This window comes from Adiantum capillus-veneris, chromosome 1, assembly GCF_014529385.1.
Source record: "Adiantum capillus-veneris isolate H3 chromosome 1, ASM1452938v2, whole genome shotgun sequence".
NCBI lineage: Eukaryota > Viridiplantae > Streptophyta > Polypodiopsida > Polypodiales > Pteridaceae > Adiantum > Adiantum capillus-veneris.
The window spans coordinates 143,713,772-143,835,667 of NC_140931.1; the positions used below are offsets into that span (position 1 = coordinate 143,713,772).

Consider the following 121,896-nt stretch of genomic DNA (forward strand, 5'->3'; position numbering starts at 1 on the left):
TTTGGGCTTGCGGTTTGCGTTGAGTTTTGACTCATTTTGCAAAGAAATTCTGTTCGTTTTTTCTACTTCTTCTTGCCATAAACGTTTGCAGTGTTATGCCATCTTGTACAGCGGTCAATATATTCCCACTTTGACATTGAGAGTTTACTCTAAGTTTGACAAGTTTTTTAGCTTGGACACAAGTTGGTATTCTTGTACCCACTCTCGCAGGAGTGAGGATTAGTGTATGCTTGTGTGGCTACAGACTTTGCCAGTCACACAGTTTTTTTGCAGACTTTTGCAGGAAGTTTCTCTTGTGGGATGCGTTTTGAGCTAGTTTGCTATCTACTTGCGTATATGGTTATGCGCTTTATGCTTGGTTGAGCAGTTTGTCCCACATTATATGCTTGTAGATAGAAGATTGTGGAACTCTTTTATGCATATGTGAGCATTGATTTAGATGCAATTGGTCATGGTTTTCATGTTTGTGTAGTGGTAGAGTGATCTCCCACTTTTGGTTCCATTCTAGTGCTCACTTATGGCAGCAGATAAGTATGACAGTGAGAGACAACGGTCTCCTTCTTGCCGATACATACATTGTTGGCATTGTGGTCACACAGGGCACATTAGACACCGTTGTTTTATACATATTGGACAGCAGTGGAGATGTATGCGAGATGCAGATACGGCTTTCACTCATGTTAGAGAGGCAATTCCATAGGCAGACTATGCTAGTGAGGGTGATGTCATGTTTTCTTTGAGTGCACCTCTTGCAGATATGTCTATGGATATCACACTTTCTCCAAGGTGGTTACTAGATAGCAATGCTTCTTTCCATGTCACACCATGTCATGCATGGTTCAACACAATTTCTAGTGGGAGACTTGGCTGTGTGCACTAGGCGAATGGTTTGGTGTTTGAAATAGAGGGTGTAGGAGATGTTTGTTTGTCTTTGCCCAGTGGTCCGTCATACACTCTATGACACGTTTGCTACGTTCCTCAGCTGAGATAGAGTTTGATCTCAGTGAGATAGTTATCAAAATTTGGTTATTAGGTACTTCTTAGAGAGAAATCTTTCAGATGCATTGTGGTTCATTAGTGATTTCCAGAGGAGCCCACAGTGGGCTAGTATATCCTATGCATGTGTCGGAGGTTCAAGACAACATAGTCTCCGTTTTGTTGCTAGCATACTTTGACCAAGAGACGAGACGTGTCTCCTTCTCAAGTAAGCTCCACCATGCTCATGAATAGAGCATTTAGCTGTGCAAGACGTGCCAAAAGACTTTGTAAAGATAGAGGTAGAGAGTAAGTGCTCTAGTGAGACACACCAGGTTTTTTCAGAGTTTGTGCAGGCAGAGGTAGAGCAGGTCTTCTCCCTAGAGACACAGATAGAGATGATGGGTGTAGGGTGAAGCTACAGTCATGCTTCTTGGTTTTGTACATTTGTACATAGTAGCCCCTACATTCTTTAGCCACTTGGAGCACGTTGGCCTTCAAGTGGGAGATTGTTGGGTTTGAGGCCTCGTGGCCGGCTCACTTGTTCTTGTTCTTAAAGGAAATAAGGAGAGTGAGATTGGTTGACTCTCACAAGCTATACCATTGTGAATGCATGAATGCGGTGCATGTGTTCTCTCTCTCCCCCCTTCTCACTCTCCGCACATGCACCACATTCGCGCACTCACATAGGTCATTCAAAGATGTAGTGATTCTTTGAAAATGTTTGTATTCACTACAAATATTCTTCTACCTTTAAATCATCACATCCTCTAGAATATTCCTTTATACCAATTGCTCATAAGAAATTCTCATAAAAAGACTTTTGACAAAATCCTATTGTGATGCATCAACTCCCAAGCGAAAGATTTCTATTTGAAACATAAGAAGCAGTCTACATGTACATGTGTGCAAGAAAATAGGCACTGATATGGGTTCCAAAGGCTTTTCTCAAAGAGAAACCTTGATTCCTTTGAATATCCAAGAAACCAATTAATCAACAAGCTTCAACAACAAGACTTCCAAAAATGGTTTGGATGCCAAAAGTGTTGGAATTAGGGTTGCAGAGAAACGCACACAGCTTGGAGAAGATGAAGGAAGCTCAAGGCACACAATAGAGAGTGTGTTACTTAGTATGCAATGAAAAGATAGATAGCCCTAAAGTGATGGACGTGTATACAATGCTCGGGGGCAAAAACCTCCTAAAGAGGGGAAAAATGCCCCGACGGTCCTAGTGTGTTCACACACATCACTACCACATGTATATGGTAACAAATCCCCCCTGGGAGTGATGCAGTGTGAACGAGAGCTAGAACATGAGTAAAGAGAAGTGCCATGCCCTGAGGATATGATCAGTCCACAAAGGGGAGTCATCCCAAAGCTTTGCGAAAAGATTCAAGATTCTCACGAGACAATGCCTTTGTGAAAAGATCTACAAGGTTGTCCTGTGTTGGCACAAAAGCCAAGCCGATCTCTCCTGCTGAGAGCCTCTCCCTGACATAGTGGTAATGCACCTCAATGTTCTTTGTGCGAGCATGAAAAATTGGGTTCCTCGCAACTTCCAAGGCGCTCTGACTGTCAGTGTAGATAGTGTTGGCAGTGTCCTGTCCACCCAAATCAGCCATAAGGCGTCTGAGCCATACACACTCAACCGTAGCTATGAAGATTGCCCTGTACTCAGCCTCACAACTCGAAGTGGCCACAGTAGGTTGCTTCTTGCTCAACCATGATATACATGAACTGCCAAGCATGAAACAAAAATCACTTGTGGACACTCACGTGTCAAAACAACCAGCCCAATCTCAGTCTGAAAAAGCATGTAAGTTTGGCAGCAATGATCCCCCCTTGGGATAAAACAAGCCAAGATGTAAAGTGCCACTAAGGTAGTGGAAAATCCTCTTGATAGCCTGCCAATGCTTAGACCCTGGGCTATGCATAAATCTATTGACCTGTGAGACTGCAAACTGAATATCTGGCCTTATGTTGCATACATAAATGAGGCAGCCAACAACAGTTTGGTAAAGAGTGACATCAGCAGTATCGCCAGCATCATGTAGACTCAACTTCAAACCTGTTTCCATGGGAGTGGGAATAGGTTTGCAATCCTCATGTCCAAACTTACATAGAAATGTCTCTATGTAACTTTTTTGACACAAGGCAATACCACCATCACACTGCTTAAACTGTATACCCAAGTAATGATGTAACAGTCTCAAATCTTTCATCTTGAAAGTAGCATTCAAATCAGCCTTAAATTCAGCAATATGTCTCTCATGTGGTCTAGTGATCAGCAAATCATCGACATAAAGAACCACAAAGAGAAGTACATCACCCTCACGCTTTACATACAATGTGCTTTCTGCTGGACTGTTACGAAAGCCTCGTTTAACCAAATGAGTGTCAGCTTTCTCATACCAAGCACGAGGATATTGCTTCAACCCATACAAAGCCTTCTTACATGTGCACACTTTGTCCTCTTGTCCTTTTATGACAAAACCGCAAGGCTACGTTACATAAACTTTATCAAATATGTCACCATTCAAGAAAGCAGTAACATGTTTGATTGATGTACATTCCAACCAAAATGAGCTACCAATGCACATAGAAAATGCACAGTAGTCATACGACAAGTGGGAGCAAAAGTCTCTTCATAATCTATGCCTTTTTGTTGTGCATAACCCTTTGCAACAAGTCGAGCCTTATGGCGATCGATCTCACCATTTACGGCTTGCGTTTCAACTTGTAAACCCACTTCGTACCAATGGCCTTTTTTCCAGGAGGAAAATCACATAAAGTCCATGTGTCATTTTCTATAAGTGCATCATATTCTGATTGCATGGCAGCCATCCAATTTTTTGAATTTTGTGCTTCATCAAAAGACAGAGGCTCCTCAACATCATGTAAGCTAGACACAGCCAAAGCATAACAATCTGATGCATAAGATGCATGGTGAGAGCCTGAATGAGTACGACTAGACAAAGGTGCATCCAATTTACTCTCACGCAAAGTGTGCACCATCCATTTTGGCATACCTCTAGCCTGGTCATTTTCAGCCCTTTCCTCATCAAGTACATCATGTACATCTGCATCAGTAATAGGCTGATCTATAACATTTTCAAACCCCCATAGGCTGTACATGTGCCTCATTGGAACTTACATTCGTATTTCCACCACTGAAAAGAGGCAAGAAAGTGTCATAAATGTCCTATGAGCTTACATTATTGTCTCTAGTACATGACAGTAAGGGCTGAACAGAATCTTCCACAAACACTACATCCCGTGAAACTAGAATACGTTTTGTTTGCGGATGATACAACCTGTAACCTTTTCTTTCAGCACTATAACCAAAAAAAATACATTTGACAGCCTTATCATCCAATTTTCTACGCAGTGTTTGTGGCACCAGAGCATATGCCAAACAACCAAAAACACGCATGTGCTCAATAGAAGGCTTTCTATCATGCCATGCTTCATATGGAGTAATAGACTGTAAAGCTTTTGCTGAGGACACCTATTAAGTACATAAGTGGCACACATGATGGCCTCAAGCCAAAAAGAATGTGGCAAAGCTTGACTTTTGACCATACATCGTGCCATTTTTGTCAGTGACCTGTTTTCCCTCTCAGCAGCACCATTTTGCTGAGGTGTATAAGGCACTGTACATTGGTGTTTTATCCCGCGACTAGCCAGAAATGCATTAAAGTCATGAGACATATACTCCCCCCCTCGATCGGAACGGAGGGTGCCCATAGTACATTTCGAGACATTTTCAGCCATAGCCAGAAATTGTTTGAAGCACATAAAAACTTCGGACTTCGCTTTAAGCGAAAATACCCATGCATGCCTGGAGTAATCATCAATGAAAGTCACGAAGTACAGGTAATTGCCCAAGGACGGAGTTTGCATGGGCCCACAAACATCACTATGCACAAGCTGTAACCTGCATGTGGCCCTAACTGAACCATCCTTTGGAAACTTAGAACGCTACATTTTACCCAGAATAAAGCCTTCACAAACATGTTTGACAGGTGCTTCAAGAGGCGGCAAAGAAGCAGCCATATCTGATTTTTGCAAACGCAGCAAACTGGCAAAATTTAGATGACCAAAACGTGCATGCCAAAGTTTTGCATCTGAAATAGCCCTTGAATTTTCAATTGCATTTACAAAAATTTTTCCACACTTGTCATACAAAGTGAGCTTATACAGCCCACGGCACAAAAGGCCAGATGCAACAATTTTATCACCAAAATTGAGATCATGAACTGTACATCTGTCATCCACAAATTTGACTACAAGTCCAAGTCTAGCAAGTGCAGATACAGACAAAATATTCTTCTTGATCCCATGTACATAAAGTGCATCAACAAGTGTGAAAGAACTGCCATTAGCAGCAGTAAGCACAATCTTTCCAACTCCATGAACAGGATAAGAGGCATTGTTGGCACAAGTGACTAAATTCCCATGAGGGACAGACTCGAGAGAGGTGAACAATTCACGATGTGAGGTAATGTGCTTTGTAGCACCACTGTCGAAATACCAAACATGTGAATCTGCAGAGCAGCAACTGACAAGCATGCATCATGGACAGCAGGATTGTAAGTGCACTCTGCACTAAAATCCCATTCTGCATCAACATCAGCATTACAGTCTCCTTTTACAGAAGACTCAACAATGGCTGTATTTGTAGTGGAACTAGCATTTGGAGTGGAATCACCCTCTTTCTTCTTAGCCTCTTTGGCCTTCAACTTAGGACACAACTTGATCAAGTGATCATTAGCTTTACAATAATGGCAAGGCATCTTCTTTTTTCCCTTATCACTAGAATTTCCAGACGAATTGCTGCTAGCAAAAGCATTAGGAACATAAGTTTTTCCACTCATAGCAGAACCATAAGAAGTGGCTGCATTGTTGTTTACCACCCTTTCTTTGAGAAGCAATAAAAGTCTGTTCAATTGCATGCTACCTAGTCCTGTTTTTTCTGGAAAGTGACTCTTGCAACAGCAATGTGCATAATACATCAAACTTGACAACTTCAGGATTTCCTTGGGTCATCAGTCTCCAAGTACTAGCAAAAGTCTTGTAGGAATCTGGTAAGGCATCAAGAACAGTCTGCACAAGGGAACTATCTGAAATGAGTTCACCTGCAGAAATAAGTTGCTCATTGATATCCTTGATACCAGCAAGAAAAGTGTCCATGTCATCTTCCTCATGCATAATCTTCGACTCCACCTCTTTACGCAGCAAAGAAATTTTAGCCTCATTGCGACTTGCATAAAGACCGGCCAATATATCCCAGGCCTGTTTTGCAGATTTCGCTGAACGGATGTGAGGAACAATGGTGCGCTTCACAGACAATGCAATCAATGCATGAGCCTGCACATCATTAACATCCCAACAAGCTTGTTGTGTCGTAGGCAAAACAACTCTAATAGCAGCAATCCTTACAGCAAGACCTGCAACATCCTCAACATCCCCTACATCCTCAGAACCAGGACGTACGTCGATGCCCTGCACAATATTCTAGACGCCCTTTGACACAAGAACATGTTGCATCACGTAAGCCCACATAGGGTAATTGTCCCCATCCAACCTGTCCTCAGCAGCAAACATCTTCAGCACATCTGTGTTGTTGTTGTCAGCCATGGTAAATGCTGCACCTGATGTGAAAACTGCCCGAAAATACGAGAAGCGGAGCGGGAACAACACATGCTATATAGCACAAACCGTAGAAGACTGTAAGGCACCTATTATGCAGAAAACGGCACTGACAGAAATTCTGCACAAAATGACGAAAATGCATGTGCAGACCTGCCTGTAGTGGAAACGGAGGTCGAAATGGGCTCGAATCAAAAATCTGCGCAAAGTAAGCTCTACAAGCACTCTTGAAATTTTTCTCGACCTACGAACGCTTGCCAAAGCTCACTGAAATCGAAGAAAGTGAGCAAGTGTGTGCTGGAGCAGCTGGTGACTAAGCACGGGAGGATGTAACCTGCACTGATACCAATTGTTGGAATTAGGGTTGTAGAGAAATGCACATAGCTTGGAGAAGACGAAGGAAGCTCAAGGCACACAATAGAGAGTGTGTTACTTAGTATGCAATGGAAAGATAGATAGCCCTAGAGTGATGGGCGTATATACAATGCTCGGGGGGAAAACCTCCTAAAGAGGGAAAAAATTCCCTGGTGGTCCTAATGTATTAACACGCATCACTACCACATGTATATGGTAACAAAAAGAGGTATATGAATGGGAAGATAGGATTGGATCTGCACATTTGGCACTTGAGCACTTGGGAGTCAAATAGGGCAAGAGAGTTGAAAACGAAGTCATTTTCATGTGTAACTTTGTGTGCATGTGTGTCTGTGTGTGTGTGTGTGTGTGTGTGTGTGTGTGTGTGTGTGTGTGTGTGTGTGTGTGTGTGTGTGTGTGTGTGTGTGTGTGTGTGTGTGTGTGTGTGTGTGTGTGTGTGTGTGTGTGTGTGTGTGTGTGTGTGTGTGTGTGTGTGAGAGAGAGAGAGAGAGTCGTCTGTTAGGGTTTCTCTAAAACCATGCGTCCTTCTTTGTTACGTCAAGCTATCCAACTTTTGTCTTCCTCTTCATAGGCCCTTGGTGATTGTTCCCCTTCTTCCCAAGACCTCCATGGGACTGACACTGGGTTAGCCGCACCACACTCTAGCCCACCCGGAGAAACTGAAGATGGCCGGCCTTCAGAGCCAAGGCCGCGAGCATCGACCCCATGCTGGGAGCATGAGGTAAACAACAACAAAAAAATGTTTTTTTTATTATTACTACCACCAAACCACCTCACTTCTCTTGCTCGCGTGTGTGCCATGGGTCGCCGTGCCTCCCTTTGGCACCACTCCCTCCCTCTTCTCCATTATCCCCCCTCTCCCCTCCATTATTGCCACCCCACTCCCTCAGCCACTCTCTCACTCCCTCCTCCCTCACATTATCCCTCTCTCTTCGGACATGTGCTGGACTAAGCCCATAGGGCGCATGAAAGAAGCAATTAAAAAAATATCTCTCTCTCTCTCTCTCTCTCTCTCTCTCTCTCTCTCTCTCTCTCTCTCTCTCTCTCTCTCTCTCTCTCTCTCTCTCTCTCTCTCTCTCTCTCTCTCTCTCTCTCTCTCTCTCTCTTCGTTCGTCACTTGGATGGGGGGGCCACCATGCATGGACATACTCCCCACCGCCACCATCTTCCCCCCCTCATCCCTTCCCTCAACCTCACTCTCTCTCTCTCTCTCTCTCTCTCTCTCTCTCTCTCTCTCCCCCTGGCCCGCAACACTCCCTCTCTCTCTCGCTCACGTTGACTGCCATCCGTCTCTCTGCCCGTGGGTGTAGCACAAAAATAACTCTCTAGATCTCTCTCTCTCTCTCTCTCTCTCTCTCTCTCTCTCTCTCTCTCTCTCTCTCTCTCTCTCTCTCTCTCTCTCTCTCTCTCTCTCTCTCTCTCTCTCTCAACCCCCACCACACACACACCCTCACGCTCACCCGCTTGCTGATGGTCTCTCTCCCTCTCTCGTTCTCTTTGTTTTGGAAATCACTAGCCCGCCATACGGCGTAGAAAGTCTCTCTCTCTCTCTCTCTCTCTCTCTCTCTCTCTCTCTCTCTCTCTCTCTCTCTCTCTCTCTCTCTCTCTCTCTCTCTCTCTCTCTCTCTCTCTCTCTCTCTCATTATCCACACACGCGCAGACACACACACACACACACACACACCCTAGCCCCTCTCTCTCTCCTCATTCACGCTCTCTCTCCCTCACTTTCTGTAGTTAGCCAGACAGCATGTAACAATATAAAAATTAAATTAAATATCACTCTCTTTCTCTCATTCCCACACACACACACACACACAACCCCAATTACATACGCATACGCACTCACAAGCACATGAACCCCCAACACATACATACACGCATGTATAAGCACATATGCACAAATACGTAAAGCAAAGAAGAAAATAATGCCACACCATCGACAAATGGAGAAAGAACAACCAAAAGCATGCAAAAACAATAACAAATCAAAGACTGACTCCGAAGACATGCCCCAGCCGGCCCCGAAAGTGACGTGTAGCATCTCGACATCAGCAAAACATTAGGAACAGAAGCATTAACCTCACATAGGCCACCCGAACCATCAACAACACCCATTGTAAATGCCTCAATCACCACTCTTCTCTAATAACCTAGCCATCGGCTAGTGGATTGTAAAAAAACTCCCCACCCCACTCTTACCTTCCTTCTCTCTATCTCTACCTTCTCTCCCTCTCTATCTCACTCACTAGAGAGGCATCTCGACTCTCTACAGTGACCAGTGGATATTTGCAAGGACCATTACGTAAGGAACACCTACCAGGCCTATATAAAGAGGCCTCCACTAAGAACAAAGGGGGAGAAACACACTAGAGGTACCACCCAGGCTCCATGCACTCTACATTCCATGCACCACTAAGCACATAATGCACCTCACAAGCTTGGGAACTCATGGTCATCTCATTTTCGAATGTCATTTTCTTGGCACCCCCATCAAGGATCCTTTCATGAGACCCTTCAGTTTACAAGATTGAAAACCCTAACCTTTTGTGGATGGATGAATGGTTAGCAGGGTTTGCTAACTGGACGACAAAAAAATAAGAGCTCCAAGCACAACTGGAAAAACTTTGCATCTCCATTGAGGCTTGAATGCCAGGTGTAAGAGTGATAGATTTGCAGTGGGAAAGACAACCAGCATGTCAGATTCAGTGGATATACATAGGCCATGTCAGACTCAGTGGATATACATAGGCCGTGTGCCAAGGAGAAGAAGGAGGAGGTCGAGAGCATGTTCACAACCTACGACCAACCCACAAAAACAAGATGGAGGGGCCTTTGCACAATAGAGAGTCCACACTATTCTACTTCGAGAACCGGGTAACTCAAGTCATCGAGGTAATTATCACAGACAGTTTCCAAGTCGCACCTGATGCTGCAGCACAGATAACGGAAGCACATGCTCACACTCTCACTAGAGAGACTAGGGATCTACTAAGCCTGCTTTAGGAAAGGACACCACCCTCTCCCACAAGTTTGGACAGTGACTAAGTACCTCTGAGCTTCAAATGAGTCAATACAACCTACCTCAAGGCAGATCACACATTCTAATACAAGTACGCTCAACCAAGGTAATACTAGACTAGAAGGCTCCTTACCAGCACATCATCAAGGCAGATCACACATTCTAATACAAGTACGCTCAACCAAGGTAATACTAGACTGGAAGGCTCCTTACCAGCACATCATCGACACCATGCTGGGAGGGGAGAGCTTCTTTGAGGTTCTGGCATAAGATCAGCCATTTGTCCTACCTTTGGTACAAGGCAATGTACCATTTGAGATCTTAATCTATGTTCTAGTATAGAAAGGGTATACACGCCTTCTTGTAGATATATATATATATACACATACATACATATATATATATATACACATACATATATATATATATATATATATATATATATATATATATATATATATATATATATATATATACATATACATATATATATATATATATATATATATATATGTATATATATATATATATATATATATATATATATATATATATATATATATATACATATATATATATATACATACATACATATATATATACATACATACATACATAAATACATATATATATATACATACATACATACATACATACATAAATACATATATATATATATACATACATACATATATATATATATACATACATACATGTATATATATACATATATATACACATAGATACATATATAAATATATATATATATATATATACACATAGATACATATATAAATATATATATATTGGTTGCAAGCTAAGCAGTGTATCTTTCTAGCTCTCTCTCTCTCAGTAATCATGGCAAGTGTAGCATTTTTAACATTTAAAGGAAAGAAGGGGGAGGATTTGGTAACAAATTTCTTAGATGACTTTGAAGTAGCATATGTAGTAAGCAACAAAGACACAGATGAGTCTCGGGTTAGAATCTTTAAGCATCTCATGAAGCTAGAGGCTAGGTCATGGTACAATGCACTCCCACAAGGTGACTAAGGACAACTGGGAGCCCCTAAAAACTGCTTAAAAGAAACTAAGGATAACTGGGAGCCCCTAAAAATTGCTTTCAAGAGGCGCTTTGGGGGAGGTCCCACTTCAGAGGAGTTGTGGGACAAGTTGAGAGACTTGAAGCGGGAGGGCCTTTTAGAGTATGCCACCTATAAGTCCAAGTTTGTGGATTTGTGGGAACCGTGGGTTGAGTCACTCGCAAGAGGGGAAGTTGCACCTGATTTTCTAAAAAAGGACCGGTTCACGCATGGTTTGTGGCTGCTGCTCAAGGAAAAGGTGAAGGGTAGATTCCCGGCTACATATGAACTAGCCGTGGAGATTGCTGGCCTTAAGGACAAGAAGCTGCGGATGAAATCCAAAGAAACCGAGTCAACAAAAGCAGGAACATCACGTCAACCACCAACTATGACAACCACCACTCCTCCACCACCATCGGCTCCTGGGGCAAGAAATGACCAACAAGATATGTTGACCCACATTACTGATCAACTGCAAAATTTGTATGTCCACTTGATACAGCAAGGAAGGAATCAGGAGAGAGACCAAGACCCAGGGAGAGCACAACGACAAAAGAGGGAGTATCACTGCTACAACTACGGAGAAGATGGTCACGGTATGTACTACTATCCCATTAAACCGCGACAACACTATAATAGAGGAGGTAGGAGAAACCAACTAGAGAGAGAACACCTCCACCCCGAGCACCAGCCCCACCAACACAAATTCTACATCCACCTCAAACACCACCACAAGCACCCATTCCACCTCTTCCACCGGCACCACCACACCTGATCCCCCTGTAAACATCATAAGGTTACAGGAGAAAGGAAAGGCTATAGTAGTGGATCTACCTAGAATAAAGGAGAAAGATAAGGGTAAGGAGAAGGTAACCTTTGTAGAACCATTTGAAGCCATGTATATAAAGAGAGCTAGGAGGGAGAAAACTGCACAAGCTGATGATGAGAGAAGCATGAAGGGAGAGACTAGCAAGAGGCCATCAAGGCCACGATGGAAATTAGGCATCATTGACTTACAGTTAAGGGAGAGTTCTAGGCCCTATGATCTAACATTGGATGTGGCAGAACAAGGACTAAAGATTATAGCTACTACATCTCGCACCAAAGGTAAGGCGGCAATGGTCCAAATGGTAAGTACAAGGTGCTCGAAAGCAAAGGTAGCCAGAGCAATTTGGGGTTGCAACATGGATGGCATCCTTCCAATCGTCGACATCAACATAAAGGGTAAGAGGGTTGGAAACACCTACATTGATGGTGGTGCACAAATTTGTGTGATGAGTGAAGCTATGATGCTTCGGCTAGCACTCGAGGTTGACAAGCCTTGTCCATGCAAGGCAAAGATGGCAAACAATGCAAAAGTAAAATGTGCGGGTTTGGTAACTGCCGTGAAGGTAAAAGCCTTCACATCATATTAAGCTGAAGGAAGGGGTAAAACCAGTTGTGCAAAAAACTACAACGGCTGGGGGTCATACAAGAAAAGGCACTCCTTGACGAGGTAAGGAAGCTACTAGAAGTAGGGTTCATGTATCCTGTGGAAAACTCAGAATGGGTGTCACCCATAGTAGTGACACCTAAGAATAATGGCAAGTGGAGGGTCTACATCGACTACAAACCACTAAATGCGGCCACAAAGAGGGACCATTTTCCTCTCCCTTTTTTGGATGAAATTCTGAATGAAGTGGCTGGTTTTGAATGCTACACAGTGTGTGATGGCTATTTCGGTTATTTTCAAATACACATAGCCTTTGAAGATCAATTAAAAACCACTTTCATTACACCATGAGGTTGCTTTGCTTATAGAGTTACGTCATTTGGTCTCACAAATACACCTACCACATTCCAGAGATATATAACATATGTCTTTCAATCGTTCTTTGGAACATCCATAAAAGTGTTCATTGATGACGTTTGTATATATAGCCCTCTCATCTCACACTTATAAAAGGTAACTAAGGGATAAGCAAGGTTGCAAAGCCTAGGCCCGGCAATTAAATGTGGACAAGTGCCACATTGGGAAAATTAGAGTCATTCTTTTAGGCCATGAATTTTCAGCTAAAGGTATCAATGCGGATCCAAGTAAGGTGTCCGCACTCATTGCACTACCCTTACCAACAACCTAGTCCCTTTCCTACAAAAGGTGAGGTACTTGAGTAGATTCATACATCTACTATCACAACTTGTGCTACCGCTGCAATAGCTCACACAACAATTGACTTTCACATGGGACGAGGAGAGCGAGCATCACTACAACAAGGTAAAGGAGTTCTTAGCCACCCTACCAACTATCTCACTGCCTAAGTGGGACGAAAAGTTCTATGTCACCTCAAGCGTTGGTGAAGACTCCTTGGTGGCTATGCTACTCCAAAAGGATGCAACGACATCTTTCATGAGGCCAATCTACTTCTCCAGTCGAATGATGACAGCAGCAGAGAAAGGTTTTACCCATGTGGAACACCTAGTCCTAGCTCTTAGATTTGCAACTACAAAGTTTTTATCATATTTTTTGCCTAGGTAATTTTTAATCTTAACCATGGATGAAATGTTTCCCTATGTGGTACAACACATGGATGTTTTTTCTAGGATTACTAAGTGGCTAGTTCATCTGCAGGAATTTGACTACACGGCACAGGTGGAAAGCACCACAAGGGCAATCTTGGGGGGGCTCATGACCCACCAGAACTTTGAGAAGAAGGTAAAGTAATCTAAAGGGGAGGAAATTCAACCACTTCCAAAGCCACCAATGGTAGAAAGAGCACACTCTCTCTACTTTGATGGAGACTACAAGCGAGCATCCGACAAAGCAGCTACAGGCATAGTGGTCTTTGATGACAAAGGTATCAAGGTATTTTTGCTTGGCCATTTGTTAGAATCACATTCTAACAATGAATCTAAGTATGCAGCACTGACCAAGGGGTTACAATGGTGCATCTCACAAGGGATAAAGCGCCTTAATGTGTTTGGGGATGCTCTACTTTTGGTAAGGCAAGTAAATGGAGTATGGACCTTTAAGAATCCTAGCTTCAAGACTCACTTAAGTTGTGTAAAAACTTTGTTCGGTACGTTTGAAGCAGTTTAACTACACCACATCCCAAGGGCTCAAAACCATGAAGTCGGCGCCTTAGCAGGCAAAAGACTACAGGAAGTGGTGGTTGGGTCTATAAAGCTAAAGCTCTCTCTATTTCAACGTAGTGACACCTTACCCGACATAATGCATTTCTTGGAAACAGGGGAAAGTCCACCAGATCTAACAAAAGGGCAAAAGCAATGGCCTACCCAAAAGGCCACAAGGTATCGGCTTATCAATGACGGTTTGTATTGTAAGGGTAAGGACCAAGTACTCAAAAAGGTTCCTCTCTCTAATGAAATTACGAGGGTAATTTCCAGTTGTCATGATGGTGTTTGTGGCGGTCACTTTGCCCTAGATATAACAAGTAGGAAAACCTTGCAGGCTGGCCCTTGTATGGCCTAGCCTCAATCGCGATGTACACCACTGGTGTAAGACATGTAGTTTGTTTCAAAAGGCCGGCACTAGATCACTCATGCCTGAACCACAGACACCTATCCTTTCATATGGGCCATTTGAAAAATGGGGTAAAGATGACATAGGACCACTGCCTAGAGCCAACTCATGGAAGTTCTATATCATCATGGGAGTCGACTATATGACTAGATGGGCGGAAACTACAGCCACAACTAGGATCATAGATGTGGAGGTAGCTCAGGTTTGGCACACCATTAGAAATCATCTCTAATAGAGGGTCAGGTTTCAGAGCAGATTTGGTAGGAGAGTTAATGCAAAAACTAGGCATTACAAGGAGGCACTCCTCACCATATTACCCTCAATGTAATGGGTTAGTTGAAAAAGTGAATGGGATGGCTTGTAAAATTATCACCAAGCAGGTTAACAATGATCTTTGGGATTGGGATAAGTATCCACTCCCATCTTTGTGGGCCTACCAAACCTCATTCCACACATCTATGGGGTTCACCCCATATCATTTGGTATTTGGTTAGGAGGCAATCTTACCTATTGAGGTGCAACAAGAAAGTCTCAAAGTGATGGCAAGCCAGTTTCAACGACCCAACATGCATTTGAGATATCACATCCTTGACTTGGAATGACTACAATTGGATAGAGAAGAAGCAATCAATCATTACGCGGCATAGGCGGTCTGACCATAGACGTCTTAGTTTCAATCAACATCTTCGATGCAAAGATTTAAAGAAGGGCATGTTGGTGCTCCACTATGACAATTGCTTCAACACACGCAAAGATAAGAAACTGCTACTCCAATGGGAATTCCCTTTCATCATCAAGAAGAAATATGCCAATGGGAGTTACTAGCTCATGGAAGCTAATGGTAAGCTTCATAAGACCAAAGTCAATGGCTGGCGGCTTAAACATTATTTCCTACGATTTGATCAAACTCCACCAATTGACATTCCTGATGAGGATACACCATCAACCTCCACCTCCGATGACAATGACCCCAAAAAATGAGTTAGAGGCATAAATGACCCTAAGCTTAGGGGAGGGCTAATGACACTGCGTTAGTTGCACCGCCTCTAGCCCACCCGGAGAAATTGAAGATGGCCGTCCTTCGAAGCCAAGGCCGCGGGAATTGACCCCATTTGGGGAGCATAAGGTAAAAAACAACAAAAAAAATGATTTTTTTATTATTACTACCGCCAAACCACCTCCCTTCCCTTGCTCACGCGCGTGCAATGGGCCGCCACGCCTCTCTTTGGCACCACTCCCTCCCTCTCCTCCATTATCCCCCCTCTCCAGTCCATTGTCACCACCCCACTCCCTCACCCACTCTCTCACTCCCTCCTCACTCATACTCTCCCTCTCTCTTCAAACCTGTGCCGGACTAAGCACAAAGGGTACATGAAAGAAACAATTAAAAAAAATATAATATCTCTCTCTCTTTCCTTCGTTCGTCACCCGGATGGGCGGGGGGGGGGGGGGGGGGGGCATGCATGGACACACTCCCCACCTCCACCATCTTCCCCCCCCTCATCCCTTCGCTCAGCCTCACGCTCTCTCTCTCTCCCTGGCCTGCAACACTCCCTCTCTCTCTCTCGCTCCCATTAACTACCATCTCTCTCTTTTCGAGTCGGTGTCGGCACCAGTTCGCGGGTACAGCACATAAACAAGTCACTCTCTCTCTCTCTCTCTCTCTCTCTCTCTCTCTCTCTCTCTCTCTCTCTCTCTCTCTCTCTCTCTCTCTCTCTCTCTCTCTCTCTCTCTCTCTCTCTCTCTCTCTCTCTCTCTCTCTCTCTCTCTCTCTCTCTCTCTCTCCCCACCACACACACACCCTCACACTCTCCCTCCCTCTCTCCTCATCCCTCGCTCACTGTTTCCCCCCTCCCCTCGTTTAGACTCTCTCCATCTCTCTCTCGTTTCCTCAGTACGAACAGTGCAAAACTCTCTCTCTCTACCATTATACACACACACACATACAAAAACACACACCCACTCTCGCCCCTCACCCGCTCACTCACACTCTCTCTCCCTTTCTTGTTCTCTTTGTGTCTGCAATCACCAGCCCGCCATGTGGCGCAGAAAGTCTCTCCCTCTCTCTCTCTCTTGTTACCTACACACACACACACACCTACCTCTACAAACACAAACACACACACACTCCCCAACCCCTCTCTCTCTCCTCACTCACACTCTCTCTCCCTCGTCCTCTGTAGTTAGCCAGGCAGCACGTAAAACTATAAAAAAATAAATTAAATATCTCTCTCTTTCTCTTGTTCCCACACACACACTCTTACCGACACACACACACACACAACCCCATATACATACGCATACGCACTCACAAGCACATGCACCACAACACGTACATACATGCATGCATAAGTACATATGCACAAATACGTAAAGCAAAGGAAAAAATAACGACACACCATCGGCCAAACGAGAAAAAACGACCAAAAGCACACGAAAACAATAGCAAATCGAAGACTGATGCTGAAGACATGCACCAGTCGGCCCTGAAATTGATGCGTAGCATCTTGACATCAGCAAAACATCAAGAACGGCAGCATTAACCTCACACCGACCACCCGAACCATCAACAACACTTACTGTAAATGCCCCGATCACCACTCTTCTCTAATAATCTAGCCAACGGCTAGTGGATTGTAAAAACACTCCCCACCCCACTCTTACCTCCCTTCTCTCCCTCTCTATCTCTCTCACTAGAGAGGCATCTAGACTCTCTACATTGACCAGTAATATTTGCCAGGACCATTATATAAGTACCACCTCTCAGGCCTATATAAAGAGGCCTCCACTAAGCACAAAGGGGGAGAAACAGACTAGAGGCAACACCTAGGCTCAATGCACTCTACATTCCATGCACCACTAAGCACATAATCCACCTCACAAGCTTGGGAACTCATGGTGTCGTGCTTATTGCCAGCATGGGCATTCTAGCATTGGCAACATCACCACCACCACCAATCTCTAGCCACACCATGGTTTGTTTACTAATCATGACCACCCCATGCACATAAGCACTCATTATCACCCCCATAAGGCAACGTGACCATGCTAGGATTGAGTGCACCGACACCATGCTACCCCTGGCCACTCTCGATGGTAGTGATCGACATGACTGGCGGCTGCATTGTCTTGATGCTTCCCTCAACTAACCTCCTGCTAATGCGCTAACTCCAAAGTTTGCCATGCACCATATGGCGCTCGCATTCCATCATGCATCCCCAGTTCCAGGAGCAAGGTTGGTATTAGCCAAGACCACCGTTTTGTAAGTATCATCATCATCAATAAAAGTGTGGAATTCTATCATGACCTTTGAGTCCATTCTCTCCTCTCTTTAGCTTTGTTCTCCTCATATCCATGGAATGATCCTCCCTTTGTATATCACTCTGTTTGTGCTTCATCACGTGCGTCATCAATCATGCTCCATTCTAACCTTGTCACATACCTCTCTTGTACACACACTCCTGACTGTTGACCAAGAAATTTTTTTTATATCCGAACCCTGCTATATCATCATTTTATGTTGATTACCTAGATGGCATCTCATTCCTGCCAAACTAGGTCATCTATGTCTGCGTCCTAGCCGCACTTATCCTAGGTGGTGCCCCTTATAGTTATAGGATAACTCCTACCTTGAGATGATGCTTGGGGAAGTTTAGGCTATGTATGGTGTAGAGGCCACCCCATCTGGCATGTCATTTCTGAATGTGAGGACCTTTCTTCTACATGGGTCCTCATTTAACCTCTGTAGCAACAACTTTTCACTCATATCCTTGGAGGATTTTTTTAAGCTTAATCCCTATGAGGGGGCTCCTGCTCAAAAGACTATGTCTTCTACTAGTGCTTCATTTTATCCTACTTTTATGTCTCATGCTTTGAAAGATAGTTTGACTATTGATCCTACCATTAGGGGTCAACATGAGGTGGCAATTCCTTCAGTACAAGTCTGGTCAAATCTTGATGTTATGCATAAGCGAGTTGTGGTCCTGTATTTCACAGATAGGTTGCCTAATGTGAATGATGTTGCTTGGTCTATTGATAAATGGTTTTGTAAGATTCCTATGGAAAGGATCTTCTTCAGGGTTATTTGAGGGTTCATTTGAAGAAAGAGGATCAAAATGCATTCCTAATTACTTTTACTATGATAATACGTGACCAAATTGTGTGTGCACTACCTTGGTAGCTTTGTGAGTTAGATTAAAGAGGATTTGTTATCTAAATGCCCTATCACGGTGGAGTTTGTTGATCTGGCATATTTTTTTGGCAATGTATTAAGGACATAGCCGCTTTACTAGGGGAAGTTTTGTTTTGTCATATCATCAATTCTCCTAATAGCTAGAATAAGTTTAAGAATAATCCATGTATTATGTGGCATAAAAATCAAAAGCTTCTTGAGAAATTGGAGATTGAGATGCAGGATGTCAAGCACATGTGTGCTCTACTTCAAATGGGGGAACTTATCAGGTTCACGTTATTAGTGTACATAGTTGGGGCATTTTTCAAAAAAATGGCCCCACCATTTTTGAAACAAAAGTAGAACTCATTCCCTTTTACCTCAGTAATAGGATGCTAGTCTCTTAGGAAAATATTTTTGGGAAAGCTAGTTTAGCTTCAATGTCGAGAGCCAGCTAGACTAGAGAAAATCTATTTTCCCATGTTAGTCCCCCCCCCCTCCCCCTCTGGCATCCCCCTTAGCCCCTAGAACTCCCTTTTATGTTGAACTTCTAGGTACTTATAAGCCACCTTCTAGGAGTAACGTAACCCGTGGGGCTTCTAGCACTAGAAACCATAACCCAAATGACAAGGGCAAAAAACCTGTGATCTCTAATGATGGATTTCAATAGGCAAAAAATACCTTTAATCCTAGAGACTTGGCTTTTGGATACTCTTCCCCTATTGTCTTTGATGTGTTGAATGATGTGCCTTCTCGTGAGACCTTAGTTGCTATTGACAAGGTGGTTCAGGGGAGCATACAAAGGTAAGAACATAACCTCTACTAGTGCCCCCCCTTTGAATGCCCCTAGGGTGGACCCACTTGCTATTAATCTAGAAGTCAATATTTTTTAGGCAAATGTTGAAGGAGAAAGTCAGATTGCTTTCAAAACTCCTCAATGAAGATAGAAAATTTGAATCTTAGGGGTATAAATGACCCCACTAGGTAGTTTACTTACATAAGTGGATTCTGGAACAAGACTTGGATATTTGTCTTTTTCATGAGCTTAAGATGCATAATAGAGGAGGTCAAGTTAGACACTTCAAAGTGGATGCTATCTTTTATGGGGAGAAATCAAAACTCCTATTCTTGAGCTATAATCTACATTAAACCTCTTTTCACCCCACTTAGGTGATGGATGAGGGTAATGGTAGATGCGCAATCTTTAGCCCCACTTCTCCCATTGGTGAATTGTTTTGTCATTAATGGTTATGGTTTTAGCTTTTCCCTAGATTGGCAAGCCCTACGAAAGTGGATGATTAACATCCCTAGTCATGTAGATATCTTGGGGCGGCGGCGGCGGGGGGGGGGGGGGGGGGGGGGGGGGGGGCCTTCAACATGGTCTGTACTTATCATGATGTTTCTTCTTTGTCTTCAGTGCATAAATCTACTGAGACATAGATTTGGGATGATCTTACCTAAATTTTGTCTTGAGAAATGCATGGAACTCTGTAGTGAGATCCTTTACATGGTTCACCTACCACTCCTCTACCCATACTCAGTCTTGGTTTAGGTTAGAGAGGCTCTATTACTTTGGGGTGGACTAGATATCAGCTCTTGAATCGATGGAAGTTCATGTTGACTTAGCACTTTTAGATAACTATCCTTTTGTTTTGAAGCTTCAAGAGCAAATTTGACTTAGTTTTAGCAGTTGGGGTATGCTTGTGGTCAATAGTTGCTTACTTAGGCATGAGAAGTTTAGGGAAGATGTACAAACTCTTTTTGATTATGTAGTGCATGTCTCCTCAAATCCTTAGAGGCTTGTAATGCCTTTACTTTAGGTTTACAAGGATGCATTAGGTACATTGGTAAGTGTGTGGCCCAGAAGGATAGTAAATCTACATTGGGCATGATATCTATTCTGCAAAGCTTAGCTAGAGGTACTGAGGATAGAAGGCTTTTTGAGGATGAGATGTAGCAGTGGACCTAGTAGGCTAGACTTACATGTAAGGAATATAATCTTTTGTTTGGCCACTATAGCTTATGAGCATGCTCGTAGTCCTCCGAACACACACTTCAAGGTCAAAATTGTGAAAAAGCATACTGTATTTTTTTGAGAACCGTGTATATAAGCTATGTAAATTTTGATCCTAGAGCTACAAAGATCTAAGATGTAATGTCTAGTATGTACCCTAGGCCCAAAGTATCTGTCCAATGGCCATTTTTGAAAGCCTTAGTATAAAATCCAATAGCTCTAGTTTGAAAGGTAATCCTTTTGGATATAGAAAAGAGCTCTGAATGAAAATAAAACTGCAATAGTGGCTTTCTTTGCATCAAAAGTGTCCACCACTTGCTAAATGGCAGACATTGCTATGGGGATCTTAGAGACCTCCATCAACTTCTGTGTATCACATTTTGATAATAACTCATCCTCGAAGACATACTTTCCAGTTTCTTAGCATGAGATGGTTAATGTTTCTCTCTTTGTGGTGCGCTTGACAGCCTTGGAGTGTCTTTTCTTGGCCATGGAAGGAGTGTGAGGTGTACCTTGATCAGAAAAGGATGATTGGCTTGAGTTTCTTGAAGAGGGAAGTAGGACAATGACAATTGCAATGTTAAGTTCAATGGTTGAAGTAGGTATGAGTGCTTGCAAAGACAACGCTATACGGAAGGACTGTGTAGTTAGGTGTGTGTGAAGATAATGAACCATGGTTCTGAATTTGTTGCATAAAAGTTCTAATTCTAGCCATGAATGTACCACTCCTTTTGCACCTTGGAATAAGGCCATTCATTATTGACGTGGCAAACATGCATTGCTTGATCCTTCTAATGATCACCGTTTTAGCTCTCCAATAAAGTGGACATTCATTGCACCACTGGTGATCATTAAAATTATGGTTTAGTCTGATCACTTCAAATACTTTCTAAAGATCTAGCTGAGTCTTCAGATTGTCTGGATGAGGGAGCTTGTATTTTCTATGTTCAAGAACATGTGAAGTCTGAACACCTTGTGTGCTTTTATCCAGATGAGATCTTACTAAAAATAAGTCCAGTGGTTGAACTTGAGAATCAAATGAATCAGTGATCCATAGCTTGTGCTCGAAGCTTCTTTGGGACTGAATAATTTAAGTTGATCATAGACCCATTATAAATTCCAAGTAACAATAATCCAGAAAATTCCTTGAGCCTTAGTGTACCATTAGAAAAAACCCACTCAACCTCATAAGATTTAGACCATGGAATCTTCAGATTTGATTTCTTAGGGCCCAATTTGATATGATACAATATGTAATGGAAATGTCCTATGAACTTTGGGAATAGTGGAATTAAGAGAATTAGAGTGAGCATTCTTATGAGACTACTTTGAGAACATAGAGGGTGAACTTAATTAGTCGGAGCAACATAACCATAGTACTTAATTAACTTGGCATGAACAATACTTTTGCAAGAGAGAGAGTTTAGAGAACTTGACAATGGTTGAGGACCAGATTTATGTGGAGTCGGTCCCCCCTCCAATAGGCTTTTGTATTATAGATTCTTCCATCAAGAGAGACTTGGTACCTAAGTTGCATTGTACGTTATACGGTGTACGTATAATATGCCTTAAACGGGCGCATTATACGACACTCATTTTTATTCGGCCGTATTATACGGTGCCACATCAGCAAAAACATCGTATCGTATAATTTCTTAGCAATTCAATCGAAATCATACTTCGATCGAAATATTAGTTCGATCAAAATCATACTTCGATCAAAACATTAATTAGATCAAAATAAATTTGTTTATATACGCTGAAACGGACTGTTTTGCTCATTTCATTGATCTCTCTTCCCTCATTTCACCTATAGGTGAGCCTTACAACACGAAGAAAAATATAAAAATGTTAGTTCAAATATGCATATTTTTTCTAGTGAAAATTTAGAGCTTGTATATATTTATTTTTATAGGCTTTGGAGTTTTGAGTTACCTGCTCTGTGTGAAGTATATCTTACACTGAGAGGTAAGTTAAGTAAGATAGTTGATGATTACTTGCCTTGTGTAGAGGAAACTCACACTTGGAGGTGATTCAAGGTAGTTAAAGTTATCGGTTATTTGCTTTGCGTTGAACTATGTTCACACTTAGAAGTAACTTTAGTTAAATAGTTAAAATTAAGAGTTACTTGTTGTGTGTTGAACTATGTTCACACCTGGAAGTAACTTACGTTAGATTTATCTAATGATTGACTGTCATGTGTTAAGTAATACTCACACTACATACAATTTAAGTAGATTAAATAATAATCTCTCTCTTTGTGTAGAGGTATTCTCACACCTAGAAGAGATTTACAGAGTAGTGAATTTTGATTGCTTGCCACGTGTAGAGTTACACTCGCACTTGGAGGCAATTTAGATAGGTCTTTTAAAGATATCTTGCTTTGTGTAGAGTTTACTCACACTTGGAAGTTACTGAGATAGATTAAGCGATTTATTTATCATGATTCATGTGTAAAGTGAAAGCTCACACTTAAAAAATTATTTTTGGTATTTATAATTTAAAGAAGTTGAAAACGTTGATGAATAGAGTAATGTAGATGGTATTAGAGTTTGATTTTAGATGTGCGTTTAGTAACTAGTTCTGTTTGAGTTTGCAGATCTGAAGAAGATGGTGAAAGGATACGAGTGGAACTACGTAGATGAATTGGTCAGTGGGAAGAATACATCAAAGCTGAGGTGTAAGACCTGTGGCCATAATTTTAGTGGAAATTCTCACAGGATAAAAGAACATGTTTTCAAAATCCCTGGAAACGTGTTAGCTTGCAAATACCCCCAAGAGGTATTGCTGAAAAATTTCCCGAGTGGGCGCTCAAGGCAAAGAGAATTCTTGAGAGCAAAAAAAAGGGAGGTCCCAAAATGATGGCTCCATCTATGGCTAGGGACATCAAGATGACACTTGAGAATAATCAAAACCCTCACTCAACCCCTACTATAGGTCAAGGAACAAGTCAAGGAGGGTTCCATTCATCCTTTGCTGGGAATTGTAGCTCTAATCCTACCGGAAGCTCAACTGATAACATAAGCCGAAGTGAAACATGGACTAGAGGAGAATTTGCACCAAGTGATCCTACTTTGCAAACAGGCATTTGGGAAACAATGGCTGCTTGAACTCCATCTTAAGTGGACTCAAGCATTTGTTGCATGTGGAATTCCTTTTAATGTCATTCGAAATCCTATCTTCAAAGATGCTTTAATGAGCACGGCGAAGAAGGGTTTTGTGGTTCCTGATTATAATAAGATGCGAACATAATATTTAGATAAAGTAAAAACAACATCAGAGAATATTTTACAGCGCACAACTCTTGATTTTGTGCCGGCGTATGGATACACAATTGCTCTAGATGGTTGGACAGCCAAAAGAAACCATTGATTAATGTGATGTTGATTTGTCCAAGAGGTGCCATCTTTCTTGAAGCGATCGATACATCCCTGAAAGAAAAAACTAGTGGATATCTTGCTGGTGTTTATGAGCGTTCGATTATAAGATCAGGGGGACCTAAATATGTGACAGCCATTGTCACAGATAATGCATCTAACTACAAAGCAGTTGGAAAAGCAATTGAAGCAAAGTATCCAGAGATTACATGGGTTCCATGTGCTGCTCACACTTTGAATTTGCTCTTAAAGGACTTTGGAAAAGTTCCTTCTATCAAGCAAACTCTTCTAGATGCAAACCACTTGGTGAAGTTTATAAGAGAGCATTCATTTTCTTACGCTTTGTTTAGAATAAAGTCGCCAACAAAAACTTTACAAATTTTTTGTGTGACCCGCTTTGTGACTGCATATTACGTTCTCTCCACACTGCAGCAGGTAAAAGCAGCCCTTGTTGAAACAATGGCAGATAGAAGATGGGACATTTGGCTTGATAAATATCCCAAGTACGAACCTACTGCTTCCAAATTCTATCAGCTTGTAAACTCTTCTATTTTTTGGAGAAATGTAGACAAAATAGTTACTGTCACAGAACCTTTCACTCATCTGATACGATTAGTGGACAAAGAAGCCTCTATCTTTGGACGGGTTTACTGGTACATGCATGAAGCCACTGGCAAGTTAAAAGATAGTACATCTTATGCAGGTAAAGAGAAATCCATGATGATGACATTTGTCAAAAGACGATGGGAGCAGTTGCATACTCCTTTACATGGAGCAGGTTTTGTCTTGGATCCCAAGTTCCATATGCATGAGCAATCTTCAAACAATGAAGTGATCAGTGATTTCAAGAAAGTGTATGCTCAACTATTAGGCAATGTGGATGGACAGGTGGCATACACACAGAAGATGGCGTACACTAGTAGAGAGGGAATGTTTGGGGATCTTTGGCATATAGATGCTATCAAGACGATGAGCGCACCAGTTTGGTGGAAAGAGTGCGGTGGAGAAAAAGTGGAACTTCAACATGTGGCTGTGAGAGTATTGTCTGTTGCCGCCTCAAGTGGTAGCTGTGAAAGAAACTGGTCTTCATTCGCTTTCGTGCATACTTAAAAACGAAATCGATTAAGTCCTAAACGAGCTGCGGACTTGGTGTATGTCTTTTGTAACATGCGACTTATGCATAAGCCTGCGAAGTTAGCCACACGTGTCAGAGAAGAAAGCTTTGGGTGCTTCCAAACACATGAAGCAGTTGCAAATGAGCTCAACTCTGATGATGAAATGGAATGGAACCCGGAAGATATTGATCCGGAATGTTCAGATGTTGAAGAAATTGATGACATGGTGCCTGTGATTGAGGGGACAGATGAGCTGTAAAGTTTGTACTATATTCTCAATTAATTTTGCAATGTGAAAATTATGTGGAGTTTAGCTTTACAATCCACACCTTCTCTCTCTCTCTCTCTCTCTCTCTCTCTCTCTCTCTCTCTCTCTCTCATTGTTAAAAAGAGGGTAGTAGAGAGAACATAACTTGCACAATTACAACAACATCTGTCACGTTTATTTGTTCCAACAAACAGAGATTTACATATCAAAAAGAGGTTTTAATTACTAATCTTGAGATTTAAGATACAAAAAGAGCTATGTATTGTTTGGGATATTTAATTTAAATCATGGGCTTGTTCTCCAAAGAGATCAGATACACGAAATTCTGAAGTGCCAACTGAATCACTTTGGCCGGCATTTCCCATCTCTTCTTCGGGCACAGGCCCATACCTTGCCTCGTACCATGTCAACTTTCTTTCTAGCTCAGCTATACGAGCGCACAACATGGCTGGGGTCTCTCCTTGACTTGCCAAATCCACGCCTTGGGTTGCAAGCTGCTCGATAACTGCAGTTTCTTCGGGAAAATATGTGTAACCTCTCTTGCGAGGAGGGTCTTCTTGATTAGCTTCCCCTACATGAATCTTCTTGGCTGGGCGCCCTTTCCCAACACCTCCTGTAGTGGGATGATCGTTCCAATCAACTTTGAGCCGCAATACATAGTAGCAATACATAGTAGCAATAACATTGTTGCACAAAGTAAATTGCCACTTGATTATTTTTTGGTGGCGATCTGTACACTTGGATAAATCTTGCAAGAATATTTCGTGCGAGGACAATGTGTTGCAGATCTGAAACCTTCAAGGGAGCAGTAGCCTTAGCATTTCCACTGACTCGAAATAATGTGTTTTGTACGAAGTGATTCGGGCATAACTGTCTGCATTGCCTGTAATTCAGTGGCTCCCCTTGAAGTTCTGATTCGTCTTGTTGGGTTGCAGCCAAAGCACTGAGATCTCTTTGAGCCACCCAAATCTCTTCCTCTTTGTAAATTTGTTGAGCCAATGCATGATTAAGCAAAGGATCATTAGGCTGCTGTGCGTTCTGGTCGAGAGTAATATCTTCCATAACTGAAATGCAAAATAATAAACTTTAGCGAGACAAGTTTTAGCACCTGAAAAAGAGAGATGGTTTAAAGAATTGAGCAATTTAACTTGAAATACTTTAAAACTTCAACTTGAAGAACTTTAAAAACATTGCGCACGTGACACCACACATTGCACACATGACACCATTAATGCCAAAAAAGTTGATTACTGGTTTAATCATCAATAGGTCTCAAGCCAGATTCGGTTACAATATGATAACCAACATTATGGCTTCCATTCAAACAAAGGCTTAAATCCCATATCTTAGGTCTATCTAATGGTTTGGGAGATTTTCCACTAGCAAGATGTTTGTTTACATTGCGCAAAAATTCACGCTTGAGAACTTCGACGGGCTCTGGAATACATGCAAGCAAGCGCCTAAGAATATAGCTGAGACTATATATATCAGATGCCTTGGTGAATGGAGGAGGATTGGTGCTGATATTTTCAAGGGCCAGTCCATGGATAATCTCGCTCGAATTGAGCTCTACATTGAGGGGTGAGATTTGGCAGCTTGGGAAATGTTGCCAAAGTGTTTGCTGGTGTACTTTGTCCCTAGTCCGCAATGCCAGCATACACTCCTCGCTCGCCAAAATGGAGTAGAATATTTCTAGTGTGTAGATCATTGTGAATAAATTCGTGACTATGCACGAATTTAATCATCTGTAGAAGAGCATTGCATATTGGCAAAATGTTTTCTGTGAACTGCTTTACAGTTCTAAATGTGTGTTGGAACTCTCTGATTGTAGGCTTGCTTCCATCATGATGACATGCCTGAATCCACTGCTCAAGATGACCTCCATTCCAAAGCTTGAAGATCAACATAGGTCTTTTGCTATACCGAACAAGAGCACGAGGAAATCTCATGCCACAATGCTGAACAGTTGTAGCAGTTGATTCCTCTAGCACGATCTGCAATGTCGGCTTGCTTCCTATCTGGTCTTTGTATATCTTTTCCGCATAGACAGGATCTTTGAAGAGAGAATGAGCCACTGATACTTGTTTCACATTTGCAAAACGTCCTTCACCTAATTGGGGTGCTTGCAAGTGAAAGATGGAATTCTCCCCAAGCAAGTTTAGGACAGGAGGACACATCGTATCATCCAGGTTTACAGCGGACGACTGAGCACCTGATGAAGGAGGTACATCCTCTTCTGTCCTAGGATGTTTTGAAGAGACTTCTATCTTATCTTTGCTCTTCAATTCTGAATGTAGTTGTGCTACAAGCTGCATTCTCTCTTTGATTCCAGCTTTGGTTTTGATTTCTAGATGAACCATACTTTCAAAACTTCTAGTGATGTAGCCTAATAATTTCTTTACTGTGTTATGCATCGTTCTCCATTAGTGCGCAGAGCTGGGTCAAACGAAACTGGGAATGCACTGCACAACTTCAGCCAACAATGTTCCACAAGTTCAATCACAAAATCATCAAACTTTGCCTGCAGTGGATCAAATGCTCGTCGCAAATGATCGTCTGAAGCTCCATAGAGAGACAAAATAAGAGCATCACTAATAATTTTGTGATGCTAATGCGTTAACTTTGTCTCTACCATGACTGAAGCCTAAAAATACATGAAGGAAATATAAGTAAGGTAAATCCAGAATAGATAAAAGTTTGACATATATGATTGTTAATAAATCTAAACAAAAACATTTCATGGCCAATAATAACCTCCAGTAATGAAAGATCTAAACATTTCATGCATCATGATAACAATAGTAATGAAAGACACGATGGTTAAAGCATTCAGGATTGAAGAATGTATAATATATATCTTCTCCTTGCAGTGCGACACATGGTCAACAGCAACCAAAAACGAAGAATTCATTAAATCCAATCTCCTTGCAGTGCAACGCGATGGTCAGCAAAAACCAAGAACGATGGATTTAAAAACTCAAAACCTCTCCCTACAGTGCGACACGATAGTCAGCAACAACCAGAGATGAGGAAGTTATTGAATCCAATCTCCTTGTAGTGCAACACGATGGTCAGCAACAACCAAGAACGATGGATTTAAAAATCCTAAACCTCTCCCTGCAGTGCGACACGATGGTCAACAGCAACCAGAGACGAGGAATCTATTGAATCCAATCTCCTTGGAGTGCGACACGATGGTTAGCAGCAACCAAGGACGATGGATTTAAAAACTCAAAACCTCTCCCTGCATTGTGACACGGTCATGCATTCCCGTTGTACCAATTTGTGCAATGGTCTGCAACAACTAGAGATGAGGAAGTTATTGAATCCAATCTCCTTGTAGTGCGACGCGATGGTCAACAATAACCAAGAACGATGGATATAAAAATCCTAAACCTCTCCCTGCAGTGCAACACGATGGTCAACAGCAACCAGAGACGAGGAATCTATTGAATCCAATTTCCTTGGAGTGTGACACGATGGTCAGAAGCAACCAAGGACGATGGATTTGACAACCCTAAACCTCTCCCTGCAGTGTGACACGGTGGTCAGCAATAACCAAAGACGAGGAATCTATTTTTTTTAAATCCAATCTTCCAATAGTGCGACGCAATGGTCAGCAATAACTAGGAAGAAAGATGCATGATAGCTAACTCCTCCCTGTAGTGCAACTCGGTGGTCAGTAACAACCAGGGACGGAAAGTCTAATTGTACAACCTAAGCTACTCCTTGAAGTGCGATACGGAGGTCAACAACACTCAAGGACGAAGCCTCTAAAGTCTAACCCCCCTTGCAGTGTGTCACGAGGATCAACACAACCAAGGACAGGTGTCTAAACCTACAAACTAACACTGAGGTGTGAGCAAAGCTCCACAGCAACAGCGTTAGCAAAAAACAAAATACAAACTAACACTGAGGTGCGAGCAAAGCTCCACAACAACAGTGTTAACAAATTAACTGCAAAAAAAATAGAAAAAACATTGAAAGAAAATTTACCTGCTCTATGGATCGCTCTGAATGTGTTGTGCTCGCTGTCTACTACTCTCTCCAAAGCTCTAGCAACTCTGTCTCTATCTCTCTAGCAATCACAATCACAGCAGTTCGTTGGAACTGCCGCGGCGCCTCTTTTTTTATAAGTATAAATATATTTCGATTGAAGTATATTTCGATCAAAATATACTTCGATCGAACTCCTTTTTATTCGGATATGCGCGTATAATACGGATATATAGCGTATAAATCCGTAATATACGTACAATTTATAATATACGGGCGTATAAATGCAACTTAGCTTGGTACAATACAATCTTTGTGTTCCTTGTGACCTAGGTGATGCAATAAAGATGGAAAGCTTCACGCATAACATAGACTTTGTAGAAAGCATTAACCATCCCCGACCCCCGTCCCAAGGCCTCAAACACCTTCAAAGGTGGAGAGAGCTAATGGGGAATGAGGGTAGGGAAGAGGAAGAAGAAAAATTCATATGAGAAAGAAATAGCTCGTCAATTATCATCTCTCTTCTTACTTAGGAAACATAATAGCATAGTAATGAAGATAGAGAAGATGGCAAGCTTAAGCATTGGAGCATGGTTCTTCGTTGGATTTGCATTCCATAGCCAAGAGTGTTGGTGTAGGCTATCAACTTCTCTACAAGCTTGGAGAAAGAGATGGAGCTCTTGCACTTTTGCACCTCACGCAATGTGTGTGCGTGTATGTGTGTGTGTGTGGAGGGGGGGGGGGGGGGGAGTATACCCTACAAGCAAGCCCCTAGCTTCCTTGGTCGACCCCTCTTCTAGCTCATGATGGAAGCTCATTGGACCCCTTCAAGCCTGGCCAATCACATGCAGAGTGCATGTCAAGCAAGCATGCTAGCCTTGGGACAAGTGTCCCCCTTTCCCCTTTGAGAGAGAGGACTTGATAAATACAAACACAATTAATTAAATTAGTTAAATTATCATTGGACCCCTTGGGAGGCCAACCAATAGGCTTTAGGATACCATGAGGGCTACATAAAGAGGAACTTGACAAGTGTCCTAGTTGCTTTCTTTATACCAAGCTTGCCTTGTGTAAGGGTGTGTGTGTTCTCTCTCTAGATCCTACGATGAGGGCTCGCCCTCCTTGTGTAGGGATGTGCTTTGACTTTTTGAACACCTTAACCCCTCAAGCACCTTTGCCATAGAGCACCTTAGTCATGAAGCACCTCAAGCACCTTAGTCAGCAAGAAGGACAAGCACCTTAGCTAGCAAGCACGACAAGCACCTCAAGCTTGGGTCAGGTTCCCACCTCAAGCACAGTCTTAGCTTGCTTAAGGTCTAGATCCTACGATGAGGGCTCGCTCCCCTTGTGTAGGGATGTGCTTTGACTTTTTGAACACCTTAACCCCTCAAGCACCTTTGCCATGGAGCACCTTAGTCATTAAGCACCTCAAGCACCTTAGTCAGCAAGCACGACAAGCACCTCAAACACCTTAGCTAGCAAGCACGACAAGCACCTCAAGCTTGGGTCAGGTTCCCACATCAAGCACAGTCCTAGCTTGCTTAAGGTCAAAGGACTTTTAACACTAACCTTTGGATGTATTTAATGAAGCTAAACCTAAGGTTTTTAAGCTCAATTAGCTAGCCTTTCTCTTTGATAGACCATCTCTCATTTGGACCCCTTCATTATTGACTTTGTGTTGAGATAGACCCGTAAGCACATGTCTATATTCTAACCCTTTTCCCGTTTATTCTCCCACATTAAATGATCACTTTAATACGAGAAAATTATTTGAGTTGGTTAGATATTAGATTTTATGACATTACCTCTCTCTTGAAAGCATAGTTGTTTTCGACTATGAGGTAGAAGAGATAAAGCCTTTGTCATTGTTGGAATTAGGGTTGCAGAGAAACACACACAGCTTGGAGAAGACGAAGGAAGCTCAAGGCACACAATAGAGAGTGTGTTACTTAGTGTGCAATGGAAAGATAGATAGCCCTAGAGTGATGGGCGTATATACAATGCACGGGGGAAAAAACCTCCTAAAGAGGGAAAAAATGCCCCGGCGGTCCTAGTGTGTTCACACACATCACTACCACATGTATATGGTAACAAATCCCCCCTGGAGTGATGCGGTGAACGAGAGCTGGCACATGAGTAAAGGGAAGTGCCATGCCCTGAGGACAGGATCAGTCCACAAAGGGGAGTAAGCCCAAAGCTTTGCGGAAAGCTTCAAGCTTCTCACGAGACAATGCCTTTGTGAAAAGATCTGCAAGGTTGTCCTGTGTTGGCACATAAGCCAAGCTGATCTCTCCTGCTGAGAGCCTCTCCCTGACATAGTGGTAATGCACCTCAATGTGCTTTGTGCGAGCATGAAAAACTGGGTTCCTCGCAACTGCCAATGCGCTCTGACTGTCAGTGTAGATAGTGTTGGCAGTGTCTTGTCCAACACCCAAGTCAGCCATAAGGCGTCTGAGCCATACACACTCAACCGTAGCTGTGAAGACTGCCCTGTACTCAGCCTCACAACTCGAAGTGGCCACAGTAGGTTGCTTCTTGCTCAACCATGATATACATGAACTGCCAAGCATGAAACAAAAACCACTTGTGGACACTCGCGTGTCAAAACAACCAGCCCAATCTGAGTCCGAAAAAGCATGTAAGTCTGGCGGCAATGATCCCCCCTTGGGATAAAACAAGCCAAGATGTAAAGTGCCACTAAGGTAGCGGAAAATCCTCTTGACAGCCTGCCAATGCTTAGACCCTGGGCTATGCATAAATCTGCTGACCTGCGAGACTGCAAACTGAATATCTGGCCTCGTGTTGCATACATAAATGAGGCAGCCAACAGCAGTTTGGTAAAGAGTGACATCAGCAGGATCGCCAGCATCATGTAGACTCAACTTCAAACCTGTTTCCATGGGAGTGGCAATAGGTTTGCAATCCTCAAGTCCAAACTTACATAGCAATGTCTCTATGTAACTTTTCTGACACAAGGCAATACCACCATCACACTGCTTAAACTGTATACCCAAGTAATGATGCAACAGCCCCAAATCTTTCATCTTGAAAGTAGCATTCAAATCAGCCTTAAATTCAGCAATATGTCTCTCATTTGGTCCAGTGATCAGCAAATCATCAACATAAAGAACCACAATGAGAAATACATCATCCTCACGCTTTACATACAATGTGCTTTCTGTTGGACTGTTACGAAAGCCTCGTTTAACCAAATGAGTGTCAGCTTTCTCATACCAAGCACGAGGAGATTGCTTCAACCCATACAAAGCCTTCTTACATTTGCACACTTTGTCCTCTTGTCCTTTTATGACAAAACCGCGAGGCTGCGTTACATAAACTTCCTCAAATATGTCACCATTCAAGAAAGCAGTAACAATGTCTGATTGATGTACATCCCAACCAAAATGAGCTGCCAATGCACATAGAAAACGCACAGTAGTCATACGACAAGTGGGAGCAAAAGTCTCTTCATAATCTATGCCTTTTTGTTGTGCATAACCCTTTGCAACAAGTCGAGCCTTATGGCGATCGATCTCACCATCCGGCTTGCGTTTCAACTTGTAAACCCACTTCGTACCAATGGCCTTTTTGCCAGGAGGCAAATCACATAAAGTCCATGTGTCATTCTCTATAAGTGCATCATATTCTGATTTCATGGCAGCAATCCAATTTTCTGAATTCTGTGCTTCATCAAAAGACAGAGGCTCCTCAACATCATGTAAACTAGACACAGCCAAAGCATAACAATCTGATGCATAAGATGCATGGCGAGAGCCTGAACGAGTACGACTAGATAAAGGTGCATCCAATTTACTGTCACGCAAAGTGTGCACCAGCCATTTTGGCATACCTCTAGCCTGCTCATTTTCAGCCCTTTCCTCATCAAGTACATCATGTACATCTGCATCAGTAATAGGCTGTTCTAAAACATTTTCAGAAACCCCCATAGGCTGTACATTTGCCTCATTGGAACTTACATTCGTATTTCCACCACTGAAAAGAGGCAACAAAGTGTCATAAATGTCCTGTGAGCTTACATTACTGTCTCTAGTACATGACAGCAAGGGTTGAACAGAATCTTCCACAAACACTACATCCCGTGAAACCAAAATACGTTTTGTTTGCGGATGATACAACCTGTAACCTTTGCTTTCAGCACTATAACCAACAAAAATACATTTGACAGCCTTATCATCCAATTTTCTGCGCTGCACTTGTGGCACCAAAGCATATGCCAAACAGCCAAAAACACGCATGTGCTCAATAGAAGGTTTTCTATCATGCCATGCTTCATATGGAGTAATAGACTGCAAAGCTTTCGTAGGACACCTGTTAAGTACATAAGTGGCACACATGATGGCCTCAAGCCAAAAAGAATGCGGCAAAGCTTGACTTTTGACCATACATCGTGCCATTTCCGTTAGTGACCTGTTTTTCCTCTCAGCAACACCATTTTGCTGAGGTGTATAAGGCACTGTACATTGGTGTTTTATCCCACGACTAGCCAGAAATGCATTAAATTCATGAGACATATACTCCCCCCCTCGATCGGAACGGAGGGTGCCCATAGTACATTTTGAGACATTTTCAGCCATAGCCAAAAATTGTTTGAAGCACATAAAAACTTCGGACTTCGCTTTAAGCGGAAATACCCACGCATGCCTGGAGTAATCATCAATGAAAGTCACGAAGTACAGGTAATTGCCCAAGGACGGAGTTTGCATGGGCCCACAAACGTCACTATGCACAAGCTGCAACCTGCATGTGGCCCTAACTGAACCATCCTTTGGAAACTTAGAACGCTGCATTTTACCCAGAATACAGCCTTCACAAACATGTTTGATAGGTGCTTCAAGAGGCGGCAAAGAAGCAACCATATCAGATTTCTGCAAACGCAGCAAACTGGCAAAATTCAGATGACCAAAACGTGCATGCCAAAGTTTTGCATCTGAAATAGCCCTTGAATCTGCAACAGCATTTGCAAAATTTTGTCCACACTTGTCATACAAAGTGAGCTTATACAGCCCACGGCACAAAAGCCCAGATGCAACAATTTCATCACCAAAACTGAGATCATGAACTGTACATCTGTCATCCACAAATTTGACTACAAGTCCAAGTCTAGCAAGTGCGGATACAGACAAGAGATTTTTCTTGATCCCAGGTACATAAAGTGCATCAACAAGTGTGAAGGAACTGCCATTAGCAGCAGTGAGCACAATCTTTCCAACTCCCTGAACTGGATAAGAGGCGTTGTTGGCACAAGTGACTGAATTCCCATGAGGGACAGACTCGAGAGAGGTAAACAATTCACGATGTGAGGTAATGTGCTTTGTAGCACCACTGTCGAAATACCACACATGTGAATCTGCAGCAACTGACAAGCATGCATCATGGACAGCAGGATTGTAAGTGCACTCTGCGCTAAAAGCCCATTCTGCATCAACATCAGCATCACAATCTCCTTTCACAGAAGACTCAACAATGGCTGCATTTGTAGTGGAACCAGCATTTGCAGTGGAACCACCCTCTTTCTTCTTAGCCTCTTTGGCCTTCAACTTAGGACACGACTTGATCAAGTGATCATTGGCTTTACAATAATGGCAACGCATCTTCTTTTTGCCCTTATCACCAGAATTGCCAGACGAAGTGCTGCCAGCAGAAGCATTAGGAACAAAATTTTTGCCACTCGCAGCAGAACCATAAGAAGTGGCTGCATTACTGTTACCACCCTTTCCTTGAGAAGCAATAAAAGCCTGTTCAACTGCACGCTGCCTAGTCCTGTTTTTTCTAGAAAGTGACTCTTGCAACAGCAATGTGCATAATGCATCAAACTTGACAACTTCAGGATTTCCTTGGGTCATCAGTCTCCAAGTACTAGCAAAAGTCTGGTAGGAATCTGGTAAGGCATCAAGAACAGTCTGCACAAGGGAACTGTCAGAAATGACTTCACCTGCAGAAATGAGTTGCTCATTGATATCCTTGACACTAGCAAGGAAAGTGTCCATATCATCTTCCTCATGCATAATCTTCGACTCTAGCTCTTTACGCAGCAAAGCAATTTTAGCCTCATTGCGGCTTGCATAAAGACCTGCTAGAATATCCCAAGCCTGTTTTGCAGATTTTGCTGAACGGATGTGAGGAATAATGGTGCGCTTCACAGACAACGCAATCAATGCATGAGCCTGCGCATCCTTAACATCCCAACGAGCTTGTTCTGCTGTAGGCAAAACAACTCTAACAGCTGCAATCCTTGCAGCAAGACCTGCAACATCCTCAATATCGCCTACATCTTCAGAACCAGGACGTACATCAATGCCCTGCACAATGTTCCAGACACCTTTTGACACAAGAACGTGTTGCATCATATAAGCCCACATAGGGTAGTTGTCCCCATCCAACCTGTCCTCAGCAGCAAACATCTTGAACACATCTGTGTTGTTGTTGTCAGCCATGGTAAATGCTGCACCTGATGTGAAAACTGCCCGAAAATAGGAGAAATGGAGCGGGAACAACTTGTGCTATATAGCACAAACCGTAGAAGACTATAAGGCACCTGTTATGCAGAAAACGGCACTGACAGAAAATCTGCACAAAATGACGAAATAACCTGTGCAGTACTGCCCGTAGTGGAAACGGTGGCCGAAATGAGCCCAAATCAAAATTCTGAGCAGACCGAGCTCTTCGAGCTCACCCAAAATATTTGTCGACCTGCGAACGCTTGCCAAAGCTCACTGAAATCGGAGAAAGTGAGCAGGCGTGTGCTGGAGCAGCTGGCGACTAAGCCCGGGAGGACGTGACCTGCTCTGATACCAATTGTTGGAATTAGGGTTGCAGAGAAACACACACAGCTTGGAGAAGACGAAGGAAGCTCAAGGCACACAATAGAGAGTGTGTTACTTAGTGTGCAATGGAAAGATAGATAGCCCTAGAGTGATGGGCGTATATACAATGCACGGGGGAAAAAACCTCCTAAAGAGGGAAAAAATGCCCCGGCGGTCCTAGTGTGTTCACACACATCACTACCACATGTATATGGTAACAGTCATTAGTCATTGTTTCTTAGTGGGTAGAGGATCCCTTTTTACCCTACGTCATCATTCCAACATGGATGCCTAATCCATTTGGTGCTTGGGAGACGTAGTTGCCGCAAGCATGTCTGTTCTTTAGTCCATTTCATTCTTCCAAGTAGAGTGACAAATTCTACTTGGTGTTTGAGAGACATCGCCATCACAAACATGATTCTAAGCATGGATACTACTTAAGTTTGTGCACAATATAAAGAAAATTAGTCTTATAAGACAAAAACATTGATCTTTAAAAAGAAACATATACATTTCTTACTCTAATGTAACATTGTAAACATTGGCAAGGTTCATACTATCCTTAAGTTGTATTCCTTGTTGGAGCTATATAGAGAGCCCACACCTATGCTATCTATAGCTAGGGGTCCCCACTATATATGTGTACTCACTATATCTAGGGCTCTCCACACACTTTGGGGTTTGCAGATGGTGGTGTCCTCTCTCTCTCTCTCTTCTCCCTCGCCTCGTGTCTCGTCTCCGGTTCAACATGGTATCAGAGCTCGATTGTGATAAGGTCAATGTGCAAGCAACATGTAATGGTCACAAAAATAGCTTTACAACATCAAGCAGCTAAGTAGATTTTCTTGTTTTCAATTATTTCCTTGCATGTATGACAATAGATTTGGAAAAGAAGGTAAGTATAAGTGCTTTGTATACTGTGCTTCATCGAAAGATTGCAGTAGGAGGATGCCTTGCATCATGGAGTTTTTGTGCAGCAAAATTTTGAGCAGAATCTAAAGAAGGTGTATATTCACAGCAACGTCTATGGTAGCGCCTTTAGGTGATTGACGAAGACTTTATGAAGCTTGTTTGTGCAACCACAAGCGTTCTTGTGAGACAACAGGAACCTGTGTGTGTGTGTGTGTGTGTGTGTGTGTGTGTGTAAACTAGTTTGCTTGTGTTGCCTCTTTTGCTTGGTGCAAAAACAAGGACGGGGATGCTTCCAGGTTTGTCGGCCAGGACCCCTCAAGGCTGCGGACTTCTTGGGCAATCGGCCCTTCATCTGCACTTGCACTGCTCATCTGCATGCAGTTGGCGATGGCGCTCATATGCATGCAATCGGCTACTTTTGAGTTGCTTTATTTAACTGGTTTTTACGTCCCTCAACATGCAAGAGCCTTCTTTGACCATCCTATCTCACTTTGGCCTTCTTTGGCCTTCTTCCTGAGTACAGTCAAAGCCCTTTGCTTTTATTAGTGTAGTTTTGTGTAGCCATCAAAAGAGCAAGTGGTGCAGCGACTACTGCCAAGGACGGCATGTTGTACAGGAGGAGCGACACCTGCAGGCCAGTTATTGGCGAGAGGAGCCCGAGTGTATGAAGCAGGGCTAAGAGGAGCAGAAGGAGGCCTTTGCAGGCTGAGGGCTGGTCAATGACGCGAGTTGAAGAGCGGCCTTAGAGGTTGGCCATAAGGAAGGTGGAGACGAGTAAAAGAAGACTTTTTGTGATGGCTGTATATAGGCTTTGCTATATGTCTCTTTTGGTTTCAAACAAATTAGTTACATCTTCTTTAATTTTTAGAGGTTTTCTCAGGAGGCGTTGAAACATACAACAAGTGGTCACCAAAATAAAACGTTGCAGACGACTGAGCTAGTCGAAACATGCAGCAAGTGGTAGAACACAGGGGTGTGTCACGCCACAAAAACTCTGGGTCAACACCATAACCGTAACCACATTCCCTGGTTGAGACATGTGATTACGGGACAATGTACACATGACTTTTGTACAGCGATGTATGTCAAAACATTTAGTACTAGTAATAATCTTATGGTTTGACACACATAACCTTGATTCACACCTTTGGTTGGGTAATGGGTTAAATTTGACGACCCAAAGTCTTTGTACTCGCCCAATATTGGCCGACCCTTGCCTTTCGTTTCACATGTTGTCCAATTGGACGCTTCATCTACGACCGGTGAACCCGATTATTATTGACTCGATTTTGATTCCTTTCTCATCATTTCTATGACAAAAGAGATTTACAACTTATGTTTCTGTTATTTTGTTATCGATTTCTTATAAATGTCAACTACCCTTGTTATCAGTGGTTGTAGGTATTCATGGTTCCTAATGATGCAAGTGATAAAGTTCATGCAAGGAGATTATTATTTGATGGCTCTTTAACCCATGGTACTTTGAGCTACATGGTGATGACATGGATCCATATTGTCATGGGTATTTCCATCTCATATTGTTATTTCAAAATTCTTCTTTGATTTGCATCTTCAATGCCATGTTGCGTGAAACCATGATGATGATTAGTGCTAATTCGTTCATTTGTTGAAAGTGTCTCTAATGCCACGGTGAGGACCATGATGCCATGGTGCATGAAGCCATGATGATGATTACTGCTAATTCGTTCATTTGTTGAAAGCGTCTCTAATTCCATGGTGAGGATCATGATGCCATGGTGTGTGAATCCATGATGATGATTGTCGTTCCACACTTTTTTCTTGATTTGTTGAAAGCATCTCTAATGTCATGGTGACGACCATGATGCAAGGGTGCGTGAATCCATGATGATGATGATTATTGTTAATTGAGATTATGGGGATCTCGACATGTCTATTATAGGTATTGGCTTTGTGTTTATGTGCGCACATGTGATTGCATCAGTATTATGCTTTTTTTTCATTACATAGAGTAGTGTTGCGAATCGTCTCTAAGGACAATGTGATGTGATTATTTCTAACCCTCACATCTCAATATGTTTCTTGAGTTGTTGTTGTTAACAGGATAAAAATCACATCAAGCAGCATATAGGAGTGATCAAAGAGACTAAAGATCCCACAATTTAAACCTTCACTTTGTGTTGATTAGAATATTTATGAGCCTTCATGGCCATTGTTGTATATATGGAGTGAGGTATCTCCTCGTGAACATATTTTGTAAATTTGAAATTTTATTAATATAAAAATGCATCTATATAGTGTTGTGGGTTTTTTCCTTGTATTCCCAAGGGTTAGGGACTCCTATTTGAGCCGTGGTGTTGGAGCTATATAGAGATCCCACACCTATGCTATCTATAGCCAGGGGTACCCACTATATATGTTTACCTAGTGTGTGCTCTCCACACACTTTGGGGTTTGCAGATGGTGGTGTCCTCTCTCTCTCTTCTCCCTTGTCTCGTGCCTCGTCTCCAATTCAACATTCCTTGCATCCATCTAGCGTCTTCAAAAGGATAATTTTGAACTTAATATACCATTGAATAATTTTACCATGTCATAGTGTACCTTGTCTTCATGCCGAAGGATAGCTTTGGGTTGTAGCACCTCTTCTTGGTCTTCGATTTTGGGAGGGTCTTCAATAATTGGTTCACTTGGTGGCTCTCCTTTGTAGTGCTTAAGTAGGCTCACATGAAAAGCATTGTGTATAAGCCAATGGTTGGGCAGCTTGAGTTGATAATACATCTCATTGATCGGCTTCAAGATTTGAAAAGGACCATAGTATCTTTTTGCTAGTTTAGCATAATACTTTTGATAGCCCGTAGGATTTTTGCCCATCGTTTGCCTCAATCGAGCCTTGGGAAACTTAATTAAGACCCAATCATTTTCTTTGAATGTTAAGGCTCTTTTGTGCTTGTTAGCAGCAATTTTTTTCCTTTGTTTGAGAGATGGATATGGCCTCCTTAATCTTTTGAAAAGATTCTTGTAGGTCACGGCTATACTCATCGGTAGCGAAGATCTTCCCATGTACTTTAAGTAGGAAGAGACTTTTAGGTCTTCCTTCTATGATTTCAAAAGGGGTTTTTCCCATAGAAGTACTATGGACAGTATTATTATACACATACTCTACAAGGGGTAGGTACTTCTCCCATTGTGAGCGTTGATCTAATTCTGTGACATAAGTCTTTAGTAGATCAAGATCGTAAGATTTCCTATCTCACTTTTGCCATCCGTTTGTGGGTGATAGACCGAAGAGAAATTCACTTGTACCTAGATTTTCAAAGAGACCTTTCCACAAATTACTGGTCATTCTAGGATCTCTATCTAACACGATGGATGTTGGTAATCCATGGTGTTTGAAAATCTGATATATGAAGAAAGTTGCCATTTAGTGTGCCTTAATAGTTTTTTTGATAGTAATAAAGTGTGCTTGCTTGCTAAACCTCTCGATTATTGTCTATATTCTCGTATTCCCATGGATAGACTTGGGTAATCCAAAGATAAAATCCATGGATGTACTCTCCCATGGTGAATTAGGGATTGGCAATGGCTGGAGTAATCCAGGTTGCTTCCCTTTATCATACTTAGTCTTTTGGCATACCACACATTTTGAAACATACTCTTGTATGTCCACTTTCATGGTAGGCCAATAGAAGTACGTCTCTACTCCTGGAAGAGTAGATTGAATGCCTCTATGCCCTGCATAGGGAGGGGCATGGGATTCATACATGACTTTCTCACGAAGGGAGTGGGTAGCACATAGCCTATTTCCATGGAGAAGATACCCATCGTGCAAGGTGAATGGTTCTTCTTTCTTCCCCAATGCAAGGGCTAAAATATGTCTTTAAAGTCAGGGTCAGTAGCATACTCATCTATCAAAGAAGATAGATCATTGTGAGTTGCTATAGACACCGCATTAACTTTTGGTCGTCGTGAAAGTGCATCGGCCACTTGATTGTGCTTACCAGCAATGTCAGCAATATGAAAATAAAGTTGCGAAAGAAAATTTGCCCACCTCATTTGTTTGTCAGAAAGTTTGGTTTGCATCATGAAGTCTTGAGAATTTGGTGGTCTGTTTGCAAAATAAATGGAGTCCCCAAAAGATAGTGCTTCCATGTGTCTTAGGCATGTAGGACAGCTAAAAGCAAAATAAATGGAGTCCCCAAAAGATAGTGCTTCCATGTGTCTTAGGCATGTAGGACAGCTAAAAGCTCTTTTGCGTATATGCCCAAGACTTGTTCATTGGCATTGAGCCTTCGGCTCTCATATGCTATGGCATGCGCTTCTTGAAGCAAGACTACTCCAAGGCAATCACCACAAGAATCACATTGGACCTCAAATGGCTTTGAGAGATCCGGAAGCATAAGGACTGGCTGGGAGGTAACCTTCTCTTTGAACTTGTCAAAAGCATTTTTCTCCTAGCCAAGACTTTATCACTTGCTCCAAATGTTCCATAATAGGTAAGGAAAGTGATGTTCTTTTCTTTCTCTTTGCGTTTTTCTAGGTTTCACAACCTCTTCCATGCCACATAACTCCTCCTTCTCTTTTCTCTCTTGGGCGGTACATCATTGTCCTTCACGTCAAAAGATGGTGATGAGGATGACAAATGCAAAGAGAAGGAGGAAGGTGAGGATGGTGACCAATTTCTTGGCTTCCTCTTGCTTAAATTTGTTTGTCTCTTCTATAGACTGGCATGTGAGGAAGTAATTGTTGACTTCATCAAGGACTAAGTGACCACTTTCCCACTGTCTTCTTGGGGCAGCATCACTTTTAGAGGTAGGAGGGGTGTCTCTTTCATACCTCTCCCTTGAAAGTTCATGGCACACTTCTTGTTCTCAAATAGTTTGCATCTCTCCTTCATTACCCAAAGAAATTCCTCTTCTGGAGGTCTCATAGGAGGCCTCACAAGAATTCTCTCTTCTTGCGTACTTGGAAAAAAAAAATCAAGGGCTTGAGTTTGGCTTTAAAACTTTGCTTAAATAATAGGGTTTTTCATCGCCTCTTGCAGCTTGTCAACAAGGTAGTTTACAACTCTACAACCATCATCAAATGCTATACCATGAGCCAGATCTAATTTGTCAATACTAATTACATTCTCTTGATTATGTTGTGTCGTGACTATCCTTGTATGTGTATGCTAGCTCTTTCCTTAGCACTTCAAAAACTTTGATTACTACTCCTCTTATCCCTTGAAATTAAGCGCTTAACTACACATATGGTTTAGAATATTGTTGATTTGCAAAGAGTTGTAAAGTGGGCTTAAGAGTGTTAACCTGGCATTGGTTCCTATCGGGTGGTTAATGGTTAGTCAACTCGAACCATACGGGCCATTATGAGAAAAGTGGCTTTCTTTTTGTGTCAGTTGCTCACATAAGTCTAATATGGGGGAAGTTACGTGATAATATATTATTCCATGTTATGAGGCTAAAATTGATGCATTGTTTTGAGGCCAAATACTTTCTTCTGCATGTCATGCATGCATCCAAAAATAGAGAAAAAGTTGTTTTCACATATATGTGAAGTTATGGCATATGCTTGCTTAAAGTGGTGGGTTTGTTTTTGCACCATGGTTGGGATTGATGTGATGATTTCATATAATGTATGGAAACTCATGGATAGATGTGGATGTCTCATGTGTATGTGTGCACTTTATTCCACTCTTCTAGATCCAAACTAACTCTACGTGCAAGGAGGGTGAGATGGGGTCATAGTACATCATTTATGCATGGTTAAACATTCTCAAAATAAAATTTTGAAGTTATTTTTAGGACTGGTGAGACTTATTTTACGCATAAAAATTTCATTCTTTAAGGTCCATGTGTATTGGATCAATTTGGTTTGTTGCGTGTAGAGTCAAAACTCCAAGTGTGGGAGTTGGTTTAGTAAGGAATATGGATTATGGTAAAGGGGTGCAATCCCTCATGTATTATGTTTGTGAATTTGATTGTGAAGGCTAGTGTGCATCTTGGATCTTTTTTTTTCCTATGGATGTGCTACCAAAATGTTGCCAAAATTTATGCATGCATGTTAATGTGCTAGAGTTGTTTTTCAAGTTGGATGTGCATCACCTTGAGTAGGGTAAAGTGCTCACTAATGTGATGGGATTGGATCATGGTTTATTGTCTTAAATGGGATTATGAAGTGATTATGATGATTAATGCTAGAGATGTAAGGATAGAGACCACCATGTGAAGTTTGACTGCTTCAAAAGGATTATTTTTGCATGTTATGTCTCTAATGATAGTGATCCTACAAGATTAGGATCACCTGGATCTATTAGCCTTAGATAAAAAGGTTGATGACCAAGGGCTTTGCTAGATCAAGGGTGTTGCCTAGATTTTTTCATCTTTTGTGCTAGGCTTATATACACGATTAATGTGTCGGGGGTTGAATGAACTACATGGCTAATGCGTCAAGGATCTTGCCTTAACACACAGCGTGGCATCAAAGAGGCATGCTGCCTAATCTAATATGGTTGATGTCGGTTTCCTACCACCTTTGGTATTTGGAATCCTTTTAGAACTCGGGTTCATGAAGGGAGGCGAAGTGGCCTCAACTTATGTCTAACTTAGGTAATTTGGAGGTATTCTGGTTTGCTCCCTCTGAAGTGAAATTCTCTTTGTTTATAGTTGAAGCTAAAGTGGATGAGTGGACTATTTTATCCCTACACAGGTCCAAAACTTCTACTTATCATTTATATCTTTGAAGTTATGGTATACCAAGATTTATTATTGCATTAATTCATGGTTGCCTATTTCATTTATATGGGGAATTAAAAGATTCTTTTTTTTCATTCTCTTGTGTCTCTATGTACTCTATTTCACCCTTCACTCTCCTCTCTCTCTCTCTCCCTCTCTTTTTTTTTTTGGAAAGTTTTGTCTATATTACAATTGAGTGGGCCTCAAGTCCCTACAAAGACAAGGCAGTGGTTCTAAAAACCTATATGAAGGAGATAGTGCTGGTCACATAAGGAACAAAAATAGATCTGGAAAAGGATGTAGCAAGGACGTCTAAATCGGAACGACAAAAAAGCAAAAAATTACTAAAGAATTATGGAACCAAAATAGTGTAAGGAAAAAGAAATCAGCAATAGCTCCTATGAAAAAGAAACCAAAACCAACAACTGGGGAGGTAGTATCACTTCAGCTACCATGGTCATTCTATTTCCTGGCAAAATGCCAGTGACAACCATCGAACATCGAAAGGACCCAAGATGAAGATGCACCTCCAAACAGGCTACACTTGTTGCTGCTAATATCAAAGAGAGACTAGTTGATAGGTTGTAAGCTCTTGAGAAGAATAGGCTGGTTGGCAGTCTTGTCATCAACTCCTCAAAAACATTGGTAGTGCGTTTTAATATCCCACTACTCACATACCGGACTAAAAGAACACATGCAAAAACCACTACTAATGGGTGTGTTGCCACCACCCACACTGGGTGGATCACAATAGTGATTTCTCTTGCTCAAATGATGAAAGTTTAGAGTTCCACAAAGAAGCCAATGTCACTAAGCTAGAGCAAGAACTAGAAAGAGATATTATCAAGTCAAAAAGTCAAAGAGAGGAAATCCTCTGGCTTAAGGAATGTCTAATTGAAGATGAATGTGAAAGGGAGTAGACTACAAACACCGAGTTTCAACAGAAAGTCGACCAATTGCAAATTTACAATTCAAGCCAAAATGTTTAAAAAGGGAGGTTCACAAAGGACATGGTAGCACAAGAAGTTTTATTGGATAAGAAGACCACAACCCTCAATAGTTTAAAAGAGCTCCATGGTGTACTAAAACAGTAAAATTTTGACAAGTACAACTATCAATCCTTAGTGGATATCTTTGACTTAAAGGGATGCTTAATTCTAAATTTGAAAGACCCATAGAGCATGGATACTACTATAAAAGATGATATAGGGGACAATTGAAACACATATACAAGTGGTTTAGCAAACCATGCCCTCATAAAGCATTTGACTACAAATGTAGAAAAGATGATGAGGATAAAGATAAAGAAGTTGACAAGGACAAAGACCAAGATGCAGCTGGGGAATCCTCAAATAAAAAGGATGATGAAGATAATGATGAACCTTCTTTGGCTCCTAGATCCACTCAAGGGGCGCTCAGCCCACTCAAAACCTTGGCTCTCAAGGTCCGTCAGATCAGCCAGATATCCAATAAACCATTGGATCAAACTAAGGAAGCATAGGACCAAGTACCTCCAAAAGAGTAAGTTGGCATCCCATCAACAATAGCAGATTTTAACTAGTAAATATAAAGAAAAATCTATGCTAACAAAGCTAGGCTCGTACCATACCATTGAATTTTCTAATCAATGTCTGAGATTGAGCATGAGCCTATGCCAAAAAATGGCACTTTAAATTGAAATCTTTCTACAAGATGATATTGCATATTTGGATGTGGAGAGGCACCAAATGTTGTACGTTGGGGCTAAATGAGAAATCAAGCAATGGAAGATCATAACTTATCATGATAGAAAACATGTAGTTTTTTAGTCTTTCCCATTGTTATTCCTATGCTAAATAGAATATCATGGCTTTCTTTTACATAGGATGATTGGTTGGTGAATCTCCAAATCAAGCAGCTTACCACAATGAACATCTAGAGCTTGGGCATTTTGTTCAAAGTAGGATATCTGCATGGAGATCGAGGCTCATTGGTAAAGATGTAGATAGCTAGAAGATTGATGTACCATAGGGTCACAAATCTATTAGAGGAGAACATGTCTAGTATTTTGGGACCAAGAGCTCAAATGACCTACGAGAGCAAAAGAATGCTTTAAAAACTCCTTTTCCCTTGGTTAGAGTTCTAAGAAAGATATGCAATAAGAAAATTATATTATTCTCAATTACATCTAGGTAGTATCAGACTCACCAGTACTACTATACGTGATCCCTACAAAGGACGAGGAGCTACCAAGGTTCTATCTAGTGCTCTATCCTAGTCATAATAAATCGACTGATCATTAGCTTTACAATAATGGCAACGCATTTTCTTTTTCCCTTATCACCAGAATTCCTAGATGAATTATTGTCAGCAGAAGCATTAGGAACATGTGATTTACCACTCGCAGAAGAACCATGAGAAGTGGCTACATTACTGTTACCACCTTTTCTTAGAAGCTTCAGATTCACGCCTGCTTAAATGATGATGATGCTTATTCAAATCTGAGAAGATTTGAAATGTTGTATGTGGGAGCAAGACAGATGGGAGCTAAGTGGACAGTTTTTTTTTTTTTAATCCATGATCAAGCTAAATGCCAGCTACCGAAATATCCCAATATATATAGGATCCCCGAGTACATGATCCCAAAGGCAGATGTCAATGGAAGTCTCAAAATGAGGAAGATGACTACAATGAACACGAAATCTTAGGATCCATTTAGAAATTTTGTTGGGAAATCGACCTACTTACAGACAAGGTGGCCTTGTACAGTCACACATGTTTTGTCCACGTACGAAGACGTGCGGCACTCATCGAACTAGAAAGCTTTATGTCGTACGACATCATTACGTACGTTCAAAAATAAAAAAACACAATTCTTAAGCTTAAGTTTTACACTTGAGACAATTAGACAACTGATAGAACACTTGAGAGGTGTAGAGCTTGACTCTTGAAGGTTGAAACTTGAGCTTGAGAGGTTTATGCAATGGAGAGCTTGAGGATTTTTTGTAATGGCCGTTAAAACCACCAAACGGGACGGACGAGACATCATGTTCGTCGGACGTGAACTACCTTGCTTACAGATGTATGAAGGCAATCAAAGATAAATTCAAGTCAATCCTTCAAACATTGCAAATTGCTAGAAAGATACTTGATCACAGAATAGCCCTTTTATTAGAGAACAATGCATCAAGCAACGGAAGCAGAATCACCAGAATGACCGTAAGTGAGCAAGGACAGCCTCTCAAACATTTTTTCAATTTGGTTAAAATAACGAGAAAGACGATGCTGAGTGAGAATGACATTGTGATGCACTTTATTGAAACTATAGTAGATTTACCACTTCTAATGTATGCCTTGCCTATGCAAGAGGATGAACTGCCAAGGTTTTACCCAACTATCTACCCTATATACAATGAGAGACGTGTCCCACCACACACACACAGCCTCACATCAGATTTAGCTTCATCTAAAGCTAGTTACATGTATTTCTGATACTCATCACTTCTCAAGCACGGAGCACGGTTGCCTGCAAATTATGGTGCTCAAATATCACATTGGTTGTGAAAAGAGATATCATACTTCACCACATAGAGCTTATACTAAGTTAAAATGCACATACAAGCACCCTAGTAATAACCGATGAACTTTGCAAAGTCTTAGAAAGTATCGCCATACTTAAGCAAGCCAAGACTACACTAAGACAGATTTGGCCTAGTTGCAAACGACCATACTTGCAGAATTCGTGTAGCTCAAGCATTACATCTCCCTTTCCAACACGTACGTGATAAACCGTTTTCCCATTCCAACGGGGATTCGAGAGGACACTTGCACCTTGAGGATTCACCTAGCATTACCATATGATAACACAGAGTGTAAAGAAGGGATGTTATACACAAGACAGAAGTTACAATTTACAAAGAATGGTCCCATACAAGGGCCAGCTCCTGCTCGCAAGTGGTGTCCCCTTCTTATAACTAGTGAATCTCCCGCGCAATTGCAGAGATATCTCCACCTTATATTGCACATGCAAAGATACAAAACTCCACAAAATTGAAATCCTCTTCACTATAAAATCAATTGCAGATAGACCCACAAGAACAGGCAAAACTTAATAGCTTTGAGTGAGACTCCAGTTGCAAATAGAGTAGCATTCAAAAACCTGAGTTCTAGTACATTGGCCTTTAAATAATTTGTTTCAAGATGGATAAAATAGCTCTGATGAAGTCGCCAAGTTGGACCAACTCAGGCGACTCACGCTAGGAATTTTCCTCTGGCTTGCAAGGTATATCGTGTTGGTTAAGAGCCACAGCACTACAAAAGGAGAGTTTGTGAAGGCGCTCAACAGAAATATTCCATCATGTGGTGGCATAGTCCTTATCCTGTAATGCATCTGCTCTCTCACAAAGTCAAACCCTATTTCTTCCTGTTAGCGTTACTTTTGCTTTGTATTTTTCAATTTTCACAGATCTGTAAAACCCAAGGGATAGCCATTGATCCTTGGTTTTAGTGCTGCTAACGTTCCACAAGATGGCAGCCTGGTGACCCTGGATGATTGAGCTTCAAAAAAATTTCTGCAATCCTGTGCATGACCAAGATATGCCCTGCATTGCAAGGAAAAATATAGCATGCATTTTTGCAAAACATCGACTCTAGACCTTCCTCTGCAGCTTCTTGTCATTTCGCAATCGCTTCCGAAACTCTCTGTGCTCATTTGAATACTGCCGCTTGGAGAGCTCATTCTTCATAGCAATAGTTGCAGCCTCAGCAAGGGCAAATGCCTTATTCACATCTGAGTCAGTGCCGTCCAAGGTTTCAAAGAGCAGACTGCCACCAGGAATGCTTTCAAGCTCCACAGGCGTAAAGACCGGAGTGTCATCTAATGAAGATGAAACCACCTTTACCCAAGTAACTGCATTTTCCTTACATGAGTCGGTCTTCTGCGCTGCACCTGCCACTAGCCATAGCCACCCATTTTTGTCAAACTGCATGCTGGTCGGGCAGAAATGCTCTGCAAGCACAAGCTTCTGCACCAAGACCGCATCGATCAAAAAATCAAGGTTTTCTTTTTGCAAAGCAAGGTTAAGTGAAGAACTATAACCTAGTTCAACACAGGGACATGAGTGTGACCAACCACATGAAAAAGAAAGCACCAAAATTATCCATTTCTATGAAGGGCAATAAGAGATGCATGGCCTAATCACAGTAAGGATGAATGTTACCAATGGCTCCTCCCTACAAATGACAGTGAGTGTGCTTTTTCATCAACTAACTGTTACGGATGATGTACAAACCTGCAAGAGCATTAATCTCTTCGATTTGAGGTCACATTTCAAGAAAAGCACTCCATCTAAACTGGAGTCAGAAAAAAACTGGATCAGCTAACCATATATGACACAACTCAACAAGGTCATGTCCTAACCTGTAGCATGTTAGATAATAGAAAGAGCAGAAATTTACAACAAAGCTTCACCTTTCAACTCCCACCGCAATGAGTGAACCATCACACGAAACACACACACAAGTGATAGCAGAAGCTTGTATGACAGCATCACTCTCAAAGTTCCCATCCGCAATACCTACCTGTCAGCACTAGAAACAATTCAGCAATACCCATCAAAATCCTTAGAAGAAAGGGATTATACTAGACGGCACCTCATCACGAACATCTACTGTATCCAAAAGTGTTGCTGTCTCTATTTCCCATAACCGCACCTTACAGAGCAACAAAAGAAAGTTGGACTTGGCTCCACTAAAGATCCTAAACTTAATCTCTATGATTTTATTGCACCAAATTTACCGTTCCATCTCCCCCACCGGAAACCAGAAGCTGTGACTTGAGGCCGACATCTATGCAAGCAATACACGACACGAAGCTGCAGACATGGGCTCTCTCTCTCTCTCTCTCTCTCTCTCTCTCTCTCTCTCTCTCTCTCTCTCTCTCTCTCTCTCTCTCTCTCTCTCTCTCTCTGTCTGTGTGTGTGTGTGTGTGTGTGTGTGTGTGTGTGCGTGCGCAAAAAAGTGGGGCTTGGTACCCATTTTGTATTACGTAATCAAAATTACAAGCCTGAAGGCATCACATCAGCCCATAGGCAACACACATAACGGACCTGATAGTGAAAAAACCCCTGAGATAATCAATGATTACAAACCATAGGGAAAAAACTACCAGTGATGCAAAGTTACAAAAGATAGGTGATACAACAAAAGCTAGGAGCAGGGGAGTGAGGGAAGAAAGTAGCAGAGAGCTGAAGCGAAAACAAGCCAACCTGAGTCCAGAGGAGGCCGAAAACTCCATTAAAGAATCTTCGATAGCCAACTCCAAATCTCCAAGGCCATATACAATGTCACATCCCAATAAAAGAGACATCACTGCCACAAGAAGACTCTACACCAAAAATCCAGGAGAGAGAGCGCCTCTAGCCATCCCTGGCAACAATCAGCAAGGCTATGACATTCTTCAACCTGCAAGCAGAAGTAGTATATGGTGCAAATCTGAAGGCGAGGCATGAACCACCCAAGACACCCACCAGCCCACACCCACCAAACCAATTCCAAACCTAAATCACCCATCAAACAGGAGAAAAAAACAAAAAAGAACAAGCAGTAAACAAGCAAAATAGGCAAACATACACGCGCACACACCTCAATCACTAACAATCATACACACTCACCCCAAGCACATGTAGATCCACAAGCACAAGCATCACACACAAAAGAAATAAGGCGCATACAAGCAAGCAAGCTAAACAAACAGAAACCATGAGAAACAAAGAAAAATACATGCGTAAGAACAGCAAACAAAACGAAAGGAAAGAAGCCATCCCAAGCAGCACAAGTGACATAAGAGAGGAACAGATATCTGGTGAAGGCGGCCAAATAGATCACCTGCGGTTCTGTAAACCTTAAGCAACCACCGTAGTTAAAAGTACGGTGGTTACTCAAGGTGGGGAGCCGTTCGTCACAATGGAATCTCTCTCTCTCTCTCTCTCTCTCTCTCTCTCTCTCTCTCTCTCTCTCTCTCTCTCTCTCAGAGACGAGGATACGTCGGAGGCTACGGAGCATCATTGAACATCGAGCACGCCCCCCTAGACAACTAGCTAGGGAGGACATTGAGGCCATATTGCAGAGACCCATTAGAGAGTTCATGGGATGATCACCATTGTATATTTTCTCCATTGTATTCCTCCCCATATGTTTTGAGATGATATATTATGTGATGCTGATGATGAGGATGATGAAGATGCAGGGTAGGCTTATATACCTTACCCACTCTAGATGCCCTCATTTTTATAAAAAAAATATGTTCCCTAGACATTGTACTAGAGTCACACATGGATGTAATCTTTTGGTCTCATAGGTCATTTTGGCCTTTCGAAGACGTTAATATAACATTTCATTTCTCTTCTCCCCATACAATCATTTGAGCAGAGCCTCTTCCGGTGGTGGAGGCTCTTACGAGATCAGTGGTATGATGGTGCACAGTACTCCGTGCTCCGGGCATCATTGGAAGTCCTCAACTTGCAAGAAAAATTTGGTTGGAGCAATTCATACACAACTTATGGGAGCTCTCATGAGATCGTTATGCTTGGCTGGCTCTGGAGTCCTCACAACAGCTCATTCCAGACAACAGGGAGATTACCTTTACGGTGAGGGCACGAAGTCTTCGGCCCTTTCACCCCTCCTTTTAAGAGTTGTGTAAGCGGAGCAGCAACTTTAGAGTAATCCTTGATAAATTTGCGAAAGAATCCTGTAAAGACTAAAACAAACTTTACTTGGCGCACATTCTTAAGAATGGGCCAATTTTGCACTTTATCCAATTTTTCAGGGTCGACGCGAATTCCATCGCGAGTAATAATGTGACCCAAGTACAGAAGCTCTTTCTTGAAGAATTCACACTTGGAAGCCTTAGCATAAAGCTTCTCAGTTCTCAGTACTTCAAGAACAGTGCGTATATGCGCTAAGTGGTCAGACAAACTTCGGTTGTAGATCAAGATGTCATCGAGAAATACAACAACGAAGTTGCCCAGAAACGGTCTCAACAGATCATTCATCATCTGTTGAAACGTAGCTGAAGCATTGGTCAAACCAAAAGGCAAGACCAAAAACTCATAGTGACCATAATACGTATGGAAACCTATCTTAGGAATATCTTCCAGTTTGATACATATCTGGTTATAGCCTGATCGCAGGTCTATTTTCGTAAAATACAGCGCTCCATGGAGTCGATCTATCAGATCGTCCATGCGTGGGAGCGGATATTTGTTCTTGACAGTGAACTTGTTTAACCCCTTGTAATCCATGCAGAAGCACATAGTGTTATCCTTCTTTCGAGAGAGTAACACTAGTGCTCCCCACGGAGATTTACTTGGCCGAACAAAACCTCTGTTGAGATAATCTTTCAGCTGCCGCTGAATCTCGTCCTCCTCGGTTTTGTTGAACCGATAGGATTGCTTTGAGAAGGGCTGACTACCAGCCACCAACTCAATGCCATGATCTACTCCTCTCGAAGGCGGCAAGCCACGAGGTAGATCATCAAGAAAAACATCCTTGAAATCAGTCATGATTTCCCGGATAAGGTTGGATTCGTCGGAATCCCCAAGCTCAACAGAAGAACATGAAACATTTTTACGAAATTCAATGACAGAAGTACCAAGCACTAATGAATCAAACCAAGCAGATAGTACATATTGATAAAAGTCAAGATCATAAGACTTTGTATCTTTATACATTTCCAAAGCAGTAACAACTCGTATTGCAAAACCATTATTTACAGAAATCTGATTACAAAGCGAAACAGATACATGAGGCATACCCTACCTAACCAAAACAAGAGAGTGATGTACATAGTCTATATACAATGAGTCTTGTTTATCATAAAACCATGGAATTCCTAGAATAACATATGCTCTGTCCAGGCGCATGATGTGGAAATCCAGGTTCTCTCTGTAATCAGCCAGCTCTAGCAACAAATCTGGAACCATCCGATTCCATACATCCGTATCCTCGCCACGAGCCATCTTCTCGCAATACTCGTGGTCATTGTCCCGCGTCCACGTCTTTACTTTGTGCTGCATCATTGATGGGGCAAAAGCACGCAAGAAGAGACTACATTGCTGCTTTGTGAACTTCAGCAGACCATTTGATACACTTCCACATGAGAGGCTCTTTTAGCACCTCCAAAGCTTGGGTGTACCTTCACAAACTCCAACACAAAACTAGCCTTGTTTGTATTTCAGGGAACCACAAGGAAGAATAGAACAATCCCAGTAACTACATTATTTAAAGTTTCACTCACATAACAAAAAAAGACTATGAAAATTTATTAGCAATGTGATTCTAGCAACATTCAAGCCCTAAGATGTCCGACTCAAAGAGCATGCTCAATAATTGTCAGCCTCTTCATGACGATGATCCTAGTCCCATAATCCCACACATACTCTGTGCAATGTCCTCTACCTACGCAGAGGTCATTGGCCAATTTCATACTTGGCCCTTACCTCCTACTACTCTTTCTTAGCTACAATCATTATGCTCTTACCTCTAATCCCTATGCATAGGCCAAGTTCGTCCTATATTGTCTACTTGCAACATTTGAAAGTTTATCCATCAACTATGTAATTTTTCTTTATATTAACTTTAAACTGACCATAACCTATAAAGTTCCTGAAGCATTCTTATATTTTTTTTTAAAGAAAAAGATCCTTCTATTAGTTAATAAAACTGCCCATAGGGCTACAACCACCTCTACTAGAGCGGGCTACATCAACCATAAGAGGAGACTCTCCCAATGAAAAAACAACATATGTACAATGAGGGCTAAATCAGGAAATGGGAGGAGAGAAAAGCCACACAGGTGGACGGTGGTGCCATTTGGGCTCACCGCAGACCATGGTGAAGAAAGGCCCAGGGCGCCAGAGTCGAAGGAACGCTTCTCTGCGCTCCCGCATGCAATCGGAGCTTCCCTGAAGTCTCTCAAACTTTTCCTTGAGAGTATGGATCAGCTCCAACCAAAAATCTCAAGCAGTCTTTGCTGGTGGCACAAGGCGAGCCTCGAAGATGCGGAAGCAACGGGCTCGCCAAATGAACCAGAGTGCTAGGCCACAGACGAGCTCCTAGCACACCTCTCTCTCACTGCACCAATCCTATGGGGTAAGCTCTGTAGTAGGCTGGAGTGTAGGTCGATCAACCTGTATCACTATCATCCTGCTAGTGGAGGATAGCTCAAACTATAGTGCAGGGCCCGTGCGGCATAGTTACCAGGAACGGGAAAACGGAACGGGAACGCGGAACAAAATGCCATTCCCTGTTACGGGTACTCACATTTGAAACACGGAACGGAGATTCGGAACGGGAACTTGGAATGGGAACGGGGAACGCAAACCTGAAAACGGCCATTCCCTGTTACTATGCCGTGCGGATAGACAAAGCAGCTACCCCCCATGTGTATTGTCGCGCTGTGGAAAGAGCTGACATCAGCTGAAGGACCCGAAGCCAAACCTATTGTGTCATAGGGCAGTCCCACAGAGAATGACGCTGACTCTCCAAAGGATGGTCACAAGCTGTGCTGTCACGTGACACATCCAACCCTATGTGTCCGTGGACAAGCTACAGCATGACAAGGGTTCAGTTCATCAAGTCAATCTAGAATAGAAAGTAATCTGGCACTTTTGTGAGTCTGTTCGCAGACCGTGTATGTCCAGACACTTAGATTAGATGCATATCCTCTAGTTGCACACAGCATGATCATCAGCATTTCTATCAAAACCCATCAAGAGCATTTTCCAGTGCATAGAACCTATTTTCCCTATTTTTGACATTTTTCACTTATTATTTTTAAGTGACTTTTGTTGGGAACTAGGTAGGACAATTTTGCTTTGTATATATAGAAACCTAGCGCTAGCACTTTCTGGCAGAAGAGGCACCAGGAGCACCTTGCTCAACAGGCAACTTCTCAGCAAGACCCTCCCCAGCAAGGCCTAGCGTTTTTGCAACACAGCATCAATACTCGCGTTTTTGCACCATAGACTAGCCCTGGCATTTTTGCACAGCAGATCGGCCCCGGCGACCACAACAGACAGCAGATCCACTAGCGTTAGCAGATTCTATAGCAGTTAGCAGATTTCCACCGCAGCAGGAGATTTTCAGCCCTAGCGTTTTTGCATCTGCAAGACACCTCAGCGTTTTTGCAGATATTCTGCGACAAGACCTCAGTTAGCATCAGCGTTTTCAGTTCTCAGCAGTCAATGCACGCATTAAAAGCCCCGAACCTCGCAGATCTCACCTTCCAACAGCAGATCCTCGCCGCACGGTCAGATCCCGCGAAGTTTGCAGATTCAGCCGGGAAAACGCAGATTTCAGCATTTGCGTTTTCAGCGCGTCGTCGTCATACCGTCGTCACCGACATAGAGTCAAGATTCAGCAGATAAAGATTTGCAGATTTCAGCCTCAGCGTTTCCAGATTTCAGCCCGTCTCGTCGTCGTCCTCATCGTCGTCGACATCGTCGGCAAGTCCAAGCATTGTAGAGATTTGTGCAATCAATAGTAGACCACTCTTGCCATAGAGAGAAGGGCCCTTAGAGGAGGGTTTGAAAACATTCTGGTGTCGTATTCTTCACTCTCTATCTCACAGTCTCAGCACCTTCATTCACAGTGTTCATCCACTTTGTTTGTATCCATTGCACTTTTCCGTAAGTAAAAAGGAATCCTTGAGCACAGTTTGGAGCAAAGTTCAACATTCACTTCCGCTGCACCTTACATTGGTATCAGAGCTTTGGCAGTGTTCAGTATCACTCAAGGAAAGAACCACATAATTTTTTTTACTTGTTGCAGTCGCACGTAACCCAAGGTTTCTTGGGCGTGTCGATTCCTAATCGTGTTTTTGAAGAGTGACAGGAAACCCAAGAAAGAAGGGCTTGTCCAGCCTCCCCTTGTGCCTCTTTTCACTCATAGAGAGCGGACCGTGCACTTAGCGGCCGGTCAATCGACATGAGGTGGGAAAAAGCAACCTTGGTGTGAGCGCAAGGCCGCCAAGGGGTGCGCCCGCAAAAAAGAGCAGAACTCGGGTGAAGAGAAGATCCTTCTCTAACACAGATTGCAAGCGAAAGAAGAACCTCAAGAACTGCAAGAACTCAAGAACCTCAAGCAAGAACCCAAGTTCCTCGTGAACTTAAGAACCCAAGACCACAAGAACCCACAAGAACCCACAACCAGCGTAACCGCGAAACGCGTTTTAGCAGGCCTGAAACGTGAAACGGGTGAAACGGCCGAAACGTTTCACCTACAGGGTGAAACGGCTGAAGTGAAACGGCTGAAAAAAAAAAATTCCTTAAGAGAATTTGGCCATTAAAAAGTTATTTATTTATATGTATATGCTATTTCAAGGTTAACATAGCATGTATCTCTACTTACTGCACTGTGAACACCTATTTTGTCTATACATAACTCTATATATACACAAAATTGGCGTTTCGGTCAGACGTTTCAGTGAGGTCTTAGCCTAGAGTGAAACGTTTCGGGGTGAAACGCCACGTTTCGGGGTGAAACGTTTCGCGGTTACGTTGCCCATGACTTCAGTGGATGGTCATCACCCGAAGCGGAATGGATACTTCGCATGGAGGTGGTGAGCATGGGAGTGGTGAAGAAGAGTTTTCCCCACCGGGAGGTTTTTCTGACCCTCCCCCTTCCCCATCTACGCAAAGAATTGCACTAACTCCTATGGAGGCTTTCGACAAGATGATGATGGACAGCAAGTTAGAAAGAGACGAAATAATGACAGCATAGAGCGTAAGTACCAAGACAAAGTACCAAGACAGAATGGCAGCCATAGCGCGTGAGCGCAAAGAAAGAGAAGCAAAATTTGATCGCGAGAACAAAGCAAGAATGCAAGAGATGTTGCGACTCTTTTCTCAAGTGCAGGCACAGATGCAAGAGATTCCGGAAAAGGAGACTCTCTCAATCTCTTCTTCTCCAAAGCATGACACACATGAAGATTTGCATGATGATTTGAATGATAATCACAAGCATGATGATTTGCATGAAGATGATGCGATTGTTCACAAGGATGATAAGTTAGTTGATACTTTCTCTAGTGAAGCGAACCTCATTGCAGAGACGATCAATCACGAAGAACCGATCTTGGCTCTCGAGCCTAGGTCCAAAGAACCCCCTCAGGAAGAACCGATCTTGGCTCTCGAGTCGAGGTCTACAGAACCCCCTCAGAAAGAACCGATCTTGGCTTTCGAGTCAAGGTCCACAGAACCCTCACAGGAAGATTCGATCGATCACGAAGAACCGATCTTGGCTCTCGAGCCTAGGTCCAAAGAACCCCCCAAAGAAGTATTATGTGTTCGAGTGATAGTCAGCAAGCATTGTTCGAGTGTTTCATTTGTGATCGTTTCCTGTATTTTAGTCAGCGTCTTTATGTGATCCCTTTTCATAGGCATGCCATATTGTACGTTGAGCACCATTCACTCATGAATGAGCACGGATGTATGCGGATTTCTCATGAAAAGCTGAAAAGTATGCACCCAAGGAATTCACATTCCATGTCCCTTCCTTGGCATGACACAGTCATAGAGAGAGCACAAGAAAGATTGAGCATCAAGCATGAGCATGTCCATTGTGATTTGCCACAGTTGATTGATTTAGATCAGAAACACAAGATTCGATTTCATTGTTTGCGTATGTGTGGTGAACGGGTTGGCACTCCGTCTATTTGTTCATCTACATTGCATGCACAGTCTTTAGAGAAGACGAGATTTTCTCCACTCACTTTGTATGGAATGGGTATATTCACGTTTTTGTGTTGGAAGTGGTTTCAGGAATTTTCAGCCTCGAAGATTCTTCAAGAAGGTAGACGCAAGACTATAGACGAAGTGGAAGCATTCAAGATGACTTTGTGTGAATCTCGGCGCGGCCCAAAGAAGAAAATTTTGCAGACCTTTATGAAGTTCAAGTATCGCACGACCCACGCATCAGAGTGGGCCGGCGAAGAGTCCTTTCCAAGATTCAAAATATTATTGGCGATCTCCCTCAACGCCATACAGTTCGGTACCAATACTTCACTTTCAAAAGGAGGGGATGTCACGTGACACATCCAACCCTATGTGTCCGTGGACAAGCTACAGCATGACAAGGGTTCAATTCAATCAAGTCAGTCTAGAATAGAAAGTGATCTGGCACTTTTGTGAGTCTGTTCGCAGACCGTGCATGTCCAGACACTTAGATTAGATGCATATCCTCTGGTTGCACACAGCATGATCATCAGCATTTCCATCAAAACCCATTAGGAGCATTTTCCAGTGCACAGAACTTATTTTCCCTATTTTTGACATTTTTCACTTATTATTTTTAAGTGACTTTTGTTGTGAACTAGGTAGGGCAATTTTGTTAAGTTTGTATATATAGAAACCTAGCGCTAGCACTTTCTGGTAGAAGAGGCAACAGGAGCACCTTGCTCAACAAGCAACTTCTCAGCAAGACCCCCCCAGCAAGGCCTAGTGTTTTTGCAACACAGCATCAACACTGGCGTTTTTGCACCATAGACCAGCCCTGGCGTTTTTGCACAGCAGATCGGCCCCGGCAACCACAGCAGACAGCAGATCCACTAGCGTTAGCAGATTCTACAACAATTAGCAGATTTCCACCGCAGCAGGAGATTTTCAGCCCTAGCATTTTTGCATTTGCAAGACACCTCAGCGTTTTTGCAGATCTTCGCGACAAGACCTCAGTTAGCATCAACGTTTTCAATTTTCAGCAGTCAATACCCACATTAAAACCCCGAACCTCGCGGATCTCACCTTCCCGCAGCAGATCCTCGCCGCACGGTTAGATCACGCAAAGTTCGCAGATTCAGCCCGAAAAACGCAGATTTCAGTATCTGCGTTTTCAGCGCGTCGTCGTCGTACTGTCGTCACCGACATAGAGTCAAGATTCAGCAGATAAAGATTTGCAGATTTCAGCCTTAACGTTTCCAGATTTCAGCCCGTCTCGTCGTCGTCGTCCTCGTCGTCGTCGACATCGTCAGCAAGTCCAAGCATTATAGAGATTTGTGCAATCAATAGTAGACCCCTCTTGCCATAGAGAAGGTGTAACCACTTCAAAACAATTCACAGATCACAATAGATTTACACTGGCCCGGCGGAGTTCCGTGCCTAGAGATATTGGCCCCAAAGACTAGCGCCCCTTTCAGTATTTCTTTATGTATTAATCAATGTCAAAGTACAAGAGCGGTTAGGGTTTCACTCTCAGACTCTGCGTCCAGATGCTCTGCAGAGTGAGCCCTAAACCGTGTATATAAAGATTACAAGGAATGCCAAAAAGCAGAGCCCCAAAAGCTTGAAAGCAAAAGCAGATTCTCTCTCTCAATGAGAGCAACAAAAAGCAATTATGCCTTTCTCTCTCAAAAAGGCTGAGATTTGCGTCGCTCAAACAAAACAAAAAAATATATATATATATATATTTTTTAATTTTTTTTTCAACCTCCACGATTTCCGAAAATTAGGGTTTCTGGCAGAAATTAGGGTTTGCAAGAATTTTAGGGTTTCTGCTCTCCGCCACGTCATCACTTTCTGACATACCCCCCTCTTGAAAGCATTGTAATCGACCGCGATTATGCCTACAAAACCGACAAAAGCCATAAACCGTCTTAGCAGACACTGACTGTTAGTACCTACGTACTAGGAACACACATCTAGCACATGTACCAAATCGAGAGTCACATCACACGACATCACAGGACATCACATGACATTCAACATTCATTCGGATCTTAAAGCATGATTTATCGGCAATGTAGCTAGCAATCACATCTAGATCCAATCGGGACCTCATCGATGTCCAATTGACTAATCCCTATTGCAACCATGTCTATTCGAGATCAATCAGAACAAAATGCTGCAGTCATTTCGTCTATCAGTTCCTGCACTTAAGAGAAGTCAAGAACAAATCAGTATCATTATCAGGAATTCCATTTCATAAAGTCATCCAGCAGAATATTGTCAGCTCTCAATATCCCTGAAGCTCAAAGAGACATCAGTGACTTTAGTATCAAAATCAAGGCATCTGTTGACAAAGGAGCGGAGTAACTCCCCTCTTGTGCATCCCACTGCACCAGATCTCCGGCCATGCTGAATTTCTGGGTTCCGTTTAGAGTAGACTATGCTAAACCAAAGCATCGAGGTAAAGTTTCACAATCCGAGTATTTGCTAGGTCCTCCTCCATCCACTTCGCATCAAATGCAGGAATGTTCTTGAACTTAACCAAGAACCGCCTTCGGACTTTACCTTTCTTCGTATCCCTATGTGCCAAAATCTGTTCAGGAACAAGGGTCTCCTCGTATTCTTCCACTTTGGGTTGCAGTATGCAAATGAGAAAACAGTATGCAAATGATGAAGATTTTGCAAGGGTCTTCGAGCAGCTAATGGATGGACAACGTCATGAACACTATCTTCTTAAAGACGGGTTCATGATGATGCATGGCAGATTGTGTGTCACAAAGCCATTGCGACGCAAAGTTATGGAAGAGAGTCATGTCCCACCGTATGCAGGGCATCGTGGTATCGATGCTACAGTTAAAGCGGTTGAGACATTCTTCTACTGGCCTACATTGAGAAGAGATGTGGATGCCTTTGTGCGAGAATGCCTAATTTGCCAGAAGGTCAAGTTTGACAGGCAAAAGGCACCAGGATTATTGCAACCACTACCTATTCCAGATAAACCATGGGAAAGTATTGCTATGGATTTTATCTTTGATCTTCCGAGAACGCACACAGGAAATGATGGTATTTGGACCATCATATGCAGATTCAGCAAACAGGCTCATTTTATTCCTGTCAGGAAGAAGATAAAGCCAGATCAGATGGCACGCTTGTTTATGAGCAATATTTTCGAGTATCATGGCATGCCACAGTCGATTGTTAGCGACCGTGATCCACGCATGACAAGTTTATTTTGGAGAGGCTTGTTTGAGAATATGGGCACAACGCTCAAATTCTCTTCGTCATTTCATCCTCAAACAGATGGGCAGTCAGAAGAGGCAAATTCTACTGTCCTAGATCTGTTGAAGTGCTATGTGTCAGACCATAAAGGAAAGTGGGAGCAATATTTGCCATTGGTGGAGTATGCATACAATAATACAGTGCATTCATCAACTGGCAAGGCACCTTTTGAGATAGTTGAACGTGGCAAGAAAGTTCCTCTTATACTGCATACAAAGGACAAGATATTTGAAGCAGACAAGTATGTTCAGGACATGGATGAAATGTACAAGAAGGTCAAAGTGGCCTTCGAAAAGACTCAGGCAAAGCAAAAGAAAGCAGTTGATCGTCACCATCGTGAAGTGGTGTTTTCACTTGGTGATTGGGTGCTTCTACGCTTTGAAAAGGCAAGGTTAAAGAAGATGAAGGGCAAGGAAAGACTGTTTCCAAAGCTCAACATGTGTTACTATGGGCCTTTTCAAGTATGCGACATAATCAATGATGTTGCATATAGGCTGAAATTGCTTGAGAGTTGGAAGATTCACAATGCGTTTCATGTGAGTCTTCTCAGACCCTATGTGGGTGATGTGCCAGAGGATATGCCAACTGAACATCAGCCGGAAGTCGAGGAACTTGACGAGATCTTGGTCCCGGAACAGATTTTGGCACATACAGAAAGAAAAGTGAAAGGCAAGGTTGCTAGGCGTTACTTGGTGAAGTTCAGAAACTATCCACCAATGGATGCTAAGTGGATGGAAGAAGGTGAACTTGCACAGTCACCAACTGTGTTATCACTTTACCTTGAAGCCTTCGATTTGCAACCTACCCTTGACCCCTTGAGTTTCAAAGCTACATGGATTGTCAGTGTGACAATGGCTTCTGAAAGAAATGATGTACATGTTATTTAAAGTGAGCTCAAATGAAGTACATGTTACATGAATGTTAAGAGCTGTACAGATTGTCAGTTTGGCAATTGCTCCTATGGAATGTCCAAAAGTCTGGTTAGTGCTATAGAAGTGAGTATTTCTTGTCAGTTTGTCAAGGATACAGTAATTGCTTCTATTAAAGAGTACATGTGTAACTGCATTCTTAAACTGTCGGTTTGGGTATGCTCGAAAGTGTTACTGGATCCAACGTGTACTAAAAGATAGTGGCAAAATGGGTAGCTACCATTTTGTCATTGGAAAGTGCGAAGCTACCACTATGTCATTGAGACAGGGTTCACACGCAGGCAATACATGTGTCGACGAGGTGTTGAATACACCAGGGTTGACAATGAGCATGTATGTGTCGTACATGTGTCGACAGGTGTTGAATACACCAGTGTTGACTGTGAGCATGTACGACATAGATGCAAACGAGGACGTTTGAGATTTCAAGAGGGGGGTATGTCACCACATGTGACTACTATCTATCCTTTTTGTTGATTTCTTTCTTATTATTTATTTATTTTCACTTTTTGGAAACACCCCTCAGGAAATCTAACTGCCCTGCATTGTATAGCTAGTGTGGAACTGTTCAGAGGGAGTCAAAGCCTGAGGGCAAGAGAGCACTAAGGTTGGACAAGGACTATGGTTAGCCAAAGTGGGGTCATTGACTAGCCAAAGTGGAATCCTTTGCTACGGAGGCTACATTTCAGTTCTTGGTGTGGCTACAGTGTACAAAGAGGGTCAGATGACCTAGAAAGATACAATGGCAGCATCTCCTAAAATTTAGGGAACTGCTATTTTGGGACCTGAAAATGTGTTGGCGTCATTACCTCCGGAATGACAAGGGGAACATTTTATTACTCTGCCGTGAAGTCAACTGGGCAACCGGTTGGGAGATTTTTAGGCGGCAACCAAAAAACGGGAAATAGCCTGTAAATGTGCCAAGTGGCACATTTCTGTGCACTTTCCTCATGCATGAAGAAGTGACGCTGATTTTAGAGAAGAGAGGCTCATTTTGCAGTTTCTGTCACAGGTTGAGAGCTATGGAGTGCTTCCTTTCCCTCTTATGTACAGTGCAGTGCCAGGAGTGATGCCCTGCACGCTACGCACTGCTCTCTCTCTCCCCTATGGCAGTATGTTATGCCCCTCTAGTCGGCTTTTCAATTGACCAAAGTACAGTTGTGTGGGTTCATGCGCGATTGCCGAGGCAAGAGCCTCTTGCACACGTACTGGATTAGCTAGCGGCTAATCCCCCGCAGGTACAGATGATTCAGAGAGGTTTCACGTGCAAAATCTCGTCCGATTCAAAGGGCAAGTAGCCCTATAGGTGCGGGAGCTTGAGGACTTGCTACGGATGCGACCGGCACGCAAAACGGAGCCCGAAACAGTGAATTACAGCCTGCTGTGTATTTTTGCAGGTTTAGGGTTTTGGCCCTAAACGGACCCTAATACCCCCAGGAGGTTCGGGGACGCGAGGGGACCGCTGTACAAGTGATCTAGCGCATTTTCAGGGCAGAAAACAGAGAATTCAGCGTGCTGCAGATTCTCGCCAGGTTTTGCAACGTGTCCGTATGTGTCGGGAAAGTCATCCAATGCGTGGGAATACTGACTGTGAAGGGTCCTAGTACAGTTATGCTGCCGAAATCAGGCCAGAACAGTTGAAATTCAGCCAAGATTGTGCGGGGCAGCTTGTAGGGAACCACAGCTTTTATTCCCTCTGTTAAAGAATAAAGAAATACCGAAAGGGGCGCCTAATTTAGGGGCCAGTCTGGTGTCGGTCTTCTCATACAGGTACAATCTAGCAGCCTGTATCCCTTTCCCCTCTTGTTGTGTCCTAAAAGTACAGGTAAAGTGGGCGACAAATTAAATGGGTGAAAGCAAATAAGGTTTAAGTCTAAGGTCTACCGCCCTTTTTGGATTAAACAGGCCGGTTTTAGATTCCCCTAGGGACTGCAGTTCGGTACTTGGGTTGTCAGGTTGGTTTGGACTTGTCTCCCGAGCAGCAAATTGCTCCCCTCCTCCTGTCTATCAGGAGGAAGTTGTTACATTGAAGCTCCGCACGACTTTCTTTGGTAGGCAGAGTTTAGTGGCCAACCAGGTGTTGTTGGCTACTATGTGGTACATCACTTCTTGTTGGATCTTCTCGAGTTCTTGTATCAGCCGAGTAGAGAGGCTGATCAGGAACTTCCTTTGGTCAGGGCGTCACACTCAGATTGCCCGGGCCAAAGTGGCTTGGCAGGTCATCACTCTTCCTTGTTCTCAGGGAGGGTTGGGGATCATCGATTCAACACAGCAGAGCAGAGCCCTTCTTGGGAAGTTCATCATCAGAGGACTTCTTCCAGGTGAGGAGCCCTAGAAGGAGTTCTTCCTTTAGCAGCTTAGTGCTAGGGTGCCTCGGGCTGGAGGCCCCTCGCGACCCTCGACTCGATGGATTTTCACAGAGATGCGCAGAGTTGGCTTGAGCAGGAGACTGGAGGACCGCTTCACTGTGAGTCTGCTCCGATCTTGGGAGCAACTGCGGCGAGGCCTAGAGCAGCGTCAGCCTACTTGCACGGAGGGCGCCTGAGATAACCCCTTGTTTGGAACCCCATGGTTAGCACTCAGAGATAGCACTCAAAGAGGCCACTTGGTTGGTAGTCAGCCTCATGTTTCCTAGGGTCCCATGGCAGAGGGTCCAACACGCTCTCTAGGTGACTGGTTACAGTTTTCAGGCTTGTCAGAGGAGCTTCAGGGCATTCAGCTACAGGGCATGAGAGGGGTGAAGAGCATGTGTCAGGACATCTCAAAGGCAGTACCAACTGAGTGGCTCACACCTCTCGAGTCAACAGCGCCAAGATAGATGGGAGCCTTCACGCGACTGGAGGTTCTAATCTCAGAGACTATACCCTCCCTGTTTTTCGAGCTACAGGGTGAGGGACGCCTACACCGAGTTGCAGTAGAGGCCCCGCAGGTGGCAGAGTGCTGTTTTCAGAGGATTCGCGTGGTGGGCATCTGTGGGAGGACTTGTGTCATAGATCCTGACCCAGCAGCTCTTGAGACTGGCCACTGGAGACTATGGGCTTGGGAGAGCTGTCCACTGGCACGAGTACAGTGGGATCCTGGAGAGTGGCTTTGGAGGGACCCTTTCTCATCTGTAGACCATCCAAGTGTCCTTTTCTTTCAGTACACTGTTCGACTGAGACGTCACATACTGGCAACATAGAGAGAGGCTCGTCCCGCTGCAGCACCTCATTGGCAGGAGGAGGGTCTCACGGCTGAGTTCTTGGCAGCCTTTTGGGAGAGGTTGTGGGACTCCAGACAGCCGAGACGAGTCGCTTTGTTCCAGTGGTTGGTTGCACACAGAGCTACAGCACTTGGGAGCTGGCTTGCACCAGCAGGATGATAGTGATGCAAGGGGGTCAACCTACACTCCAGCCTGCTACAAAGCTTACTCCACAGGAGTGGTGCAGAGTGAGAGAGGAGTGTTGGGAGCTCATCAGTGGCCTGACACTTTGGTTCATCTGGCGGGCCCGTTGCTTCTGCATCTTCGAGGCTCGCCCAGTACCACCAGCAGAGACTGTTCGGGATCTTTGGCTAGAGCTGATCTATACTCTCAGAGGACAGTTTGAGAGACTCCAAGGCAGTTCCGACCGCATGGAGGAGCGCAGAGAGGCTTTCCTTCGACTTTGGCGTCCTCGGCCTTTTTTCACCATGGTCCAGGGTGTGCTCAGATGGCACTACCTTTGTGGCTCTTCCCTCCTCCCATCTCTTGATTTAGCCTCATTGTATATATGCTGTTTTTTCATTGGGAGAGTCTCCCCATCATGTTTGTTGTAGCCCTCTCTTGCAGATGTGGTTGTAGCCCTATGAGCAGTTTTCATTAACTAATAAAAGGATCTTTTTCTAGGAAAAAAAAAAAAAAAGAGACCTGGATCTGTGCCCATCCAACATGCCTAAACATCCTTATTTGCAACAAATGCATGAATTATAGTGATTGAAGAACAATCCGTTCCGCCGCCCAATATATGACACACAAAATGCATAACCAGAGCATTTCAGGTGAACATTTTAGGAGCCCTCTCAACACCCATGGGTGCATACAAAATAGATGACCAAAAGATATACCAAGTCAAACTCAAAAGATCAGCTTAATGCTTGCTCTTCCCCCTCCAAAAGCAGATGTCTGAGCCCTGTTTTGAAAGTTTATATTCAAAAAGACAGTAGAAAAATACCTTGTATGGCCAAGGCAGAAGCCTTCAATCTCATGTGCCCCCTGCAATGGGTCTTTGGGAAAGACGCTGACCTGAAGGCAAAATTGAATACTAAGTGAATCCTTTTCAAAAAGTGTGAGAATTGCAAGGACATCAAGCTCATTATAGTAGGAAAGATCGCTCACTCGTATTTTGAAATCGCGATCTGCTGTCACAATGAATTTGCCATCAGCAGTACACTTCTGTCAACAAACAGCGCGCACAACCTAGAGTTGAAGTGAGAATATAAAATTGATCTGAAGCTGTATTTCATAGTAGGATCTTCAATTTACTTTTTCTTTCTCACGTAACAACAGTTCCCCACAAAACACTGAAGCTGTAGCAAGGGTTCCTTCTTGAATGAACTTGGCTTTAAAGCAATTCTTCCTCGCCAAGCAATCAGAAAAAGGGCATGCAGAAAAACGGGATGAATGCTGAGATACTCAATGTTCTCTAACATGTGCATGGAAGGCAAAAGAGTGGATGAAGTAGTCTACCCACAGTGAAAAAACTGGGTTGGTAGAAGCAAAGTGAAACGTCGTGTTACTGGTATCCGCACATCAGACACTGCTACAATCTTCTGGCTCACAGTTGCTACTAGAAACTACCTTCAATGCAGAGCTACGCATGTGCCCTTTAACTATGACCCCAAGAAGTCTCACAAACTCTGTACTTCCTTAAAGCCCATACATGCCTGTTATTTTATTTCTCTCTGGCCCAGTTCACATGAACTATTAGTTTCTTACTTGATCAAGTGCGAAGGAAAATAACCAAAAACCAATAGGTTTCTAATTTGACTTGGACAGAGATGGCATCATACCAGGCTAGTAATGATACTGCAGCAATGTGCAAGCAAATTCACTGGCTGATCCAAAACAACCGAACTGGCCAACCCTTCCCCTTGCAATTTTGTTGACATAGCATAGACAACTCCAAACTTGTCTGCATACAGTAGCCATTTACTATCACAACTGAATGCAGTCGCACTGACCTTCTTGCTGGCATGCCTAAACCAAAGAGAAATAAGTAGCTTTCAGTGTCGGCCAGTTGAGGCACTCTGTAGCTAAAAGAAGAACATTGAATTGATGATAAAAGCAACACATATATTTTCAACTGTAATGGCTCTTGTATATTACACAGTCTTAGTGCACTGCCAAGTTTCAGTGTCCCATAGTTTGACATGCTTGTCGTCACCCGCAGAGACAAATAGTTTGCCTTCTCCGCTGAATGTGATTGTTCTTATTGCTTCCTCGTGACGAGACTGGGCACTGGGATATTTAACATCAACCTGGCACTTTCCTCTGCAAAGAAAAAAAAACAAAGCTCAAAGAGAGGACCAGACTCAAAAATTAATTGACACCATGCAATTATGTTTTATGAGCACATACACAGTACACAGAGAATACACCCTAGTATACAGCTCTTATAGGCCAAGAACTAGTTGCCATGAACCTTGGAGCCTCTCATACTTCATTGTTGATATATTTTGTGCAAGGCCAAAGGATACACTCTGGTTTTCCAGTGTCAACCCCAAACCTAAACACAAAAACAGTCTCTTGAGTCTTTTAATCTTTTGTGTTTAGAAGCAATTTCATATGACCTCCTACCTACTTGAAAGAAAGCTTTGAAGGCAACAGATATGCTAGAAGGGAGCTGCCTAAAATTTGGCTGAGCCTCTGAAAGGAATTAGTAGATAGTGAGAAGCTCACGTTTGCGAGGCGTGAGATTTTTGGCAGCAACTAACATAAGCCTTGTAAGCCTATGTATCTGTATGTCCAGAAGATTCGCTAGGCTAGATTTGCAACTTGCATAGAACTCTTTGCAGGAATGCTTGTATTGACTGTTGTCAGGGAAGGAGGGGGGCACAGAGGGGGGGGGGGGGTGGGGGGGAGCCGGGGGGGCTTATAAACTATTTTCTTATTTTTTGAGTAATTTCTATTTAGTAAAATTAGAATATTTAAATGTGTACACTTGAACTGTTAAAGTTAGGAACTACAGATCTACTGGAACTGATAATAGCCATCAGGAATAGACAACTCTGATGTGTCATATAATGGGTGACATTAAGCATCGTGAAGGAGTTGTTCCGTAAGTTCTGTGGGAGATACCGAGGAATGGGTATTCCCGATGTGTCACAAGATGGATGATGGAAGCATCGGATACATAGCAACAATGGTATGGAACGGGACATTTAATACGCGGTGTACAATACACGTACTAGACGTGTTTTCTAGAATCAAAAATAAAATACGTCAACATTTTTAGATATGATATTTTAATGAGGACAAATGAAGCAGGTCATGCACCTCTTCAATGACTCTTCAATGTGAAGCTCTAAAACACACTCGATCAACTAGCAAAAGACATTAGAACAGAATACGTTTTGAGAAAAAATATAGAAAACGTTATAAGACGTACAATACATTTCAATACGGGACGTCCCGTATTCTAAAAGAATACGCGTATTATAACTGCTATGATCAAATAGGGAATAATCCATTGGTCTGGGAGGAAATTCTAACTAGGTAAAGGATTACGAGTAAAGATGGAGGCACAAGAATAAAGATGAGTTCTGTGAAGGTTTTCATAAAAAGCAAAATGTTTTTAAGTGCTTTCCGCAAAAGCAAATGCTTTCCTATGAGGAAATCTATGTCTGCATTGCATCTGTGCATGAGGTTGCATCCCAGGACACCTGAGGAGTGCTGCGTAGCATCAGTTTTCAGCTCCGAGAGTTTTTATTTGAGTTTTTAAACAGATTCACACTTTTTAATAAGTGACCGGCTGCCCACTTAATAAGTGGGCAACCACTTATTAAAATAAAGCATAGAAAATAGGAGGCGCCCCCATATTGGCTAAAAACAGCCCAACGGCAACGCTAACTCTCTCTCCTCTCTCTATAAGGCCACCGTCAGCTATTTTCTCTCTCTCCGAGCTAATCCAGTCCCACATGCATCTGCTATTATTGCAAGAGCTTCACTCGCTATTCCTGCCGCCCTCGAGAACCTATAAAAGCAACACTAGCACCCTCTCTCTGCCCAGTGTTGCCAGCACTAGCACAAAGAAACCCTGCCATGTCGGAATCACAAGTGATCGCGAGATGTTGGAGTACGAAGGTTGCTCTTACAAATTGTTGTTTTTGTGTTTGTGCTTTTTGCAGGTACTCCATTGCGGAAAGGAGCAAGGAGGCCATGCTTGGGGATTTCGGAATGACACTCCGAAACGGCCTATGGAGCTTCACGCTTGGAGCATAGACGGCAAAGGTATTTGGAATAGAAGCTCGTCTCTTGGATTTTCCTAACCGGGAAGGAAACGACCGTCGAGTCTAAGAACTAGAACGGAGGGGTGCTTGTAAAAAGATTCTCCCCGAATAAAGATTCTCTATAAGGGGGGGGACCAACCCATCTTTTGGTCCCCAATACTATGTCGATCTTCTCTCTCGTCTCGTTTGTTCAACTTTCTATTTATTTTCAGTTTCTTGATTATTCGTGTGCGCTTCCGTTTGTGACAATAGTATCAGAGCTCGGTTGCCTCTCTTTTTTTGCAAACGAGTGTTGGAAATAGGGTTGCAGGGAAACGCACACAGCTTGAGAAGATGAAGGAAGCTCAAGGCACACAACAGAGAGTAGTATTACTTAGTGTGCAATGGAAAGATGAGATAGCCCTAGAGTGATGGGCGTATATACAATGCATGGGGGGAAAAACCTCCTAGTGAGGGAAAAAATGCCCCGACGGTCCAAGTCTGTTCACACACATCCCTACCACATGTATATGGTAACAAATCCCCCCTCGGAATGATGCGGTGAACGAGAGCTAGCACATAGAGTATAGGGCAGTGCCATGCCCTGAGGACATGATCGGTCCACAAAGGGAAGTAAGCCCAAAGCTTTGCGAAAAGCTTCGAATTTCTCACAAGACAATGCCTTTGTGAAAGGCACATAAGCCAAGTTGATCTCTCCTACTGAGAGTCTCTCCCTGACATAGCGGTAATGCACCTCAATGTGCTTTGTGCGAGCATGAAAAACTCGGTTCCTTGCAACTGCCAATGCGCTCTGACTGTTAGTGTAGATGATGTTGACAACAGTATCCTGTCCAACACCCAAATCAGCCATAAGGTGTCTGAGCCATACACACTCAATCGTAGCTGTGAAGACTGCCCTGTACTCAGCTTCACAACTGGAAGTGGCCACAGTAGGTTGCTTCTTGCTCAACCATGATATACATGAACTGCCGAGCATGAAACAAAAACCACTCGTGGACACTCAAGTGTCATAACAACCAGCCCAATCTGAGTCCGAAAAAGCATGTAAATATGGCGGCCAATCTGGCGGCAATGATCCCCCCTTGGGATAAAACAACCCAAGGTGTAAAGTGCCACTCAAGTAGCAAAAGGTCCACTTGACAGCCTACCAATGCTTAGACCCTGGGCTATGCATAAGACTGCAAACTGAATATCCGGCCTCAGGTTGCATACATAAATAAGGCATCCAACAGCAGTTTGGTAAAGAGTGACATCATGAAGACTCAACTTCAAACCTGTCTCCATGGGAGTGGCAATAGGCTTGCAGTCCTCAAGTCCAAACTTACATATCAATGTCTCTATGTAACTTGTCTAACACAAGGCAATACCACCATCACATTGCTTAAATTGCATGCCCAAGTAATGATGCAACAACCCCAAATCTTTCATCTTGAAAGTAACATCCATGTGTCATTTTTTTTAAGTGCATCATATTCTGATTACATGGAAACCATCCAATTTTCAGAATTTTGTACTTCATCAAAAGGCAGAGGTTCCTCAACATCATATAAACTGGAAACATCCAAACCATGGCAATCTAATGCATAAGATGCATAGCAAGAACCTGAATGAGTACGACTAGACAAAGGTGCATCAAATTTATTGTCACGCAAAGTATGCACCGGCCATTTTGGCATACCTCTAGCTTGCTCATTCTCAACCCTTTCCGCATCAAGTACAACATGTACATCTACATCAGTAATAGGCTAATTTGTAACATTTTCAGAAACCCCCGTAGGCTGTACATTTGCCTCGTTTGAATTTACATTCAAATTTCCACCAGTGAAAAGAGGCAACAAACTGTCATAAATGTCCTATGAGCTTACATTATTGTCTCTAGTACATGATAGCAAGGGCTAGCCAGAATCTTCCACAAACACAACATCTCATCAAACCAAGATACGCTTTGTTTGCGGATGGTACAACCTGTTTCAGTATTAACAGCAGCAAAAATGCATTTGATAGCCTTATCATCCAATTTTTTGTGTTGCGTTTGTGGCACTAAAGCATAAACCAAATAGCCAAAAACATGCATGTGATCAATAGAAGCCTTTCTATCATGCCATGCTTCATATGGACTCATAGACTGCAAAGCTTTTGTAGCACACCTATTAAGTACAGAAGTGGCACACATGGTAGCCTCAAGCCAAAATGAATGTGGCAAAGCTTGACTTTTGACCATATATCATGTCATTTCCGTAAGTGACCTGTTTTTCCTCTCAGCAACACCATTTTGTTGAGGTGTATACGGCACTGTACATTGGTGTTTTATCCCATGACTAGCCAAAAATGCATTAAATTCATGAGACATATACTCCCCCCCTCGATTAGAACAGAGGGTGTCCATAGTACATTTTAGAGACATTTTCAACCATAGCCAGAAAGTGCTTAAAGCACATAAACACTTCGGACTTTGCTTTAAGCAGATACACCCATGCGTTGGTGCACCCAGTTTTGGTCGGCCCAGGGAGAGCTCGAAAGCTTGTACATGGATATTTGCAAGTAGATGGCAAAGTGCTTCAGCGGCTATTTGATGCAAGGTATGGCCGGCACTGCCAGGATGTGTATGCTAAATGTGGTTGTTCGAAGGTCACGGCAAGTTTTAGCACTACTGATCGAGGGAAGTAAGAAGGCTCGAAGTGTCGGGTTTTTTGGTGTTTCGTACAGCTTCAAGTTTGGGTCTATTCGGCAAGGCTATACCATGGAGAAACCGTCTCTTGTAGATGGGCGGCCTTGTCTTTGCTCAATTTTATGTGGATTGCTCTCGAGGTGGACATCGACAATTGGAAGCATGCGACCGTGTGAAAGGGGGGCCAAGCCCAAAAGCTTTTAAAAGCTATTAATAATTAAAAAAAGCGAGTTGCAGAGGATGCATGGTGACGGGCTGCCTGAAGGAAAGCACGGCCACTTGGGCTCTGCATGAGTGGAAGGCAGCCAGGCCCCAGGGGTGCAGCCATCTGTGGCAGGCACGGCAGCAAGGCGATTGAAGAGGACCGCCACGGGGTGTTACAGAGGGAGAGCAAAGGGAGAGGCCAGGCGGCCATGGACTGCATGGTAAGGATACAAAGGAAGCAGAGCCGCTACAGGAAGGGGTGGCGGGCCTGAGCACTGGACGGCAGGGTGGCCGAGGATGACAGTGGGCCAAGTGGTGGCGCCATGCAGAGGAGAGAGGAGGGGGTCGCAGCTGGCTACGAGGGTTGAGTGCCGAGGGTGACCAGCCAGCAGGTGGTGAACAAAGGGGGTGGGCAACATCGGGCTTTGAAGGAAAGCTGAGTGAGCGCCATCAAAGAGGAGGCCGCCTTGAGGTGACGGGAGGCGGGCCCAAGCGAGAGCTCACGGGGTCAGGTGTAGAGAATCGAAAGCAAAGGAGGATTTTTTTCCATTAAGCCCATCATTATACACCTCCTTTTGAAGGATTTAGTAGTGATAATTGCCTGTTTCTCTGCAAATTGTGTCAATCTCCTACTGCACTCTCATGCTTATGGTGATCTCGTGGACTCGGATGGTTTTTTGTGTTGGTGCCTTCTATGTGAATGCAGTGTAGGCCATTGATATCGAAGTGTTTACTGGTGTTAGATGCATAAATTGGGTGCAAGCTTAGACGGAATAGATGAATGTTAGAGATTCTGCAATATTGTGTGAATGTTAGTTGATTTTGAAAAGCTATTGTTGATGTGAAGGTGCTAAAAAGGGTTATAGGCGAGAACCTCGCTGATATGCTTGGTGTTAGTGTATATAGTTGGAGATGTTCGAGTCTGAGCTTGGTCAAGAGTAGATTACAGATTGTGCATCGGGGGTGTGTGTTAAGCAGGGGATAGGGATGCTCTAAGATCACTGGGCTATAGAGAGGCTGTCATTAAGTGTGCTGGTGGTTTTCCGACTTCCCCCTTTCCATCTTGTGGTGCCCCCACTGAGGATCCACTGATTGCTTCTTGACCGAGTGTTTGTGAATCAAGATGAAACAGGAATTTGGTCCGGTGTTCAAAGGAGATGAGGATGCAAATGATTGGCTTGCCGGTTTTGAGCTATATATGCTGGCAGTATTGCAGATGCCAGGTGATGAGGCGAAGCTTCAAACTCTACCTTTGGTGTTGCGAGGTAAAGCAAAAGTTTGGTTTGATGGCTTAGAAGATGCACACAAGCAGACTTGGATCGGATTTCGAGAGCACTTTCTACAAAGGTATCGAAAAGTGGTGTCGGCTTCCGAAGCAGATGCAAAGCTCAAAGGATTGCAGCAGGACGTAAGTGCAAGTTTTTATGCTTTTGTTGATAAATTTGAAGCTTTTTGGGGGGATTTTGTGGCTGCTACCCAAGCAACCAATGTGGGATTCTTTAAGATGGAAAAGTTTCTATCATGTTTGCATCCTTATGTTCGTGAGAGGGTGGGTTATGAAGATCCAAGGACCTTTGATGAAGCCGTCAGAGTCGCCGGAGCGAAGAGTCGAAAGATGAAGAAGAAGATGGAGGCAGGATTGCTACAGTCGGCAATCATGACAACCTGTGGACCTAGGTCCAAACAGATTGAAGAGCCGCAAGAGGTAAAAGCTCCTTTTTTTGTTGATATGAATGTGATCAAAGCACGTGAAGCTGATGCCAGGCTAGAAGAGGTAGAAGAAGTGCCAACCAGGGCTCAAAAGGTGCAGAGAGGTGTATTCAGGGTGCCACCCAGTTTGCTTCCTCAAGAGAGCGAGGTGGTAAAAGATCTTAAAGAAGAGGTGTCAGTTCTAGAGCCAGCAATGAGGAAGGCAACAGTGGTCCAAGAATTGGCAAGTTCCAAAGAGGAGTCCGACAGTTCTCATAGCTCTAGCAACAGTTTGGACACAGATAGCATGTGGGAGACGGAGTCCATGTCCTCTAGGTATGAAACTTATGATGTTTTTCATGTAGATGAAGTGGAAAAAAATGTATGCAAGTTGCCTGCCAGTCATTTGAAGGTCGAGGAGAAGCATAGTGCAGGTGTGGAAATGTCTTGTGTGAATCTGCCAGTCGAGCAGCCCTATCAAATGCCGTGTGATGGTGAGTCCCTATTGGAGGAAGAGGTATGGTTTGATTGTGGATCAGACCTAGTTGAAGAACAGGTTTTTGAGGATGGCTTGCAGAAGCTAGAAGCAGAAGCGGAGGTATGTCAAGTTGATTTGTCTATGCAGGGGGTGGGGCAACCTTGCCTTGATGGGCATGTAGAGGTGTGCTTTGAAGTTTCAGAGTTTGTGTGTAGCCGTGGAGAGTTAGCTCCGACAGATGACTCTATGGAAGCTGATACAAGTGCAGCCTATGAGAGCAAGGCTCCATGCAACGAAGAAGGTGCTGCCAACTTTGCAGGTGATGAGGTATTTGAACAGGTTGAAGCTCGAGCAAGTCATACTCTTGAGTATGAAAAGTTGGCCTGGAAGCCATTTTCAGAGGGTTTGGATACAGGTTTGCAAAGGGATCAGGTTTGCTTGGCTATGTAGCAGGTGGAGGCAAATGGCAGGGTCTTGCTATTTTATGTGATGCTATTGATAGCTATGTTGTTCCAGGTTGCTTTGCAGGGTGTACTATGTAGGTTTCCATGCTCATGTGATAAAGATGATCATATGGAGGGTTCTCTAGCAGATGGCATGATAGCGGTTTATGGTACAGGTGTTTCAAGTGATCAGAAGTATGCTTATGGTTAGATGGAAGGATTATGGATACAGGGTGAAGAAGCTTCCAAGCTATAAAGAGCTGGAGGGGTGGCGAGTTTATTGGCCTACAAGTGCAAAGGAAGGCTTGGATATGCATGTTTTACAGGTGGATGGCCATGGCCATTGTTTTGTTTTTGATCCAAGCGGAGCCTACAGTGTACACTATGATTGGGGAAGCTTCGAGCTTTCCATTTAACCCTGGAGGGTGATGCAGTAGCAAATGCTTTTCTATCTATTCCTATCCTATTTATATAGCCATTATCATCATTTTTCTTATGCAGTCTATGTAGCTATGTTATATCATTCTCTCTATGCAGTACTATTTTACCTAAATAATTATGGTTGAGCATGAATGCTCAACGAGGGGGTGGGCAATGATGGTGCACCCAGTTTTGGTCAGCCCAGGGAGAGCTCGAAAGCTTGTACATGGATATTTGCAAGCAGATGGCAAAGTGCTTCAGCGGCTATTTGATGCAAGGTATGCCCAGCATTGCCAGGATGTGTATGCTAAATGTGGTTGTTCGAAGGTCAGGGCAAGTTTTAGCACTACTGATCGGGGGAAGTGAGAAGGCTCGAAGTGTCTGGTTTTTTGGTGTTTCGTACAGCTTCAAGTTTGGGTCTATTCGGCAAGGCTATACCATGGAGAAACCGTCTCTTGTAGATGGGCGGCCTTGTCTTTGCTCAATTTTATGTGGATTGCTCTCGAGGTGGACATCGACAATTGGAAGCATGCGACCGTGTGAAAGGGGGGCCAAGCCCAAAAGCTTTTAAAAGCTATTAATATAAAAAAAAAGCGAGCTGCAGTGGATGCATGGTGACGGGCTTCCTGAAGGAAAGCACGGCCACTTGGGCTCTGCATGAGTTGAAGGCAGCCAGGGGTGCGCCATCTGTGGCGGGCAGGGCAGCAAGGCGATTGAAGAGGACCGCCACGGGGTGTTACAGAGGGAGAGCAAAGGGAGAGGCCAGGCGGCCATGGGCTGCATGGTAAGGATACGAAGGAAGCAGATCCGCTACAGGAAGGGGTGGCGGGCCTGAGCACTGGACAGCAGGGTGGCTGAGGATGACAGTGGGCCAAGTGGTGGCGCCATGCAGAGGAGAGAGGAGGGGGTCGCAGCTGGCTACGAGGGCTGAGTGCCGAGGGTTGACCAGCCGACGGGTGGTGAACAAAGGGGGTGGGCAACATCGAGCCCTGAAGGAAAGCTGAGTGAGCGCCATCAAAGAGGAGGCCGCCTTGAGGTGACGGGAGGCGGGTCCAAGCGAGAGCTCAGAGGGTCAGGTGTAGAGAATCGAAAGCAAAGGAGGATTTTTTTCCATTAAGCCCATCATTATACACCTCCTTTTGCAGGATTTAGTAGTGATAATTGCCTGTTTCTCTGCAAATTGTGTCAATCTCCTACCGCACTCTCATGCTTATGGTGATCTCGTGGACTCGGATGGTTTTTTGTGTTGGTGCCTTCTATGTGAATGCAGTGTAGGCCATTGATATCGAAGTGTTTACTGGTGTTAGATGCATAAATTGGGTGCAAGCTTAGACGGAATAGGTGAATGTTAGAGATTCTGCAATATTGTGTGAATGTTAGTTGATTTTGAAATGCTATTGTTGATGTGAAGGTGCTCAAAAGGGTTATAGGCAAGAACCTCGCTGATATGCTTGGTGTTAGTGTATATAGTTGGAGATGTTCGAGTCTGAGCTTGGTCAATAGTAGATTGCAGATTGTGCATCGGGGTGTGTGTTAAGCAGGGGATAGGGGTGCTGTAAGATCACTGGGCTATAGAGAGGCTGTCATCAAGTGTGCTGGTGGTTTTCCGACTTCTCCTTTCCAACGTGTCTGGAGTAATCATCAATACAAGTCACGTAGTAAAGGTAATTGCCTGAGGACGGAGTTTGCATGGGCCAACAAACAGCACTATGCACAAGCTGCAATCTGCATGTAGCCCTAACTGAACCATCCTCTGGAAACTTCGAACGCTGCATCTTACCCAAAATACAGCCTTCACAAACATGTTTGGCAGGTGCTTCAAGAGGCGGCAAAGACGCGACCATCTCAGATTTCTACAAACACAGCAAACTAGGAAAATTCAGATGCCCAAAAACGTCCATGCCAAAGATTTGCAACTGAAAGAGCCTTTGAATCCACAACTGCATTTGCAAAATTCTGCCCACACTTGTCATACAAAGTGAGCTTATACAGCCCACGGCATAAAATGCCACATGCAACAATTTCATCACCAAAACTAAGATCATGAATTCTACATCAGTCATCCACAAATTTGACAACAAGACCAAGTCTAGTAAATGCAGATACAAGCAAAAGATTCTTTTTTATCCTAGGTACATACAGTGCATCAACAAGTGTGAAAGAATTGCCATTTGCAGCAGTCAACACAATCTTTCCAAATCCATGGACCGGATAAGAGGCATTGTTGGCAGAAGTGACTGTATTCCCATGAGGGACATCCTCATGAGAGGTAAACAAGTCATGATGAGAGGTAATGTGCTTTGTAGCACCACTATCAAAGTGCTACACATGAGCATCTGCAGCAACTAACATACATCCATCATGGACAGGAGGATCATAAGTGCACTCTGCACCGTAAAAGCCCATTCTGTATCTACATCAGCATCACAATCTCCTCCACAAAAGACTCTACAATTGTTGCACTTGTGGTGGAACCAACCTCTTTCTTCTTGGCGTCTTTTGTCTTCTATTTTGGACATTGCTTCATCAAATGATCCTCAACTTTAAAATAATGGCAACGCATCTTTGTTTTTGCCCTTTTCACCAGAATTACCAGATGAAGTGTTCCTAGTAGAACCACTAGGAACAGGTCATTTACCACTCAAAAGAACCAGGAGAAGTGGCTACATTGTTGTTACCACTTTTTCTTTAAGCAACAATAAAGGCCTGTTCAATTGCACGCTATTAAGCCCTTTTTTTCTAAAGTGACTCTTGCAACAACAATGTGCATAATGCGTCAAGCTTGACAACCTCAAGATTTCCTTGGGTCATAAGTCTCCAAGTACTAGCAAAAATCTGGTCAAGAACAGTCTGTCACAAACTGCTGACGTGTCAAAGCCCTCAAGAATGGAGCCAACTTGCAGATCCTAGCCAAGGGGCCTAAACCCTAAGAAGAACAAGTAATAGAAGAAGAAGTCCTACCAACTTATGGGGACCCCGTCTGATGGGGCCCCAAGTGACATAAAGGATTAAAATAAAGCTGGACCCCCACACACACAAAGCGTGGAACTGATGACGTGGTAGATTTCCAGAAATTACATTGACAGTGCTGATGTGGCAGGCTGTACGGATTTCCGCGTTTTATGCTAACTGCTAACGTGGCAGTTGTACGAAATTCCGTGATTTAAGCTAGCAGCTTTTTGGCATTGCTTTTGGACCAGAAGCTTTTGAGTTTGAAGGCTTTTCATGTAAACTGCTTTTCATAGGCCAAGGGCCTTTAAATATGTGCAAGGACTCATTCTCTGGCATGCTTCCTGGAGAAGGTGCAAAGTCTGGAGTACCAGCTTGTATTGTGTTGATGCAATATAAAGAAATACAGAAAGGGGCGCCAAGGTTTGGAGCAAATACTCTTTGGGGTGCAATTCCGCCACTCCATGTCGCGTGTCGTCTATCTCTCTCAGTTTAATTGTTATTGAAGTGCTAAAAGTCTGTTCAGTCTGTTCTTTTCTATTGGCACGCGGTGCCCGTCTTGTGATAGTGGTATCAGAGCATTAAGCGTATGCTTTTCTGAAAGAATACCGGTCCTACAAAAGAGCAGACAAAGCAAGATCGCACTCCCAAAGTTCATTGGAAATTTTAGCTTTGTGCTCGGACCCCGGACTTATTAGCCACTCCCACCCTTACTTCATCGTGCATTGGGCGCACTCCCGTCTTCACCGCTCATGTCTTACAAGGCATAAGCCATAAAGATCACTTGCAAGAGAAGGATCCAAGATTTGTTTAGAGCTGATGTTTTTCTCAAAGGCAGTGCCATCCAGATGTTGATCTCTATAGCTACCAAGCCGCACACTCCAAGGACTTGGCAAGCTTCCAAGAAAATTTTTACCCGAAGTTATATGGTTTTTGACATCTTTTTTCGGATTGCAACTTCTGGCAGAGTGGAGTATTCTAATATGCTAAACCCTAGCACATTATAAGTTGAAATTTCTCGACATCTCTCGGTAGATGTCTCTTCACGAGCAGATGACCTTGGAGGTCCAGTGCGATTGCTATCTTGGGACTACCATCGCCGCCAAAGAAACACTGTCAGTCCAAGAGCTGATGGACCATGATATGCTGGGCTACGACCTTATGGAAAGAACCTAACCCTAATTTTTTGGTGCAAGTTTCAGGATAGAAAGTCAGTCGACTTTTCAAAGCTCGATCAATGTCGAAATTTCTTTTTAAGTTTGAATTTTGTTTGAGTTCTGTTTGAGTACTTGTTTGGTAATTCTGTTTGAAATTTATTTGAAATGGATGGTATCGGTTTTGAACTTGTCTTGATGCCGATTTAAGTTGTTTGACTCTGGTTTTAATAGTGGTTTCATTGATTGGTGATTTTACTCCCGAGTGGAGAAGTAAGAAATAATGTTTTAGTATTGTTTGAACCTCGGAACGACGTAGACCGATGCCTAGGGAGCGTTTCGTTGTATGTTTGAAAACCTCAGAACGACGCAAGCCGATGCCTGAGGAGTGTTTCGTTGTATGTTTGAAACCTCGGAACAACGCAGGCTGATGCCTGGGGAGCATTTCGTTGTATGTTTGAAAACCTCGGAACGACCCAAGTCGATGCGTGGGGAGCGTTCCGTTGTATGCTAGATAACCTCCAAACGACGCAAGCGATGCCTAGGGAGCGATTGGTGGTTGTATGCTTGAACATCCAAGCGACGCAGACTGCGGTCTGGGGAGCGTTTGGTTGTACAGTCCTCTGAGCTCATGGCCCGAACCTTTTTACGTTATTTGCGGGGGGAGTGACGAGGTAGTCATTGAGTACCTTCATACTGCAGACCGTTTGTCTCAAAAGAGTGCTCAGTGGCGCTGTTTGTTGTGTCTTGTAACATGCATATGTGAGCATTTGTGTTGCATTGTGATGTGCCAACTACTGAATATTCCTAATTGGATGAGATTGTATGGGTATGTAATCTTAGTGCATCAAGACACCCACGGAAGATCAATGCGGTCTGAGTGTGATGGCTAATTTTACTACGCCAGAATATTAAGAGTTCCGATCTTGACAAAAGGAGAAGCCAACTCCTTAACAAAAGAGCCGAGAGGAGAAGCTAACTCTTAACAAAAAAAAAAAAAGCAAACTCATTGTCCCTTGAAATGATCCTCGGAAAAAATTTTGAGCTAACTTGAGTTGTTTTGCAGATATGCTGTAATCAAGTTACTTTCTTTCAAGAAGGGGGAATGTCACAAACTGCTAACGTGTAGAATGGAGCCAACTTGCATATCTTGGCCGAGGGGCCTAAACCCTAAGAAGAACAAGTAGCAGAAGAAGAAGTCCTACCAACTTATGGGGACCCCGTCCGATGGGGCCCCAAGTGACATAAAGGATTAAAATAAAGCTGGACCCTCACACACACATGTTGGATTAAAGGCCTAAATAACCTCTTTTTTTACATTTTTATACTTTGTCCAAGTTCGCATTGAACTTAATGCGAACTTGGACACATTTTTTTTAAGTCACTTATAATAGAAGTGGGAAAACCCAAAACTCGCTTATTAAGTTTTTCCCAAAAACGTGAGCTCTCTCTCTTGCCCTGCTTCAATCTCTAGGCTAGCTCTCTGCTGCTCTATGCCTCCTGCTTCTTGCCCCAATCCAGCACTACATCGCGACGCGCACCTACCGATATCTTCTACTTCGCACTTTCAACTCGTATCAGAGCCCTAGGGTTTCAAAACAGCCTTGCGCAGTCTACTGGACAGCGAGTTAAATTTACTCTCCTGCGTTCAATTTCGGTTTCATCGCAAAGCCCCTTGTTTCCAGGGTCGAAAAGGTCACCAAAACTGCCAAAACAGTCCAAAACAGACTGTTTAGTCTGTTTTCAGGTCAAAACAGGTGATTTACAGGTTATTACAGGTTAAAACAGCAATACGCAAGTGTACCAAAGTTGTGGGATCACATGTATTGATGTTTGTCGCGACAAATTGAGTGAAAAGCTGAGTACAAGTGCTTGAAATTGCACATTTCAGTTGAAATTTCAGACTTGGAACGTTTCATGTAAAGAAACTGTGGCTCTTTGTATGCAAAGTCTTGTGGTTGCTACTATTTGCTGAAATTTTCAGCCTATTGCATCTCCCTTGTATACACACTTGTGGTTGAATTAAGATGGCTTCTTCCTCTTCCATATCTGACACTAAAAGTTTGATGGAAATCAAACGGTTCGATGGTCAAGGCTTTGATCTTTGTCAAGAACGCATGCAAGGTATCCTTTTCTTAAAAGATTGTGAAGATGCATTGGAACAGAACAAGCCACCAGGTTTATCTGACGAAGAGTGGGCCAGGTTAAATAAGAAGGCTATGGCCTACATCAAAATGACTATCAATGATGACATTTTTACGGACATCAAGCGTTTGGACTCTGCTTATGCAATATGGCAAAAGCTAAAGTCCAATTATGAAAACACCATGCCTATAAACCAGGTGCATTTGATGTGAAAGTTGGTGAATATACAGCTTGATAACTCGAAGTCAGCTTCTGAGCATTTGAGTACTTTTACAAGTGTGTTGAGTCGGTTACAGGACAGTGGACTTTAGCAATTCGATGATAAGCTGAAAGCTATTTTCTTGCTTATGACATTGCCAGATAATTGGGAAATTTTGGTTGTCTCCTTGAGCAACAGTCCCACCCTCACTTATGACGGTGTGAGAGGGTCTATTCTCAATGAAGAGATTAGACGCAAGTTTAGTGGGAAAGGTGGCAATTATGCCTACAATGCAAGAGGTAGAAATCAAAGCGTGATGCGGGTAACACGACTCAAAATAGAAGTAAGAGCAAGACAAAAGATAAGGATGTCACTTGTTATCAATGTGGCAGAAAGGGTCACAAGAAGCCCGATTGTATTTTAAGAAAGAGCAGGAAAGGAAGAAGGAAACACAAGATAAGAAGAAGAAAGGGAAATAAATTGCAGCAGGTGATTCCTCCAAGGATGCTGAGAATGCAAATGTATCCTCTAGTGTGGTCATTGAGGAGTTGTCAGACGTTGAGGAAATCTTGGTTGCGGCTTTATGCCCCTCAGATGTGGTCATAGCTAATGCAAAAGACATGCTTATCTCGAAGAAAGATGTCATTGATGCATTGTTCAGTGCTAATGATGGCCTATTCCAGTCATGGATAGTGGATTCTGGTGCTTCATTCCATGTGACTCCATCTTTGGAGTGTTTTGCTACATATGCTGCAGGCAATTATAGCAAGGTGTACCTTGGTGATAATTTTGCTTGCAGTATTGAGGGAATGGGTACTATTCGTTTGGCTCTTAACAATGGTCAAGAGCTTGTGTTGAATGATGTCATGTTTGTACCAGGCATTAAGAAAAGTTTGCTATCTGTTGGCCAGTTAGATGCACATGGTTATACTACCATCTTTGCTGGGGGGTTCACGGAAGTTGCTTAAGCGCTCTATGCTTGTTGCAAAAGGGTCTAAAAGAGGTACTTTGTACTATCTTCTATGCAAAGCTTTGCCTGACAAGTTTCTTGTTGTTAATGAAGTTGCTTCACACACAAAATTGTGGCATAAGAGACTTTGCCATATGAGCCAAAAGGGTATCAATGTGCTTTCCTCTTTGAAGAGGGTTGATGTAAAAGGCAAAAACTTGGATTTTTGTAACGATTGTCTTTATGGAAAGCAAAAGAAATCCCCTTATTACTCTGTCTCTCGCAAAGCTAATCCTCTTGATCTGATTCACTCCAATGGAACCATGAAACCGGCCCGTAGGGCGGTAGGCGTTGGCTTTCACCCGAAATTCTTTACTTTAAACACACACACACAGAGCACTTTGCAAAGAAACCTGCGAAGGGAATTAACACTTGATCACACACACGGCTCAGAAGCTAGAATGCTCCGAGCAGACACCGACAGCCTGTAGGCCCCAAAATTGGCGCCCCTTTCGGTATTTCTTTATTCTTTAGGAGGGTAAAGTACAAAGAAGAGTCCTGGGAATCCTTTGATTGTATCCCACTAGATACCGCCTGTTTGGCCAAATTTCGGCAGCATAACAGCCCCTAAACTTGCGCGAAACCAATTCCCCTGCTGGAACTCGCTTCTACTGGCGTATACCCTCTGATTCCTGCCCAAAAACAGTAAATTCAGCACGCTGTATTTACTGGTTTTTGCCCTGTTTTCAGCCCCAAACAGTCCCCTAACTGTCCTCTGCCAGTGGGGCACGATTCCCAAAGGTTCTGGCGTCCGTATGGCTGAAAAACAGTAAAATTACAGCGCATACACAGCGCTGATTTTGCACCTGTATGGTGAGGTTATGACCCTCACCAGTGCCTGCTTTGGAGTAGCAACTAGCTACCCCTGTTCCTGCTCAAGGAGGCTCTTGCCTCAACACAAAAGCATGAACCCACACAGTTGTACATCAGTCAAATGAGGAGCCCTCTTGAGGGGCATCACATAACTGCACGTAGGGGAGAGAGAGAGCAGTGTGTAGTGTGCAGGGCATCACTCCTAGCACTACACTGTACATGAGAGGGAAAGGAAGCACTCCATAGCTCTTAACCTGTGTGACAGATTGCATAATGAGGCCTCTCCCAACTTAAAAATCAGCGCCCATTTTTCTGTAGGAGGAAAGTTCACGAAAATGTGACACTTGGCGCATTTACAAGCATTTGCCCGTTTCGGGTTCGCCGCTTAAAAATATCCTGACCGGTTGCCCAGTTGACTTCGCGGCAGAGTTGTAAAATGTTCCCCTAGTCATACCGGAGGTAATGACGCGAACACATTTCATAGCCCAAAATAGCAGTTCCCTAAATTTTAGGAGATGCTTCCGTTGGGCTCCCACTGGTCTTCTGACCATCTATCCTCATTGGGACCGCATCCAAAAGTGCAATGTGGCCCAAGTATTGGATACTTTCAGTTGGTAGTCACACCTTGACTTTAGGCCTTTATTGAGTTCACTTTCTAGTATCCACCAACTTACTAAGTGCGACGGGGGGACCTATATGATCTTGCTCTAAGCCTAGACATCCTCTTACCATACGAATTCCAATGCCGACCACTTCCCGTCTGCGGGTGAATCTACCGTTCACATTGGCCATACAATGTCCGACCGTTTGCTACTTCAAAACGAGGGTCTCAAAACAAATAAAATAAACCCCATTGGAAAGAAACCAACAACCAAGGTTAGCAGTTGCCACATCTTTGTGACATGGTTAATAACTGCGACGTTCTCGTGACATACCCCCCTCTTGAAATCGCAAACGTCCTCGATTGCATACCATAAATACACGCCATTGATGATCTTGTGCTATTAACACTCTTTTATCATCGCATGTATCCGCAAGAAAGGTCGTAACATCCATAGATACAAATGACTTAATGAGACCTTCATACTTTTGCCATTTCCATCTATGGCGCTGAATTCATATGTACATTTGATGTACTAGCTCTATCATTACCCCTCCTTTGCACACGTTGGGTTGGGGCATAAGTAGGCTGTAACCCAAAGGCTTCAAGGTAAAGCTGCAATACATATGGTGACTCTGACAGTTCATACTCTTCCATCCACTTTACATCCATAGACAGATAGTTCTTGAACTTCACCAAATAGCGTCTTGCAACTTGTCCTTTAACTTTTCTGTCCTTATGTGCCAAAACTTGCTCAGGTACCAAGATCTCATCAAGTTCCTCAACTTCTGCTTGATCCTCATCTGGCATATCTTCTGGCACATCACCCACGAAGGGTCTTAGAAGACTCACGTGAAACGCATTATGAATCTTCCATGCATCAGGCAATTTCAGCCTGTAAGCCACATCGCTGATCTTGTCAAGCACTTAAAAAGGCCCATAGTAACGCATGTTGAGCTTAGGAAACAGCCGTTCCTTGCCCTTCATCTTCTTTAACCTTGCCTTTTCGAACCTTAACAGAACCCAATCACCAGGTGATAGTAGCAATTCACGACGGTGACGATCAACAGCCTTTTTCTGCTTTGCCTGAGTCCTCTCCAAGGCAACTTTAATTTTCTTATACATCTCATCCATGTTCTCAACATATCGATCTGCCTCAAAGATCTTGTGCTTTGTATGCAAAATGGGAGGAACCTTTTTGCAGCCTTCAACAATCTCAAAAGGTGCTTTGCCAGTAGATGAATGCACCGTATTATTGTACGCATACTCAAGCATAGGCAAATACTGTTCCCACTTGCCCTTATTATCTGACACATAGCATTTCAGCAGCTGTCCATCAGTTTGTGGATGAAACGAAGACGAAAACTTGAGCGTAGTGCCCATGTTCTCAAACAATCCTCTCCAGAACAAACTGGTCATGCGAGGATCACGATCACTGATAATCGATTGTGGCATACCATGGTACTTAAACACATTGTACATGAACAAGCGTACCATCTGATCAGATTTTATCTTCTTCCTGACAGGGATAAAATGGGCCTGCTTGTTGAACCTGCAGATAATGGTCCATATACCATCATTCCCTGTTGGCGTTCTTGGAAGATCAAAGATAAAGTCCATAGCAATGCTTTCCCATGGCTTATCCGGAATCGGCAGTGGTTGTAACAACCCTGGTGCCTTTTGCCTGTCAAACTTGACCTTTTGGCAAACTATGCATGCTCGCACAAAGGCATCCACATCTCTCCTCGAGGTAGGCCAATAGAAGAATGTCTCTACCACTTTAACTGTTGCATCAATGCCACGATGCCCTACATACGGTGGGACATGACTCTCTTCCATCACCTTATGTCGCAGTGGCCTAGTGACACAAAGTCTGCCATGCATCATCATAAAACCATCTCTGAGGAGGTAGTGCTCGTGATGTTGCCCCTCTTGTAACTATTCAAAGATCCTTGCAAAATCTTCATCAGCAGTATACTGTTCCTTCATGTCATCTAGCTCATGATGATAAGGAATTGGCACAGCTGAAATTTGTGGCTTTCTTGATAACGCATCAGCCACAACATTCTTCTTGCCTTCCACATGCATAATCTGGAAGTGGAACATGGAAAGAATGTTTGCCCATCGCATATGCTTTTCGGATAACTTTGACTGTGTCAAGAAGTATCGCAAGGTCTAGTGATCTGTTTGGACAACAAAATCAGCACCTAAGAGGTAGTGCTTCCAGCTAGAAAGCGCATGAATCATGGCCAAGAGCTCTTTCTCATAGACTTGCATAGTCCTCTCTGGCCCTTGCAAAATTCGGCTTTCATAAGCTACTACCCGTCCATCTTGCATTAGCACTGCTCCGATGCTACTACCACACGCGTCACACTGGACCACAAATGACTTCCTGAGATCTGGCAAAACAATAACTGGATCTGAAGTCAACTTTTCCTTTAAGAAACTAAAAGCTGAAATCTCTTTTTGGGTCCATCTGAAAGTGACCTCTTTCTTTTGCAATGCGTGAAGAGGCGATGCTATCTCTGCAAAATTTCTGATAAACCTTCTATAGTAGGAACACAATCCCAAGAAGCTTCTGACATCGTGCACAGTCTTCAAGTCTGGCCATGTCTTGATAGCTTCGACCTTTGCGGGATCCATTCTAACACCATCCTTTGAGACTATGTGGCCCAGAAAGTGGATCTCTTCGAGGAAGAATTCACTTTTCTTAGGATTGACAAGTAACCTGTGACTGCGCAGCTCTTCGAACACAATGGTCAAGTGACGCCTATGCTCCTCTTCATTCTTCGAATACACTATCATGTCATCGAAGAACGTTCCAACAAACTGTTGATGCAAGCGGAAAATCCGGTCCATCATTTTGTTGAACGTGGCAGGAGCATTTGTTAGCCCAAACGGCATCACTAGAAACTCATAAAGACCAAATGTCGTTCTAAACACAGTCTTGTGCACATCCTCTGGCCTTATACGAATCTGATGGTACCCACTCTTAAGGTCTATCCTGCTGAAAATTGCAGCACCCTCTAAACGATCGAGAATATCATCAATTCTAGGAATAGGGAACCTATTCTTGATGGTATTCTTATTCAACGCACGGTAATCAATACACATGCGCCATGAGCCATCCTTCTTCTGCACTAGGAGCACTGGGGAGCAAAAGGGTGAAGAACTAGGCTGAATCAGCCCCTTCTCTAATAACTCCTCAACCTGGCCCATAATCTCTTTCTGCTGCGCCGCACTAACCCTGTAGAGAGGTCTATTTGGTGGGCTACACCCTGGCACCAAATCTATCCGATGGTCCTCAGGTCTCTCTGGCGGCAATTGCGACGGTAATGAATCAGAAAAACAGTCACTCAACTTTTGCAAAAATGCTGACCTTTCTTTATCTAACACAGATAAATTTGACTGATCACTATCTGAGACATCACGTGCAAAAATCAAGTACACAGAAAGATGATTCTTTATTATAGAAGTGATAGCAGAAGCAGATACAATAGGGACTGACTCTCCTTTAAGCTTTACATCCAAGATGTGAGTTTTGCCCCTATGCTGTACAGTGATCTTTTTGTTGTAGGCATCCAAGACTCCATGCACTCGGAACATCCACGGGATCCCCAACAAGGCGTCACAACCTTCTAGCGGCATGATGTAAAACTCTTCAGTGTCTACATACGACTGAATATGCAGATGCAGTTTTCCAATGATGGGAGTAACACACTCTGAGTGGCCAGGACATGCCAACCTTGCCTCTGCTGTGTACCCCATCTCTTCAGCTCTGATGCCCAGCTTCATAGCTAACTCTGGTGAGATAAAGTTGGCTTTGGCACTTGGATCAAAGAAGATGAGTGCCGTCTGATCCCTAACTTTACCCCATGCCCTGCATAACTCACTGGCATCTGTGCTGGGCCTGTCACCCACCATGTCTGGCACTAAACCTGCCGTGGGTTTTGGCTTCTTGCCTTTCTGATCTTCTTTATCCTCTGAGTCAACTGGCCTTTTCCTTTGTGGACAGTTGATAGAAAAGTGACCAGGCTGCTCGCATATAAAGCATTTGTTCTCAGCCATTAGGATCTTCTTTTCCTCGAGCGACTTGTGCACAAAAGGCTTCCTTTTTTGTTTCTTTGCCTGCGCTCCAGAAGTCCCGGCTGAATCCTTGTCTTTGGTGGCCTTTTCTGACCCCTGTGACGCATCAAGAGCCGTTTTCACCAAGGGCTTCTTCGCTGAATTTTTCTTTTGCTGCCCTCCTTTATCACTGCTTGGAAATCCACTGTCCTCTCCTTTCAACAAGGCAAGACCAGTGTTCACAACTTCCATAAGTTGAGTAAGGGTAGCCACTCTGTTCTTTGTACAGTAATCGCGAAGCCCTTTAGGCAGCCCACAACAGTACTTCTCTATCTGCTCTGTCAGTGGCACAAATCTGTAGGAGGTCACTGAGAGTAACGCTTTACAAAACCTCCTATTGTACTCCAGCAAGCTCTTGCATGAAGCTGAAGTAAGCTGGTGCCAATCTGTCATGACGTCGGCTTCAAATTCATTTGACAGCCAAGCAGATGCAAACATTTGCTTGAAGTAAACCCAAGTGGCGGGTGCCTGTCCTTGCATTAACAATGTCGTCCACCATGTACGCGCATTGTCCTTTAAGAAAGTGGCAGCTTTCCTGACCTTCGAGGCCTCTATAAAATTCCCTCCCGCATAAGCTGTATCAAACTGCTGGAGGAAAGTGAGGGCCTTTGTCTTATCCTCGAAACCACTGAAGGTACTGAACTTTACTGCTGCACCACCTTCTTTGTAAGCCTTCGGCTTCTCTAGTGCCCCCAAGTTGTCATACGGAATGGTCTGCAACATGGGCACTGTAGTAGGCATGATCGGCACGTGTCGGCCATTCACATTTTGCGTCAAAGGTGCGATATCTGGCTGCTGTCCAGAAAAACCAACCATGCCAAAATGACCCTGTGGCACCCCAAACTGGCCATGGTTGCTCTGAAAACCCTGCTGCATGCCGATACTACCATACATGGGGTTTGGCATGATGCCTTGCATACCCCCGAACATTGTTCCTGGCATGTACGGCTGACTTCCAGGCGCATAACCAGCCATACTTTGGAACACTGATCCACCCCCGAAATACCCAGGATGTACCGTGGGTGGTGGAAAAACTGAGTGCATAGCCTGGTATCCAGCTCCCTATCCATTCAAGACAGCATGCTGGCTCTGAAAGGTGGCGGGCTGAACTGGCATAACCTGTGGAATAGGCGTTCTAGCAACCTGTTCAAGCACGGGAGGAACCTGCTTTGGAGCCCCCGACTCCGCAACATGCGAGTGTTCCCTTTCCTCCTGCGCCACATGAAGTACCTGGGCTTGAGCATCAACAAGCTCCATACGCGGCATAGGTTGCCTATTTTGCTGTTGCACTGGTGGCGCTTGCAAGAACTCCATAAACCTCGGATTCTGCACCAGCTACGAAAAGACATTCACCGCGGCAACTAACTGAGTCTTGAACGCATCATCCTCAAGTTGCCCAGTCATAAAGCCCTGTACTACTGGAGGGACATTCACATTGATAGGAGGTACAGACTGACGTGGCCGTGAGCTCTCGCCAATCTCAAAAACCATAGGAATCTCCTGCCTGTCCTTTGAAGAGGAACCCTCTTCCATAATTCCCTTCCCCTTGTCGGCCATAGTGTAATCCCCGCGTTCCTGCACTGTGTGTCTTTATCCCAAAACAATCCAGGCTCACTCTTTAAGGAAAAAGTGATTGATGTCCCGGCGATGGAACCATGAAACCGGCCCGTAGGGCGGTAGGCGTTGGCTTTCACCCAAAATTCTTTACTTTAAACACACACACACACAGCACTTTGCAAAGAGAACCTGCGACGACGGGAATTAATACTTGATCACACACACGGCTCGGAAGCTAGAATGCTCCGAGCAGACACCGACAACCTGTAGGCCCCAAAATTGGCGCCCCTTTCGGTATTTCTTTATTCTTTAGGAGGGTAAAGTACAAAGAAGAGTCCTGGGAATCCTTTGACTGTATCCCACTAGATACCGCCTGTTTGGCCAAATTTCGGCAACATAACAACCCCTAAACTTGCGCGAAACCAATTCCCCTGCTAGAACTCGCTTCTACTGACGTATACCCTCTGATTCCTGCCCAAAAACAGTAAATTCCACACGCTGTATGTACTAGTTTTTGCCCTGTTTTCAGCCCCAAACAGTCCCCTAACTGTCCTCTGCCAGTGGGGCACGATTCCCAAAGGTTCTTGCATCCGTATGGCTGAAAAATAGTAAAATTACAACGCATACACAGCGCTGATTTTGCACCTGTATGGTGAGGTTATGACCCTCACCAGTGCCTACTTTGGAGTAGCAGCTAGCTACCCCTATTCGTGCTCAAGGAGGCTCTTGCCTCAGCACAAAATCATGAACCCACACAACTGTACATCAGTCAAATGAGGAGCCCTCTTGTGGGGCATCACATAACTGCACGTAGGGGAGAGAGAGAGAGCAGTGTGTAGTGTGCAGGGCATCACTCCTAGCACCACACTGTACATGAGAGGGAAAGGAAGCACTCCATAGCTCTTAACCTGTGTGACAGATTGCATAATGAGGCCTCTCCCAACTTAAAAATCAGCGCCCATTTTTCTGTAGGAGGAAAGTTCACGAAAATGTGACACTTGGCGCATTTACAAGCATTTGCCCGTTTCGGGTTCGCCGCTTAAAAATATCCTGACCGGTTGCCCAGTTGACTTCGCGGCAGAGTTGTAAAATGTTCCCCTAGTCATACCGGAGGTAATGACGCGAACACATTTCACGGCCCAAAATAGCAGTTCCCTAAATTTTAGGAGATGCTTCCGTTGGGCTCCCACGAATTGAGTTCACTTTCTAGTATCCACCAACTTACTAAGTGCGACAGGGGGACCTATATGATCTTGCTCTGAGCCTAGACATCCTCTTACCATACGAATTCCAGTGCCGACCACTTCCCGTCTGCGGGTGAATCTACCGTTCACATTGTCCGACCGTATGCTACTTCAAAAAGAGGGTCTCAAAACAAATAAAATAAACCCCATTGGAAAGAAACCAACAACCAAGGTTAGCAGTTGCCACATCTTTGTGACATGGTTAATAACTGCCACGTCCTCGTGACATATGCACTATGCCTGTTAAGTTTTGGTGGTGCATTGTATTTTGTTACATTCATTGATGACTATACTAGGAAAGGATGGGTGCATTTGTTGAAAAGTAAGAGTGAGACTTTTAATGCTTTTAAGAAGTTTCATGCTTTTGTTACTACGCAAAAGAGTACTAAGCTTAAATGTCTCAGATCTGATAATGGAGGAGAGTATGTATCTACTGAATTTCAGCTTTTTTGTGATGAAAATGGGATTAAAAAGGAGTGGAAAGCCCCTTATAATCCGTCTTCTAATGGTGTGGCTGAGAGGTATAATCGTACTTTATGCGAGAGAGTGCGTTGCATGTTGTCCACCGCTAATCTTTCCTAAGAGTTTTGGGGAAAGGCATTGAAAACTGCAGTTCATATTTGCAATCGCTCTCCTAATAGTACGGTGAAAAATGACATTCCAGAGGAGGTTTGGTCTGGCAAACCTGCCTCTAATGATCATTTGAGAGTATTTGGCTGCGAAGCTTTCGTTCATGTACGCAATGACTTGAGAACAAAGCTTGATATGAAGTCCATTAAAGGAGCCTTCCTAGGTTATGAGGTAGAAGGTGAAATGGGCTATAGAGTGTGGTTACCACGGTTTAGAAAGGTAATACGCAGCCGAGATGTAGTGTTCAATGAGGCAAAATTGCTTAAGAATGCTACAAAATCTGATGCTGACAAGCAAACAGTCAGATTTCAGCCTTCCGTGCCATCCATTGATGTTGAAAAAGAGCCTCATGATGCATTACCGCAAGCTGAAATTGATAATCAGCCAGTTAACCTTGAGCCAGAAGAGGTAGGATATGATATTGATGCTCCTAATGAGGATGGACAGCCACCTGAATTGGCTGAAAATGATTTTCAGCAGCATAATAGAGCTGAAAATGAGTTTCCTTATAATGTAGAACCGTTACCTAAGAATGTAGATCATTGGGTACGCAGGTCAACTCGTTTGAGAAGGCAACCGCAAAGATTTAACCCCTCTTTGGATCATGTAATATTGACAGATGAGGGTGAACCTCTTACATATAAAGAGGTCAAATCATGTGAGTCAAGCAGTAAGTGGGAGCTTGCAAAGCAAGAGGAAATGAAATCCTTGCATGCAAATGATACTTGGGATCTTGTGCCATTGCCTAAAGGGAGAAAGGCTCTTCCTAATAAATGGGTATACAAGATTAAGATTGTGGATGAAAAACCCAAGTACAAAGCAAGATTGGTTGCAAAAGGATATGCACAGAAAGAAGGAATTGATTTTCCCCTATTGTAAAGTTTACAACTTTACGTGTCCTTTTTGCTCTCGTTGCAGTGCTTCATTCAATTCAAGCTTAGGACATGTTCTTTTTATGTGACCCTTAATGTGACAATGAAAACAACAACCTTCCTTAGAATAAGTGCTTTGCTCTTCCGACGTGATGTATCCTCCTACAATTTCTTGTGCTACCTTTTCATCTGGAGTAAGATTAGATTTAGCAATTGTGTTAGCCTTACCCTTAGGTTCATTGGGAGAATTCTTTTCTGAGAGACTGTTGGAAGATTGGTTAGAAGAAGTTACCATTGTTACCATTCTTACCATTCTGAGAAGTCTGCGAGGTACTTGTGGAAGTCTTGTTCTCCTTAGGCTTTCCCTCGTTACGCTTCATCTCCTGTGCGAGAGCAATCGCTACCGCATTGTTGAGATCAATTGGATTGAGCACCTCCACATCGTACTTTATATACTCGTCCAATCCATAAAGGAATGCTTCTTTGCGCTCATCATCAGACTTGCGTAATTGGGTACCTAGCTGCAAAACACAATTAGAAAAAGACATAACCGGCATACCATTTTGCTTGAGAGCGTACCAATCGTCCTTCAATCGTGCGAGGTACTGAGGTGGCATAAATCGCGCCTTGAGCTTGTCTTGGAAATCAGTTCAATTGAAGGAAAGGGGCGTGAATTCGTCGGCTTCCTCTAGGTGCGCGGCTAACTGTGCCTCTTGCCATGCCTGGTACCAATTGATGGCATCACCGGCAAGGTACATAGTTGCCGTCAAAACCTTGCTATTCCCCGTCTTCTTAGTTGTCGCAAAATAAGCATTAAATTGATGCAACCAAGAATAAATAACCGTAGCATCCATCTTACCATCATACTTACTGAAAGTCAACTTCTCTGTGACTGGGTTGTTGGAATCCGCATCGTGGCTTGCGCCACTTGAGGAACTCCCACGATCTTTAGCTAGTTCGGACTTCGAGGCAAGTACCAATTCTTGAGTGCGGAGGTCTCGTTGCGCCTCACGCTCGGCCTCCAAGGCCGCTCGTCTTGCTTCTCGTTGAGCCTCCCGATCGGCCTCGAAGGTCGCTCGTCTTGCTTCAGCTTCCGCTTGTCTTTGTGCTTTTCTTTCTTCTCGTTCATCGCGCTCGCGTGCCAAGGCAATGCAATTTCGCTTCTTGTTGTATGGCAATTCTTTCGTTTCTTTCTTCGTGCACGCGATTCGCTTCTTGTTGTTGGGCCATCATGTCCAACATCGACTTGACCATCGCCTCCATGGAAGTTGGTACAACTCGTGGCGTAGATGGCGAAGGGGGAGGGTCGGAAAAATCTCTTGGTGGGGAGAACTCTTCGTCGCCTCTCTCACCTCGAAGGCCGCTCATCTTGCTTCAGCTTCCTCTTGTCTTTGTGCTTTTCTTTCTTCTCGTTCATCGCACTCGCGTGCCAAGGCAATGCGATTCGCTCCTTGTTGTATGGCAATTCTTTCGTTTCTTTCTTCGCGCACGCGATTCGCTTCTTGTTGTTGGGCCATCATGTCCAACACCGACTTTACCATCGCCACCATGGAAGTTGGTACAACTCGTGGCGTAGATGGCGAAGGGGGGGGGTCGGAAAAATCTCTTGGTGGGGAGAACTAATCTTTGGTTCTTAAGTTCACGAGGAACTTGGGTTCTTGAGGGTCTTGGGTTCTTGGATTCTTGAGGGTCTTGAGGGTCTTGAGGTTCTTGAGGTTTTCTTTCGCTTGCAAACCGTGTTTGAGAAGGATCCTCTCTTCACCCGAGTTCTACTCCTTTCCGCGGGCGCACCCCTTGGTGGCCTTGCGCTCACACCAAGGTTTCTTTTTCCCACCTCACGTCGATTGGCCGGCCGCTAAGTGCACGGTCCGCTCTCAATGAGTGAAAAGAGACACAAGGGGAGGCTGGACAAGCCCTTCTTTCTTGGGATTCCTGTCACTCTTCAAAAACACAATTAGGAATCAACATGCCCAAGCGAATTTGGGTTCGTGCGACCGCAACAAGCAAAAAAATTCTTGTGATTCTTGTGGTTCTTTCCTTGAGTGATACAGAACACTGCCAAAGCTCTGATACCAATGTAAGGTGCAGCGGAATGAATGTTTGCGCTTTGCTCAAGATGAGTGCTCTGAACTGTGCTCGAGGTTCCTTTTGTTCTTATGGAAGGGAGAGCCTTCCGTTGTTAATGAGAGAATGCTATAATCACAAACAAAGTGAATGGACACTGTGTGTGTAAGTGTATGAGACTGAGAGATAGAGAGAGAGAAGAGAGATACGACACCAGACTCGTAAAACCCTCCTCCGAAGGCCCCACTCTCGTCGGCGAGAGTGGTCTACTTATGATTGCACAAACTGGTACAAACTGTATGCATGAGACTGATGCAAGTCTAGGCTATGTCGACGATGACGACGGGGATGACGACACCGGTCTAAGGGCTGAAATCTGCAATCTTTATCTGCTGTCCAAAAACGCTATGGGCTGAAATCTGCTACAATCCAAAACGCTGGTTTTGGGGCTGATTCTGTTGGTCTTTGTCGCTGAAATTCTGCAGGTCTTAGGGCTGAAAACTGATGGTCTTTGATGCCTGAAAATCACCTGCTGAAAATATCCAAAGGCTAAAAACTGGGACTGCTTTTGCTAGGATCAAAAACACTAGGCATGGGGGTTCTTTTGGCGATGGCAAGGGCTGAAAACGCTGATGTTTGCAGCTTTGCCGGCGATGAATCTAATGCTGAAAACGCTGTGCATGAGGATTTGCTTGCGGTGACTACCTGTTGCAAAAACGCTAGGCTGTGGGAACTCCTGGCGATGATGCTGGATGGAAAGCGCTAGGGATGAGTCCTTAAGGGCTTGGAGGGGAGACCACCAAGTTCTTGCTTGAGAAGTTGCCTGCTGAGCTTGGCTCCTGTTGCCTCTTCTGCCATTTAGTGCTAGTCTAGGTTTGCTTATATACAAAATTACTCAATTTGCCGTACCTACTTTCCAACAAAAGTCACTTAAAAATAATAAGTGAAAAATGTCAAAAATAGTGAAAATAGGCTAAATGCACTGGAAAATTCCCCTGAAGAATTCTGATGGATTCTGATGGGAATGCTTATGATCATGCTGTGTGCAACCAGAGGATATGCATCTACACTAAGTGACTGGGCATGCACGGTCTACGAATAGACTCACAAAAGTGCCAGATCACTTCTAATCTAGACTGATTGGACTGACTTAATCCTTGTCGTGTTGTAGCTTGTCCACGGACACATAGGGTTGGATGTGTCATGTGACATAAGCGCAGGGGTCCTCCTTGGCATGGCACTTCGCGTATTTGCAACTAGGAGTAGATGTATTGCTGTTAACATAGTCAAAATCGTGACATTCCCTCCCATTTAAAATGAGAGCCCGTGTCAAAGAAATGACTTCTGATGTTGATAGTACTCTGGAAAAGCATTGAATCTTCGAAAATATTCAATCTTTGAGTTATCGGAAACCTTTGTCTTGAACCTTTGCTTCTTGCGAAACCTTTTTGCTTTGACTGCTAAGTCCCATATCATTGCATTGTTCAAAGACTTTTTAGAGGAATCATTAATCAGGTTGACTGCAACAAGAGATTGATCTTCAAAATCTTTCGTGTGATGTAAGCCTTCTCGTTCAAAATCTTCCAATAACTGTAAAATATTTGGCAAAGAGGAAATCTTCTCAAGACATCAACTTTAGTAATTTCTGAAGAGGGATTTGGCTTGAGACTGTATCATCTTCCAATAATGAATCCCAAAATTCTTTATAATCATCTTCAGGAACTGTCACTTCATGACTTGCAATTGTCATATCATCATCCAGCAAAGAATCAAAGAAAGCATAGTCGCCTTCAGACTCAGAATCCGCAACTATCTCCTTATCTTTGTCTGGTAACGAACTATCACTTGGAAAAACTTCTTGCTTGAAATCATCTTTGTCTTCATCAATTGAATCAGGCGAATTTAATGAATTCAAAAATTCATCAATAATAATATCTCCTTTTGCATCAAAAATCATATTCTCTTCATAATCCATTGTATCATGTTGTTTGACTAGTACACATGAGGCTTGAATCACTCGTTCCGCATTATAAAGCCCAAGTAAAGTCAATTCGCATCCATCTTTGAACAAATTGATAGTATGTCCCCGAAAGCTAATTGCGGGATCATATTGGAATAACCAATGCTGCCCAAGAATCATGTCGTAATAAGATAAAGGCATGACTTCAAAATCCAATTGATCTGCATAAGTTTGAATCTCAAATTGCCACTGTCGAACTGTCTGATCACAAGTCAAAATTGATCCATCTGCTAATTCCACATCATATAAGTGAGATGTCTTCTGAGTTGGTAAGCCAAGCTGTTGAACTATCTGAGTGCTGACAAAATTATTCGAGCATCCGCTGTCCACCAAAATATGGATGGAGTGAACATTGAGTGTTCCAAGAAGGCTCAAAACTTGCTTTGAGAGAGGCTCCAAAACTGAAGAATTGCACTGAGTATGCTTCATAAGAATACTCGTATCCTCTGAGACACGAATCGTATTGACCACAGATTTTCCTTTATCCTTAGCAGAGTCTGGTTGTTCAAAATTCGATGATGTTTCCGTGTTGGAATTTCTTTTCGAATTAGACGGATTTGGTCTCTTTGGACATTGATACCATCTATGGTCGCCATTGCAAATTGTACATAATCCTTCCTTCTTTGAAGTCGAAGATCCATTTGACGAAGTGTAACAAACTTGGACACTCCAAATCAAGAATCAACCGCGACAGCACCAAATAACCACTTCAAAACAATTCACAGATCACAATAGATTTGCACTGGCCCGGCGGAGTTCCGTGCCTAGAGATATTGGCCCCAAAGACTGGCGCCCCTTTCGGTATTTCTTTTTATATTAATCAATATCAAAGTACAAGAGAGCGGTTAGGGTTTCACTCTCAGACTCTGCGTCCAGATGCTCTGAGAAGTGAGGCCCTCACCACTAATTTAAAGGTTACAAGGGATGCCCAAAAGCAGAGCCCCAAAAGCTTTTAAAATCAAAAGCATCAGTTCTCTCTCTCTCTCTTAGAGAGTCTTTTCTCTTTTTTTTTTTTTTTAAAGCAAAAGCAAAATTCGTGTCGCTCATCATTTTCCCAAAAAAAAAAAAAAAATCAGCCTCCGCGATTTTCGGAAATTAGGGTTTCTGGCATAAATTAGGGTTTCTGTTGTCCGCCACATCATCACTTTGTGACATACCCCCCTCTTGAAAGCATTGTAATCGACCGCGATTACGCCTGCAAAACCGACAAAAGCCATAAACCGTCTTAGCAGACACTGACTGTTAGTACCTACGTACTAGGAACACACATCTAGCACATGTACAAAATCGACAGCCACATCACACGACATCACAGGACATCACCAGACATCACAGGACATCACAGGACATCTCTTAGAGAGTCTTTTCTCTTTTTTTTTTTTTTTAAAAAGCAAAAGCAAAATTCGCGTCGCTCATCATTTTCCCAAAAAAAAAAAAAATCAACCTCCGCAATTTCCGGAAATTAGGGTTTCTGGCATAAATTAGGGTTTGCAGGAATTTTAGGGTTTCTGTTGTCCGCCACGTCATCACTTTGTGACACGAAGAGCCTTGCTGAGTATTGGAATGCCGATCTTGAGAAAAATTACGTCCTTTACCACGATCAAGTGGAGGAACATATGAAGAAGATCTGCTTTGAGATTGTCGATCTTGAGAATAGAACCTTGAAGTTGAATAAGGTTGCGTTGCTTGCTGTCTAAACTGAGACTAATGTTGCTGACTTTGGCTATAGCTGTCTGTAACAGACTTGGACACTCCAAGTCCAGAATCAACCGCGACAGCACCAAATAACCACTTCAAAACAATTCACAGATCACAATAGATTTGCACTGGCCCGGCGGAGTTCCGTGCCTAGAGATATTGGCCCCAAAGACTGGCGCCCCTTTCGGTATTTCTTTTTGTATTAATCAATCATCAAAGTACAAGAGAGCGGTGAGGGTTTCACTCTCAGACTCTGCGTCCAGATGCTCTGAGAAGTGAGGCCCTCATCACTAATTTAAAGGTTACAAGGGATGTTCAAAATCAGAGTCCCAAAAGCTTTTAAACTAAAAAGCATCAGTTCTCTCTCTCTCTTAGAGAGTCTTTTCTCTTTTTTTAGAAAAAAAAGCAAGATTCGCGTCGCTCATCATTTTCCAAAAAAAATAAAAAATAAAAGCCTCCGCGATTTCCGGAAATTAGGGTTTTTGGCAAAAATTAGGGTTTGCAGGAATTTTAGGATTTCTGGCAGAAATTAGGGTTTCTGCTATCCGCCACGTCATCACTTTGTGACACACCCCCCTCTAGAAAGCATTGTAATCGACCGCGATTACGCCTGCAAAACTGACAAAAGCCATAAACCGTCTTAGCAGACACTGACTGTTAGTACCTACGTACTAGGAACACACATCTAGCACATGTACAAAATCGACAGTCACATCATAGGACATCACCAGACATCACAAGACATCACATGACATTCAACATTCATTCGGATCTTAGACCATGATTTATCGGCAATGTAGCTAGCAATCACATCTAGGTCCAATCGGGACCTCATCGATGTCCGATTGACTAACCCCTATTGCAACCATGTCTATTCAAGATCAATCAGACCAAAATGCTGCAGTCATTTCGTCTATCAGTTCCTGCACTCACAAGAAGTCAAGAACAAATCAATATCATAATCAGGAATTCCATTTCATAAAGTCATCCAGCAGAATACTGTCAGCTCTCAGTATCCCTGAAGCTCAGAGAGACATCAGTGACTTTAGTATCAAAATCGAGGCATCTGTTGACAAAGGAGCAGAGTAACTCCCCTCTTGTGCATCCCACTGCACCAGATCTTCGGCCAAGCTGAGTTTCTGGGTTCCGTTTGGAGTAGACTATGCTAAACCAAAACATCGACGTAAAGTGTCACAATCCGAGGAGTATCTGCTAGGTCCTCCTCCTCCATCCACTTCGCATCAAATGCAGGAAAGTTCTTGAACTAAACCAAGAACCGCCTTCGGACTTTACCTTTCTTCGTATCATTATGTGCCAAAATCTGTTCAGGAACAAGGATCTCCTCGTTTTCTTCCACTGCGGGTTGCTCATCAGGCTCCCCATCATCAGGCACATCACCCTTAACAGGGTTCAAGAGACTCACATGCAATGCATTGTGAATCCTCCAAGTATCTGGCAATTTCAATCAGAAGGAGACATCATTTATCTTGTCAATGATCTGGAAAGGTCCGTAGTATCACATACTAAGCTTTGGAAAAAGCCTCTCCTTTCCCTTTTTCTTTCGTAGGCGTGCCTTCTCAAAACGTAAGAGCACCCAATCATCCTCCTTCAATTTCAAGTCGCGACGATGGCGATCCGCTGCCTTTTTTCTGTCGTTCTTGAGACTCCTACACTGTCTCGCGAACCTTGGCAAAAGCCGTATCCAAATCTCACGAATATTCATCCGCTTCAAATTTCTAATCTTTCGTGCTCAGGAAGGATGGAACCTTCGCAGCACTTTCAACAATCTCACATGGCGTCTTCCCCGTCGAAGAGTGTATCGTGTTATTGTAGGCAAATTCCACCAAAGGTAAGTTCTTTTCCCATTGAGTCTTCTGATCCGAGATACAAGACTTCAATAAATCTAAAATCACTGAATTGGCAATCTCAAATTGCCCGTCAGTCTGCAAGTGGAACGATGACGAGAACTGCAACTGCGTGCCAATGTTCTCCCAAATTGCCTTCCAAAACCAACTCATAAATCTGGGGTCTCTGTCGGAGAGAATCGTCTCAGACGTGCCATGTAATCGGAAAATCATCGTGATCATTCTGTGTTCTCAAGAGATCAAAAAAATGAAATCCATTTCAATATTTTCCCAGGGACGGGTGGGTATGGGTAAAGGCTGTAACAATCCCTGTGCCTTATGCCTGTCAAACTTGACCTTCTGGCATACCAAGCAACTGCGCACAAACTCTTCCACATCATTCTTCAGTCTCTGCCAAAAGAAATCTCTCTCTACCCCTTTCATGGTGGTAGCAATGCCGCGGTGACCCGTAAAAGGTGGACAGTGGCAATCAGTCATAACCTTTTCCCTCAACGGCTGTGTAACGCACAACATAGTCTTTTTCATCAAGTAGCCTTCCCGAAGGGAGTATCCAGCTACTGTCTCCCCATCCCGTATCCGTGTGAAAATATCTGCAAAATCTGTATCTGTGGCACACTGATCGACCATATCCTCGAAGCTCCTATGATGTATCGAGGAAATAGCCAGAACCAACGGTTTCCGAGACAAAGCATCTGCCACCACATTCTTCTGTCCCTGCACATAATCAATCTCGAAGTGGAACTGTGACAAGATGTTCACCCACCGCATTTGCTTTTCCGAAAGCTGCTTCTGTGACAAGAAGTAGTGCAAACTCTGATGGTCTGTAAAGACAGTAAAATCCGCTCCGAGTAGGTAATGCCGCCACTGAGTAAGAGCATGGATAACCGCCAAAAGCTCTCTCATAGATCTGTGCTGTCATCTCCAGCCTAAAGAACAAACGGCTCTCGTAAGCTATGACATGGCCTTCTTGCATCAAGACCGCACCCAGACTACGACCACAAGCATCACAATACACTTCAAATGACTTCTGCAAGTCCGGCAAAGTCAAAACAGGTCCCGTAGTCAATTTCTCTTTCAATGTCCGAAAGGCAGTCACCTCTGTGGGTCCCCACGAAAAAGGTACTCCTTTCGTCCGAGAAGCTGTCTTGTAGACATCTCCTGGCGCTATCCTGATCTGATGATATCCACTCTTCAAGTCAATCCTGCTAAAGCACGAGGATCCCTGTAACCTGTCAAGTATATCATCGATCCTAGGAATCGGAAATCTGTTCTTGATGGTGATTTTGTTGAGAGCGCTATAATCGATGCACATTCTCCAAGATCCGTCTTTCTTCAAAACCAACAACACTGGAGAGCAATACGATGAAGTACTAGGCTGGACAAGACCCTTTTCTAAGAGGTCTTTCACTGGGTTCATAATCTTTTTATTCTGTACTCGGCTCACACGGTAAGGTGGCCGATTCAGTGGCGTGCTTCCAGGTCTCAGATCAATGGTTTGATCTTCAGGCCCTCTGAAAAGCAATCGGCATGAGTGTGGAGAAAAATCTTGGCGTTCTTTTGATCAGGTCAAAACATATTCAACCTTTATCCATCGTTCAGTTCTCTCCCAAAAGAATGAGTAAGAAACTGAAGTTCATCAAGTACAATCTCTAAGCCCTTCATTTATCAAAGTCGCTTTCTCGGCCCGGTAGTCAACCACGGCGTAGTTCTTGTGGTACCAAGGGATCCTGAGTAGAACGTCACTCGCGTGCCCTGAACACCCCTATCATTGCAAACAAAGTTTGCCAATGTTCGGTGTATTGGCAACATCCCATCCGGATGCCAGTCGAACTACCTCCGCCTGTGGCGTCAAGAATCAACCGCGACAGCACCAAATAACCACTTCAAAACAATTCACAGATCACAATAGATTTGCACTGGCCCGGCGGAGTTCCGTGCCTAGAGATATTGGCCCCAAAGACTGGCGCCCCTTTCGGTATTTCTTTTTATATTAATCAATATCAAAGTACAAGAAGGCGGTTAGGGTTTCACTCTCAGACTCTACCTCCAGATGCTTTGAGAAGTGAGGCCCTCACCACTAATTTAAAGGTTACAAGGGATGCCCAAAAGCAGAGCCCTAAAAGCTTTTAAAATAAAAAGCATCAGTTCTCTCTCTCTCTTAGAGAGTCTTTTCTCTTTTTTTATAAAAAAAAGCAAGATTCGCGTCGCTCATCATTTTCCAAAAAAAAGAAAAAATAAAAGCCTCCACGATTTCCGGAAATTAGGGTTTTTGGCATAAATTAGGGTTTGCAGGAATTTTAGGGTTTCTGCTGTCCGCCACGTCATCACTTTGTGACACTGTCTCTGCGATCGCGCTGTGAAAAGCGAGCGCTGTTTGAAGGTCTGTCACCAGGGAGAAAATTCCGTGTAGGGCGCCAAGACGCTCCACATAGGCAATTGCAGCGTCCAAGGTGGTAGGGTTGTAGTTGTGCACATCGTCCTTCAGGTTGGGTTCGAGTCCGTTGATAAAGCTGTGAAGTTTATCACAGGGACTAAGGGTCTCTATCTCCAGAGTTAGCCTTTGGAACTCTGTGATGTACGTGGCCAAGGAACCTGTCTGGCTCAGGCGGCGAAGAGAGCATCGGGCATGAAAATCCGCATTGGCAGGTTCGAACGCCTTGCAAATAGCACGCCCGAATTTATCCCAAGAAGGTGTGTGTTTATCATCAGCAACCCGTCGTTGCCACCAAAGAAATGCTGTGTCTTTGAGCAGAGAACTAGCAAGTGCAACTTTTTTACTCTCGACCAAGTCTGTGTTTGATAAGTAAACCTCCATTTTGAACAGCCATTGGTCCAGCACGCGCTTGTCGCGGCGATCATTATACAGTTCCGATAGTTTAACATCAAGCTTCTTCTTCTGTGCAGCATTAAAAATTTTATAAAGCAATTGAAGTTCGCGATTGTCTACCTCTTCAGTTGGATCTGGTTCGTTTGGCTCGTCCACTGAAGCTTCGAAAGAAGGTGTTGAAGATGCTGCATTAGTAGTTCGAGAAACAGCAGGTCGACTTCGAGAAGTGTTTTCCGTGTGCATCTCATCCAAGCAAGTGTGAAGTGATGCGAGGCTTATGGAAAGTGTGGCCATCTGCTCCTTAATAAGAGTAAGGGCATCGTCAGATTGACCACCTTCATCCTGAGAATTCGACATGGTTACGCCTTAAAAGGAACTCGAACAGGTGCAAGTTCTGGGTCGGGAACAAGTTCTTCAGGAGGAAAAAGTTCGCGCTCTGGAGTCGAGGAATCAGAAATAATTATCACGTCCGGCTATGACAAATCGGGAATCTCTATAACTTCCGGTTTTGAAGAATCCAGAAGAATTATGACTTCGGTGTAGTAGGAATTTCCGCAAGAACGCTGTCCGGAATCTCCTCTTTGTATGAAACTTAGGGCATGTCCACTTTGAATTCAACGTTTGCCATGGATACGGTGCCGATGGCGCACGGAGGAGAGGACGAGTGTAAGAGGAGGAACCAGTGGGGGCAAGGTGGCAAATCTGGAAACTCTCGCTAACTATCCTGCTGGGTTCTCATGCTTGTATGCACATGCGTACCATCTTTCTTCTGCTTCCATGCAACTCCGGGAAGGGGTAGAGTGTAGCGGCAAGGATGAGAGGCTCGCAACCTTTGGGTCCCGGGAAAAAAAAATTGTACTGATACCACTGTAAGGATTCTAGATACTAATCCTCAATTAAGTACTTTAACTCATGATTAAGACTTAAGAAACTTGAATTGTACTCGAAACAAGACTTAGAAGACTCTGTGTTTGATTGATTGAATGTGTGATACAAGGACTCCTTATATAGGAGACGAAGAGACATAAATGAAAAGACACGTCTCTTGGTGAAGAGACATGACTTTAGATGTAAAGACACATCCTTTCGGGGAAGAGCTGCAACCATTGGGCGAAGAGTCGCACCCGTAGAGCGAAGGGGTGTGACTAGTCGTCGAAGGAGTGTGTCTTTTGGCGAAGAGACACGTCCTTTGGGCGAAGGGGTGTGACCATCAAAGCGCAGGGGTCCTCCTTGGCATGGCACTTCGCGTATTTGCAACTAGGAGTAGATGTATTGCTGTTAACATAGTCACAATCGTGACAAAGAATGCCCCGAGCAGACGCCGACAACCGATACGCCCCAAATTGGTGCCCCTTTCGGTATTTCTTTATACTTTGAGAGGGTAAATTACAAAGTAGAGTCATCAGAATCCTTTACCTGTATCCAGCTAGATACCACCTGTTTTGGCCAAATTTCGGCAGCATAACAGCCCCAAAACTTGCGCAAAACCAATGCCCCTGTTGGAACTCACTTCCACTGGCATAAACCCTCTGATTCCTTCCCAAAAACAGTAAATTCAGCACGCTGTATTTACTGGTCTTTGCCCTGTTTTCAGCCCTAAACAGTCCCCGAACTGTCCTCTGCCAGTGGGGCAGTGTTCCCAATGGTTCTGGCGTCCGTATGGCTGAAAAACAGTCAAATTACAACGCATACACAGCGCTGAAAACGCACCTGGACGGTGAGGTTATGACCCTCACTAGTGCCTGCTTTGGAGTAGCAGTTAGCTACCCCTGTTCCTGCTCAAGGAGGCTCTTGCCTCAGCACAAAAGCATGAAACCGCGCAGCTGTACATCAGTCAAATGAAGAGCCCTCTTGTGGGGCATCACATAACTGCACATAGGGGAGAGAGAGAAGAGTGTAGTGTGCAAGGCATCACTCCTAGCACCACACTGTACATAGAGTGGAAAGGAAGCACTCCATAGCTCTTAACCTGTGACAAGAAGTTGCAAATGAGCCTTCTCTCTAAATTCAACGCCACTTCTTCATGGATGAGGAAAGTGCACAAAAATGTGCCACTTGGTGCGTTTACAGGCATTTTTCCGTTTCGGGATTGCCGCCTAAAAATGTCCTGACTGGTTGCCCAATTGACTTCGCGGCAGAGTTGTAAAATGTTCCCCTTGTCATTCTGAAGGTAATGACGCGAACACATTTCACTGCCCAAAATAGCAGTTTCCTAATTTTTAGGAGATGCTTCCGTTGGGCTCCCACTGGTCATCTGACCATCTATCCTCATTGGGACCGCATCCAAAAGTGCAATGTGGCCCAATTGTCGGATACTTTCTGTTGGTGATCCCACCTTGACTTTATGCCTTTATTGAGTTCACTTCCTAGTATCCACCAACTTGCTAAGTGCGACAGGGGGACCTACATGATATTGCACTAAGCCTAGACATCCTCTTACTATACGAATTCCAGTGCCGACCAACTTCCCATCTGCCGGTGAAACTACCGTTCACATTGGCCATACAATGTCCGACCATTGCAAATTCAAAAAGAGGGTCTCAAAAATAAAAGAAAAATCATTGGAAAGAAACCAACAACTAAGACTAGCAATTGCCACGTCCTCGTGACATAGTTAACAGCTGCCTAGTCCTCTGACATAAACATTACAAGGGATGCTAAAATAGGAGCCCCAAAAGCTTCGAACTCAAGAGCAATAATCTCTCGGACAACTGGCTCAAAATCTACCAGTAAAATCAGCCAACGCAAAAAGCGGAATTCTGTACAGTTCTGCCACGTCAGCCTGTCAACGGGCCATGCTCATGGATATGGGATTCCGACATTCCCAGAGAAGACACCACCCTCTTGGGTGGACAAACACTTACCACTTGACCTCGACACGTCAGATCACTTGCTTACACAGGAGCATCTACATGGACCAAGGAGAGGATCCTGGATCTCTTCTTTGACAAGTTCATTGCTAGGATCTACAAACTTGAGTGGGACTTCAGTTCTTTAGACTCTCTTGGAGAGTTTACCCGCGAGATACGGGAGATCAGGCATCCCACGACTACATCCTGAGTCACCCGGAGCTTGGCTTGGATGGTAGTGTAGTTGCTCTTCTACACTCTTGATCATTTGGATTGCTACCTGCTTACACTCACCCTCGGTAACCTTACAAGAGACTTATTCCCCGACCTGGGTAGTAGGCCACTCCCAGCTCATTCACATTAAGGAGCAACACTGAGATGCGGTTTGGTGGCATTGTTGGCACGGATTCTGTTTTGGTTGACACCGTAGGATTGGAGACAGGAGATACAGGCAAGACGGCGCAGACAGATTGGTCTGGCCTTTCCTCTTCTCAGAGGATCTTCACAACGCACATTGCTCAATCTAGCTTCACTTCTTCATACACGATGATTACGGTGCAGACAGCTTGGTCTGACCACACCTCTTCTCAGAGGCCATTCACAGCGCAGACGGTTGAGTCTGGCTTTCCCTACCTATTAACAGGACACCATCCGGTGGTGGTCCATGCAGTCTATCGATGACTATTGCAGCTTAGGGTAGCTTCTACAGTGCAAACTGCTTAGTCTGGCTTTCCTTGTTTTGGAGGACGTTTACGGCACAGATTGCTACATCTGGCCTTCCTGGAGTTTTCACAGCTTAAGCCTTGGCCACCAGGCCACACTGGGTTCCAAGTTCATGCATTGAGAGGCTTCTGGTCATTCTCATGATGGTTCCTGGGCTTCCCCATTTTCTCCAGACGGTTTGACAATAGACACCACAGATCCTATTGGGCAGGACACTTAGGTCTATTGGCACTTCTTTTACGACAAGGAGTTGTTTTCACACTCAATTCGGGACCTTCACGCAGTATCTTCACCCTGTATCGGCGGAGTATAGCAGTTTGCTACACTGCATGGAGATCTCTCGGAGGTTGGGACACCCCAGATTGCTGCAGACATTGCAGCAGACATCTTCATCATTTGCCTCACATCTTCGGCTTCATGCAGTTTGTTCAGCATCCGGTGCTAAGAGGGGGTGTTAGATTTACACCACTCTACTGCTTCACACAGGTCTAGGGCACTTCCTTGTACGGCTAGTGTCTCCGGGTTGGCCACCCATAGCATAGGTTGTACCTTGTCCGACCGCCCGAGTTTGGGGCCGTCCGCCCACTTGAGTTGGGGACCCACCTTGGGCACTCATATATATGGGGGGGCCAGGGGGGTACACATTTCATTATCATCTGATCATTGTACGGGTCTTCTTGCTCTAGTAGTCATGACTCCCAAAGTTTTGGTTTGTGCTCTCTCTCCTCAACCTACTCCCGCCACTCCTCGCCAGCGCGCAGCCTACTCAAGCTTCAGCTCGCCACTCTCGCCAGCAAGCTTTTCGTTCCACCAGCCCCGCCAGCAGCTACGGAAGAGGAAGAAGAAGAAGGGGGGGTCCTTTTTCTTTTGCCTCCCCCAGTGGGGAGTGGGGGCCCTTGTGGGGTGGACATATACAGCACCCCCCAACTCACACTAACATAGCCCCACCCAAGAAGACTTTTGCGGCAATCATATCCTCGAGTATCCCACCCATCCCACCCCCTCTCAAACCACAGTCGCCATGGGAAACCTTCATCATGAGCGAGTTGAAGAGGCTACAGCAGGAGGTAACCAGCTTGAAGTCGGAGTTGATCACCAAAGAAGCCCGGATATCCAACCTAGAAGAGCAGTTACAGGATGTTGTGACCAAACAGCAAATTCAAGAGAAAACCCAAGAAGAGATATCAGAAGCAGCACAGCAAGACCATAACACTTCAAAGGTACAATCTGAGACTTTTGTTAAACAAGTGCTATCAGTTTTGAAGGAAAATGAGAGGGAAAAAAGCTTGGAGAGATATGTCAGAATTGGTGGCCTACCAGAAGATTAGTCGGTGGGCACTTTACAAGATGAACATTTAGAAGGGTACATCCTAGATGTAGACATACTTAAGGAAAGATTAAGTAAAGTGGTGCCCTTCATGGATCTTGGTGACCCAACTCACATTGAAGTTAAAGGGAAGCAGGCAAAGGTTTGCTACTACAACCTACATGAGAAGATCAAGGTAATGAAGCAGACTAAATCATTGCAAGGCACATCGGTATGGATCTCAGATGAATTGACACCCCTTCAACTCAAAAATAGAGCCAAAGAGTTGGCTAAAGTCAAAGAAGCAAGGACGCAAGGAAAATCGGCAGTGTATAGAGGAGGAAAAGCTATTATCCGAGACTTCAAGAATCCATCCATTCCCACAAAGACATGGACTTAGGTCTTCTATAGATGTAGACACATTATGCACACGGTGATCTCTTACCATTGTAAACCTAGCTCTCATGAGTCATAAGAGCAATCAGGTTATGTTTTGCACATGCACTTATTTTCCTTTTATAATACCGAAGTGGAATGTAGCCAAAGATGTATCGATTTTGTCCTATAGGTCAGCTTTGGCCTCAACATGACATTAATAGACTCTCTCTCTCTCTCTCTCTCTCTCTCTCTCTCTCTCTCTCTCTCTCTCTCTCTCTCTCTCTCTCTCTCTCTCTCTCGTCGGATAGATCTTTAAGGTCTCTTGGAAAAGTTTCCTACGACGTTAAAACATTCTTATTCTTCTTCTTCTTCTTCTTCTTCTTCTTCTTCTCTCTCTCTCTCTCTCTCTCTCTCTCTCTCTCTCTCTCTCTCTCTCTCTCTCTCTCTCTCTCTCTCTCTCTCTCTCTCTCTCTCTCTCGCACACGCACTCACATATCTTAGGGGTTCAATGGTTTTTTAATAAAAAAGATACATTATATATAGACTATGTACATCACTCTCTTGTTTTTGTTGAACAGGACATGTCTCGTGTATCTATCTCGCTTTGTAATGAGATTTCTATAAGTAATGGATTTTTAATACCAATTGTCTCTGCTTTGGAAATGTTTTAGGATACAAAGTCTTCTGATGTAGACTTTTATCAATGTATACCATCTGCATGGTTTGATGTACTTCTGTCATTGAATTTCGTAAAAATGTTTCATGTTCTTCTGTTGAACTTCGGCCCTTATCCAAGAAATCATGACTGATTTCAAGGATGTTTTTCATGATGATCTACCTTCTGGCTTACCGCCTTGGAGAGGAGTAGATCATGCCATTGAAGTGACAGCTGGCAATCAGCCTTTTTCAAAGCAACCCTAACAGTTTAGTAAAACCGTTACTTTCTGGAAAGAAAGATAACACTGAGTTTTTGCGTGGAATAAGCTCACTGCCAAGAATAAGTATCCGCACCCGCATATGGATGATTTGATAGATCGACTCCATGGAGCATTATACTTTGTCACAAAAGTGATGACATGGCGTGCCCAATTGGAAAAAAATGGCCGAGAGGACAAGAGAAACTGTACCCGAAGAACTGAGGAAGTTTTGAACCCAGAGAGAATGGCTAAGGGGCCTAAAACTGAAAGAATAAGGGACTTTTAAAATCCTAGTTTCCACCCAACTTGTGGAGCACCGGCTGAGGGGCCTAAAACCCTAAATAATCAAAAGCTTGCATTCTGAAGCTGAATTCCGTAAAACGTGTCGACATGCTAACGTGGCAGGCTGTACGGATTTCCGATTTCTACTCTAGTAGATTTTGACAATGTTTGCCGCTAGCTTTTATGAGCAAATGCTTTAAGGGTTAGAGCTTCTATGTGAAGTGCTTTTGGGACCCTGCTTTTAGGCAATCCTTATGCCAATTATAAAGACTCTTGGGCCTCTCAATGTTCAGAGTATCTGGATGCAGAGTCTGAGAGCAGAGGACCCTCGAGAGTTGTACTGTTGCGATTCAATAATAAAGAAATACCAGAAGGGACGCCAGTCTTCGGGGCTAGTGCGTATGAGCGCAGAATTGCATCGTGCCGTCTCTCTCTCTCTCTCTCTCTCTCTCTCTCTCTCTCTCTCTCTCTCTCTCTCTCTCTCTCTCTCTCTCTCTCTCTCTCTCTCTCTCTCTCGCGTCAAGTTCATGTGTTGCTATTGATTTCTCGCTTGGAGTGTCCAAGCCTATAACAGTGGTATCAGAGCTCAGAAAGATTCTTCTTCTACAGAGGATCCGACCCCTTGTGCAGCACACATGGGTTCTCGCGGAGCATCTGACAGAGATAACACCCCATTGCGGAGAGGTAACAAAAAGTTGAAACCCAACGCGAGAACTGAAGAAACCAACGAAGATTTAGGCAAACTTTCGGCGAGGACTTTTGCCAAAGCGGAGTACAAACATCAACAGCAGGTTGACAAGTGAGCTAAAAGATTTTGGGGGGGGGGGAGGGATGGTTGTCACAAATTGATGGCAGGTCATTACCACTGTACGGAAGGGGTCCAAGGGCAAAGAGAGAAGATTGAGAGCTCACGGACTAAATGACGAGGCAAGCTGACATGGTGGCCGTATGGACCTCATGACATGGCAACCATACGCACATGCTAACGTGGCATATTTTCTATACATTCTTTATTGCAAATTCCCAATGTTTTAGTTTCTTTTGGGCCAAGTTGTAGCTTGTTAAATATAGATGCTTTGATAACTCTTGGGCCTTTGGGGCCTATAAATCAAGGGTTAGGGCCCCAATTGTAAACTCGTTTTTGTAAGTGGTCTCACTCAACATTTGTAACATACTTGTTGATCAATAAGAAGAAGAAATACCGCCCAGGGAGCCTGAGAACTCTGCTTTTCTATGTCCCGAGTAAAGTGTGAATTAAACTCTGTTTTGTTGTGTTGTTACAGCATTTTCGCCGCCTGTCCAAGTGGCTGGCCAGTTACATGAGATCCAAGTGTACAAGAACTCTCCTCAAACATGCTTCACCTTTTTGACAGATGGTTGGACACTTTTCTCCATGCTACATCACTTACCTTTTTTATTCATGAGGCAATTCTACCTATAGATGCAGCTCTTTTTCCCTCACTTGAACATCAACCCTTTGTTGAAAATTTCCTCTAACATCAACCAAGAGAGCCTTTACGCTACCGCCACCAGCTTTCTCTACATCTATCTTCTATTCCTTTTCGAGTAGCCTGCTCTCTCTATCTACATCTTGTTGCTTTAGGGCAGCCGAAAGCTATCTCTAGCATGCAAGGAACTATACTAGGAGGGATTACCCCCCCACCCCGGGGCCACGTGGTGGCAGCTCCTTGCTCCAACCAGCCCGGCGACTGTGCGGGCACGAGAGAGAGAGAGAGAGAGAGAGAGAGAGAGAGAGAGAGAGAGAGAGAGAGAGAGAGAGAGAGAGGTGCCGCCATTGGAGGCGGCGCCTACCAACTTGTCCAAACTTAAGAATGGGCTGAGTTTTTCACTTGCATGTATGTCAAGCAAAGGCTACTTTTGCATGTTCATGTTTGAACATCTTGCATCATCTACGAGAGTGTACTTAGATCACACACACGTAAATTATATCTAAGATCAATCCTAAGGTACTTTGGTTGAATAGAAAATATGTTTTTTTCTCCAGGAGATTGCCCATCTTCAACCTCATTGTCTCTTTCATTATTCTTGTGAACATTGTGATTAAGCTGGCTTTGAGTGGTAAACATTAACGTGCACTGGGTTGTTCAGGGCAATTACGCCTTGGCATGATAGGATTGTGAAGACTTAAAGCATGTGCTCAAGTGCCATATCACACTAGAGAATTAGCACAACGCTTTCTCCACCAAGCTTGATTCCTCTCCGCCAAGAGGTCAGATTGATTGATGATGTGATGGTGAAGAAAATCTGCTTGCTCCTAGTAACCAAACACATACAGTGTTGAGAAACTGACATTAACGTATCACAACCATCAACTCGGATTGCTGGCCATTGTAATACATTATGGAATAAGATGCCTGATGGCAAAGGATATCTTTTAATGTGGCACCATTCACTTGGTGCTCTGCACACCGCAGAACAGTGTATCAAATGTCCTGCTAGTTGAGACTAATCCCTACTTGCTCTGGTATTGCAGCTGCACTTGGTACCGTGTTATCCTCAGTATTGAATCGTTTGCCCAGTGGTGTTTCCCCACAATAGCGCTAGCTGTTTAAGGTAAAATTGCCTCCAGTACGACTGCACCTACCTTTGGCCATATTTCGGATGCACCAGACGACTTGGCAACCCTGTAATCTCCTTATGTTCCATCAAGCTGCTGGAGATTGCTTTGCCTTCTTCAAATTTTTTGCTCAGTTCACTTTTGAGATTGCAGCTCAAAAATTGAGCACGTTCACATGTTTTGAGCTCTACAGAAATTGAGCTGTGATTTCACGTGGAGTCATCACGCGTTCTCCATCTACAGTTCTCCTCGCTTTGACGTGCGCCACCAGGAAGAAAATCTTGCTGTGCGTGCGTGCGTGTGTGTGTGTGTGTGTGTGTGTGTGTGTGTGTGTGAGAGAGAGAGAGAGAGAGAGAGAGAGAGACTTACAGGAGATTGTAAGCACGAAGCTGGGAGCCCACACAAACAACAACGAATTTGCAGAGGGGATGCAAAGCCAGGAGAGCGGGTGCAACTACTTTGTCGCTGTTGAGTCCGTCGTCCCCCTCCATAGCGCTTAACCTCTCTCCTAAAAACTTAACTCGTGTTGCCAAAGCTCGTTACGTGTTGGTTTTTGCCTTTTTGGCTCAAGGAAAATGTAATGCCCAAAAAAAAACGATCTTCCGGGTTACTTCGTTAATACTCTAATTTGTGGAAATTCCCAAAATACCCCTCAAATTTCAAAAATTCCCAAAACACCCTCCGTATTTTGTCATAAATTCCCAAAATGCCCTTCAAATTTTCCAAAATACCCCTGGTTGTGAGAGTAAATTTTTCCAAAAGTAATTTTTTTTGTAGGTCTTCACAAGAAGAGTGATTGTCTATCGTACAAGATGCTAAAACTACAATTTGAGTTGGTTATGTAGGCTTTGGAGCTGAATTGCTTCATTATTTTAAGACATAATTGCCTTTTTTGTGATGGTAATTGGTGACAAATTACATGCTGAGCACTCAAAAACGGATCTTAATTGTCAAAAACGAATGAAGATTAGAAAATCTTGAACAATCCAACCAAAATAGATAAAGGGTATTTTGGGAATTTTTTCAAATTAGAGGGGTATTTTGGTAATTTTCCCTTAATATATTCAATTCTACACATATATCCATGTGAATCTCATCGGTGACCCTTCTGAAGACCAGACGCTGTAAAAGAGCAATTGAAGGAGTCAAACTCAACCCCCTGAGCAGAGAAAACCTACAAACTTCTAGCCTAACTAGCTGAGCCACCACGTCGAGTTGCACTTCAGGCGATTCGTCAAACTTAGAAAAAACAAAAGCCCCCTACCCCGTCGACCTGCTGAACTGCTCGTTCTCTGCCCATCGTCCCTCGTGAACCTACGCTCCTACCTAGGCCTGCTGCCTGCGCTTTATCTCCTTTTTGCCTCAGCATGCTCGCCAAAGCGGCACTTGGGAAGTAGCGTTGGAGCAATAAAACCCCACGGGCCCCAAGAGACTCCAGCTCGTCGCCATACAAACTCGCCAGCAAAAGTTTTCTCTTGTTTAGCTGACGAGAAGAACTATTCATTTTCTTGAAAGCATTTTCTTTTTTGAAATGTGTTCTACATATTGGACATACCTGGCAGGTCTTTTGTTTCATTGACTGGAATCTCCACACATTCCACCATGTCCTCGCCTTGATGTACAATGCAAGAGACTAAAACCACAAATCAACATTGTATTCGATCTCGCGTAGCGATGAACATAGTAGGGATCACTATGCTAACCAGCTCGGCGTGGTCTTGATGGTGACCGATAGGTGCCCTTCACTTTTTTTAAAAACTTCTTTTGCACGAGCTTCTCGCAACCTGTTAGCAATTCTCTCTACTCGCCCACTACCTGCGACCTACTCACCACCTGCGATCTGCTTTTTGTTTCTTGCGGCGACCATGCAGTGGTCGGCACTGTGTGCTCGCTATTGCCTTCTTCTTTCTTTTTTGGTAGCTGTCGTCGACAACTACTGTAGATTCTATTTTGGTTGGAATGTTCAAGATTTTCTAATCTTCATTCGTTTTTGACAATTGAGATCCATTTTTGAGTGCTCAGCATGTAATTTGTCACCAGTTACCATTGCAAAAAAGGCAATTATGTCTAAAAATAATGAAGCAATTCATCTCCAAAGCCTACGTAACCAACTCAAACTGTAGTTTTAGCATCTTGTACAATAGACAATCACTCTTCTTGTGAAGACCTACAAAAAAATTTATTTTTCGAGAAATTTAGTCTCACAACTAGGGGTATTTTGGGAATTTTGGAAAATTTGAAGGGCATTTTGGGAATTTATGACAAAATATCGGGGGCATTTTGGGAATTTTGAAACTTGAGGGGTATTTTGGTAATTTCCCCTTCTTATTAACACGAATTTTTGGGAATCGTAGGCACATACTGGGGAAAATGTAAATTTTGCCAAAAAAAAATATTTCAATACTACACTCGCATATTGGGACATCTTGATTTCAATGTTAGGGAATCATCTGAGATCCATGAAGATTTTATTAAGCATGGAAGCGATAGTTCGCATAATCCTTGATGTGGGCATGTAGGAGACGGGATTGATCTTAGGATGCTTCTCTCAAAGACAACCATTTCAGATAGACCAATCTGCTACGCGAGCTTGCGTGTGCTCCATACAATACTTTAAGTAGAAAAAAATCAATGTATTTACCTTTCATTCGCGCAATTTGGGGGCTTGCTATCTACATCCACACGAGATTAATCCCACTGCCCCTGCTCCCTTTCCTTGGTCTATCACCTACTCTGTTACCCCTGCCAGCATGTGGGGCAAGCTCTCCCTTTTGCTACATAGAGTGCACATGGCCTTTCACAATTTTAAGTTTTACCTTTTAACTCAAGTCAAGTACAACACCTTCTGAGATTCGTCTTTAAAAAGTGCGTGCAAAATCGTAGCGACATATTTGGGATACTTTTAAACAAATTCAACACTTGGGAATATTCCCTTTGCCTGCCTCCTCATGTTCCCCCTCATCCCTTGCCTCCATTTGTCACAGATGCTGGAGAATCCGTCTTCTTAAGCTCCTACAAGAAGAAGATTCTGGAAGATTTTAGAAGATTGAAGAAAGTTTCAAAAGCTCGCCTGTATCATCGCTTATGTCACCACACCTACGGCATCGCTTATATCATCGCCTGCATCATCACTAGAAGGTTCTAGAAGGAAGGACCTAGAAGGTTCTAACCTCCTTAGAAAGAAGAACCAAGGAGGATCTAACCTCCTTAGAAGAAAGAAGCTAGAAAGATCTTAACCTCCTTAGCCCTTAGTATAAATAGAGGTCTTGGGCTACAAGCCCCTCAGTCTTGCCAACACCGGTTGTGAGCCTCCTACAAGGTAAGTCGTCTCCTAGCTCTTGTCTTATGTTCAGGTCTTGTCCTTGCAATCAAGCCTTGCCTTGTACTTTAATCTTGAAATCCAAGTCTAGTTCTCCTATCAAGTATTAAGTCTTATAATCAAGATCTTGTTAATCAAGATTATGTTTATAACCAAGTTTCAAGCTCTTGTATATTATGAGCGCCTCCTCTTGCTCTCCTCTAGCTCGAGACGCACTCATAACAGTTTGGCAAGACTCCCATCTCTTAATCTTGCCTAGACGTGATGGAAGGTATTGTTGCTTCTTTACAAAGTATCCATCAAAAAATCCAAGAGCTTCAAGAAAGTAACGCAAAGCTACAAGCAAGGTAACCACAAGCTTTGGTCCTAGTTGTGCAAGACCTGCAACGCCAAATTCAAGAAATTCAAGTGTCAAACCTACATCAAGCAAAAGGTCTATCAGGTTTTGGAAATCTCTAGTGAAAGGAGCCCAAGGTTAGTCTTCCAAAAAAAATTGACGGCACAAGGTCAAAATTCAAAGTCTTTCTTCAGCAAGTACAATTATTTATACACATGCAATCCAGACTGATATCCAAATGACACCTCCCAAGTCAGTCTCATAGGAACTCTTCTCTCAGGTACTGCTCTCTGTTGGTTTGCCCCCTTGCTTGAGAAAGAATCTCCATATATTTGAGGTCTTTGTACAAGAATTCTCTTCCACATTTGGAGAAACAGATGGAGCAAGAGTAGCTGAAACGAAGATTAAGAATCTACGCCAAGGCTCCAGACCTGCTTCCATGTATGCATCAAAATTTTGACAACTCACATGTGACCTAACATGGCATGAGGATTTTTTTATTAGCCAATTTCGTTGGGGGTTGAAGGATGGTGTCAAAGATCTCTTGCTCATTATGCCAAAGGTAAATACACCACTCAATGAATTCATCGCCCAAGGAATTGAGTGTGATAATCACCTATTTGAGAGAAGGCAAGAAAAACGTTATGGAGTTGCTTTGAATTCAAGCACGATGAAGACTATTGGAGATTCAACCCTCCAAAAATACCAAGCTTTTGAGGTAGAACCTATGCAAATCTATGCGACACGATTCAAGCCATTAACGGCTCAAGAAAAGCAAAGACGTTGCATCAATGGATTATGCATGTATTGCGGCCAATCAGGGCACATAGCTAGATGTTGTCCTAACAAACAAAGGGTGAGAATTCACAGCACTACTACACCAACTATCTTGGGAAACGATGACGTCCAGCAGCAGTAGAGACCATTCCTTTCGGCAAATATTCAACAAGAGGTCTCTCTCTATCTGCACATGCAACGTCTAGCTTCATGCTGCCAATACAAATTCTCATGGAGGCAAGACACATAGATGGGCAAGCTTTGTTAGACTCAGGATACACATAATGTTTCATGAATGAAGAATTTTCAAAACAACATGGCATATATCTTATAAAGAAGTCAAGCACAGTGTGTGTAGAAGGAATTGATGGCTCTTTGTTACGGATTTCATAATTGATTTCTATAGGTAAGAACTTTCAAAAATGGAAATCCACTGAATGTACTTGACCATCATCACCTACTTGGGAAAGAATGGCTCCAAGGGCAAAATCTAAAGCGTCTGTCTCTAAGATGAAAGGCTTTGTAGGATTTGCATGGATCATAATGGGTGCGGTTGTGAAAGCTATCTTGGGAATTCTAAAAGCTTTCTCAGCCTCTGAATCCCAAGCGAACTTTGTGAATCCTAAGAAGCATTAGACGTCTCGTATCAACATGGGTGTCTCCCAATAATCAAGAATGGTTTGCTCCTTTTTTGAGTCCATGCATATCCCCTTCTCAGAAATAACATACACCAGAAACTCCACTTTTGACCGATGAAACAAGCACTTCTCTAGCTTTGCATACAAGCTTGTCTTCCGAAGTCTATTCAGGAGTATTCATAAATGTTGCTCATGCTCCTCTTGATTCTTAGAAAATATCAAGATGTCATCAAGATAGATCACCACAAAATCATCCAGATGCTCACGAAAGGTATCATTCATTAATTATTGAAAAAATATTGGAGAATTCGTGAGACCAAATGGCATGACAACATATCCAAAGTGGCCATACCTTGTGTGAAAAGCTATTTTCCTTTCATTTCCTTCTTTTATCCTAACGAGATTGTAGGCACCACGAAGGTCTATCTTTGTGAAAACCTTTGCCTTTCCAAGTCGCTCAAGAAGTTTTGAATCAAGGGGAGGGGATAGCGATTCTTGATGGTGATCTTGTTGAGACCCCTATGATCCACACACATTCGAAGGGATCCATCTTTCCTCTCAAAGAATAGGATTGGGGCCCCTAATAGAAATTTTGAATGACATATGAAGGCCTTGGCAAGATTCTCATCAATATACTTCTGTGGTTCTACCAATTCTTCTCAAGATAGCTTGTATATTGGGCCAAAAGGGGGTTGAGTTCCTTCTTGCAACTCAATAGCACAATTGTAGGGCATGTGCTCTGGTAGTAAATCTTCATTCTTCTTCTCAAAAACGTCCTTAAACTCTGCAAATTGAGTTGGAAGTGTGTCTAGGCTTTCATTCTTTGGCTTCTTCGAGGGAATTGTATAAATTAGAAAAGATGGATTCTTCTTTACTTGGCGCATGGACACCTTTGCTTTGACATACAATGGTTTAAAATTCTTCCCTTTGCAATTTTTATCAGCCTTGGCCCAACTTTTCTTGATCTCCAATTGATATCAAAATCATATAATTCTAGCCAGGGAAGTCCAATAACATTAGGACTATTTGGAAAATGGATGATATTGAAGACTACTTCTAATATAAGACCCTTTAAGATAAGTTTTATGGGTTTAGTCTCATACCTTACATCTCCTGTAGCAAGAGGTCACTCCTGGCAATTATTGACTCTTAGGCATCATCCACTTGAATAAAATCACAGTCTATACACATCACAAGAATTTGGAGTGCTCCATGTCGTCCCGTGTCTTGAATCATCACCAAGCAAGGTGAAGTGGTATCTTATCAAGATTTGACTTCATTATTCCTTATAGGTCTATCCATCAACAAGGTAAGTGAAGGAGAACGAGCGGAAGTGCGACGCGAGAGAGAGTGCGAGAAGAAGAGCACGACGATATGGTGAACTCACTCTACTATAATGTGTAGAGCATAGTGAGTTCTTATTAGGTTTTTACAAAAGAATATGTGTACATACCTGGCGGTCCGCCCACTTACCTGGGCGGCCACATTGGGCTTTATACCCCAACAACCTCCCACTTAAAGTCCAATGTGGTACTTTAAGTGTGAGAGAAACTACTATACAAGCTAATATACAAGAGATGTAGAGAAGTGATGTACTACCCTACACCTAACTGCTTGCGAAAATGCGCAAAGCTCTCTAAGGGAAGTCCTTTTGTAAGTAGATCAACAGGATTTTCTGTGGTGTGAACTTTGACAAGCTGAAGTTGCTTATCCTCGAGCATTTCCCTGATGAAATGATACTTCACATCCACATGCTTTGTCTTTGAGTGATAAACTGGATTGCAAGCCAATTGTATAGCACTTTGACTATCACAATATAACACATGCATCTCTTCTTTGATTCCCAAATCTGTTACTAGTCGATTAAGCCAAATTGATTCTTTGCATGCCTCTGATGCTGCAACATATTGAGCCTCTGTAGTAGACTGAGTAACACAATCTTGTAATCTAGAACGCCATGATACTGCTCCATCAGCCAATGTAAAGACATACCCTGACGTAGACCTTCGGTTGTCTAAGTCACCTGCAAAACCCTTAGTCTGTAAAACCCTTTACACTTAGCTCCTGACTCCCATAGCATATACGCATACTCTTTGTAGCTTTCAGGTATCTCAATATTCCTTTCACTGCCTCCCAATGTTTCTTGCCTGGGTTTGACATCTATCGACTTACTACTCCCACTGCAAATGCAATGTCTGGGCGAGTAGCAATCATTGCATACATTAAACTACCCACTGCAAACGCATATGGAATCTTATCCATTTCAGTCTGTTCTTCCTCAAACACAGGACAATCTTGTTTTCTAAGTTTCACATATGGTGGCAATGGAACACTCAATGCCTCCCAATGTTACTTGCCTGGGTTTGACATGTATCGACTTACTACTCCCACTGCAAATGCAATGTCTGGGCGAGTAGCAATCATTGCATACATTAAACTACCCACTGTAGACGCATATGGAATCTTATCCATTTCAACCTATTCTTCCGCAGACACAGGACAATCTTGTTTGCTAAGTTTCACATATGGTGGCAATGGAACACTCAATGCCTTTCCCTTCTCCATATTGAAACGTTGTAAAACCTTGTCAATATACTCTGTTTGAGATAACCAAATCAACTTCTTTGATCTGTCTCTCTCAATGCGCATACCAAGTATATGACTTGCCTCACCCATGTCTTTCATGTCAAATGATTTTGCCATCTTTGACTTCAAAGCTGAAATTTCTTCCAAGTGCTTGCCAGCAATCAACATGTCATCCACATACAAATAAGGATCAGCCAACTGCCATCCTTAGCCTTCTTTGTATATAGACAGTGATCGAACTCACTACGTTTGTAGCCTTGAGAAAGCATAAACTTGTGGAACTTATGGGACCATGCCCTCGGTGATTGTTCTAAGCCATAAAGACTCTTTAACAACTGGCATACCAAATCTTCCTTGCCTTTCTCAACAAACCCTTCTGGCTGCTGCATATAAATTTCCACATCTAAATCACCATGCAAGAACGCTGTCTTGACATCCATTTGGTGCAACACCAAATCTAATATGGCAACCAATGCAAGAAAGCATCTCAATGTAGTCATCTTGACCATCGGAGAGAAGACTTCATCAAAGTCAATGCCTTGTTCTTGCTTAAAGCCCTTGGCAACAAGCCTTGCTTTGTACTTTGGCTGACTATCATGAGCGGTGATCTTATACCTGTAAACCCATTTACAAGGTAGAGCCTTTTTGCCCTGTGGTAATTTAACTAGCTTCCATGTCTGGTTTTTATGCAGAGAAGTCATCTCTTACTGCATGGCCAATTGCCAATTCCCAGAGTCCTTCATTTGCACTGCTTCCTTGTAACATGAAGGCTCATTGCAATCAGTCAACATGACATAGTTCATAGATGGAACAAACCGATCAGGAGGTCGCATGATACGTCCAGATCTACGCAAAATAGGTGGCTCAGGCTCAGCCACAACCTGTGGTTCCAATCTATCCTGTCCTTGCTCCTCTTGAGCCCTGACATTTTGTCTTGCACGTGCAGGTCCATCTTCTTGGAAGACAACTCTTCTGATCTCCTCAACCCTCTCTGGTTTAGAATGATATTTGGATTCATTAAAGTGAACATCATTGCTGCGGATAACCTTTCTGGATTCGGGATCCCAAAGTCTGTACCCCATCTCACCAGAATTACCATAGCCTAGAAAGATGCACTTTCTACTCTTTGGATCAAGTTTGTTCCTAAATTCCTTTGGAACGTGAGTATATGCCTCACAACCAAAGACTCTGAGATGCTTGTATGAGGGCATTTTGCCTGACCATACCATCTCTGGCACTAAATCCTTCTGCAAAACCTTGCTAGGAGATCTATTTATAAGATGAAAAGCTGTTGATACAGCTTCAGTCCAAAGCCCATTTGGCAGTTGTGCATTAGACAACATGCTTCTGACCTTCTCTTGTATGGTCCTATTCATCCTCTCAGCATCACCATTTTGAGGAGGATTGGAAGGAGCAGTAAGTTCACGTTTTATACCTTTTGACTCACAAAAGTCGTGAAAGGACTTTGAAACATACTCTCCACCATTGTCAGTGCGTAAGCATTTAAGCTTCTTGCCACTCTGATTCTCCACAAGTGTCACAAACGTTTTGAAAACACTAAATGCTTCATCCTTGTGCTTGAGAAAGTAAACCCATACTTTCCTCGAGTAATCATCTATAAATGTCATAGAGTAAGAAGCTCCCCCTAGAGATAGGTTAGGCAGCATAGGTCCACACAAATCACTATGAACAAGTGCCAACTGTGTATCTCTTCTACTGCTTCTATGCTTATGTGGCTGCTGTGTTTGCTTACCATACAGACAATGTTCACATAATTCAAAATCATTAAATGAAAAGCCAGGCAAATAACCAGAACGAGACAAGATTTCCATTCCCTTCTTGGACATATGTCCTAACCGGCTATGCCACAAAGAAACGTTCGGCTGCTCAGTTACATTGATTACATTTTTAGAGATATTTGATACATAAATCATGTAAAGTCCTCCAGAATTTACTCCATGTGCTACTGTCATCGAACCCTTGGATATCTTCCACATGTTTTGTCCAAAAGTGGTGACGTAGCCAGCATCATCAAGTAAACCTGTGCTGATCAAGCTCTTTGTAATTGCGGGAACATGTCTCACATTCTTCAGCGTGAAAGAAGAGCCATTCTGAAACTTCAATTGAACATCTCCAACACCTAAGATCTC

The 121,896-nt window shown here is 43.4% G+C and overlaps 1 protein-coding gene and 1 pseudogene across 1 annotated transcript; one reads left to right on the plus strand and one right to left on the minus strand.

Annotated features, from left to right (window-relative positions):
* Positions 1–48,036: 48,036 nt before the first annotated feature.
* On the minus strand, positions 48,037–112,620 carry TRM82 (Transducin/WD40 repeat-like superfamily protein). Its single transcript, XM_086521545.1, has 10 exons — positions 112,459–112,620; positions 67,260–67,424; positions 66,944–67,130; positions 66,270–66,326; positions 66,106–66,176; positions 49,787–49,862; positions 49,642–49,701; positions 49,460–49,569; positions 49,281–49,341; positions 48,037–49,013 (listed from the first exon to the last, which is right to left on the minus strand). Exons 1-10 carry the CDS (start codon positions 112,578–112,580, stop codon positions 48,639–48,641), a joined length of 1,284 nt encoding a protein of 427 aa, XP_086377671.1. The 5' UTR covers positions 112,581–112,620; the 3' UTR covers positions 48,037–48,638.
* LOC147465720 (uncharacterized) lies at positions 73,378–75,075 on the plus strand (annotated as a pseudogene).
* Positions 112,621–121,896: the final 9,276 nt, after the last annotated feature.

Excerpts from the sequence above, each read along its gene's own strand:
- TRM82 (XM_086521545.1), bottom strand. The coding sequence starts at position 112,580 with ATGGAGGGGGACGACGGACTCAACAGCGACAAAGTAGTTGCACCCGCT. Across the intron at positions 66,177-66,269 it reads ATCGCGATTTCAAAATACGA|GTCAGCGTCTTTCCCAAAGA; the intron begins GTGAGCGATCTT and ends TTTTGCCTTCAG. Across the intron at positions 49,014-49,280 it reads AGAGATTAATGCTCTTGCAG|AAGCTTGTGCTTGCAGAGCA; the intron begins GTTTGTACATCA and ends GTCTTGGTGCAG.